The sequence below is a fragment of the Mesoplodon mirus genome, assembly GCF_964341445.2.
Source record: "Mesoplodon mirus genome assembly, chromosome: X".
Lineage (NCBI taxonomy): Eukaryota > Metazoa > Chordata > Mammalia > Artiodactyla > Ziphiidae > Mesoplodon > Mesoplodon mirus.
Window position 1 is genome coordinate 18,720 of NC_138981.1, and position 131,465 is coordinate 150,184.

The following is a 131,465-nucleotide window of genomic DNA, read 5'->3' on the forward strand; positions in this document are numbered from 1 at the left end:
GATCGGAACGCCGCCCCATTACACCAAAGATGTCGGGATGTAAGGCCAACTGGCCCGAGGCAGGGGAACGCAATCAGATTCACAGGTTGCATCACACCGAAACTCTCCGGACCACCCAGTTCCAGAAACTGACCTAGAGACATTCCGGACCACCCAGTTCCAGGAACTGACCTGGGGGCTTTCCACCCGGCCCAGCCTTCCCGCCTTTCGAGGGACGGGACTAGCGGTCCCAAGACTGATGGAACCGGCACCAGATAGTGCCACGACACCCGAAGAGACCACCAGATAAGGAATTCCCTGCGCCCTCCCAGATTCACCACACCCCTTTCCCTTCTTCCCCTATAAAATCTTGCCCAGCCCTCGACCGGGGGCGACTTCTCTGGCCCCTTTCTCTCGGACCAGTGAACCTCGCCCGGGAGCGCCCCCTAATAAAGCTCACTTGAAGCTTTCCTCTGTTTCGCGATGCCGTTTGTTAAGATCCGACCTTACACTTACACATCAAGAATGGCTATGAGCTGAATTTCTGCAAAACAAGACTATCCCGTGCAAAGAACAACCCAGTAGAGCTTTGTATCCCATCAGCTACAGGAAGAGAATGGCTGCCGGCTACTGAAAGCCAGCAGCATTCACAACTTAACTCCCATGGCCTCTGCAGTGGTACGTCTGAGTTTTCTGTTTCTGCCCCTGTACCAAACAGCTCTGGTGTAATTTCGTCGTTCCTTCCTCCACCCACCCCCACCAACCCCTGTCCCCTTACCTGCGGTCCGCAGCCCTCCGCTCCGCGCTCGGATGCCGCTGGGGTGCCAGGGACCCACGGGACGGGTCGTTCCCAGCCGCCGGGCGCTGGCTCCCTAGACTCCCTCCGCTCCGCGCTCGGATGCCGCTGGGGTGCCAGGGACCCACGGGACGGGTCGTTCCCAGCAGCCGGGTGCTGGCTCCCTAGACTCCCTCCGCTCCGCGCTCGGATGCCGCTGGGGTGCCTGGGACCCACGGGACGGGTCATTCCCAGCCGCCGGGCGCTGGCTCTCTAGACCCCCGCCGGCTCGAGTGGCGCCGACAGCGAGGAGCCCCAAGGACGCCCCGCGCCAGGTGCGCTCTGGCCGGGACGCCCACTTCCGGGACACTCTCTTCCGGGAGAAGCGCGCAGACCGCCGCCGCGCTCAGGTGAGCCGCAGCCAATGCCGAGCAAGACCCGCCCCGGCGGCGCCGCGTCCGCGCGGCGCATCATGATCTCGGCGCTCCAGGCACGGGCGCCGGAACGCCCACTTCCGGGACACGCTCCTCCGGGAGAGGCGCACAGACCGCCGCCGCGCTCAGGTGACCCGCAGCCGATGCCGAGCAAGACCCGCCCCGTTAGGCGCAGCACGATCTCGGCGCTCCAGGCACGGGCGCCGGGGGGCGGGCGTCTCCTCTCCTATGAGGCGCGGGCCCCTGCGGCGCGGAGACCGCTCCAGGCTGGACTCACCGACACCAACGCCGCCAGGAGGAGCGCTTGGCGGGACTCGGCAAACAACCCAATGTTTTAAATGGAAAAAGAACTTGAAAAGACCCGTCTCCAGATAAGACATACAAATGGTCACCAAGCACATGAAGAGATGTTAATCGTCATTAGTCGTGATGAAATGCAAGTTAACACCACAACGCCGACCCCTCCACACACTAGAAGGCCTACAATCAAGAAAGCTAAAAATAACAAATGTTGGCAAAAATTTAGAAAAACTGATACAGAATTTCCCATAGGGAAAATGAGTAAGTTCCGGAGGTGGATGCTGAGAACATTTGTACAACAATGTTGTACAAAACAACTACGTGAATGGTGTTAATGCCATAGAACTGTATGCTCAACGTGATTCAAATGGTAAATGTTCTGTTATGTGGGGGGTCGTGAAAGATCTCGCTCTGAAACTCCACAAGAGGGAGGTGGGCCTTGGGTTTCCACTGGCTCTGCTTTAAAGCATCATGGCTTTCTGTTCCATACGGGAGGAGGGGGACTCAAAAGGCCCAGTCAGTGGGGCGACTTTGGTTAAGTCCCTGCTTTCTTGCTGCATAGACGAGGCTGGGGTGCAAGGAGACATCTTCGGGCTCTGTGAGGTCCCTGGCTGGCCAGACCCGAGCCCCGGGACAGTGTGCTCTTTCCACCAACAGGAGGTGACCGTTTCCTCTAGCTTTTTATGCTGTGGGGATGCGAACAGGGTGGGGGGGCGGGAGGCAAGGAGTGTAGTGTAGAGTCACAGTAGGTAAAGCAAGATCTAGGCCTCGGACCTTCGGCAGTGAGCACCACCTCTCTCTGTGGGGAGTCCAGTGCGGGGGAGGTGGGGGGGAAACATTTCGGGGCCTGGGTCCCCTGGACAGAAGACTGGAGGAGGGAGGCCACGCAGCCCAAGGCAACAGTTAACCGTAACGCGGCGGGACATGTTCCTTCTCGACCCTGACAGGGAAACCTGTCCTCCCAACTGAGAGAACAAGGTTTGTGGAAACACTGCTGCCTGCTCAGATATGCGTGCCACGCTGCTGCGGCCAGACTCCAGAATTCGCTTGCAGTGGAACTGGGGGAGGCAGCCGAGCTGGGTTAACTACACAGATGGGGACAGCTCCCAACTCCCTCCTCCAGTCCCCAAATGGACCAACCTGGGATTCCGGGAAATCCTGGAGAGATATACCAAAACGAAAGGGAAAGGGAGTAATAAAACTAGCTTTCTCTTTCCCGACCCCCACCGCCCCACCCCCTCCCCGCCCGGGTGCCCCCTGCAGGCCACGTCCTCAGCACCTGATACCAAAAAGCCCTGGGCTGTTGGACTCTCCTGACCAGAGGGGCAGCTGCTCCTGGTCTACCTGCTCCCACACCCCCCTCCTCTGGGGCCCTTGGCCTCTGGACTGTCTGACCTTCAGTCCACCTTCAAGAGCCCGGAGACAAATCCAGGTGAGACGCCTGCTTCATTGGCACAGATGGGACCTGGTCCCCATCCTCACAGCCCGGCCAGAAACCTTTGTGCACACTGTGTCATGAGACTGCCTGTCCCCAGCCAGCTGGAGGGGTCGGGAGTCAGATGGGGAACCGAAGTGTCCTTGAGGTTGGAGTGTGGGCAGGACAGGGCAGGAGGGGCGAGAGGTGAGGTGTCATCATTCCCAAACCAGGCAGGGAGTGTGTGCTGTTTGCATTTCGGACAGGGAAGAGTATGTCAGATGGAGGCTCTGGAGTAGCACACCTTGCAGGCCGACCTACCAGGGCAGTTCTTCCCTAAGCCGACGGGTGGCGCAAGACAACGCAACACACTGTACATGTATCCTTATAATGAACCTGGCAACTGGAAACGAAACGTCACAGGTCATGGCAACTGAGACACGAGGAGCCCATCCCGCCCGCCCAGCCTTGCGCAGTCTGGAGGTGGAGCCGGGGTAGGCTGGACAGGCAGCTCCCGGCTAGGGCCTGGGCCGGAGAGCCCCAGAAGGCGTGGCAACCCGCAGACAATTTCCAGAGCCCACTGCAGCGGGGAGACGTTCCCTACAGAACAGCCTCGGGCCCTGTGTGTCCACCCTGCACACAGCACGACCCCGTCGACCCCTGGGCCTCATTCACGGCTGTCTGGCCGCCCCTCCCCTCACTCCCTCAGTGCCTGAGCCCCCAGGGCCCCCTTGGCCGAGCCTTCTCTGAACACCTGGCTCTCCTGACTATCCCTGCCTCTCTGAGCACACTGTGTCCTTCCCTGGGGTCTGCGGGTCTGGCTAAGGGTTCCCCCTCGTCCCCGGTTGGGCACCCCAGCCAACGCTGATGCTTGCCTTTTCTGCAAGATGGCCCCCTCAGTCTCACCAACTCCAAACTGTGTTGCGTTTACTTCTGGGAAAGAGGGAATGAAGAGGAAGCCCCATTCCGGCCTCACACAAGGTGCGTGCTAACCTTGTGGACCCAAGGGACCACCACAAAGAGGCTGGAAGCCTGGCAGAGGCACAGCCCCCACCGTCACCCCTGTTCCTTGGCCCATCTCCTCTCTTCTGCCATCAAACCCCTCAGCCGCCACCAGAGGAAAAGTGTGGGCCTGATCCTGTCACTCTGGTTCCAAAACTGTTCTGTCTGTCTATAAAACGAAGTCAAAGCTAGCTGTCTGGCCACCCTTGCAGCCCCTCTGCGATGTGCCCTCCCCGCGAGCCAGGCACCCAGCCCCTTCCCCTGCCCCCTGCCCCCACCCTCCTCTAGAGCGAGCTCCGTCCATCCCGCTCCTTCAGTTCAGCTCAGCTGCCACCTCCGCTGACCCACCAGCCAGAGGTAACCTCTCCCTCCGCAGACACACCTGGCCTGCAGCTCCTCTGCCCCGCACCCGGCTGGGCTGAGCAGAGCTGAGAGCATGCGCCTGCTTCACTGTGGACCCCAGGCCCCAGCACATGGCACACACTCAGGGATGTTTACTGGACAGATGGATGACCATGAGGATGAGCAGGCAGATCACTGACGGTAGCGGGTAGTGGTCCTCCTTGAGTCTCTACACTTCACCACAAAGTGCTGAGGCAACAGCAAAAGGGAGGGTGGGGGAAGGCGACACCAGAAAGCAACAACTCCATGCCTTCCTCATCCCCCCACAGCACGCATGTGTACACACACATGTGCACGTACATGCCCAAGCATACCGGCATTCACACACGTACACACACACATGAAAAGACGGACTGCAGTCACACACAGGCACACAATCACACGTGCTGTGCATGCAAAAACACGTGCATACACACATGTGCCTGCCTGCACATAAACACACTCACATGCACTCGGATGTACACAGACCTGTGCACAGACAGCACACACATGCACATGCTTGTGCACACTCATGTAATACACACACATACACACAAAAGCTCAGGAAATTTCACAAAGTTTGTTTTTGTTTCACCCTCCCCAAGAACGAGGAGACAGCAGATGGTCCCTGGGAAATAAAGATGGTCACGGCCCTGCATCTGTCACAGAGGCTAGCTGAAGGCTCAAGCACGCTCTGCCCTGCCCAGTCGTGGGGTACAGACCCAGCCTGCTCAGCTGCCTCAGCCGAGCCTTCCACTGCCCCAGCCGCTCGCGGGAGAAGCAAGTCTGAGTGTCACTTGCAGGTCATGTCGGTGCTACTTCCGGACTGGAGGTCTTGTGTTATCTTGCATGGTATCTTGCTCTGAGCTGAGGCTTACACTTTGCTATCTACTCTTCCATAAGCACTTCACCATATTCCTGAATGCCTATGCCCTCCAGAGGCCCCAGTTCTAGAACCCTGGAGTTGGGAAACAGTCAGCCGTCTCTGTGCACAATCACAAAGCTGCAGTCTGACCCAAGTCCACTTCTTCTATGTCTTAATGCTGCTCCACCTGGGGTGATTGCGGAGGTGCTGGGTCTACAGTCCATGAAGATCTGGGAGACATGATCCCCCTCTCGCAGGCCTGCACAGACTTGCCTTTGCCTGTTAGTCCAAGTCATGCTCTATACAACATCTCTGTTTTTCTCCTCTAGAAAAAAATAGTCCCAGAAGCAGCAGCATCTCTTTAGACCACAGTCAGGATGACCCTCCTGGAATGAGCCTCAATCCTGCCTCAACTGGACTCTCTCCTGCCCTCTGCCTGACAAGGACCAGGCCTTGGGTGTGGTCAGTCTCCCCTCCAGTCTGACTGGGCCTTCCTGACCAGAGAACCCAGGAATAACCCCTGAGCCTGTGGACTAAAGCACATGCTGTGGGAAAATGTGCTGATGCATAAAAAAAAATGATAGGACTCTCCAAGACCATGAAAAATCACACACAACACGAACCATAAATAACAGCCTGGCTTATTCTACACTGTGTGAAAACTGTAAATTTTTCACTACACTGGAACACACTCAGAGATGCTCTGGGCCTGAAAGAGACCCAGGGCCATTGTGCTGCCCAGAGTGGAAAGGGCCTCACATAGCACCTTCTGGATCCTCACTGTGATGGGATGGGGGACCCAGGGAGACTGCATAAGAAGTGGGTACGGGAGCCCAGCCAAGCTCCCAGGCTTTTGGGGACTGGAGGGTCAGAAAGCTCAAGTATTCCCCTTGCTGAACTTGGATTCAGAGCCCCAGGTGCTCTGTGGGCAGCAGGATCTTCCCATGAGGACACTGACCATCTCCTCCAGGCCTCTACCACACAAAGGGTGACCAAACACAGAGCTGTGCCACAGGGACGCGGGCAGGCCAGGGAGCCTGAGGGAGAGGAGGCGGGAAGCGGTGACACCCCAGTTCCATGGTCTTCTCATCCCCCTGGAGCCCCTGCCCTGGTGCACAGTTCACTCCCGGGCTCACCGTGAGTGATGCGCTGAGCAGGCCTGAGTCTTACCGACGGCCAGATCTCTCGGGCCTTCTGCGTCCTGTGTTTTCCTGCAGGGAGCACACCCTTAGTAACTCCTCAAATCACGGATGGAGAGGGTCAATGAATGAATGAGCAAGATAATGAGTGAGTGATGAAGGAACAGACAAATGGGCAGATGGTGGATCCGCACTGCCGTGCTGACCCCAAGGACGAAATGTCACAGGTGTGCAAGACTCTCCCACGAAACAGAGTCTCCACCACCTGCTGGCCCCAAGCCACTCCCTTCAGGACACCCTAGCTCCGTACCGTAAACTGTACCCTAACCCTAGCCCATAACCTAACCCGTACCCTAACCTGTACCCTAACCCATACCCTAACCCTAACCCCTAGGCATACCCTAACCCGTACCCTAACCCGTACCCTAACCCTAGCCCATACTCTAACCCATACCCTAACTGTACCCTAACCCATACCCTAACCCTAACCCATAGCCGAACCCTAACCTGTACCCTAGCCCGTACCCTAACCCTAACCCTAGCCCTAAACGGTACCCTAATCCTAAGCTGTAACCTAACCCGTACCCTAAGCTGTACCTGTACCCTAAGCTGTACCCATACCCTAACCTGTACCCTAAACCCTAATCCTTACCCCTAAATTAATTTTTTAAAATATTTTTCTGGGGATAAAACAAATTGCAGAACAGCAAAATAAAACAGAAAGTAACCTGAGTGTTTCTCAAAAAGCTAAGTCTGAAATACTTGGTACTTCTGTTCTCTGGACTGTTAAGTAGCCTATAAAGAGTGTGAGAGCTAAGTCTGTTTTTCTGCAGTGAGAAACATGATGTTCCAGATGTAAGGAACACCTGGATAAAATGAGAAAGCTACACATTATGCTGATCGTTTCAGGGAGTGGGAAAGAATGGCAAGTGGTAAAATATTATCTTTTCCTTTAATCTTTTTAAATTTCACTTGTTCCAAAGAACTTGAATTATAATTGTACTTTTAAAAAGTAACAATGGGGGCTTCCCTGGTGGCGCAGTGGTTAAGAGTGCGCCTGCCGATGCAGGGGACATGGGTTCGTGCCCCAGTCTGGGAAGATCCCACATGCCGCAGAGCAGCTGGGCCCGTGAGCCATGGCCGCTGAGCCTGCAGGTTCAGAGCCTGTGCTCCGCAACGGGAGAGGCCACAGCAGTGAGAGGCCCGTGTACCGTGAAAAAAAAAAAGTAACAATAGAAATTTAAAAGAAAAAAATATATATATTGTGTTTAATTAATTTCATAGAATTATTATCCCTGAATCATAATTCTGTTAGTACACCAGTATACAGATTATTTCTTAATATTTAGGTGAAAACCATTTCCTTCTGTTTTTGAGAATAATTCTGTAAACTCATTTCCAGTAATGGCACTCTTCCCCAAATCGAAGGTTTAACAAGGGAGATGCTGGCAGAATAATCATGAAAACACAAAGCAATACAACAGCAACAAAAAATTTCTAACTTCCAATAACAGCTCAATTTAGAAGAGGGTTTATATCTTCAGAACAAAAGCGTTCCTCCTTGACTTTCTAACCAGTCAAAATCTGGGTATTCTACAGAAAATCTGTGCTGTTATTCCTCACTTTCTGATAACCAGGAGTCTCACAAACTCAGAGAGCACAGAAATAGCTCATTTTGTACATGTCTCAGCCAAAGGATGGACCCCAACCATAATTTCAATGTCACATCCCTCTTGAGAGGGTACCCGGGGAGTCTGTGTCTTGTGTTCTGGAACAGTCTTAGTGTAAAGCAAAGACTTTAGGGACTAGATTCTCTGGAGAGCCTGGAAAATGACCATTTAATCCACGTTGGAAGGCCTTCCCTTTGGGATTGAAGTACTCATTTTCCACTAGAAAATCCGCTTGTTTTCAGTACCACGATCCCTCACTGAACAAACATGCCTGAAACCCAGAAGAAGACACTCACGGGTCATCCCAGGGGCTACCTTGGCCTTGAACTTGCTCGGTGGGCCCGTGGAGCTCACGCTTGGGGGATCGGGTGGAGATCAGGGCATGTGGTTAACGGTAATTACGACTCAATAATCAGTGTCTCCTGCTGGATCCAACCGCGATTACCTCGCATTTGGGTCAGAAATGGTTCAACATGGATCATTTAACTCTAGAGAATGTCACAGGCGAATTCTATCAAGCATTTAGAGAAGAGCTAACACCTATCCTTCTCAAGCTCTTCCAAAATATAGCAGAGGGAGGAACACTCCCAAACTCATTTTACGAGGCCACCATCACCTTGATACCAAAACCAGACAAGGATGTCACAAAGAAAGAAAACTACAGGCCAATATCACTGATGAAGATAGATGCAAAAATCCTCAATAAAATACTAGCAAACAGAATCCAACAGCACATTAAAAGGATCATACACCATGATCAAGTGGGGTTTATTCCAGGAATGCAAGGATTCTTCAATATACGCAAATCAATCAATGTGATACACCATATTAACAAATTGAAGGAGAAAAACCATAAGATAATCTCAATAGATGCAGAGAAAGCTTTCGACAAAATTCAACATCCATTTATGATAAAAACCCTGCAGAAAGTAGGCATAGAGGGAATTTTCCTCAACATAATAAAGGCCATATATGACAAACCCACAGCCAGCATCATCCTCAATGGTGAAAAACTGAAACCATATCCACTAAGATCAGGAACAAGACAATGTTGCCCACTCTCACCACTCTTATTCAACATAGTTTTGGAAGTTTTAGCCACAGCAATCAAAGAAGAAAAGGAAATAAAAGGAATCCAAATCGGAAAAGAAGAAGTAAAGCTGTCACTGTTTGCAGATGACATGATACTATACATAGAGAATCCTAAAGATGCTACCAGAAAACTACTATAGCTAATCAATGAATTTGGTAAAGTAGCAGGATACAAAATTAATGCACAGGAATCTCTGGCATTCCTATATACTAAGGATGAAAAATCTGAAAGTGAAATCAAGGAAACACTCCCATTTACCATTGCAACAAAAAGAATAAAATATCTAGGAATAAACCTACCTAAGGAGATAAAAGACCTGTATGCAGAAAATTATAAGACACTGATGAAAGAAATTAAAGATGATACAAATAGATGGAGAGATGTACCATGTTCTTGGATTGGAAGAATCAACATTGTGAAAATGACTCTACTACCCAAAGCAATCTACAGATTCAATGCAATCCCTATCAAATTACCACTGGCATTTTTCACAGAACTAGAACAAAAAATTTCACAATTTTTATGGAAACACAAAAGACCCCAAATAGCCAAAGCAATCTTGAGAACGAAAAATGGAGCTGGAGGAATCAGGCTCCCTGACTTCAGACTATACTACAAAGCTACAGTAATCAAGACAGTATGGTACTGGCACAAAAACAGAAAGATAGATCAATGGAACAGGATAGAAAGCTCAGAGATAAACCCACGCACATATGGTCACCTTATCTTTGATAAAGGAGGCAGGAATGTACAGTGGAGAAAGGACAGTCTCTTCAATAAGTGGTGCTGGGAAAACTGGACAGGGACATGTAAAAGTATGAGATTAGATCACTCCCTAACACCATACACAAAAAATAAGCTCAAAATGGATTAAAGACCTAAATGTAAGGCCAGACACTATCAAACTCTTAGAGGAAAACATAGGCAGAACACTCTATGACATAAATCACAGCAACATCCTTTTTGACCCACCTCCTAGAGAAATGGAAATAAAGACAAAAATAAACACATGGGACCTAATGAAACTTAAAAGCTTTTGCACAGCAAAGGAAACCATGAACAAGACCAAAAGACAACCCTCAGAATGGGAGAAAATATTTGCAAATGAAGCAACTGACAAAGGATTAATCTCCAAAATTTATAAGCAGCTCATGCAGCTCAATAACAAAAAAACAAACAACCCAATCCAAAAATGGGCAGAAGACCTAAATAGACATTTCTCCACAGAAGATATACAGACTGCCAACAAACACATGAAAGGATGCTCAACATCTTGACTCATTAGAGAAATGCAAATCAAAACTACAATGAGATATCATCTCACACCAGCCAGAATGGCCATCATCAAAAAACCTAGAAACAATAAATGCTGGAGAGGGTGTGGAAAAAAGGGAACACTCTTGCACTGCTGGTGGGAATGTGAATTGGTACAGCCGCTATGGAGAACGGTATGGAGGTTCCTTAAAAAACTACAAATAGAACTACCATATGACCCAGCAATCCCACTACTGGGCACATACCCTGAGAAAACCATAATTCAAAAAGAGTCATGTACCAAAATGTTCATAGCAGCCCTACTTACAATAGCCCGGAGATGGAAACAACCTAAGTGTCCATCATCGGATGAATGGATAAAGAAGATGAGGCACATATATACTATGGAATATTACTCAGTCATAAAAAGAAACGAAATTGAGCTATTTGTAATGAGGTGGATGGACCTAGAGTCTGTCATACAGAGTGAAGTAAGTCAGAAAGAGAAAGACAAATACTGCATGCTGACACATATATATGGAATTTAAGGGAAAAGAATGTCATGAAGAACATAGGGGTAAGACAGGAATAAAGACACAGACCTACTAGAGAATGGACTTGAGGATATGGGGAGGGGGAAGGGCAAGCTGTGACAAAGCGAAAGAGAGACATGGACATATATACACTACCAAACGTAAGGTAGATAGCTAGTGGGAAGCAGCTGCATAGCACAGGGAGATCAGCTCGGTGCTTTGTGACCGCCTGGAGGGGTGGGATAGGGAGGGTGGGAGGGAGACACAAAAGGGAGGGGATATGGGAACATATGTATATGTATAACTCATTAAATGTTATAAAGCAAAAAATAAAAAAAAATAAAATTTTAACTCTAGAGAATGATTAAAAGACATTAAAGTCAGTTGCATTTGTGGATTTTTGTTACCAAACAACCGAGAGGTTGTTGGCGGCTTTCATGGTAACGCTCGGGGAGGATCCTTAGAAATCCGAAGTTGATGGAGCACTTTTCTCACATCGTGGTGAGTTTTTCAGAAATCAAACCATGCCTCCTTCCTCCGGTTTATTTTGATTTATAAACTTAAGCACTGGATCAAAGGTGTGCAGTTGGAAATATCTGTAGTTCCCCATGGGGATATTAACTGAAGCTTCTGGGTTCTTTTTCAAGATGAGTTTTTGAGACTTTCGCATTTGAGGGATGAGTTCTGGCAGGATGTTTCTGGTGGGACAGCATCGAGGCTGGGAGCTCGTGCTGCCGGCCACGGAGGTAAAGCCAGCCGTGCGGGATCACATCTTCAGAGGCAGCGCGGCCGCGTGGCCCTGAGTACACCCCCTTCCTGTGACGACAGCCTGCCACACACCCGGGCCTGTTCTCAGAGCCCTGGGCAACCTGAGGCACAGTGGACCCCGGTTGGGAGGGGAGACCGTCTCTGCAGAAGGGTCTTAGGAGGGTCTGGATACTGCGGGGAGGGGTGGCCTTACACCTGTTCCCACCCTACACGAGCCCGATCCCCCCCCTCCGGGCTCCCCGAGACCCCTGCCCTCCTCCAGGCCCCGTGAGGCGCCGCCTCGTCCTCCTGCCTGGGGTGCGCTCGCTCAGCTCCCGCGGGGGCGTGTCTGGCCTGGCAGCACCTCGCCAGCGCCCAAAGCAGCCGCGCGCTGAGCTCGCCTCCTGAGTCTTTGGGGAGGGGGCTTCCAGGGGTGGGGGGGGGAGCCCGGGCAGCGGGTGAGGGGCACCAGGAGAGGGGGCCAGAGTCCAGAACCGACCCCCTACAGCCCCTGCTTGTGTCTTGCCACCAGGGAAGAGTTGGGGGTGGACCAGACCCGAGCCAGGAGGCTGGACCTGGTAGGAGCTGGGCAGCTAAGCCCAGGGGTCCCCGGCAGGGATGATGGCTGACGGGGCCCCTGGGACCACAGGGCACCCCCAGCCTGGCAAACGAGTGGGCTGGACCCGGGGAGCCTGGGGGGCTGGGCTCCGGGAGCCTGGATGCTCCCCACCCACCAGGGTCTATGCAAAGCCTCCCCTGCCTCAAGGACCCTGTAGGAATGAGACCCCCCAGGGCCTGAGCAGAAGGAAGGGGACAGGCCGTTGGAGCAGCTGTTGTGAGACCCTGGCTGGCTGACTCCCTGGCCTGGTCCTCCCTCGGAGAGGAGACTCTGCTCCCAGGGGCCACCCTGCAGCCCCTCCTCCTGCACCCCGTGCCAGAGGACCGGATGGGGCTGTGGGACCTGGTCCCGCTCCTCACTCGGCCTGCGGCGTCCCTGGAGCCAGCTCCTCTCGGGAGGATCAGGGAGGCTGTCCTGCACACGCAGGCTCAGGGGCTCGCATCCTGACTGTCCTGTGCCCCAAAGTTCCCGGGGTCCCATGCAGACCCTGTACACACTGCCACAGGCGCCCAGATGGCGGCTGCAAGCACACAGATTAATTGTCCCCGTCCTACAGGCAGTAGTCGCACGTGGTCCCCCCAGGCAGACGCCCAGGACGGGCAGGTCTCATTCTTCTGGACGCTTCAGGGAGGACTGTTTCGTCCCTTTCCCAGGTCTGGAGCCACCTGATTGCTGGGGTCGGGACCCCTCTCCGCACCTCACAGCAGCATCTCCGCAGAGGCAGTTTCCTGAGCCCAGACTCCAGTTCTCTCCTCACACCTGCCCCGACTCTCACTTCTGCCTCCTGCTCACGGGGACCCACGGGGAGGGGGCTTGGTGGGTTCACCTGGGTGCCTCGGGGGCGGGGGGGGTGTCTCTGGAATTAGGACGTGGACGTTGTAGGGGACACGATTCCGCCTGCCACACTGCCCCAGGCGGAAACCCCACAGGATGGCAGTTACAGAAGCAAGCGTGGAGGGCCTGGGAGCACCAAGGACTTAGCTGGAGGCCTGTAGAGCCGCGTGTGCACAACCGAGTCTCAGAAAACAAGGAAAGCTCACATGGACACCCTGCATCCACGCGCCTAGGAGAAGCGCAGACTTTTTTTTTTTTTAATATTTATTTTTGGCTGTGTTGGGTCTTCGTTTCTGTGCAAGGGCTTTCTCCAGCTGCGGCAAGCGGGGGCCACTCTTCATCGCGGTACACGGGCCTCTCACTGTCGCGGCCTCTCCCGTTGCGGGGCACAGGCTCCAGACGCGCAGGCTCAGCGGCCATGGCTCATGGGCCCAGCCACTCCGCAGCATGTGAGATCCTCCCGGATCGGGGCACGAACCCGTGTCCCCTGCATTGGCAGGCGGACTCTTAACCACTGAGCCACCAGGGAAGCCCCGCAGAGACTTTTTCCACCTGTGCTAAAAGCCTGGGACAACTCGGAAAACGCCCCTGTAACGCTGAATACAAAGGTAAAGAAAATAATCCTTTCCTGGCGCCCAAAGGGCAAGGGAACGCCCTTCTCATTCGCTTTCCCTTTAGAAAACCTGCAGCGTAGAGTGTCCCGTCTCCCTGAGATGTGCGTGACTCTCTTTAAGCAGAAGGTCCCCCGGCCTGTTTGCATCCCGGGAACGTCTGTCTGGGGGCCCTGGAGCCTCTCTGCAAAGTGAACATCGGGAAGGGGGTCCTGCCTCACCGTGGGGGAGTTTGGCCCCAGGATGTGATTCCCTGCTTATCGACAAGATGCCCAAAGTTGTATTTTTTCCTTTGGGTAAAGACAACTAACAGGCGTGTGATGGGTGGCCCGGGCCGCCTGGCCCTGTAAACGGGGAGATTCTTCCTACTTGCTGGGCTGTCGGGAGACATTTTAATTATACCCCTGACGCTACCGTGGGGAAGGGCGAGGACTGGCAGCCGTGAACGCGTGGACGCAGAGCGGACGGGGAAGCCGGACCTGCCTCCTTCACGGCCAGCGTTCGCAGGGCTTCTGCCGGGCTGCCGGCACGGAAGAATCGGAAAGGCTGGTTCACGAACACACGCAGAACTTTTACTGTCTCGCGGCTCAAGCGCCCTGGACGGGACGTCAGCTCCCAGCCCCACCGGCCCTCCCGCCAGGCTCACGGGGGTGTAGGGCCCGCGCAGCGAGGCCGCTTCTCTCTGAGGCGGGAACGCTGCAGCCCCCCAGACCCCCGTGAGCGCCCCCCTCAGTCCTCGGGGAGCACCCCCATCCTTCGGCGTCCTTTCACCCCGGAAACAACTTCCTGAACCTGCCGTAAGCTGAGTCGCTTATGATGACCTTGACGTCAGCCACCCCGGCCTCAGGCCTCACGTCCACCGCCTGCACCGTGGCCTCCTGATGCAGCCAGCTGGGAGGAAGACGCGTTTGGTGGGAACAGGCGGCCCCGACGGAGCCCCGAAGCCCCCAGCGAGGCGTCCTGCTTCTTGGCGGATGACATCGCCCACGGCCCCGGCGTCCGGGTAAGCGGCCGGGCACCTGCTCACCGCCTGAACAGCCAGACCGGTTGCGGGGGATGCGGCTGCCCCCGCGTTGCACCCAGGCCCCACCTGGCGCCGTCTTCCCCACCCCGCGCAGCGACTGGTACGACCTCCCCGCCCCCCCGCCCCGCGCAGCGACTGGTACGACCCCCTGCCCACCATGCCTCACGCAGCGACTGGTGCGACCCCTCCCGCTCCCCCCGCAGCGACTGGTGTGACCCCCCGCTCCCCCCGCAGCGACTGGTGCGACCCCCCCCGCTCCCCCCGCCCCGCGCAGCGACTGGTGCGACCCCCCCGCTCCCCCCGCAGCGACTGGTGCGACCCCCCCCCGCTCCCCCCGCCCCGCGCAGCGACTGGTGCAACCCCCCCGCCCCACCCCGCTGGGCCAGCCCAACCCGACGCACCTCAGCTGCGGCCCCGCCAGCCCCACTCGCAGCGTGAGGACCCGTCTGCCCGTGGCTCTCAGAACTGCTTCCTCCAGCCTGGCTTTCAGCTCCTCCAGCCCGAGCCCCAGGAGCGCAGACACGGCCACCGCGCCGGGTTCGGCGGGTCTGTACCTGTAGGGGCGGCCGCCCGCTCAGCGAGAGGGGCCGGAGGGGGGTCCCCGCCCGCAGGCCCAGCCGTGACGGGCTCGGATTGTGGCGGGCGAGGACGCGGCCCCGCCGGAAGGTAAGAGGAAGGACGTGCGTGGGGCTGGGGTGCGATCCGGGCGCGCGCGGGGGCGGGGTCCAAGCGCGCAGCCCACTCCGCGCGCCGCTGCTCGAGCGGCAGCAGGCGGGGCAGGCAGGGCACGCCTGGGAGCGCAGGGGGAGGCGGCCGCCCCGCAGGCGGGAGACCCGCGCACGCCCTGGTCGCCAGCGCGTGGGGTCCGGCGGTGGGAAGGCGGCAGGCGCTCACCCGGGCACCAGGTCCACCTTGTTGGGCACTTCCACCATGCAGTCCAGCAGCGGGCGCGGCAGCTGCAGGGCCCGCAGGGCCGACAGGACGCTGGCCTTCTGCAGCTCTGTCTCGGGGTGGCTCACGTCTCGCACGTGGACGATCAGATCCTGAGGACCAGAGGGGCCGGGCGGTCAGAGAGCTCAGGTCCCGCGGTGCCCAGACCCGCCTGGGAGAACCTGCCAGGCCCACGATGGGGGCTGCGCACCGCTCTCCGTGGGGGGAGGGTGCGGCTGCCCCACAGAGGCTTGTGCCCCAAGGGGGAGGGTGGGACCTGAGGCCACAGAGCCGCTCTGCCGTGCACGGAGCCCCCCAGTGCCCCTCGTTCCGGGCCAGGATGCCGCTCCAGGTGCACCCGGACTGAGGGGCCGCCTTGTGTCCCCGCCCCGCAGGTGCTGGCCCTACGCCTGCGTGCGGCCAGTTGCCCCCGTCACCAACCCCCCACCCGGCGGGGACTGTGCTCGAGGCTCCGGGCCGCTCCACTTTTCTGTGGAACCAAGCTCACGTTCTAAAAAGGCTTCCACCCCTTTCCACATGTTTTACCGGCAGATACCTTATGCAAAATTCAGAAGAGACAGAAAAGGAGAAATAGCAGCTGAGGGTAATTCTGCCACAGGAAGGATGTGCCCTTTATGATTTGGGGGGCTCGCTTCTGGGTTGTCTCTATCTCTCTTTTTTAATGAACTTAAATTATCTTTTAATCAGTGTTTCAGTTCAGAAGTTCTAGATTTTCAGAAACTTTTGAGGACGGTGCTGGCAGCTGCACATGGCCCTCAGGCTCAGCCGTTGTGACCTCGAAGGTGTTGGGGCATCTGTCACACGGAAGGCCCCGCAGCCCCTGTGCCCTGAGTAGATGCCAGGGAGCACTGGCTCCGGGGCCCAGTGCAGCCAAAGGGTGCAGAGAACCCCTTCTTCATTAGCATTGAATTTACAGCAATTACAATCGGACAGTCAAAGCACAGCTCGCTGACCGGCATGGATGTGGGGATACACTCATCGTGAAGTTTTCTATAAAGGGACCCTGGCCGATGTGATGGGGTAACCCTGCCGCGTGATGCTGTGATGAGGGGACCCTGCTCCTAGATGCTGTGATGAGGGGACCGTGCCTGATGATGCTGTGATGAGGGGACCCAGTCCCGTGATGCTGTGATGAGGGGACCCTGTCGCTTGATGTTGTATTGAGGCGACCGTGTCCCTTGATGCTGTGATGAGGGGACCCTGTCTGTCTGTTGCTGCTGTGATAACGGAACACTGTCCCTTGATGTTTTGATGAGGTGACGCTGTCTGTCCATGTGGTGATGAGGGGACCCTGCCCTTCTTGGTGCTGTAATGAGGGGACCCTGTCCGTGACGCTGTGATGAGGGGACCCTGTCCAGTGATGCTATGATGAATGGACATTGTCCCTTGGTGTGTTGATGAGGGAACCGTGCTCAGTGATGCTGTGATGAGGGGACCCTGTCTTGCGATGCTGTGATGGGGGCAACCTATTCCTTGATGTTGTCATGAGGGGACCCTGTCCCTTGACGTTTTGAAGAGGTGACCCTATCCCTTGATGCTGCGATGAGGAGACCCTGTCTTGTGATACAGTGATAAGGGGACCTGACCCGTGACGCTGTGATGAGGGGACCGAGTCCCTTGATGCTGTGCTGAGGGGACCCTGTCGCGTCATGGTGTGATGAGGGGACAATGTCCCTTCATGTGGTGATGAGGGGACCCTGCCCACTGACGGGGTGATGAGGGGGCCCTGTCCCGTGATGCTGTGAGGAGAGGATCGTGTCCCTTGATGCTGTGATGAGGGACCCTGTCTCTTGATGTTGTAATGAGGGGACCCCGTTCCATGATTCTGTGATGAGGGAACCCTGTACCGTGATGCTGTGATGAGGGGACACTGTCCCTTGATGTGGTCATGTGGAGACCCTACCCACTGATGCATTGATGAGGGGACCCTATCCCTTGATGTTGTCATGAGGAGACCCTGTCCCTTGACATTTTGATGAGGTGACCCTATCCCTTGATGCTGCGATGAGGAGACCCTGTCCCGTGATGCTGTGATGAGGGGACACTGTACCGTGATGCTGTGATGAGGGGACACTGTCCCTTGATGTGGTGATGTGCGGACCCTGTCCAGTGATGCTGTGATGAGGGGACCCTGTCCTGCGATGCTGTGATGAGGGGACCCTATCCCTTGATGTTGTCATGAGGTGACCCTGTCCCTTGACAGTTTGATGACGTGACCCTATCCCTTGATGCTGCGATGAGGAGACCCTGTCTCGTGATACTGTGATCAGGGGACCTGACCCGTGATGCTGTGATGAGGGGACCGTGTCCCTTGATGCTGTGGTGAGGGGACCCTGTCGCGTGATGGTGTGATGAGGGGACAATGTCCCTTCATGTGGTGATGAGGGGACCCTGCCCATTGACGTGATGATGAGGGGACCCTGTCCCGTGATGCTGTGAGGAGAGGATCCTGTCCCTTGATGCTGTGATAAGGGACGCTGTCTCTTGATGTTGTCATGAGGGGACCCTGTTCCATGATTCTGTGATGAGGGAACCCTGTACGGTGATGCTGTGATGAGGGAACACTGTCCTTTGATGTGCTGATGTGGGGACCCTGTCCAGTGATGCTGTGATGAGGGGACCCTGTCCCGTGATGCTGTGAAGAGGGGACCCTAGCCCTTGATGTTGTCATGAGGGGACCCTGTCCCTTGACAGTTTGATGAGGTGACCCTATCCCTTGATGCTGCGATGAGGAGACCCTGTCTCGTGATACTGTGATGAGGGGACCAGACCCGTGATGCTGTGATGAGGGGACCCTGTCTGTTGCTGCTGTGATGACGGGACCCTGTCCCTTGATGTTGTGTTGAAGGGCCCCTGTCCCTTGATTGGGTGATGAGGGCACCCTGCCCAGTGATGCTGTGATGAGCGGACCCTGCCCAATGATGCTGTGATGAGGGGACCCTTCACAGTGATGCTGAGAGGAACCTGTCCCTTGCTGTGGTGATGAGGGGACCCTGCCCCGTGACGCTGTCATGAGGGGACCCTCTCCCTTGATGGTGTGATGAGGGCATGCTTTTCTGTGATGCTCTGATGAGGGGACCCTGTCCCGTGATGCTGTGATGAGGGGACACTCTCCATTGGTGAGGTGATGAAGGGATCCTGCCCAGTGATTCTGGGATGAGGGAAACTGTCCCTTGATACTGTGATGCGGGGACGTTGTCCCGTGACGCTGTGATGAGGGGACCGAGTCCCTTGATGCTGTGGTGAGGGGACCCTGTCGCGTGATGAGGGGACAATGTCCCTTCATGTGGTGATGAGGGGACCCTGCCCACTGACGTGGTGATGAGGGGACCCTGTCCCGTGATTCTGTGAGGAGAGGATCCTGTCCCTTGATGCTGTGATGAGGGACCCTGTCCCTTGATGTTGTAATGAGGGGACCCTGTTCCATGATTCTGTGATGAGGGAACCCTGTACCGTGATGCTGTGATGAGGGGACACTGAACGTTGATGTGGTGATGTGGGGACCCTGCCCAGTGATGCTGTGATGAGGGGACCCTGTACCGTGATGCTGTGATGAGGGGACACTGTCCCTTGATGTGGTGATGTGGGGACCTTGTCCAGTGATGCTGTGATGAGGGGACCCTGTCCCGTGATGCTGCGATGTGGACACATTGTCCCATGATGCTGTGATGAGGGAAACCTGTCCCATGATGTTGAGTTGAGGGGACCGTGTGCCTTGATGCTATGATGAGGGGACACTAGGCCTTGATGTTGTCATGAGGGGACCCTGTCCCTTGACATTTTGATGAGGTGACCCTATCCCTTGATGCTGCGATGAGGAGACCCTGTCTCGTGATACTGTGAGGAGGGGACCTGGCCCCGTGATGCTGTGATGAGGGGATCGTGTCCCTTGGTGTCGTGATGAGGGGACCCTGCCCAGTGATGCTGTGATGAGGGGACCCTGTCCAATGATACTGTGATGAGAGGACCCTGTGCCTTGATTGTGTGATGAGGGGACCCTGTCCCGTGCTGCTTTTATGAGCGGACCTTGTCCAGTGATGCTGTGATGAGGGGACATTATCCCTTGGTGTGTTGATGAGGGCACCCTGCCCAGTGATGCTGTGATGAGGGGACCATGTACCGTGATGTTGTGATGAGGGGACCCTGTCCCTTGATGCTGTGATGAGGGGATGCTTTTCCGTGATCCTCTGATGAGGGGACCCTGTCCCGTGATGCTGTGATTAGGGGACACTCTCCATTGGTGTGGTGATGAGGGGATCCTGCCCAGTGATTCTGGGATGAGGGGACCCTGTCCCTTGATGCTGTGATGAGGGAAACCTGTCCCATGATGTTGAGTTGAGGGGACCGTGTCCCTTGATGCTGTGATGAGGGGACCCTAGGCCTTGACGTTGTCATGAGGGGACCCTGTCCCTTGACATTTTGATGAGGTGACCCTATCCCTTGATGCTGCGATGAGGAGACCCTGTCTCAGGATACTGTGATGAGGGGACCCTGACCCGTGATGCTGTGATGAGGGGACCGTGTCCCTTGATGCTGTGGTGAGCGGACCCTGTCGCGTGATGGAGTGATGAGGGGACAATGTCCCTTCATGTGGTGATGAGGGGACCCTGCCCACTGTCGTGGTGATGAGGGGACCGTGTCCCGTGATGCTGTGAGGAGAGGATCGTGTCCCTTGATGCTGTGATGAGGGACCCTGTCTCTTGATGTTGTAATGAGGGGACCCTGTTCCATGATTCTGTGATGAGGGAACCCTGTACCGTGATGCTGTGATGAGGGAACACTGTCCCTTGATGTGGTGATGTGGGGACCCTGCCCAGTGATGCTGTGATGAGGGAACCCTGTCCCGTGATGCTGCGATGTGGACACATTGTCCCATGATGCTGTGATGAGGGAAACCTGTCCCATGATGTTGAGTTAAGGGGACCGTGTGCCTTGATGCTATGATGAGGGGACCCTAGGCCTTGATGTTGTCATGAGGGGACCCTGTCCCTTGACATTTTGATGAGGTGACCCTATCCCTTGATGCTGCGATGAGGAGACCCTGTCTCGTGATACTGTGAGGAGGGGACCTGGCCCCGTGATGCTGTGATGAGGGGATCGTGTCCCTTGATGTCGTGATGAGTGGACCCTGCCCAGTGATGCTGTGATGAGGGGACCCTGTCCAATGATACTGTGATGAGAGGACCCTGTGCCTTGATTGTGTGATGAGGGGACCCTGTCCCGTGCTGCTTTTATGAGTGGACCTTGTCCAGTGATGCTGTGATGAGGGGACATTGTCCCTTGGTGTGTTGATGAGGGCACCCTGCCCAGTGATGCTGTGATGAGGGGACCATGTACGGTGATGTTGTGATGAGGGGACCCTGTCCCTTGATGCTATGAAGAGGGGATGCTTTTCCGTGATGCTCTGATGAGGGGACCCTGTCCCGTGATGCTGTGATTAGGGGACACTCTCCATTGGTGTGGTGATGAGGGGATCCTGCCCAGTGATTCTGGGATGAGGGGACCCTGTCCCTTGATGCTGTGATGAGGGAAACCTGTCCCATGATGTTGAGTTGAGGGGACCGTGTCCCTTGATGCTGTGATGAGGGGACCCTAGGCCTTGACGTTGTCATGAGGGGACCCTGTCCCTTAACATTTTGATGAGGTGACCCTATCCCTTGATGCTGCGATGAGGAGACCCTGTCTCAGGATACTGTGATGAGGGGACCCTGACCCGTGATGCTGTGATGAGGGGACCGTGTCCCTTGATGCTGTGGTGAGCGGACCCTGTCGCGTGATGGTGTGATGAGGGGACAATGTCCCTTCATGTGGTGATGAGGGGACCCTGCCCACAGTCGTGGTGATGAGGGGACCCTGTCCCGTGATGCTATGAGGAGAGGATAGTGTCCCTTGATGCTGTGATGAGGGACCCTGTCTCTTGATGTTGTAATGAGGGGACCCTGTTCCATGATTCTGTGATGAGGGAACCCTGTACCATGATGCTCTGATGAGGGGACACTGTCCGTTGATGTGGTGATGTGGGGACACTACCCAGTGATGCTGTGATGAGGGGACCCTATCCCTTGATGTTGTCATGAGGGGACCTTGTCCCTTGACATTTTGATGAGGTGACCCTATCCCTTGAGGCTGCGATGAGGAGACCCTGTCTCGTGATACTGTGATGAGGGGACCTGACCCGTGATGCTGTGATGAGGGGACCGTGTCCCTTGATGCTGTGGTGAGGGGACCCTGTCGCGTGATGGTGTGATGAGGGGACAATGTCCCTTCATGTGGTGATGAGGGGACCCTGCCCACTGACTTGGTGATGAGGGGACCCTGTCCCGTGATGCTGTGAGGAGAGGATCGTGTCCCTTGATGCTGTGAGGAGAGGATCGTGTCCCTTGATGCTGTGACGAGGGACCCTGTCTCTTGATGTTGTAATGAGGGGACCCTGTTCCATGATTCTGTGATGAGGGAACCCTGTACCGTGATGCTGTGATGAGGGGACACTGACCCTTGATGTGGTGATGTGGGGACCCTGTCCAGTGATGCTGTGATGAGGGGACCCTATCCCTTGATGTTGTCATGAGGGGACCTTGTCCCTTGACATTTTGATGAGGTGACCCTATCCCTTGATGCTGCGATGAGGAGATCCTGTCTCGTGATACTGTGATGAGGGGACCTGACCCGTGATGCTGTGATGAGGGGACCCTGTCGCGTGATGGTGTGATGAGGGGACAATGTCCCTTCATGTGGTGATGAGGGGACCCTGCCCACTGACGTGGTGATGAGGGGACCCTGTCCCGTGATGCTGTGAGGAGAGGATCGTGTCCCTTGATGCTGTGACGAGGGACCCTGTCTCTTGATGTTGTAATGAGGGGACCCTGTTCCATTATTCTGTGATGAGGCAACCCTGTACCGTGATGCTGTGATGAGGGGACACTGACCCTTGATGTGGTGATGTGGGGACCCTGCCCAGTGATGCTGTGATGAGGGGACCCTATCCCTTGATGTTGTCATGAGGGGACCCTGTCTCGTGATACTGTTATGAGGGGACCTGACCCATGATGCTGTGATGAGGGGACCCTGTCTCGTGATACTGTGATGAGGGGACCTGGCCCCGTGATGCTGTGATGAGGGGATCGTGTCCCTTGATGTCGTGATGAGGGGACCCTGCCCAGTGATGCTGTGATGAGGGGACCCTGTCCCATGATACTGTGATGAGAGGACCCTGTGCCTTGATTCTGTGATGAGGGGAACCTGTCCCGTGCTGCTTTTATGAGTGGACCTTTTCCAGTGATGCTGTGATGAGGGGACATTGTCCCTTGGTGTGTTGATGAGGGCACCCTGCCCAGTGATGCTGTGATGAGGGGACCCTATCCCTTGATGTTGTCATGAGGGGACCCTGTCTCGTGATACTGTGATGAGGGGACCCTGTCCCTTGATGCTGTGATGAGGGGATGCTTTTCCGTGATGCTCTGATGAGGGGACCGTGTCCCTTGATGCTGTGGTGAGGGGACCCTGTCGCGTGATGGTGTGATGAGGGGACAATGTCCCTTCATGTGGTGATGAGGGGACCCTGCCCACTGACGTGGTGATGAGGGGACCCTGTCCTGTGATGCTGTGAGGAGAGGATCGTGTCCCGTGATGCTGTGATGAGGGACCCTGTCTCTTGATGTTGTAATGAGGGGACCCAGTTCCATGATTCTGTGATGAGGGGACCCTGTCTGTTGCTACTGTGATGATGGGACCCTGTCCCTTGATGTTGTGTTGAGGGGCCCCTGTCCCTTGATTGGGTGATGAGGGGACCCTGCCCAGTGATGCTGTGATGAGCAGACCCTGCCCAATGATGCTGTGATGAGGGGACCCTTCCCAGTGATGCTGAGAGGAACCTGTTCCTTGCTGTGGTGATGAGGGGACCCTGTCCTGAGATGCTGTGATGAGGGGACCCTCTCCCTTGATGCTGTCATGAGGGGACCCTGTCCCTTGACATTTTGATGAGGTGACCCTATCCCTTGATGCTGCGATGAGGAGACCCTGTCTCGTGATACTATGATGTGGGGACCTGACCCGTGATGCCGTGATGAGGGGACCGTGTCCCTTGATGCTGTGGTGAGGGGACCCTGTCGCGTGATGGTGTGATGAGGGGACAATATCCCTTCATGTGGTGATGAGGGGACCCTGCCCACTGACGTGGTGATGAGGGGACCCTGTCCCGTGATGCTGTGAGGAGAGGATCGTGTCCCTTGATGCTGTGATGAGGGACCCTGTCTCTTGATGTTGTAATGAGGGGACCCTGTTCCATGATTCCGTGATGAGGGAACCCTGTACTGTGATGCTGGGATGAGGGGACACTGACCCTTGATGTGGTGATGTGGGGACCCTGCCCAGTGATGCTGTGATGAGGGGACCCTGTCCCGTGATGCTCTGATGTGGACACATTGTCCCGTGATGCTGTGATGAGAGAACCCTGTCCCATGATGTTGAGTTGAGGGGACCGTGTCCCTTGATGATGTGATGAGGGGACACTTGGCCTTGATGTTGTCATGAGGGGACCCTGTCCCTTGACATTTTGATGAGGTGACCCTATCCGTTGATGCTGCGATGAGGAGACCCTGTCTCGTAATACTGTGATGAGGGGAACTGAACCGTGATGCTGTGATGAGGGGACCGTGTCCCTTGATGCTGTGGTGAGGGGACCCTGTCGCGTGATGGTGTGATGAGGGGACAATGTCCCTTCATGTGGTGATGAGGGGACCCTGCCCACTGAAGTGGTGATGAGGGGACCCTCTCCTGTGATGCTGTGAGGAGAGGATCGTGTCCCTTGATGCTGTGACGAGGGACCCTGTCTCTTGATGTTGTAATGAGGGGACCCTGTTCCATGATTCTGTGATGAGGGAACCCTGTACCGTGATGCTGTGATGAGGGAACACTGTCCCTTGATGTGCTGATGTGGGGACCCTGTCCAGTGATGCTGTGATGAGAGGACCCTGTCCTGCGATGCTCTGATGAGGGGACCCTAGCCCTTGATGCTGCGATGAGGAGACCCTGTCTCGTGATACTGTGATGAGGGGACCAGACCCGTGATGCTGTGATGAGGGGACCCTGTCTGTTGCTACTGTGATGACGGGACCCTGTCCCTTGATGTTGTGTTGAGGGGGCCCTGTCCCTTGATTGGGTGATGAGGGGACCCTGCCTGGTGATGCTGTGATGAGCGGACCCTGCCCAATGATGCTGTGATGAGGGGACCCTTCCCAGTGATGCTGAGAGGAACCTGTCCCTTGCTGTGGTGATGAGGGGACCCTGCCCCGTGACGCTGTCATGAGGGGACCCTCTCCCTTGATGGTGTGATGAGGGCATGCTTTTCTGTGATGCTCTGATGAGGGGACCCTGTCCCGTGATGCTGTGATGAGGGGACACTCTCCATTGGTGAGGTGATGAGGGGATCCTGCCCAGTGATTCTGGGATGAGGGAAACTGTCCCTTGATACTGTGATGCGGGGACGTTGTCCCGTGACGCTGTGATGAGGGGACCGAGTCCCTTGATGCTGTGGTGAGGGGACCCTGTCGCGTGATGGTGTGATGAGGGGACAATGTCCCTTCATGTGGTGATGAGGGGACCCTGCCCACTGACGTGGTGATGAGGGGACCCTGTCCCGTGATGCTGTGAGGAGAGGATCCTGTCCCTTGACGCTGTGATGAGGGACCCTGTCCCTTGATGTTATAATGAGGGGACCCTGTTCCATGATTCTGTGATGAGGGAACCCTGTACCGTGATGCTGTGATGAGGGCACCCTGCCCAATGAGGCTGTGATGAGGGGACCATGTACCGTGATGCTGTGATGAGGGGACACTGACCCTTAATGTGGTGATGTGGGGACCCTGTCCAGTGATGCTGTGATGAGGGGACCCTATCCGTTGATGTTGTAATCAGGGAACCCTGTCCCTTGACAGTTTGATGAGGTGACCCTATCCCTTGATGCTGCGATGAGGAGACCCTGTCTCGTGATACTGTGATGAGGGGACCTGACCCGTGATGCTGTGATGAGGGGACCGTGTCCCTTGATGCTGTGGTGAGGGGACCCTGTCGCGTGATGGTGTGATGAGGGGACAATGTCCCTTCATGTGGTGATGAGGGGACCCTGCCCATTGACGTGATGATGAGGGGACCCTGTCCCGTGACGCTGTGAGGAGACGATCCTGTCCCTTGATGCTGTGATGAGGGACCCTGTCTCTTGATGTTGTAATGAGGGGACCCTGTTCCATGATTCTGTGATGAGGGAACCCTGTACCGTGATGCTGTGATGAGGGGACACTGTCCCTTGATGTGGTGATGTGGGGACCCTGCCCAGTGATGCTGTGATGAGGTGACCCTTTCCTGTGATGCTGCGATGTGGACACATTGTCCCGTGATGCTGTGATGAGGGAAACCTGTCCCATGATTTAGAGTTGAGGGGACCGTGTTCCTTGATGCTGTGATGAGGGGACCCTAGGCCTTGATGTTGTCATGAGGGGACCCTGTCCCTTGACATTTTGATGAGGTGACCCTATCCCTTGATGATGCGATGAGGAGACCCTGTCCCGTGATGCTGTGATGAGGGGACCTGAGCCGTGATGCTGTGATGAGGGGACCGTGTCCCTTGATGCTGTGGGGAGGGGACCCTGTCGCGTGATGGTGTGATGAGGGGACAATGTCCCTTGATGTGGTGATGAGGGGACCCTGTCCCATGATACTGTGATGAGAGGACCCTGTGCCTTGATTCTGTGATGAGGGGAACCTGTCCCGTGCTGCTTTTATGAGCGGACCTTGTCCAGTGATGCTGTGAGGAGGGGACACTGTCCCTTGGTGTGTTGATGAGGGCACCCTGCCCAGTGATGCTGTGATGAGGGGACCCTGTCCCTTGATGCTGTGATGAGGGCATGCTTTTCTGTGATGCTCTGATGAGGGGACCCTGTCCCGTGATGCTGTGATTAGGGGACACTCTCCATTGGTGTAGTGATGAGGGGATCCTGCCCAGTGATTCTGGGATGAGGGGACCCTGTCCCTTGATGCTGTGATGCGGGGAGGTTGTCCCGTGACGCTGTGATGAGGGGACCGAGTCCCTTGATGCTGTGGTGAGGGGACCCTGTCGCGTGATGGTGTGATGAGGGGACAATGTTCCTTCATGTGGTGATGAGGGGACCCTGCCCACTGACGTGGTGATGAGGGGACCCTGTCCTGTGATGCTGTGAGGAGAGGATCGTGTCCCTTGATGCTGTGATGAGGGACCCTGTCTCTTGATGTTGTAATGAGGGGACCCTGTTCCATGATTCCGTGATGAGGGAACCCTGTACCGTGATGCTGTGATGAGGGGACACTGACCCTTGATGTGGTGATGTGGGGACCCTGCCCAGTGATGCTGTGATGAGGGGACCCTGTCCCGTGATGCTGTGATGTGGACACATTGTCCCGTGATGCTGTGATGAGGGAACCCTGTCCCATGATGTTGAGTTGAGGGGACCGTGTCCCTTGATGATGTGATGAGGGGACCCTAGACATTGATGTTGTCATGAGAGGACCCTGTCCCTTGACGTTTTGATGAGGTGACCCTATCCCTTGATGCTGCGATGAGGAGACCCTGTCTCGTGATACTGTGATGCGGGGACCTGACCCGTGATGCCGTGATGAGGGGACCGTGTCCCTTGATGCTGTGGTGAGGGGACCCTGTCGCGTGATGCTGTGATGAGGGGACAATGTCCCTTCATGTGGTGATGAGGGGACCCTGCCCACTGACGTGGTGATGAGGGGACCCTGTCCTGTGATGCTGTGAGGAGAGGATCGTGTGCCTTGATGCTGTGACGAGGGACCCTGTCTCTTGATGTTGTAATGAGGGGACCCAGTTCCATGATTCTGTGATGAGGGAACCCTGTACCGTGATGCTGTGATGAGAGAACACTGTCCCTTGATGTGCTGATGTGGGGACCCTGTCCAGTGATGCGGTGATGAGGGGACCCTGTCCTGCGATGCTGTGATGAGGGGACCCTAGCCCTTGATGTTGTCATCAGGGGACCCTGTCCCTTGACAGTTTGATGAGGTGACCCTATCCCTTGATGCTGCGATGAGGAGACCCCGTCTCGTGATACTGTGATGCGGGGACCTGACCCGTGATGCTGTGATGAGGGGACCGTGTCCCTTGATGCTGTGGTGAGGGGACGCTGTCGCGTGATGGTGTGATGAGGGGACAATGTCCCTTCATGTGGTGATGAGGGGACCCTGCCCACTGACGTGGTGATGAGGGGACCCTGTCCTGTGATGCTGTGATGAGGGACCCTGTCTCTTGATGTTGTAATGAGGGGACCCAGTTCCATGATTCTGTGATGAGGGAACCCTGTACCGTGATGCTGTGATGAGGGAACACTGTCCCTTGATGTGCTGATGTGGGGACCCTGTCCAGTGATGCTGTGATGAGGGGACCCTGTCCTGCGATGCTGTGATGAGGGGACCCTGGCCCTTGATGTTGTCATGAGGGGACCCTGTCCCTTGACAGTTTGATGAGGTGACCCTATCCCTTGATGCTGCGATGAGGAGACCCTACCTCGTGATACTCTGATGAGGGGACCAGACCCGTGATGCTGTGATGAGGGGACCCTGTCTGTTGCTGCTGTGATGACGGGACCCTGTCCCTTGATGTTGTATTGAGGGGCCCCTGTCCCTTGATTGGGTGATGAGGGGACCCTGCCCAGTGATGCTGTGATGAGCAGACCCTGCCCAATGATGCTGTGATGAGGGGACGCTTCCCAGTGATGCTGAGAGGAAACTGTTCCTTGCTGTGGTGATGAGGGGACCGTGTCCTGCGATGCTGTGATGAGGGGACCCTATGCCTTGATGTTGTCATGAGGGGACCCTGTCCCTTGACATTTTGATGAGGTGACCCTATCCCTTGATGCTGCGATGAGGAGACCCTGTCTCGTGATACTGTGATGCGGGGACCTGACCCGTGATGCTGTGATGAGGGGACCGTGTCCCTTGATGCTGTGGGGAGGGGACCCTGTCGCGTGATGGTGTGATGAGGGGACAATGTCCCTTCATGTGGTGATGAGGGGACCCTGTCCCATGATACTGTGATGAGAGGACCCTGTGCCTTGATTCTGTGATGAGGGGAACCTGTCCCGTGCTGCTTTTATGAGCGGACCTTTTCCAGTGATGCTGTTAGGAGGGGACACTGTCCCTTGGTGTGTTGATGAGGGCACCCTGCCCAGTGATGCTGTGATGAGGGGACCCTATCCCTTGATGTTGTCATGAGGGGACCCTGTCCCTTGATAGTTTGATGAGGTGACCCTATCCCTTGATGCTGCGATGAGGAGACCCTGTCTCGTGATACTGTGATGAGGGGACCAGACCCGTGATGCTGTGATGAGGGGACCCTTCCCAGTGATGCTGAGAGGAACCTGTCCCTTGCTGTGGTGATGAGGGGACCCTGCCCCGTGACGCTGTCACGAGGGGACCCTCTCCCTTGATGGTGTGATGAGGGCATGCTTTTCTGTGATGCTCTGATGAGGGGACCCTGTGCCGTGATGCTGTGATGAGGGGACACTCTCCATTGGTGAGGTGATGAGGGGATCCTGCCCAGTGATTCTGGGATGAGGGAAACTGTCCCTTGATACTGTGATGCGGGGACGTTGTCCTGTGACGCTGTGATGAGGGGACCGAGTCCCTTGATGCTGTGGTGAGGGGACCCTGTCGCGTGATGGTGTGATGAGGGGACAATGTCCCTTCATGTGGTGATGAGGGGACCCTGCCCACTGACATGGTGATGAGGGGACCCTGTCCCGTGATGCTGTGAGGAGAGGATCGTGTCCCTTGATGCTGTGATGAGGGACCCTGTCTCTTGATGTTGTAATGAGGGGACCCTGTTCCGTAATTCTGTGATGAGGGAACCCTGTACCGTGATGCTGTGATGAGGGGACACTGAACGTTGATGTGGTGATGTGGGGACCCTGCCCAGTGATGCTGTGATGAGGGCACCCTGCCCAGTGATGCTGTGATGAGGGGACCATGTATCGTGATGCTGTGATGAGGGGACACTGACCCTTGATGTGGTGATGTGGGGACCCTGTCCAGTGATGCTGTGATGAGGGGACCCTATCCCTTGATGTTGTAATCAGGGAACCCTGTCCCTTGACAGTTTGATGAGGTGACCCTATCCCTTGATGCTGCGATGAGGAGACCCTGTCCCGTGATGCTGTGATGAGGGGACCTGACCCGTGATGCTGTGATGAGGGGACTGTGTCCCTTGATGCTGTGGTGAGGGGACCCTGTCGCGTGATGGTGTGATGAGGGGACAATGTCCCTTGATGTGGTGATGTGGGGACCCTGCCCAGTGATGCTGTGATGAGGGGACCCTGTCCCGTGATGCTGTGATGTGGACACATTGTCCCGTGATGATGTGATGAGGGAACCCTGTCCCATGATGTTGAGTTGAGGGGACCGTGTCCCTTGATGCTGTGATGACGGGACCCTAGGCCTTGATGTTGTCATGAGGGGACCCTGTCCCTTGACATTTTGATGAGGTGACCCTATCCCTTGATGCTGCGATGAGGAGACCCTGTCTCGTGATACTGTGATGAGGGGACCTGACCCGTGATACTGTGATGAGGGGACCGTGTCCCTTGATGCTGCGCTGAGGGGACCCTGTCGCGTGATGGTGTGATGAGGGGACAATGTCCCTTCATGTGGTGATGAGGGGACCCTGCCCACTGACGTGGTGATGAGGGGACCCTGTCCTGTGATGCTGTGATGAGGGACCCTGTCTCTTGATGTTGTAATGAGGGGACCCAGTTCCATGATTCTGTGATGAGGGAACCCTGTACCGTGATGCTGTGATGAGGGAACACTGTCCCTTGATGTGCTGATGTGGGAACCCTGTCCAGTGATGCTGTGATGAGGGGACCCTGTCCTGCGATGCTGTGATGAGGGGACCCTAGCCCTTGATGTTGTCATGAGGGGACCCTGTCCCTTGACAGTTTGATGAGGTGACCCTATCCCTTGATGCTGCGATTAGGAGACCCTGTCTCGTGATACTGTGATGAGGGGACCAGACCCGTGATGCTGTGATGAGGGGACCCTGTCTGTTGCTGCTGTGATGACGGGACCCTGTCCCTTGATGTTGTGTTGAGGGGCCCCTGTCCCTTGATTGGGTGATGAGGGGACCCTGCCCAGTGATGCTGTGATAAGCAGACCCTGCCCAATGATGCTGTGATGAGGGGACCCTTCCCAGTGATGCTGAGAGGAACCTGTTCCTTGTTGTGGTGATGAGGGGACCCTGTACTGCGATGCTGTGATGAGGGGACGCTATCCCTTGATGTTGTCATGAGGGGACCCTGTCCCTTCACACTTTGATGAGGTGACCCTATCCCTTGATGCTGCGATGAGGAGACCCTGTCTCGTGATACTGTGATGTGGGGACCTGACCCGTGATGCTGTGACGAGGGGACCGTGTCCCTTGATGCTGTGGTGAGGGGACCCTGTCGCGTGATGGTGTGATGAGGGGACAATGTCCCTTCATGTGGTGATGAGGGGACCCTGCCCACTGACGTGGTGATGAGGGGACCCTGTCCCGTGATGCTGTGAGGAGAAGATCCTGTCCCTTGATGCTGTGATGAGGGACCCTGTCTCTTGATGTTGTAAAGAGGGGACCCTGTTCCATGATTCTGTGATGAAGGAACCCTGTACCGTGATGCTGTGATGAGGGGACACTGACCCTTGATGTGGTGATGTGGGGACCCTGCCCAGTGATGCTGTGATGAGGGGACCCTGTCCCGTGATGCTGTGATGTGGACACATTGTCCCGTGATGCTGTGATGAGGGAACCCTGTCCCATGATGTTGAGTTGAGGGGACCGTGTCCCTTGATGCTGTGATGAGGGGACCCTAGGCCTTGATGTTGTCATGAGGGGACCCTGTCCCTTGACATTTTGATGAGGTGACCCTATACCTTGATGCTGCGATGAGGAGACCCTGTCTCGTGATACTGTGATGAGGGGACCTGACACGTGATGCTGTCATGAGGGGACCGTGTCCCTTGAAGCTGTGGTGAGGGGACCCTGTCGCGTGATGGTGTGATGAGGGGACAATGTCCCTTCATGTGGTGATGAGGGGACCCTGCCCACTGACGTGGTGATGAGGGGACCCTGTCCTGTGATGCTGTGAGGAGAGGATCGTGTCCCTTGATGCTGTGATGAGGGACCCTGTCTCTTGATGTTGTAATGAGGGGACCCAGTTCCATGATTCTGTGATGAGGGAACCCTGTACCATGATGCTGTGATGAGGGAACACTGTCCCTTGATGTGCTGATGTGGGGACCCTGTCCAGTGATGCTGTGATGAGGGGACCCTGTCCTGCGATGCTGTGATGAGGGGACCCTAGCCCTTGATGTTGTCATGAGGGGACCCTGTCCCTTAACAGTTTGATGAGGTGACCCTATCCCTTGATGCTACGATTAGGAGACCCTGTCTCGTGATACTGTGATGAGGGGACCAGACCCGTGATGCTGTGATGAGGGGACCCTGTCTGTTGCTGCTGTGACGACGGGACCCTGTCCCTTGATGTTGTGTTGAGGGGCCCCTGTCCCTTGATTGGGTGATGAGGGGACCCTGCCCAGTGATGCTGTGATGAGCGGACCCTGCCCAATGATGCTGTGATGAGGGGACCCTTCCCAGTGATGCTGAGAGGGACCTGTCCCTTGCTGTGGTGATGAGGGGACCCTGCCCCGTGACGCTGTCATGAGGGGACCCTCTCCCTTGATGGTGTGATGAGGGCATGCTTTTCTGTGATGCTCTGATGAGGGGACCCTGTCCCGTGATGCTGTGATGAGGGGACACTCTCCATTGGTGAGGTGATGAGGGGATCCTGCCCAGTGATTCTGGGATGAGGGAAACTGTCCCTTGATACTGTGATGCGGGGACGTTGTCCCGTGACGCTGTGATGAGGGGACCGAGTCCCTTGATGCTGTGCTGAGGGGACCCTGTCGCGTGATGAGGGGACAATGTCCCTTCATGTGGTGATGAGGGGACCCTGCCCACTGACGTGGTGATGAGGGGACCCTGTCCCGTGATGCTGTGAGGAGAGGATCGTGTCCCTTGATGCTGTGATGAGGGACCCTGTCTCTTGATGTTGTAATGAGGGGACCCTGTTCCATGATTCCGTGATGAGGGAACCCTGTACCGTGATGCTGTGATGAGGGGACACTGACCCTTGATGTGGTGATGTGGGGACCCTGCCCAGTGATGCTGTGATGAGGGGACCCTGTCCCGTGATGCTGTGATGTGGACACATTGTCCCGTGATGCTGTGATGAGGGAACCCTGTCCCATGATGTTGAGTTGAGGGGACCGTGTCCCTTGATGATGTGATGAGGGGACCCTAGACATTGATGTTGTCATGAGAGGACCCTGTCCCTTGACGTTTTGATGAGGTGACCCTATCCCTTGATGCTGCGATGAGGAGACCCCGTCTCGTGATACTGTGACGCGGGGACCTGACCCGTGATGCCGTGATGAGGGGACCGTGTCCCTTGATGCTGTGGTGAGGGGACCCTGTCGCGTGATGCTGTGATGAGGGGACAATGTCCCTTCATGTGGTGATGAGGGGACCCTGCCCACTGACGTGGTGATGAGGGGACCCTGTCCTGTGATGCTGTGATGAGGGACCCTGTCTCTTGATGTTGTAATGAGGGGACCCAGTTCCATGATTCTGTGATGAGGGAACCCTGTACCGTGATGCTGTGATGAGGGAACACTGTCCCTTGATGTGCTGATGTGGGGACCCTGTCCAGTGATGCTGTGATGAGGGGACCCTGTCCTGCGATGCTGTGATGAGGGGACCCTGGCCCTTGATGTTGTCATGAGGGGACCCTGTCCCTTGACAGTTTGATGAGGTGACCCTATCCCTTGATGCTGCGATGAGGAGACCCTACCTCGTGATACTGTGATGAGGGGACCAGACCCGTGATGCTGTGATGAGGGGACCCTGTCTGTTGCTGCTGTGACGACGGGACCCTGTCCCTTGATGTTGTGTTGAGGGGCCCCTGTCCCTTGATTGGGTGATGAGGGGACCCTGCCCAGTGATGCTGTGATGAGCGGACCCTGCCCAATGATGCTGTGATGAGGGGACCCTTCCCAGTGATGCTGAGAGGGACCTGTCCCTTGCTGTGGTGATGAGGGGACCCTGCCCCGTGACGCTGTCATGAGGGGACCCTGTCCCTTGATGGTGTGATGAGGGCATGCTTTTCCGTGATGCTCTGATGAGGGGACCCTGTCCCGTGATGCTGTGATGAGGGGACACTCTCCATTGGTGAGGTGGTGAGGGGATCCTGCCCAGTGATTCTGGGATGAGGGAAACTGTCCCTTGATACTGTGATGAGGGGACGTTGTCCCGTGACGCTGTGATGAGGGGACCGAGTCCCTTGATGCTGTGGTGAGGGGACCCTGTCGCGTGATGGTGTGATGAGGGGACAATGTCCCTTCATGTGGTGATGAGGGGACCCTGCCCACTGACGTGGTGATGAGGAGACCCTGTCCCGTGATGCTGTGAGGAGAGGATCGTGTCCCTTGATGCTGTGATGAGGGACCCTGTCTCTTGATGTTGTAATGAGGGGACCCTGTTCCATGATTCCGTGATGAGGGAACCCTGTACCGTGATGCTGTGATGAGGGGACACTGTCCCTTGATGTGGTGATGTCGGGACCCTACCCAGTGATGCTTTGATGAGGGGACCCTATCCCTTGTTGTTGTCATGAGGGGACCCTGTCCCTTGACATTTTGATGAGGTGACCCTATCCCTTGATGATGCGATGAGGAGACCCTGTCCCGTGATGCTGTGATGAGGGGACCTGACCCGTGATGCTGTGATGAGGGGACCGTGTCCCTTGATGCTGTGGGGAGGGGACCCTGTCGCGTGATGGTGTGATGAGGGGACAATGTCCCTTGATGTGGTGATGAGGGGACCCTGTCCCATGATACTGTGATGAGAGGACCCTGTGCCTTGATTCTGTGATGAGGGGAACCTGTCCCGTGCTGCTTTTATGAGCGGACCTTGTCCAGTGATGCTGTGAGGAGGGGACACTGTCCCTTGGTGTGTTGATGAGGGCACCCTGCCCAGTGATGCTGTGATGAGGGGACCCTGTCCCTTGATGCTGTGATGAGGGCATGCTTTTCTGTGATGCTCTGATGAGGGGACCCTGTCCCGTGATGCTGTGATTAGGGGACACTCTCCATTGGTGTAGTGATGAGGGGATCCTGCCCAGTGATTCTGGGATGAGGGGACCCTGTCCCTTGATGCTGTGATGCGGGGAGGTTGTCCCGTGACGCTGTGATGAGGGGACCGAGTCCCTTGATGCTGTGGTGAGGGGACCCTGTCGCGTGATGGTGTGATGAGGGGACAATGTTCCTTCATGTGGTGATGAGGGGACCCTGCCCACTGACGTGGTGATGAGGGGACCCTGTCCTGTGATGCTGTGAGGAGAGGATCGTGTCCCTTGATGCTGTGATGAGGGACCCTGTCTCTTGATGTTGTAATGAGGGGACCCTGTTCCATGATTCCGTGATGAGGGAACCCTGTACCGTGATGCTGTGATGAGGGGACACTGACCCTTGATGTGGTGATGTGGGGACCCTGCCCAGTGATGCTGTGATGAGGGGACCCTGTCCCGTGATGCTGTGATGTGGACACATTGTCCCGTGATGCTGTGATGAGGGAACCCTGTCCCATGATGTTGAGTTGAGGGGACCGTGTCCCTTGATGATGTGATGAGGGGACCCTAGACATTGATGTTGTCATGAGAGGACCCTGTCCCTTGACGTTTTGATGAGGTGACCCTATCCCTTGATGCTGCGATGAGGAGACCCTGTCTCGTGATACTGTGATGCGGGGACCTGACCCGTGATGCCGTGATGAGGGGACCGTGTCCCTTGATGCTGTGGTGAGGGGACCCTGTCGCGTGATGCTGTGATGAGGGGACAATGTCCCTTCATGTGGTGATGAGGGGACCCTGCCCACTGACGTGGTGATGAGGGGACCCTGTCCTGTGATGCTGTGAGGAGAGGATCGTGTGCCTTGATGCTGTGACGAGGGACCCTGTCTCTTGATGTTGTAATGAGGGGACCCAGTTCCATGATTCTGTGATGAGGGAACCCTGTACCGTGATGCTGTGATGAGAGAACACTGTCCCTTGATGTGCTGATGTGGGGACCCTGTCCAGTGATGCGGTGATGAGGGGACCCTGTCCTGCGATGCTGTGATGAGGGGACCCTAGCCCTTGATGTTGTCATCAGGGGACCCTGTCCCTTGACAGTTTGATGAGGTGACCCTATCCCTTGATGCTGCGATGAGGAGACCCCGTCTCGTGATACTGTGATGCGGGGACCTGACCCGTGATGCTGTGATGAGGGGACCGTGTCCCTTGATGCTGTGGTGAGGGGACGCTGTCGCGTGATGGTGTGATGAGGGGACAATGTCCCTTCATGTGGTGATGAGGGGACCCTGCCCACTGACGTGGTGATGAGGGGACCCTGTCCTGTGATGCTGTGATGAGGGACCCTGTCTCTTGATGTTGTAATGAGGGGACCCAGTTCCATGATTCTGTGATGAGGGAACCCTGTACCGTGATGCTGTGATGAGGGAACACTGTCCCTTGATGTGCTGATGTGGGGACCCTGTCCAGTGATGCTGTGATGAGGGGACCCTGTCCTGCGATGCTGTGATGAGGGGACCCTGGCCCTTGATGTTGTCATGAGGGGACCCTGTCCCTTGACAGTTTGATGAGGTGACCCTATCCCTTGATGCTGCGATGAGGAGACCCTACCTCGTGATACTCTGATGAGGGGACCAGACCCGTGATGCTGTGATGAGGGGACCCTGTCTGTTGCTGCTGTGATGACGGGACCCTGTCCCTTGATGTTGTATTGAGGGGCCCCTGTCCCTTGATTGGGTGATGAGGGGACCCTGCCCAGTGATGCTGTGATGAGCAGACCCTGCCCAATGATGCTGTGATGAGGGGACGCTTCCCAGTGATGCTGAGAGGAAACTGTTCCTTGCTGTGGTGATGAGGGGACCGTGTCCTGCGATGCTGTGATGAGGGGACCCTATGCCTTGATGTTGTCATGAGGGGACCCTGTCCCTTGACATTTTGATGAGGTGACCCTATCCCTTGATGCTGCGATGAGGAGACCCTGTCTCGTGATACTGTGATGCGGGGACCTGACCCGTGATGCTGTGAAGAGGGGACCGTGTCCCTTGATGCTGTGGGGAGGGGACCCTGTCGCGTGATGGTGTGATGAGGGGACAATGTCCCTTCATGTGGTGATGAGGGGACCCTGTCCCATGATACTGTGATGAGAGGACCCTGTGCCTTGATTCTGTGATGAGGGGAACCTGTCCCGTGCTGCTTTTATGAGCGGACCTTTTCCAGTGATGCTGTTAGGAGGGGACACTGTCCCTTGGTGTGTTGATGAGGGCACCCTGCCCAGTGATGCTGTGATGAGGGGACCCTATCCCTTGATGTTGTCATGAGGGGACCCTGTCCCTTGATAGTTTGATGAGGTGACCCTATCCCTTGATGCTGCGATGAGGAGACCCTGTCTCGTGATACTGTGATGAGGGGACCAGACCCGTGATGCTGTGATGAGGGGACCCTTCCCAGTGATGCTGAGAGGAACCTGTCCCTTGCTGTGGTGATGAGGGGACCCTGCCCCGTGACGCTGTCACGAGGGGACCCTCTCCCTTGATGGTGTGATGAGGGCATGCTTTTCTGTGATGCTCTGATGAGGGGACCCTGTGCCGTGATGCTGTGATGAGGGGACACTCTCCATTGGTGAGGTGATGAGGGGATCCTGCCCAGTGATTCTGGGATGAGGGAAACTGTCCCTTGATACTGTGATGCGGGGACGTTGTCCTGTGACGCTGTGATGAGGGGACCGAGTCCCTTGATGCTGTGGTGAGGGGACCCTGTCGCGTGATGGTGTGATGAGGGGACAATGTCCCTTCATGTGGTGATGAGGGGACCCTGCCCACTGACATGGTGATGAGGGGACCCTGTCCCGTGATGCTGTGAGGAGAGGATCGTGTCCCTTGATGCTGTGATGAGGGACCCTGTCTCTTGATGTTGTAATGAGGGGACCCTGTTCCGTAATTCTGTGATGAGGGAACCCTGTACCGTGATGCTGTGATGAGGGGACACTGAACGTTGATGTGGTGATGTGGGGACCCTGCCCAGTGATGCTGTGATGAGGGCACCCTGCCCAGTGATGCTGTGATGAGGGGACCATGTATCGTGATGCTGTGATGAGGGGACACTGACCCTTGATGTGGTGATGTGGGGACCCTGTCCAGTGATGCTGTGATGAGGGGACCCTATCCCTTGATGTTGTAATCAGGGAACCCTGTCCCTTGACAGTTTGATGAGGTGACCCTATCCCTTGATGCTGCGATGAGGAGACCCTGTCCCGTGATGCTGTGATGAGGGGACCTGACCCGTGATGCTGTGATGAGGGGACTGTGTCCCTTGATGCTGTGGTGAGGGGACCCTGTCGCGTGATGGTGTGATGAGGGGACAATGTCCCTTGATGTGGTGATGTGGGGACCCTGCCCAGTGATGCTGTGATGAGGGGACCCTGTCCCGTGATGCTGTGATGTGGACACATTGTCCCGTGATGATGTGATGAGGGAACCCTGTCCCATGATGTTGAGTTGAGGGGACCGTGTCCCTTGATGCTGTGATGACGGGACCCTAGGCCTTGATGTTGTCATGAGGGGACCCTGTCCCTTGACATTTTGATGAGGTGACCCTATCCCTTGATGCTGCGATGAGGAGACCCTGTCTCGTGATACTGTGATGAGGGGACCTGACCCGTGATACTGTGATGAGGGGACCGTGTCCCTTGATGCTGCGCTGAGGGGACCCTGTCGCGTGATGGTGTGATGAGGGGACAATGTCCCTTCATGTGGTGATGAGGGGACCCTGCCCACTGACGTGGTGATGAGGGGACCCTGTCCTGTGATGCTGTGATGAGGGACCCTGTCTCTTGATGTTGTAATGAGGGGACCCAGTTCCATGATTCTGTGATGAGGGAACCCTGTACCGTGATGCTGTGATGAGGGAACACTGTCCCTTGATGTGCTGATGTGGGAACCCTGTCCAGTGATGCTGTGATGAGGGGACCCTGTCCTGCGATGCTGTGATGAGGGGACCCTAGCCCTTGATGTTGTCATGAGGGGACCCTGTCCCTTGACAGTTTGATGAGGTGACCCTATCCCTTGATGCTGCGATTAGGAGACCCTGTCTCGTGATACTGTGATGAGGGGACCAGACCCGTGATGCTGTGATGAGGGGACCCTGTCTGTTGCTGCTGTGATGACGGGACCCTGTCCCTTGATGTTGTGTTGAGGGGCCCCTGTCCCTTGATTGGGTGATGAGGGGACCCTGCCCAGTGATGCTGTGATAAGCAGACCCTGCCCAATGATGCTGTGATGAGGGGACCCTTCCCAGTGATGCTGAGAGGAACCTGTTCCTTGTTGTGGTGATGAGGGGACCCTGTACTGCGATGCTGTGATGAGGGGACGCTATCCCTTGATGTTGTCATGAGGGGACCCTGTCCCTTCACACTTTGATGAGGTGACCCTATCCCTTGATGCTGCGATGAGGAGACCCTGTCTCGTGATACTGTGATGTGGGGACCTGACCCGTGATGCTGTGACGAGGGGACCGTGTCCCTTGATGCTGTGGTGAGGGGACCCTGTCGCGTGATGGTGTGATGAGGGGACAATGTCCCTTCATGTGGTGATGAGGGGACCCTGCCCACTGACGTGGTGATGAGGGGACCCTGTCCCGTGATGCTGTGAGGAGAAGATCCTGTCCCTTGATGCTGTGATGAGGGACCCTGTCTCTTGATGTTGTAAAGAGGGGACCCTGTTCCATGATTCTGTGATGAAGGAACCCTGTACCGTGATGCTGTGATGAGGGGACACTGACCCTTGATGTGGTGATGTGGGGACCCTGCCCAGTGATGCTGTGATGAGGGGACCCTGTCCCGTGATGCTGTGATGTGGACACATTGTCCCGTGATGCTGTGATGAGGGAACCCTGTCCCATGATGTTGAGTTGAGGGGACCGTGTCCCTTGATGCTGTGATGAGGGGACCCTAGGCCTTGATGTTGTCATGAGGGGACCCTGTCCCTTGACATTTTGATGAGGTGACCCTATACCTTGATGCTGCGATGAGGAGACCCTGTCTCGTGATACTGTGATGAGGGGACCTGACACGTGATGCTGTCATGAGGGGACCGTGTCCCTTGAAGCTGTGGTGAGGGGACCCTGTCGCGTGATGGTGTGATGAGGGGACAATGTCCCTTCATGTGGTGATGAGGGGACCCTGCCCACTGACGTGGTGATGAGGGGACCCTGTCCTGTGATGCTGTGAGGAGAGGATCGTGTCCCTTGATGCTGTGATGAGGGACCCTGTCTCTTGATGTTGTAATGAGGGGACCCAGTTCCATGATTCTGTGATGAGGGAACCCTGTACCATGATGCTGTGATGAGGGAACACTGTCCCTTGATGTGCTGATGTGGGGACCCTGTCCAGTGATGCTGTGATGAGGGGACCCTGTCCTGCGATGCTGTGATGAGGGGACCCTAGCCCTTGATGTTGTCATGAGGGGACCCTGTCCCTTAACAGTTTGATGAGGTGACCCTATCCCTTGATGCTACGATTAGGAGACCCTGTCTCGTGATACTGTGATGAGGGGACCAGACCCGTGATGCTGTGATGAGGGGACCCTGTCTGTTGCTGCTGTGACGACGGGACCCTGTCCCTTGATGTTGTGTTGAGGGGCCCCTGTCCCTTGATTGGGTGATGAGGGGACCCTGCCCAGTGATGCTGTGATGAGCGGACCCTGCCCAATGATGCTGTGATGAGGGGACCCTTCCCAGTGATGCTGAGAGGGACCTGTCCCTTGCTGTGGTGATGAGGGGACCCTGCCCCGTGACGCTGTCATGAGGGGACCCTCTCCCTTGATGGTGTGATGAGGGCATGCTTTTCTGTGATGCTCTGATGAGGGGACCCTGTCCCGTGATGCTGTGATGAGGGGACACTCTCCATTGGTGAGGTGATGAGGGGATCCTGCCCAGTGATTCTGGGATGAGGGAAACTGTCCCTTGATACTGTGATGCGGGGACGTTGTCCCGTGACGCTGTGATGAGGGGACCGAGTCCCTTGATGCTGTGCTGAGGGGACCCTGTCGCGTGATGAGGGGACAATGTCCCTTCATGTGGTGATGAGGGGACCCTGCCCACTGACGTGGTGATGAGGGGACCCTGTCCCGTGATGCTGTGAGGAGAGGATCGTGTCCCTTGATGCTGTGATGAGGGACCCTGTCTCTTGATGTTGTAATGAGGGGACCCTGTTCCATGATTCCGTGATGAGGGAACCCTGTACCGTGATGCTGTGATGAGGGGACACTGACCCTTGATGTGGTGATGTGGGGACCCTGCCCAGTGATGCTGTGATGAGGGGACCCTGTCCCGTGATGCTGTGATGTGGACACATTGTCCCGTGATGCTGTGATGAGGGAACCCTGTCCCATGATGTTGAGTTGAGGGGACCGTGTCCCTTGATGATGTGATGAGGGGACCCTAGACATTGATGTTGTCATGAGAGGACCCTATCCCTTGACGTTTTGATGAGGTGACCCTATCCCTTGATGCTGCGATGAGGAGACCCCGTCTCGTGATACTGTGACGCGGGGACCTGACCCGTGATGCCGTGATGAGGGGACCGTGTCCCTTGATGCTGTGGTGAGGGGACCCTGTCGCGTGATGCTGTGATGAGGGGACAATGTCCCTTCATGTGGTGATGAGGGGACCCTGCCCACTGACGTGGTGATGAGGGGACCCTGTCCTGTGATGCTGTGATGAGGGACCCTGTCTCTTGATGTTGTAATGAGGGGACCCAGTTCCATGATTCTGTGATGAGGGAACCCTGTACCGTGATGCTGTGATGAGGGAACACTGTCCCTTGATGTGCTGATGTGGGGACCCTGTCCAGTGATGCTGTGATGAGGGGACCCTGTCCTGCGATGCTGTGATGAGGGGACCCTGGCCCTTGATGTTGTCATGAGGGGACCCTGTCCCTTGACAGTTTGATGAGGTGACCCTATCCCTTGATGCTGCGATGAGGAGACCCTACCTCGTGATACTGTGATGAGGGGACCAGACCCGTGATGCTGTGATGAGGGGACCCTGTCTGTTGCTGCTGTGATGACGGGACCCTGTCCCTTGATGTTGTGTTGAGGGGCCCCTGTCCCTTGATTGGGTGATGAGGGGACCCTGCCCAGTGATGCTGTGATGAGCGGACCCTGCCCAATGATGCTGTGATGAGGGGACCCTTCCCAGTGATGCTGAGAGGGACCTGTCCCTTGCTGTGGTGATGAGGGGACCCTGCCCCGTGACGCTGTCATGAGGGGACCCTGTCCCTTGATGGTGTGATGAGGGCATGCTTTTCCGTGATGCTCTGATGAGGGGACCCTGTCCCGTGATGCTGTGATGAGGGGACACTCTCCATTGGTGAGGTGGTGAGGGGATCCTGCCCAGTGATTCTGGGATGAGGGAAACTGTCCCTTGATACTGTGATGAGGGGACGTTGTCCCGTGACGCTGTGATGAGGGGACCGAGTCCCTTGATGCTGTGGTGAGGGGACCCTGTCGCGTGATGGTGTGATGAGGGGACAATGTCCCTTCATGTGGTGATGAGGGGACCCTGCCCACTGACGTGGTGATGAGGAGACCCTGTCCCGTGATGCTGTGAGGAGAGGATCGTGTCCCTTGATGCTGTGATGAGGGACCCTGTCTCTTGATGTTGTAATGAGGGGACCCTGTTCCATGATTCCGTGATGAGGGAACCCTGTACCGTGATGCTGTGATGAGGGGACACTGTCCCTTGATGTGGTGATGTCGGGACCCTACCCAGTGATGCTTTGATGAGGGGACCCTATCCCTTGTTGTTGTCATGAGGGGACCCTGTCCCTTGACATTTTGATGAGGTGACCCTATCCCTTGATGATGCGATGAGGAGACCCTGTCCCGTGATGCTGTGATGAGGGGACCTGACCCGTGATGCTGTGATGAGGGGACCGTGTCCCTTGATGCTGTGGGGAGGGGACCCTGTCGCGTGATGGTGTGATGAGGGGACAATGTCCCTTCATGTGGTGATGAGGGGACCCTGTCCCATGATACTGTGATGAGAGGACCCTGTGCCTTGATTCTGTGATGAGGGGAACCTGTCCCGTGCTGCTTTTATGAGCGGACCTTTTCCAGTGATGCTGTTAGGAGGGGACACTGTCCCTTGGTGTGTTGATGAGGGCACCCTGCCCAGTGATGCTGTGATGAGGGGACCCTATCCCTTGATGTTGTCATGAGGGGACCCTGTCTCGTGATACTGTGATTAGGGGACACTCTCCATTGGTGTAGTGATGAGGGGATCCTGCCCAGTGATTCTGGGATGAGGGGACCCTGTCCCTTGATGCTGTGATGCGGGGACGTTGTCCCGTGACGCTGTGATGAGGGGACCGAGTCCCTTGATGCTGTGGTGAGGGGACCCTGCCCAGTGATGGTGTGATGAGGGGACCATGTACCGTGATGCTGTGATGAGGGGACACTGTCCCTTGATGTGGTGATGCGGGGACCCTACCCAGTGATGCTGTGATGAGGGGACCCTATCCCTTGATGTTGTCATGAGGGGACCCTGTCCCTTGACACTTTGATGAGGTGACCCTATCCCTTGATGCTGCGATGAGGAGACCCTGTCCCGTGATGCTGTGATGAGGGGACCTGACCCGTGATGCTGTGATGAGGGGACTGTGTCCCTTGATGCTGTAGTGAGGGGACCCTGTCGCGTGATGGTGTGATGAGGGGACAAGGTCCCTTCATGTGGTGATGAGGGGACCCTGCCCACTGACGTGGTGATGAGGGACCCTGTCTCTTGATGTTGTAATGAGGGGACCCTGTTCCATGATTCTGTGATGAGGGAACCCTGTACCGTGATGCTGTGATGAGGGGACACTGACCCTTGATGTGGTGATGTGGGGACCCTGCCCAGTGATGCTGTGATGAGGGGACCCTGTCCTGCGATGCTGTGATGAGGGGACCCTAGCCCTTGATGTTGTCATGAGGGGACCCTGTCCCTTGACAGTTTGATGAGGTGACCCTATCCCTTGATGCTACGATTAGGAGACCCTGTCTCGTGATACTGTGATGAGGGGACCAGACCCGTGATGCTGTGATGAGGAGACACTCTCCATTGGTGAGGTGATGAGGGGATCCTGCCCAGTGATTCTGGGATGAGGGAAACTGTCCCTTGATACTGTGATGCGGGGACGTTGTCCCGTGACGCTGTGATGAGGGGACCGAGTCCCTTGATGCTGTGCTGAGGGGACCCTGTCGCGTGATGAGGGGACAATGTCCCTTCATGTGCTGATGAGGGGACCCTGCCCACTGACGTGGTGATGAGGGGACCCTGTCCCGTGATGCTGTGAGGAGAGGATCGTGTCCCTTGATGCTGTGATGAGGGACCCTGTCTCTTGATGTTGTAATGAGGGGACCCTGTTCCATGATTCCGTGATGAGGGAACCCTGTACCGTGATGCTGTGATGAGGGGACACTGACCCTTGATGTGGTGATGTGGGGACCCTGCCCAGTGATGCTGTGATGAGGGGACCCTGTCCCGTGATGCTGTGATGTGGACACATTGTCCCGTGATGCTGTGATGAGGGAACCCTGTCCCATGATGTTGAGTTGAGGGGACCGTGTCCCTTGATGATGTGATGAGGGGACCCTAGACATTGATGTTGTCATGAGAGGACCCTGTCCCTTGACGTTTTGATGAGGTGACCCTATCCCTTGATGCTGCGATGAGGAGACCCCGTCTCGTGATACTGTGACGCGGGGACCTGACCCGTGATGCCGTGATGAGGGGACCGTGTCCCTTGATGCTGTGGTGAGGGGACCCTGTCGCGTGATGCTGTGATGAGGGGACAATGTCCCTTCATGTGGTGATGAGGGGACCCTGCCCACTGACGTGGTGATGAGGGGACCCTGTCCTGTGATGCTGTGATGAGGGACCCTGTCTCTTGATGTTGTAATGAGGGGACCCAGTTCCATGATTCTGTGATGAGGGAACCCTGTACCGTGATGCTGTGATGAGGGAACACTGTCCCTTGATGTGCTGATGTGGGGACCCTGTCCAGTGATGCTGTGATGAGGGGACCCTGTCCTGCGATGCTGTGATGAGGGGACCCTGGCCCTTGATGTTGTCATGAGGGGACCCTGTCCCTTGACAGTTTGATGAGGTGACCCTATCCCTTGATGCTGCGATGAGGAGACCCTACCTCGTGATACTGTGATGAGGGGACCAGACCCGTGATGCTGTGATGAGGGGACCCTGTCTGTTGCTGCTGTGATGACGGGACCCTGTCCCTTGATGTTGTGTTGAGGGGCCCCTGTCCCTTGATTGGGTGATGAGGGGACCCTGCCCAGTGATGCTGTGATGAGCGGACCCTGCCCAATGATGCTGTGATGAGGGGACCCTTCCCAGTGATGCTGAGAGGGACCTGTCCCTTGCTGTGGTGATGAGGGGACCCTGCCCCGTGACGCTGTCATGAGGGGACCCTGTCCCTTGATGGTGTGATGAGGGCATGCTTTTCCGTGATGCTCTGATGAGGGGACCCTGTCCCGTGATGCTGTGATGAGGGGACACTCTCCATTGGTGAGGTGGTGAGGGGATCCTGCCCAGTGATTCTGGGATGAGGGAAACTGTCCCTTGATACTGTGATGAGGGGACGTTGTCCCGTGACGCTGTGATGAGGGGACCGAGTCCCTTGATGCTGTGGTGAGGGGACCCTGTCGCGTGATGGTGTGATGAGGGGACAATGTCCCTTCATGTGGTGATGAGGGGACCCTGCCCACTGACGTGGTGATGAGGAGACCCTGTCCCGTGATGCTGTGAGGAGAGGATCGTGTCCCTTGATGCTGTGATGAGGGACCCTGTCTCTTGATGTTGTAATGAGGGGACCCTGTTCCATGATTCCGTGATGAGGGAACCCTGTACCGTGATGCTGTGATGAGGGGACACTGTCCCTTGATGTGGTGATGTCGGGACCCTACCCAGTGATGCTTTGATGAGGGGACCCTATCCCTTGTTGTTGTCATGAGGGGACCCTGTCCCTTGACATTTTGATGAGGTGACCCTATCCCTTGATGATGCGATGAGGAGACCCTGTCCCGTGATGCTGTGATGAGGGGACCTGACCCGTGATGCTGTGATGAGGGGACCGTGTCCCTTGATGCTGTGGGGAGGGGACCCTGTCGCGTGATGGTGTGATGAGGGGACAATGTCCCTTCATGTGGTGATGAGGGGACCCTGTCCCATGATACTGTGATGAGAGGACCCTGTGCCTTGATTCTGTGATGAGGGGAACCTGTCCCGTGCTGCTTTTATGAGCGGACCTTTTCCAGTGATGCTGTTAGGAGGGGACACTGTCCCTTGGTGTGTTGATGAGGGCACCCTGCCCAGTGATGCTGTGATGAGGGGACCCTATCCCTTGATGTTGTCATGAGGGGACCCTGTCTCGTGATACTGTGATTAGGGGACACTCTCCATTGGTGTAGTGATGAGGGGATCCTGCCCAGTGATTCTGGGATGAGGGGACCCTGTCCCTTGATGCTGTGATGCGGGGACGTTGTCCCGTGACGCTGTGATGAGGGGACCGAGTCCCTTGATGCTGTGGTGAGGGGACCCTGCCCAGTGATGGTGTGATGAGGGGACCATGTACCGTGATGCTGTGATGAGGGGACACTGTCCCTTGATGTGGTGATGCGGGGACCCTACCCAGTGATGCTGTGATGAGGGGACCCTATCCCTTGATGTTGTCATGAGGGGACCCTGTCCCTTGACACTTTGATGAGGTGACCCTATCCCTTGATGCTGCGATGAGGAGACCCTGTCCCGTGATGCTGTGATGAGGGGACCTGACCCGTGATGCTGGGATGAGGGGACTGTGTCCCTTGATGCTGTGGTGAGGGGACCCTGTCGCGTGATGGTGTGATGAGGGGACAATGTCCCTTGATGTGGTGATGTGGGGACCCTGCCCAGTGATGCTGTGATGAGGGGACCCTGTCCCGTGATGCTGTGATGTGGACACATTGTCCCGTGATGATGTGATGAGGGAACCCTGTCCCATGATGTTGAGTTGAGGGGACCGTGTCCCTTGATGCTGTGATGACGGGACCCTAGGCCTTGATGTTGTCATGAGGGGACCCTGTCCCTTGACATTTTGATGAGGTGACCCTATCCCTTGATGCTGCGATGAGGAGACCCTGTCTCGTGATACTGTGATGAGGGGACCTGACCCGTGATACTGTGATGAGGGGACCGTGTCCCTTGATGCTGCGGTGAGGGGACCCTGTCGCGTGATGGTGTGATGAGGGGACAATGTCCCTTCATGTGGTGATGAGGGGACCCTGCCCACTGACGTGGTGATGAGGGGACCCTGTCCTGTGATGCTGTGATGAGGGACCCTGTCTCTTGATGTTGTAATGAGGGGACGCAGTTCCATGATTCTGTGATGAGGGAACCCTGTACCGTGATGCTGTGATGAGGGAACACTGTCCCTTGATGTGCTGATGTGGGGACCCTGTCCAGTGATGCTGTGATGAGGGGACCCTGTCCTGCGATGCTGTGATGAGGGGACCCTGTCCCTTGACAGTTTGATGAGGTGACCCTATCCCTTGATGCTGCGATTAGGAGACCCTGTCTCGTGATACTGTGATGAGGGGACCAGACCCGTGATGCTGTGATGAGGGGACCCTGTCTGTTGCTGCTGTGATGACGGGACCCTGTCCCTTGATGTTGTGTTGAGGGGCCCCTGTCCCTTGATTGGGTGATGAGGGGACCCTGCCCAGTGATGCTGTGATAAGCAGACCCTGCCCAATGATGCTGTGATGAGGGGACCCTTCCCAGTGATGCTGAGAGGAACCTGTTCCTTGTTGTGGTGATGAGGGGACCCTGTACTGCGATGCTGTGATGAGGGGACGCTATCCCTTGATGTTGTCATGAGGGGACCCTGTCCCTTCACACTTTGATGAGGTGACCCTATCCCTTGATGCTGCGATGAGGAGACCCTGTCTCGTGATACTGTGATGTGGGGACCTGACCCGTGATGCTGTGACGAGGGGACCGTGTCCCTTGATGCTGTGGTGAGGGGACCCTGTCGCGTGATGGTGTGATGAGGGGACAATGTCCCTTCATGTGGTGATGAGGGGACCCTGCCCACTGACGTGGTGATGAGGGGACCCTGTCCCGTGATGCTGTGAGGAGAAGATCCTGTCCCTTGATGCTGTGATGAGGGACCCTGTCTCTTGATGTTGTAAAGAGGGGACCCTGTTCCATGATTCTGTGATGAAGGAACCCTGTACCGTGATGCTGTGATGAGGGGACACTGACCCTTGATGTGGTGATGTGGGGACCCTGCCCAGTGATGCTGTGATGAGGGGACCCTGTCCCGTGATGCTGTGATGTGGACACATTGTCCCGTGATGCTGTGATGAGGGAACCCTGTCCCATGATGTTGAGTTGAGGGGACCGTGTCCCTTGATGCTGTGATGAGGGGACCCTAGGCCTTGATGTTGTCATGAGGGGACCCTGTCCCTTGACATTTTGATGAGGTGACCCTATACCTTGATGCTGCGATGAGGAGACCCTGTCTCGTGATACTGTGATGAGGGGACCTGACACGTGATGCTGTCATGAGGGGACCGTGTCCCTTGAAGCTGTGGTGAGGGGACCCTGTCGCGTGATGGTGTGATGAGGGGACAATGTCCCTTCATGTGGTGATGAGGGGACCCTGCCCACTGACGTGGTGATGAGGGGACCCTGTCCTGTGATGCTGTGAGGAGAGGATCGTGTCCCTTGATGCTGTGATGAGGGACCCTGTCTCTTGATGTTGTAATGAGGGGACCCAGTTCCATGATTCTGTGATGAGGGAACCCTGTACCATGATGCTGTGATGAGGGAACACTGTCCCTTGATGTGCTGATGTGGGGACCCTGTCCAGTGATGCTGTGATGAGGGGACCCTGTCCTGCGATGCTGTGATGAGGGGACCCTAGCCCTTGATGTTGTCATGAGGGGACCCTGTCCCTTAACAGTTTGATGAGGTGACCCTATCCCTTGATGCTACGATTAGGAGACCCTGTCTCGTGATACTGTGATGAGGGGACCAGACCCGTGATGCTGTGATGAGGGGACCCTGTCTGTTGCTGCTGTGACGACGGGACCCTGTCCCTTGATGTTGTGTTGAGGGGCCCCTGTCCCTTGATTGGGTGATGAGGGGACCCTGCCCAGTGATGCTGTGATGAGCGGACCCTGCCCAATGATGCTGTGATGAGGGGACCCTTCCCAGTGATGCTGAGAGGGACCTGTCCCTTGCTGTGGTGATGAGGGGACCCTGCCCCGTGACGCTGTCATGAGGGGACCCTCTCCCTTGATGGTGTGATGAGGGCATGCTTTTCTGTGATGCTCTGATGAGGGGACCCTGTCCCGTGATGCTGTGATGAGGGGACACTCTCCATTGGTGAGGTGATGAGGGGATCCTGCCCAGTGATTCTGGGATGAGGGAAACTGTCCCTTGATACTGTGATGCGGGGACGTTGTCCCGTGACGCTGTGATGAGGGGACCGAGTCCCTTGATGCTGTGCTGAGGGGACCCTGTCGCGTGATGAGGGGACAATGTCCCTTCATGTGGTGATGAGGGGACCCTGCCCACTGACGTGGTGATGAGGGGACCCTGTCCCGTGATGCTGTGAGGAGAGGATCGTGTCCCTTGATGCTGTGATGAGGGACCCTGTCTCTTGATGTTGTAATGAGGGGACCCTGTTCCATGATTCCGTGATGAGGGAACCCTGTACCGTGATGCTGTGATGAGGGGACACTGACCCTTGATGTGGTGATGTGGGGACCCTGCCCAGTGATGCTGTGATGAGGGGACCCTGTCCCGTGATGCTGTGATGTGGACACATTGTCCCGTGATGCTGTGATGAGGGAACCCTGTCCCATGATGTTGAGTTGAGGGGACCGTGTCCCTTGATGATGTGATGAGGGGACCCTAGACATTGATGTTGTCATGAGAGGACCCTGTCCCTTGACGTTTTGATGAGGTGACCCTATCCCTTGATGCTGCGATGAGGAGACCCCGTCTCGTGATACTGTGACGCGGGGACCTGACCCGTGATGCCGTGATGAGGGGACCGTGTCCCTTGATGCTGTGGTGAGGGGACCCTGTCGCGTGATGCTGTGATGAGGGGACAATGTCCCTTCATGTGGTGATGAGGGGACCCTGCCCACTGACGTGGTGATGAGGGGACCCTGTCCTGTGATGCTGTGAGGAGAGGATCGTGTGCCTTGATGCTGTGACGAGGGACCCTGTCTCTTGATGTTGTAATGAGGGGACCCAGTTCCATGATTCTGTGATGAGGGAACCCTGTACCGTGATGCTGTGATGAGAGAACACTGTCCCTTGATGTGCTGATGTGGGGACCCTGTCCAGTGATGCGGTGATGAGGGGACCCTGTCCTGCGATGCTGTGATGAGGGGACCCTAGCCCTTGATGTTGTCATCAGGGGACCCTGTCCCTTGACAGTTTGATGAGGTGACCCTATCCCTTGATGCTGCGATGAGGAGACCCCGTCTCGTGATACTGTGATGCGGGGACCTGACCCGTGATGCTGTGATGAGGGGACCGTGTCCCTTGATGCTGTGGTGAGGGGACCCTGTCGCGTGATGGTGTGATGAGGGGACAATGTCCCTTCATGTGGTGATGAGGGGACCCTGCCCACTGACGTGGTGATGAGGGGACCCTGTCCTGTGATGCTGTGATGAGGGACCCTGTCTCTTGATGTTGTAATGAGGGGACCCAGTTCCATGATTCTGTGATGAGGGAACCCTGTACCGTGATGCTGTGATGAGGGAACACTGTCCCTTGATGTGCTGATGTGGGGACCCTGTCCAGTGATGCTGTGATGAGGGGACCCTGTCCTGCGATGCTGTGATGAGGGGACCCTGGCCCTTGATGTTGTCATGAGGGGACCCTGTCCCTTGACAGTTTGATGAGGTGACCCTATCCCTTGATGCTGCGATGAGGAGACCCTACCTCGTGATACTCTGATGAGGGGACCAGACCCGTGATGCTGTGATGAGGGGACCCTGTCTGTTGCTGCTGTGATGACGGGACCCTGTCCCTTGATGTTGTGTTGAGGGGCCCCTGTCCCTTGATTGGGTGATGAGGGGACCCTGCCCAGTGATGCTGTGATGAGCGGACCCTGCCCAATGATGCTGTGATGAGGGGACCCTTCCCAGTGATGCTGAGAGGGACCTGTCCCTTGCTGTGGTGATGAGGGGACCCTGCCCCGTGACGCTGTCATGAGGGGACCCTGTCCCTTGATGGTGTGATGAGGGCATGCTTTTCCGTGATGCTCTGATGAGGGGACCCTGTCCCGTGATGCTGTGATGAGGGGACACTCTCCATTGGTGAGGTGATGAGGGGATCCTGCCCAGTGATTCTGGGATGAGGGAAACTGTCCCTTGATACTGTGATGAGGGGACGTTGTCCCGTGACGCTGTGATGAGGGGACCGAGTCCCTTGATGCTGTGGTGAGGGGACCCTGTCGCGTGATGGTGTGATGAGGGGACAATGTCCCTTCATGTGGTGATGAGGGGACCCTGCCCACTGACGTGGTGATGAGGGGACCCTGTCCCGTGATGCTGTGAGGAGAGGATCGTGTCCCTTGATGCTGTGATGAGGGACCCTGTCTCTTGATGTTGTAATGAGGGGACCCTGTTCCATGATTCCGTGATGAGGGAACCCTGTACCGTGATGCTGTGATGAGGGGACACTGTCCCTTGATGTGGTGATGTCGGGACCCTACCCAGTGATGCTTTGATGAGGGGACCCTATCCCTTGTTGATGTCATGAGGGGACCCTGTCCCTTGACATTTTGATGAGGTGACCCTATCCCTTGATGATGCGATGAGGAGACCCTGTCCCGTGATGCTGTGATGCGGGGACCTGACCCGTGATGCTGTGATGAGGGGACCGTGTCCCTTGATGCTGTGGGGAGGGGACCCTGTCGCGTGATGGTGTGATGAGGGGACAATGTCCCTTCATGTGGTGATGAGGGGACCCTGTCCCATGATACTGTGATGAGAGGACCCTGTGCCTTGATTCTGTGATGAGGGGAACCTGTCCCGTGCTGCTTTTATGAGCGGACCTTTTCCAGTGATGCTGTTAGGAGGGGACACTGTCCCTTGGTGTGTTGATGAGGGCACCCTGCCCAGTGATGCTGTGATGAGGGGACCCTATCCCTTGATGTTGTCATGAGGGGACCCTGTCTCGTGATACTGTGATTAGGGGACACTCTCCATTGGTGTAGTGATGAGGGGATCCTGCCCAGTGATTCTGGGATGAGGGGACCCTGTCCCTTGATGCTGTGATGCGGGGACGTTGTCCCGTGACGCTGTGATGAGGGGACCGAGTCCCTTGATGCTGTGGTGAGGGGACCCTGCCCAGTGATGGTGTGATGAGGGGACCATGTACCGTGATGCTGTGATGAGGGGACACTGTCCCTTGATGTGGTGATGCGGGGACCCTACCCAGTGATGCTGTGATGAGGGGACCCTATCCCTTGATGTTGTCATGAGGGGACCCTGTCCCTTGACACTTTGATGAGGTGACCCTATCCCTTGATGCTGCGATGAGGAGACCCTGTCCCGTGATGCTGTGATGAGGGGACCTGACCCGTGATGCTGTGATGAGGGGACTGTGTCCCTTGATGCTGTGGTGAGGGGACCCTGTCGCGTGATGGTGTGATGAGGGGACAAGGTCCCTTCATGTGGTGATGAGGGGACCCTGCCCACTGACGTGGTGATGAGGGACCCTGTCTCTTGATGTTGTAATGAGGGGACCCTGTTCCATGATTCTGTGATGAGGGAACCCTGTACCGTGATGCTGTGATGAGGGGACACTGACCCTTGATGTGGTGATGTGGGGACCCTGCCCAGTGATGCTGTGATGAGGGGACCCTGTCCTGCGATGCTGTGATGAGGGGACCCTAGCCCTTGATGTTGTCATGAGGGGACCCTGTCCCTTGACAGTTTGATGAGGTGACCCTATCCCTTGATGCTACGATTAGGAGACCCTGTCTCGTGATACTGTGATGAGGGGACCAGACCCGTGATGCTGTGATGAGGGGACCCTGTCTGTTGCTGCTGTGATGACGGGACCCTGTCCCTTGATGTTGTGTTGAGGGGCCCCTGTCCCTTGATTGGGTGATGAGGGGACCCTGCCCAGTGATGCTGTGATGAGCAGACCCTGCCCAATGATGCTGTGATGAGGGGACGCTTCCCAGTGATGCTGAGAGGAAACTGTTCCTTGCTGTGGTGATGAGGGGACCGTGTCCTGCGATGCTGTGATGAGGGGACCCTATGCCTTGATGTTGTCATGAGGGGACCCTGTCCCTTGACATTTTGATGAGGTGACCCTATCCCTTGATGCTGCGATGAGGAGACCCTGTCTCGTGATACTGTGATGCGGGGACCTGACCCGTGATGCTGTGATGAGGGGACCGTGTCCCTTGATGCTGTGGGGAGGGGACCCTGTCGCGTGATGGTGTGATGAGGGGACAATGTCCCCTCATGTGGTGATGAGGGGACCCTGTCCCATGATACTGTGATGAGAGGACCCTGTGCCTTGATTCTGTGATGAGGGGAACCTGTCCCGTGCTGCTTTTATGAGCGGACCTTTTCCAGTGATGCTGTTAGGAGGGGACACTGTCCCTTGGTGTGTTGATGAGGGCACCCTGCCCAGTGATGCTGTGATGAGGGGACCCTATCCCTTGATGTTGTCATGAGGGGACCCTGTCCCTTGATAGTTTGATGAGGTGACCCTATCCCTTGATGCTGCGATGAGGAGACCCTGTCTCGTGATACTGTGATGAGGGGACCAGACCCGTGATGCTGTGATGAGGGGACCCTTCCCAGTGATGCTGAGAGGAACCTGTCCCTTGCTGTGGTGATGAGGGGACCCTGCCCCGTGACGCTGTCACGAGGGGACCCTCTCCCTTGATGGTGTGATGAGGGCATGCTTTTCTGTGATGCTCTGATGAGGGGACCCTGTGCCGTGATGCTGTGATGAGGGGACACTCTCCATTGGTGAGGTGATGAGGGGATCCTGCCCAGTGATTCTGGGATGAGGGAAACTGTCCCTTGATACTGTGATGCGGGGACGTTGTCCTGTGACGCTGTGATGAGGGGACCGAGTCCCTTGATGCTGTGGTGAGGGGACCCTGTCGCGTGATGGTGTGATGAGGGGACAATGTCCCTTCATGTGGTGATGAGGGGACCCTGCCCACTGACATGGTGATGAGGGGACCCTGTCCCGTGATGCTGTGAGGAGAGGATCGTGTCCCTTGATGCTGTGATGAGGGACCCTGTCTCTTGATGTTGTAATGAGGGGACCCTGTTCCGTAATTCTGTGATGAGGGAACCCTGTACCGTGATGCTGTGATGAGGGGACACTGAACGTTGATGTGGTGATGTGGGGACCCTGCCCAGTGATGCTGTGATGAGGGCACCCTGCCCAGTGATGCTGTGATGAGGGGACCATGTATCGTGATGCTGTGATGAGGGGACACTGACCCTTGATGTGGTGATGTGGGGACCCTGTCCAGTGATGCTGTGATGAGGGGACCCTATCCCTTGATGTTGTAATCAGGGAACCCTGTCCCTTGACAGTTTGATGAGGTGACCCTATCCCTTGATGCTGCGATGAGGAGACCCTGTCCCGTGATGCTGTGATGAGGGGACCTGACCCGTGATGCTGTGATGAGGGGACTGTGTCCCTTGATGCTGTGGTGAGGGGACCCTGTCGCGTGATGGTGTGATGAGGGGACAATGTCCCTTGATGTGGTGATGTGGGGACCCTGCCCAGTGATGCTGTGATGAGGGGACCCTGTCCCGTGATGCTGTGATGTGGACACATTGTCCCGTGATGATGTGATGAGGGAACCCTGTCCCATGATGTTGAGTTGAGGGGACCGTGTCCCTTGATGCTGTGATGACGGGACCCTAGGCCTTGATGTTGTCATGAGGGGACCCTGTCCCTTGACATTTTGATGAGGTGACCCTATCCCTTGATGCTGCGATGAGGAGACCCCGTCTCGTGATACTGTGATGCGGGGACCTGACCCGTGATGCTGTGATGAGGGGACCGTGTCCCTTGATGCTGCGGTGAGGGGACCCTGTCGCGTGATGGTGTGATGAGGGGACAATGTCCCTTCATGTGGTGATGAGGGGACCCTGCCCACTGACGTGGTGATGAGGGGACCCTGTCCTGTGATGCTGTGATGAGGGACCCTGTTTCTTGATGTTGTAATGAGGGGACCCAGTTCCATGATTCTGTGATGAGGGAACCCTGTACCGTGATGCTGTGATGAGGGAACACTGTCCCTTGATGTGCTGATGTGGGGACCCTGTCCAGTGATGCTGTGATGAGGGGACCCTGTCCTGCGATGCTGTGATGAGGGGACCCTATCCCTTGATGTTGTCATGAGGGGACCCTGTCCCTTGACAGTTTGATGAGGTGACCCTATCCCTTGATGCTGCGATTAGGAGACCCTGTCTCGTGATACTGTGATGAGGGGACCAGACCCGTGATGCTGTGATGAGGGGACCCTGTCTGTTGCTGCTGTGATGACGGGACCCTGTCCCTTGATGTTGTGTTGAGGGGCCCCTGTCCCTTGATTGGGTGATGAGGGGACCCTGCCCAGTGATGCTGTGATAAGCAGACCCTGCCCAATGATGCTGTGATGAGGGGACCCTTCCCAGTGATGCTGAGAGGAACCTGTTCCTTGTTGTGGTGATGAGGGGACCCTGTACTGCGATGCTGTGATGAGGGGACGCTATCCCTTGATGTTGTCATGAGGGGACCCTGTCCCTTCACACTTTGATGAGGTGACCCTATCCCTTGATGCTGCGATGAGGAGACCCTGTCTCGTGATACTGTGATGTGGGGACCTGACCCGTGATGCTGTGACGAGGGGACCGTGTCCCTTGATGCTGTGGTGAGGGGACCCTGTCGCGTGATGGTGTGATGAGGGGACAATGTCCCTTCATGTGGTGATGAGGGGACCCTGCCCACTGACGTGGTGATGAGGGGACCCTGTCCCGTGATGCTGTGAGGAGAAGATCCTGTCCCTTGATGCTGTGATGAGGGACCCTGTCTCTTGATGTTGTAAAGAGGGGACCCTGTTCCATGATTCCGTGATGAGGGAACCCTGTACCGTGATGCTGTGATGAGGGGACACTGATCCTTGATGTGGTGATGTGGGGACCCTGCCCAGTGATGCTGTGATGAGGGGACCCTGTCCCGTGATGCTGTGATGTGGACACATTGTCCCGTGATGCTGTGATGAGGGAACCCTGTCCCATGATATTGAGGAGACCGTGTCCCTTGATGATGTGATGAGGGGACACTGTCCCTTGATGTGGTGATGAGCGGACCCTGCCCAATGATGCTGTGATGAGGGGACCCTTCCCAGTGATGCTGAGAGGGACCTGTCCCTTGCTGTGGTGATGAGGGGACCCTGCCCCGTGACGCTGTCATGAGGGGACCCTCTCCCTTGATGGTGTGATGAGGGCATGCTTTTCTGTGATGCTCTGATGAGGGGACCCTGTCCCGTGATGCTGTGAAGAGGGGACACTCTCCATTGGTGAGGTGATGAGGGGATCCTGCCCAGTGATTCTGGGATGAGGGAAACTGTCCCTTGATACTGTGATGCGGGGACGTTGTCCCGTGACGCTGTGATGAGGGGACCGAGTCCCTTGATGCTGTGGTGAGGGGACCCTGTCGCGTGATGAGGGGACAATGTCCCTTCATGTGCTGATGAGGGGACCCTGCCCACTGACGTGGTGATGAGGGGACCCTGTCCCGTGATGCTGTGAGGAGAGGATCGTGTCCCTTGATGCTGTGATGAGGGACCCTGTCTCTTGATGTTGTAATGAGGGGACCCTGTTCCATGATTCCGTGATGAGGGAATCCTGTACCGTGATGCTGTGATGAGGGGACACTGACCCTTGATGTGGTGATGTGGGGACCCTGCCCAGTGATGCTGTGATGAGGGGACCCTGTCCCGTGATGCTGTGGACACATTGTCCCGTGATGCTGTGATGAGGGAACCCTGTCCCATGATGTTGAGTTGAGGGGACCGTGTCCCTTGATGATGTGATGAGGGGACCCTAGACATTGATGTTGTCATGAGAGGACCCTGTCCCTTGACGTTTTGATGAGGTGACCCTATCCCTTGATGCTGCGATGAGGAGACCCTGTCTCGTGATACTGTGATGAGGGGACCTGACACGTGATGCTGTCATGAGGGGACCGTGTCCCTTGAAGCTGTGGTGAGGGGACCCTGTCGCGTGATGGTGTGATGAGGGGACAATGTCCCTTCATGTGGTGATGAGGGGACCCTGCCCACTGACGTGGTGATGAGGGGACCCTGTCCTGTGATGCTGTGATGAGGGACCCTGTCTCTTGATGTTGTAATGAGGGGACCCAGTTCCATGATTCTGTGATGAGGGAACCCTGTACCGTGATGCTGTGATGAGGGAACACTGTCCCTTGATGTGCTGATGTGGGGACCCTGTCCAGTGATGCTGTGATGAGGGGACCCTGTCCTGCGATGCTGTGATGAGGGGACCCTGGCCCTTGATGTTGTCATGAGGGGACCCTGTCCCTTGACAGTTTGATGAGGTGACCCTATCCCTTGATGCTGCGATGAGGAGACCCTACCTCGTGATACTCTGATGAGGGGACCAGACCCGTGATGCTGTGATGAGGGGACCCTGTCTGTTGCTGCTGTGATGACGGGACCCTGTCCCTTGATGTTGTATTGAGGGGCCCCTGTCCCTTGATTGGGTGATGAGGGGACCCTGCCCAGTGATGCTGTGATGAGCAGACCCTGCCCAATGATGCTGTGATGAGGGGACGCTTCCCAGTGATGCTGAGAGGAAACTGTTCCTTGCTGTGGTGATGAGGGGACCGTGTCCTGCGATGCTGTGATGAGGGGACCCTATGCCTTGATGTTGTCATGAGGGGACCCTGTCCCTTGACATTTTGATGAGGTGACCCTATCCCTTGATGCTGCGATGAGGAGACCCTGTCTCGTGATACTGTGATGCGGGGACCTGACCCGTGATGCTGTGATGAGGGGACCGTGTCCCTTGATGCTGTGGGGAGGGGACCCTGTCGCGTGATGGTGTGATGAGGGGACAATGTCCCTTCATGTGGTGATGAGGGGACCCTGTCCCATGATACTGTGATGAGAGGACCCTGTGCCTTGATTCTGTGATGAGGGGAACCTGTCCCGTGCTGCTTTTATGAGCGGACCTTTTCCAGTGATGCTGTTAGGAGGGGACACTGTCCCTTGGTGTGTTGATGAGGGCACCCTGCCCAGTGATGCTGTGATGAGGGGACCCTATCCCTTGATGTTGTCATGAGGGGACCCTGTCCCTTGATAGTTTGATGAGGTGACCCTATCCCTTGATGCTGCGATGAGGAGACCCTGTCTCGTGATACTGTGATGAGGGGACCAGACCCGTGATGCTGTGATGAGGGGACCCTTCCCAGTGATGCTGAGAGGAACCTGTCCCTTGCTGTGGTGATGAGGGGACCCTGCCCCGTGACGCTGTCACGAGGGGACCCTCTCCCTTGATGGTGTGATGAGGGCATGCTTTTCTGTGATGCTCTGATGAGGGGACCCTGTGCCGTGATGCTGTGATGAGGGGACACTCTCCATTGGTGAGGTGATGAGGGGATCCTGCCCAGTGATTCTGGGATGAGGGAAACTGTCCCTTGATACTGTGATGCGGGGACGTTGTCCTGTGACGCTGTGATGAGGGGACCGAGTCCCTTGATGCTGTGGTGAGGGGACCCTGTCGCGTGATGGTGTGATGAGGGGACAATGTCCCTTCATGTGGTGATGAGGGGACCCTGCCCACTGACATGGTGATGAGGGGACCCTGTCCCGTGATGCTGTGAGGAGAGGATCGTGTCCCTTGATGCTGTGATGAGGGACCCTGTCTCTTGATGTTGTAATGAGGGGACCCTGTTCCGTAATTCTGTGATGAGGGAACCCTGTACCGTGATGCTGTGATGAGGGGACACTGAACGTTGATGTGGTGATGTGGGGACCCTGCCCAGTGATGCTGTGATGAGGGCACCCTGCCCAGTGATGCTGTGATGAGGGGACCATGTATCGTGATGCTGTGATGAGGGGACACTGACCCTTGATGTGGTGATGTGGGGACCCTGTCCAGTGATGCTGTGATGAGGGGACCCTATCCCTTGATGTTGTAATCAGGGAACCCTGTCCCTTGACAGTTTGATGAGGTGACCCTATCCCTTGATGCTGCGATGAGGAGACCCTGTCCCGTGATGCTGTGATGAGGGGACCTGACCCGTGATGCTGTGATGAGGGGACTGTGTCCCTTGATGCTGTGGTGAGGGGACCCTGTCGCGTGATGGTGTGATGAGGGGACAATGTCCCTTGATGTGGTGATGTGGGGACCCTGCCCAGTGATGCTGTGATGAGGGGACCCTGTCCCGTGATGCTGTGATGTGGACACATTGTCCCGTGATGATGTGATGAGGGAACCCTGTCCCATGATGTTGAGTTGAGGGGACCGTGTCCCTTGATGCTGTGATGACGGGACCCTAGGCCTTGATGTTGTCATGAGGGGACCCTGTCCCTTGACATTTTGATGAGGTGACCCTATCCCTTGATGCTGCGATGAGGAGACCCTGTCTCGTGATACTGTGATGAGGGGACCTGACCCGTGATACTGTGATGAGGGGACCGTGTCCCTTGATGCTGCGCTGAGGGGACCCTGTCGCGTGATGGTGTGATGAGGGGACAATGTCCCTTCATGTGGTGATGAGGGGACCCTGCCCACTGACGTGGTGATGAGGGGACCCTGTCCTGTGATGCTGTGATGAGGGACCCTGTCTCTTGATGTTGTAATGAGGGGACCCAGTTCCATGATTCTGTGATGAGGGAACCCTGTACCGTGATGCTGTGATGAGGGAACACTGTCCCTTGATGTGCTGATGTGGGAACCCTGTCCAGTGATGCTGTGATGAGGGGACCCTGTCCTGCGATGCTGTGATGAGGGGACCCTAGCCCTTGATGTTGTCATGAGGGGACCCTGTCCCTTGACAGTTTGATGAGGTGACCCTATCCCTTGATGCTGCGATTAGGAGACCCTGTCTCGTGATACTGTGATGAGGGGACCAGACCCGTGATGCTGTGATGAGGGGACCCTGTCTGTTGCTGCTGTGATGACGGGACCCTGTCCCTTGATGTTGTGTTGAGGGGCCCCTGTCCCTTGATTGGGTGATGAGGGGACCCTGCCCAGTGATGCTGTGATAAGCAGACCCTGCCCAATGATGCTGTGATGAGGGGACCCTTCCCAGTGATGCTGAGAGGAACCTGTTCCTTGTTGTGGTGATGAGGGGACCCTGTACTGCGATGCTGTGATGAGGGGACGCTATCCCTTGATGTTGTCATGAGGGGACCCTGTCCCTTCACACTTTGATGAGGTGACCCTATCCCTTGATGCTGCGATGAGGAGACCCTGTCTCGTGATACTGTGATGTGGGGACCTGACCCGTGATGCTGTGACGAGGGGACCGTGTCCCTTGATGCTGTGGTGAGGGGACCCTGTCGCGTGATGGTGTGATGAGGGGACAATGTCCCTTCATGTGGTGATGAGGGGACCCTGCCCACTGACGTGGTGATGAGGGGACCCTGTCCCGTGATGCTGTGAGGAGAAGATCCTGTCCCTTGATGCTGTGATGAGGGACCCTGTCTCTTGATGTTGTAAAGAGGGGACCCTGTTCCATGATTCTGTGATGAAGGAACCCTGTACCGTGATGCTGTGATGAGGGGACACTGACCCTTGATGTGGTGATGTGGGGACCCTGCCCAGTGATGCTGTGATGAGGGGACCCTGTCCCGTGATGCTGTGATGTGGACACATTGTCCCGTGATGCTGTGATGAGGGAACCCTGTCCCATGATGTTGAGTTGAGGGGACCGTGTCCCTTGATGCTGTGATGAGGGGACCCTAGGCCTTGATGTTGTCATGAGGGGACCCTGTCCCTTGACATTTTGATGAGGTGACCCTATACCTTGATGCTGCGATGAGGAGACCCTGTCTCGTGATACTGTGATGAGGGGACCTGACACGTGATGCTGTCATGAGGGGACCGTGTCCCTTGAAGCTGTGGTGAGGGGACCCTGTCGCGTGATGGTGTGATGAGGGGACAATGTCCCTTCATGTGGTGATGAGGGGACCCTGCCCACTGACGTGGTGATGAGGGGACCCTGTCCTGTGATGCTGTGAGGAGAGGATCGTGTCCCTTGATGCTGTGATGAGGGACCCTGTCTCTTGATGTTGTAATGAGGGGACCCAGTTCCATGATTCTGTGATGAGGGAACCCTGTACCATGATGCTGTGATGAGGGAACACTGTCCCTTGATGTGCTGATGTGGGGACCCTGTCCAGTGATGCTGTGATGAGGGGACCCTGTCCTGCGATGCTGTGATGAGGGGACCCTAGCCCTTGATGTTGTCATGAGGGGACCCTGTCCCTTAACAGTTTGATGAGGTGACCCTATCCCTTGATGCTACGATTAGGAGACCCTGTCTCGTGATACTGTGATGAGGGGACCAGACCCGTGATGCTGTGATGAGGGGACCCTGTCTGTTGCTGCTGTGACGACGGGACCCTGTCCCTTGATGTTGTGTTGAGGGGCCCCTGTCCCTTGATTGGGTGATGAGGGGACCCTGCCCAGTGATGCTGTGATGAGCGGACCCTGCCCAATGATGCTGTGATGAGGGGACCCTTCCCAGTGATGCTGAGAGGGACCTGTCCCTTGCTGTGGTGATGAGGGGACCCTGCCCCGTGACGCTGTCATGAGGGGACCCTCTCCCTTGATGGTGTGATGAGGGCATGCTTTTCTGTGATGCTCTGATGAGGGGACCCTGTCCCGTGATGCTGTGATGAGGGGACACTCTCCATTGGTGAGGTGATGAGGGGATCCTGCCCAGTGATTCTGGGATGAGGGAAACTGTCCCTTGATACTGTGATGCGGGGACGTTGTCCCGTGACGCTGTGATGAGGGGACCGAGTCCCTTGATGCTGTGCTGAGGGGACCCTGTCGCGTGATGAGGGGACAATGTCCCTTCATGTGGTGATGAGGGGACCCTGCCCACTGACGTGGTGATGAGGGGACCCTGTCCCGTGATGCTGTGAGGAGAGGATCGTGTCCCTTGATGCTGTGATGAGGGACCCTGTCTCTTGATGTTGTAATGAGGGGACCCTGTTCCATGATTCCGTGATGAGGGAACCCTGTACCGTGATGCTGTGATGAGGGGACACTGACCCTTGATGTGGTGATGTGGGGACCCTGCCCAGTGATGCTGTGATGAGGGGACCCTGTCCCGTGATGCTGTGATGTGGACACATTGTCCCGTGATGCTGTGATGAGGGAACCCTGTCCCATGATGTTGAGTTGAGGGGACCGTGTCCCTTGATGATGTGATGAGGGGACCCTAGACATTGATGTTGTCATGAGAGGACCCTGTCCCTTGACGTTTTGATGAGGTGACCCTATCCCTTGATGCTGCGATGAGGAGACCCCGTCTCGTGATACTGTGACGCGGGGACCTGACCCGTGATGCCGTGATGAGGGGACCGTGTCCCTTGATGCTGTGGTGAGGGGACCCTGTCGCGTGATGCTGTGATGAGGGGACAATGTCCCTTCATGTGGTGATGAGGGGACCCTGCCCACTGACGTGGTGATGAGGGGACCCTGTCCTGTGATGCTGTGATGAGGGACCCTGTCTCTTGATGTTGTAATGAGGGGACCCAGTTCCATGATTCTGTGATGAGGGAACCCTGTACCGTGATGCTGTGATGAGGGAACACTGTCCCTTGATGTGCTGATGTGGGGACCCTGTCCAGTGATGCTGTGATGAGGGGACCCTGTCCTGCGATGCTGTGATGAGGGGACCCTGGCCCTTGATGTTGTCATGAGGGGACCCTGTCCCTTGACAGTTTGATGAGGTGACCCTATCCCTTGATGCTGCGATGAGGAGACCCTACCTCGTGATACTGTGATGAGGGGACCAGACCCGTGATGCTGTGATGAGGGGACCCTGTCTGTTGCTGCTGTGATGACGGGACCCTGTCCCTTGATGTTGTGTTGAGGGGCCCCTGTCCCTTGATTGGGTGATGAGGGGACCCTGCCCAGTGATGCTGTGATGAGCGGACCCTGCCCAATGATGCTGTGATGAGGGGACCCTTCCCAGTGATGCTGAGAGGGACCTGTCCCTTGCTGTGGTGATGAGGGGACCCTGCCCCGTGACGCTGTCATGAGGGGACCCTGTCCCTTGATGGTGTGATGAGGGCATGCTTTTCCGTGATGCTCTGATGAGGGGACCCTGTCCCGTGATGCTGTGATGAGGGGACACTCTCCATTGGTGAGGTGGTGAGGGGATCCTGCCCAGTGATTCTGGGATGAGGGAAACTGTCCCTTGATACTGTGATGAGGGGACGTTGTCCCGTGACGCTGTGATGAGGGGACCGAGTCCCTTGATGCTGTGGTGAGGGGACCCTGTCGCGTGATGGTGTGATGAGGGGACAATGTCCCTTCATGTGGTGATGAGGGGACCCTGCCCACTGACGTGGTGATGAGGAGACCCTGTCCCGTGATGCTGTGAGGAGAGGATCGTGTCCCTTGATGCTGTGATGAGGGACCCTGTCTCTTGATGTTGTAATGAGGGGACCCTGTTCCATGATTCCGTGATGAGGGAACCCTGTACCGTGATGCTGTGATGAGGGGACACTGTCCCTTGATGTGGTGATGTCGGGACCCTACCCAGTGATGCTTTGATGAGGGGACCCTATCCCTTGTTGTTGTCATGAGGGGACCCTGTCCCTTGACATTTTGATGAGGTGACCCTATCCCTTGATGATGCGATGAGGAGACCCTGTCCCGTGATGCTGTGATGAGGGGACCTGACCCGTGATGCTGTGATGAGGGGACCGTGTCCCTTGATGCTGTGGGGAGGGGACCCTGTCGCGTGATGGTGTGATGAGGGGACAATGTCCCTTCATGTGGTGATGAGGGGACCCTGTCCCATGATACTGTGATGAGAGGACCCTGTGCCTTGATTCTGTGATGAGGGGAACCTGTCCCGTGCTGCTTTTATGAGCGGACCTTTTCCAGTGATGCTGTTAGGAGGGGACACTGTCCCTTGGTGTGTTGATGAGGGCACCCTGCCCAGTGATGCTGTGATGAGGGGACCCTATCCCTTGATGTTGTCATGAGGGGACCCTGTCTCGTGATACTGTGATTAGGGGACACTCTCCATTGGTGTAGTGATGAGGGGATCCTGCCCAGTGATTCTGGGATGAGGGGACCCTGTCCCTTGATGCTGTGATGCGGGGACGTTGTCCCGTGACGCTGTGATGAGGGGACCGAGTCCCTTGATGCTGTGGTGAGGGGACCCTGCCCAGTGATGGTGTGATGAGGGGACCATGTACCGTGATGCTGTGATGAGGGGACACTGTCCCTTGATGTGGTGATGCGGGGACCCTACCCAGTGATGCTGTGATGAGGGGACCCTATCCCTTGATGTTGTCATGAGGGGACCCTGTCCCTTGACACTTTGATGAGGTGACCCTATCCCTTGATGCTGCGATGAGGAGACCCTGTCCCGTGATGCTGTGATGAGGGGACCTGACCCGTGATGCTGTGATGAGGGGACTGTGTCCCTTGATGCTGTAGTGAGGGGACCCTGTCGCGTGATGGTGTGATGAGGGGACAAGGTCCCTTCATGTGGTGATGAGGGGACCCTGCCCACTGACGTGGTGATGAGGGACCCTGTCTCTTGATGTTGTAATGAGGGGACCCTGTTCCATGATTCTGTGATGAGGGAACCCTGTACCGTGATGCTGTGATGAGGGGACACTGACCCTTGATGTGGTGATGTGGGGACCCTGCCCAGTGATGCTGTGATGAGGGGACCCTGTCCTGCGATGCTGTGATGAGGGGACCCTAGCCCTTGATGTTGTCATGAGGGGACCCTGTCCCTTGACAGTTTGATGAGGTGACCCTATCCCTTGATGCTACGATTAGGAGACCCTGTCTCGTGATACTGTGATGAGGGGACCAGACCCGTGATGCTGTGATGAGGAGACACTCTCCATTGGTGAGGTGATGAGGGGATCCTGCCCAGTGATTCTGGGATGAGGGAAACTGTCCCTTGATACTGTGATGCGGGGACGTTGTCCCGTGACGCTGTGATGAGGGGACCGAGTCCCTTGATGCTGTGGTGAGGGGACCCTGTCGCGTGATGAGGGGACAATGTCCCTTCATGTGCTGATGAGGGGACCCTGCCCACTGACGTGGTGATGAGGGGACCCTGTCCCGTGATGCTGTGAGGAGAGGATCGTGTCCCTTGATGCTGTGATGAGGGACCCTGTCTCTTGATGTTGTAATGAGGGGACCCTGTTCCATGATTCCGTGATGAGGGAACCCTGTACCGTGATGCTGTGATGAGGGGACACTGACCCTTGATGTGGTGATGTGGGGACCCTGCCCAGTGATGCTGTGATGAGGGGACCCTGTCCCGTGATGCTGTGATGTGGACACATTGTCCCGTGATGCTGTGATGAGGGAACCCTGTCCCATGATGTTGAGTTGAGGGGACCGTGTCCCTTGATGATGTGATGAGGGGACCCTAGACATTGATGTTGTCATGAGAGGACCCTGTCCCTTGACGTTTTGATGAGGTGACCCTATCCCTTGATGCTGCGATGAGGAGACCCCGTCTCGTGATACTGTGACGCGGGGACCTGACCCGTGATGCCGTGATGAGGGGACCGTGTCCCTTGATGCTGTGGTGAGGGGACCCTGTCGCGTGATGCTGTGATGAGGGGACAATGTCCCTTCATGTGGTGATGAGGGGACCCTGCCCACTGACGTGGTGATGAGGGGACCCTGTCCTGTGATGCTGTGATGAGGGACCCTGTCTCTTGATGTTGTAATGAGGGGACCCAGTTCCATGATTCTGTGATGAGGGAACCCTGTACCGTGATGCTGTGATGAGGGAACACTGTCCCTTGATGTGCTGATGTGGGGACCCTGTCCAGTGATGCTGTGATGAGGGGACCCTGTCCTGCGATGCTGTGATGAGGGGACCCTGGCCCTTGATGTTGTCATGAGGGGACCCTGTCCCTTGACAGTTTGATGAGGTGACCCTATCCCTTGATGCTGCGATGAGGAGACCCTACCTCGTGATACTGTGATGAGGGGACCAGACCCGTGATGCTGTGATGAGGGGACCCTGTCTGTTGCTGCTGTGACGACGGGACCCTGTCCCTTGATGTTGTGTTGAGGGGCCCCTGTCCCTTGATTGGGTGATGAGGGGACCCTGCCCAGTGATGCTGTGATGAGCGGACCCTGCCCAATGATGCTGTGATGAGGGGACCCTTCCCAGTGATGCTGAGAGGGACCTGTCCCTTGCTGTGGTGATGAGGGGACCCTGCCCCGTGACGCTGTCATGAGGGGACCCTGTCCCTTGATGGTGTGATGAGGGCATGCTTTTCCGTGATGCTCTGATGAGGGGACCCTGTCCCGTGATGCTGTGATGAGGGGACACTCTCCATTGGTGAGGTGGTGAGGGGATCCTGCCCAGTGATTCTGGGATGAGGGAAACTGTCCCTTGATACTGTGATGAGGGGACGTTGTCCCGTGACGCTGTGATGAGGGGACCGAGTCCCTTGATGCTGTGGTGAGGGGACCCTGTCGCGTGATGGTGTGATGAGGGGACAATGTCCCTTCATGTGGTGATGAGGGGACCCTGCCCACTGACGTGGTGATGAGGAGACCCTGTCCCGTGATGCTGTGAGGAGAGGATCGTGTCCCTTGATGCTGTGATGAGGGACCCTGTCTCTTGATGTTGTAATGAGGGGACCCTGTTCCATGATTCCGTGATGAGGGAACCCTGTACCGTGATGCTGTGATGAGGGGACACTGTCCCTTGATGTGGTGATGTCGGGACCCTACCCAGTGATGCTTTGATGAGGGGACCCTATCCCTTGTTGTTGTCATGAGGGGACCCTGTCCCTTGACATTTTGATGAGGTGACCCTATCCCTTGATGATGCGATGAGGAGACCCTGTCCCGTGATGCTGTGATGAGGGGACCTGAGCCGTGATGCTGTGATGAGGGGACCGTGTCCCTTGATGCTGTGGGGAGGGGACCCTGTCGCGTGATGGTGTGATGAGGGGACAATGTCCCTTGATGTGGTGATGAGGGGACCCTGTCCCATGATACTGTGATGAGAGGACCCTGTGCCTTGATTCTGTGATGAGGGGAACCTGTCCCGTGCTGCTTTTATGAGCGGACCTTGTCCAGTGATGCTGTGAGGAGGGGACACTGTCCCTTGGTGTGTTGATGAGGGCACCCTGCCCAGTGATGCTGTGATGAGGGGACCCTGTCCCTTGATGCTGTGATGAGGGCATGCTTTTCTGTGATGCTCTGATGAGGGGACCCTGTCCCGTGATGCTGTGATTAGGGGACACTCTCCATTGGTGTAGTGATGAGGGGATCCTGCCCAGTGATTCTGGGATGAGGGGACCCTGTCCCTTGATGCTGTGATGCGGGGAGGTTGTCCCGTGACGCTGTGATGAGGGGACCGAGTCCCTTGATGCTGTGGTGAGGGGACCCTGTCGCGTGATGGTGTGATGAGGGGACAATGTTCCTTCATGTGGTGATGAGGGGACCCTGCCCACTGACGTGGTGATGAGGGGACCCTGTCCTGTGATGCTGTGAGGAGAGGATCGTGTCCCTTGATGCTGTGATGAGGGACCCTGTCTCTTGATGTTGTAATGAGGGGACCCTGTTCCATGATTCCGTGATGAGGGAACCCTGTACCGTGATGCTGTGATGAGGGGACACTGACCCTTGATGTGGTGATGTGGGGACCCTGCCCAGTGATGCTGTGATGAGGGGACCCTGTCCCGTGATGCTGTGATGTGGACACATTGTCCCGTGATGCTGTGATGAGGGAACCCTGTCCCATGATGTTGAGTTGAGGGGACCGTGTCCCTTGATGATGTGATGAGGGGACCCTAGACATTGATGTTGTCATGAGAGGACCCTGTCCCTTGACGTTTTGATGAGGTGACCCTATCCCTTGATGCTGCGATGAGGAGACCCTGTCTCGTGATACTGTGATGCGGGGACCTGACCCGTGATGCCGTGATGAGGGGACCGTGTCCCTTGATGCTGTGGTGAGGGGACCCTGTCGCGTGATGCTGTGATGAGGGGACAATGTCCCTTCATGTGGTGATGAGGGGACCCTGCCCACTGACGTGGTGATGAGGGGACCCTGTCCTGTGATGCTGTGAGGAGAGGATCGTGTGCCTTGATGCTGTGACGAGGGACCCTGTCTCTTGATGTTGTAATGAGGGGACCCAGTTCCATGATTCTGTGATGAGGGAACCCTGTACCGTGATGCTGTGATGAGAGAACACTGTCCCTTGATGTGCTGATGTGGGGACCCTGTCCAGTGATGCGGTGATGAGGGGACCCTGTCCTGCGATGCTGTGATGAGGGGACCCTAGCCCTTGATGTTGTCATCAGGGGACCCTGTCCCTTGACAGTTTGATGAGGTGACCCTATCCCTTGATGCTGCGATGAGGAGACCCCGTCTCGTGATACTGTGATGCGGGGACCTGACCCGTGATGCTGTGATGAGGGGACCGTGTCCCTTGATGCTGTGGTGAGGGGACCCTGTCGCGTGATGGTGTGATGAGGGGACAATGTCCCTTCATGTGGTGATGAGGGGACCCTGTCCTGTGATGCTGTGATGAGGGACCCTGTCTCTTGATGTTGTAATGAGGGGACCCAGTTCCATGATTCTGTGATGAGGGAACCCTGTACCGTGATGCTGTGATGAGGGAACACTGTCCCTTGATGTGCTGATGTGGGGACCCTGTCCAGTGATGCTGTGATGAGGGGACCCTGTCCTGCGATGCTGTGATGAGGGGACCCTGGCCCTTGATGTTGTCATGAGGGGACCCTGTCCCTTGACAGTTTGATGAGGTGACCCTATCCCTTGATGCTGCGATGAGGAGACCCTACCTCGTGATACTCTGATGAGGGGACCAGACCCGTGATGCTGTGATGAGGGGACCCTGTCTGTTGCTGCTGTGATGACGGGACCCTGTCCCTTGATGTTGTGTTGAGGGGCCCCTGTCCCTTGATTGGGTGATGAGGGGACCCTGCCCAGTGATGCTGTGATGAGCGGACCCTGCCCAATGATGCTGTGATGAGGGGACCCTTCCCAGTGATGCTGAGAGGGACCTGTCCCTTGCTGTGGTGATGAGGGGACCCTGCCCCGTGACGCTGTCATGAGGGGACCCTGTCCCTTGATGGTGTGATGAGGGCATGCTTTTCCGTGATGCTCTGATGAGGGGACCCTGTCCCGTAATGCTGTGATGAGGGGACACTCTCCATTGGTGAGGTGATTCTGGGATGAGGGAAACTGTCCCTTGATACTGTGATGAGGGGACGTTGTCCCGTGACGCTGTGATGAGGGGACCGAGTCCCTTGATGCTGTGGTGAGGGGACCCTGTCGCGTGATGGTGTGATGAGGGGACAATGTCCCTTCATGTGGTGATGAGGGGACCCTGCCCACTGACGTGGTGATGAGGGGACCCTGTCCCGTGATGCTGTGAGGAGAGGATCGTGTCCCTTGATGCTGTGATGAGGGACCCTGTCTCTTGATGTTGTAATGAGGGGACCCTGTTCCATGATTCCGTGATGAGGGAACCCTGTACCGTGATGCTGTGATGAGGGGACACTGTCCCTTGATGTGGTGATGTCGGGACCCTACCCAGTGATGCTTTGATGAGGGGACCCTATCCCTTGTTGATGTCATGAGGGGACCCTGTCCCTTGACATTTTGATGAGGTGACCCTATCCCTTGATGATGCGATGAGGAGACCCTGTCCCGTGATGCTGTGATGCGGGGACCTGACCCGTGATGCTGTGATGAGGGGACCGTGTCCCTTGATGCTGTGGGGAGGGGACCCTGTCGCGTGATGGTGTGATGAGGGGACAATGTCCCTTCATGTGGTGATGAGGGGACCCTGTCCCATGATACTGTGATGAGAGGACCCTGTGCCTTGATTCTGTGATGAGGGGAACCTGTCCCGTGCTGCTTTTATGAGCGGACCTTTTCCAGTGATGCTGTTAGGAGGGGACACTGTCCCTTGGTGTGTTGATGAGGGCACCCTGCCCAGTGATGCTGTGATGAGGGGACCCTATCCCTTGATGTTGTCATGAGGGGACCCTGTCTCGTTATACTGTGATTAGGGGACACTCTCCATTGGTGTAGTGATGAGGGGATCCTGCCCAGTGATTCTGGGATGAGGGGACCCTGTCCCTTGATGCTGTGATGCGGGGACGTTGTCCCGTGACGCTGTGATGAGGGGACCGAGTCCCTTGATGCTGTGGTGAGGGGACCCTGCCCAGTGATGGTCTGATGAGGGGACCATGTACCGTGATGCTGTGATGAGGGGACACTGTCCCTTGATGTGGTGATGCGGGGACCCTACCCAGTGATGCTGTGATGAGGGGACCCTATCCCTTGATGTTGTCATGAGGGGACCCTGTCCCTTGACACTTTGATGAGGTGACCCTATCCCTTGATGCTGCGATGAGGAGACCCTGTCCCGTGATGCTGTGATGAGGGGACCTGACCCGTGATGCTGTGATGAGGGGACTGTGTCCCTTGATGCTGTGGTGAGGGGACCCTGTCGCGTGATGGTGTGATGAGGGGACAAGGTCCCTTCATGTGGTGATGAGGGGACCCTGCCCACTGACGTGGTGATGAGGGACCCTGTCCCGTGATGCTGTGAGGAGATGATCGTGTCCCTTGATGCTGTGATGAGGGACCCTGTCTCTTGATGTTGTAATGAGGGGACCCTGTTCCGTAATTCTGTGATGAGGGAACCCTGTACCGTGATGCTGTGATGAGGGGACACTGACCCTTGATGTGGTGATGTGGGGACCCTGCCCAGTGATGCTGTGATGAGGGGACCCTGTCCTGCGATGCTGTGATGAGGGGACCCTAGCCCTTGATGTTGTCATGAGGGGACCCTGTCCCTTGACAGTTTGATGAGGTGACCCTATCCCTTGATGCTACGATTAGGAGACCCTGTCTCGTGATACTGTGATGAGGGGACCAGACCCGTGATGCTGTGATGAGGGGACCCTGTCTGTTGCTGCTGTGATGACGGGACCCTGTCCCTTGATGTTGTGTTGAGGGGCCCCTGTCCCTTGATTGGGTGATGAGGGGACCCTGCCCAGTGATGCTGTGATGAGCAGACCCTGCCCAATGATGCTGTGATGAGGGGACGCTTCCCAGTGATGCTGAGAGGAAACTGTTCCTTGCTGTGGTTATGAGGGGACCGTGTCCTGCGATGCTGTGATGAGGGGACCCTATGCCTTGATGTTGTCATGAGGGGACCCTGTCCCTTGACATTTTGATGAGGTGACCCTATCCCTTGATGCTGCGATGAGGAGACCCTGTCTCGTGATACTGTGATGCGGGGACCTGACCCGTGATGCTGTGATGAGGGGACCGTGTCCCTTGATGCTGTGGGGAGGGGACCCTGTCGCGTGATGGTGTGATGAGGGGACAATGTCCCTTCATGTGGTGATGAGGGGACCCTGTCCCATGATACTGTGATGAGAGGACCCTGTGCCTTGATTCTGTGATGAGGGGAACCTGTCCCGTGCTGCTTTTATGAGCGGACCTTTTCCAGTGATGCTGTTAGGAGGGGACACTGTCCCTTGGTGTGTTGATGAGGGCACCCTGCCCAGTGATGCTGTGATGAGGGGACCCTATCCCTTGATGTTGTCATGAGGGGACCCTGTCCCTTGATAGTTTGATGAGGTGACCCTATCCCTTGATGCTGCGATGAGGAGACCCTGTCTCGTGATACTGTGATGAGGGGACCAGACCCGTGATGCTGTGATGAGGGGACCCTTCCCAGTGATGCTGAGAGGAACCTGTCCCTTGCTGTGGTGATGAGGGGACCCTGCCCCGTGACGCTGTCACGAGGGGACCCTCTCCCTTGATGGTGTGATGAGGGCATGCTTTTCTGTGATGCTCTGATGAGGGGACCCTGTGCCGTGATGCTGTGATGAGGGGACACTCTCCATTGGTGAGGTGATGAGGGGATCCTGCCCAGTGATTCTGGGATGAGGGAAACTGTCCCTTGATACTGTGATGCGGGGACGTTGTCCTGTGACGCTGTGATGAGGGGACCGAGTCCCTTGATGCTGTGGTGAGGGGACCCTGTCGCGTGATGGTGTGATGAGGGGACAATGTCCCTTCATGTGGTGATGAGGGGACCCTGCCCACTGACATGGTGATGAGGGGACCCTGTCCCGTGATGCTGTGAGGAGAGGATCGTGTCCCTTGATGCTGTGATGAGGGACCCTGTCTCTTGATGTTGTAATGAGGGGACCCTGTTCCGTAATTCTGTGATGAGGGAACCCTGTACCGTGATGCTGTGATGAGGGGACACTGAACGTTGATGTGGTGATGTGGGGACCCTGCCCAGTGATGCTGTGATGAGGGCACCCTGCCCAGTGATGCTGTGATGAGGGGACCATGTATCGTGATGCTGTGATGAGGGGACACTGACCCTTGATGTGGTGATGTGGGGACCCTGTCCAGTGATGCTGTGATGAGGGGACCCTATCCCTTGATGTTGTAATCAGGGAACCCTGTCCCTTGACAGTTTGATGAGGTGACCCTATCCCTTGATGCTGCGATGAGGAGACCCCGTCTCGTGATACTGTGATGCGGGGACCTGACCCGTGATGCTGTGATGAGGGGACCGTGTCCCTTGATGCTGTGGTGAGGGGACCCTGTCGCGTGATGGTGTGATGAGGGGACAATGTCCCTTCATGTGGTGATGAGGGGACCCTGCCCACTGACGTGGTGATGAGGGGACGCTGTCCTGTGATGCTGTGATGAGGGACCCTGTCTCTTGATGTTGTAATGAGGGGACCCAGTTCCATGATTCTGTGATGAGGGAACCCTGTACCGTGATGCTGTGATGAGGGAACACTGTCCCTTGATGTGCTGATGTGGGGACCCTGTCCAGTGATGCTGTGATGAGGGGACCCTGTCCTGCGATGCTGTGATGAGGGGACCCTGGCCCTTGATGTTGTCATGAGGGGACCCTGTCCCTTGACAGTTTGATGAGGTGACCCTATCCCTTGATGCTGCGATGAGGAGACCCTACCTCGTGATACTCTGATGAGGGGACCAGACCCGTGATGCTGTGATGAGGGGACCCTGTCTGTTGCTGCTGTGATGACGGGACCCTGTCCCTTGATGTTGTGTTGAGGGGCCCCTGTCCCTTGATTGGGTGATGAGGGGACCCTGCCCAGTGATGCTGTGATGAGCGAACCCTGCCCAATGAGGCTGTGATGAGGGGACCCTTCCCAGTGATGCTGAGAGGGACCTGTCCCTTGCTGTGGTGATGAGGGGACCCTGCCCCGTGACGCTGTCATGAGGGGACCCTGTCCCTTGATGGTGTGATGAGGGCATGCTTTTCCGTGATGCTCTGATGAGGGGACCCTGTCCCGTGATGCTGTGATGAGGGGACACTCTCCATTGGTGAGGTGATGAGGGGATCCTGCCCAGTGATTCTGGGATGAGGGAAACTGTCCCTTGATACTGTGATGAGGGGACGTTGTCCCGTGACGCTGTGATGAGGGGACCGAGTCCCTTGATGCTGTGGTGAGGGGACCCTGTCGCGTGATGGTGTGATGAGGGGACAATGTCCCTTCATGTGGTGATGAGGGGACCCTGCCCACTGACGTGGTGATGAGGGGACCCTGTCCCGTGATGCTGTGAGGAGAGGATCGTGTCCCTTGATGCTGTGATGAGGGACCCTGTCTCTTGATGTTGTAATGAGGGGACCCTGTTCCATGATTCCGTGATGAGGGAACCCTGTACCGTGTTGCTGTGATGAGGGGACACTGTCCCTTGATGTGGTGATGTCGGGACCCTACCCAGTGATGCTTTGATGAGGGGACCCTATCCCTTGTTGATGTCATGAGGGGACCCTGTCCCTTGACATTTTGATGAGGTGACCCTATCCCTTGATGATGCGATGAGGAGACCCTGTCCCGTGATGCTGTGATGCGGGGACCTGACCCGTGATGCTGTGATGAGGGGACCGTGTCCCTTGATGCTGTGGGGAGGGGACCCTGTCGCGTGATGGTGTGATGAGGGGACAATGTCCCTTCATGTGGTGATGAGGGGACCCTGTCCCATGATACTGTGATGAGAGGACCCTGTGCCTTGATTCTGTGATGAGGGGAACCTGTCCCGTGCTGCTTTTATGAGCGGACCTTTTCCAGTGATGCTGTTAGGAGGGGACACTGTCCCTTGGTGTGTTGATGAGGGCACCCTGCCCAGTGATGCTGTGATGAGGGGACCCTATCCCTTGATGTTGTCATGAGGGGACCCTGTCTCGTGATACTGTGATTAGGGGACACTCTCCATTGGTGTAGTGATGAGGGGATCCTGCCCAGTGATTCTGGGATGAGGGGACCCTGTCCCTTGATGCTGTGATGCGGGGACGTTGTCCCGTGACGCTGTGATGAGGGGACCGAGTCCCTTGATGCTGTGGTGAGGGGAACCTGCCCAGTGATGGTGTGATGAGGGGACCATGTACCGTGATGCTGTGATGAGGGGACACTGTCCCTTGATGTGGTGATGCGGGGACCCTACCCAGTGATGCTGTGATGAGGGGACCCTATCCCTTGATGTTGTCATGAGGGGACCCTGTCCCTTGACACTTTGATGAGGTGACCCTATCCCTTGATGCTGCGATGAGGAGACCCTGTCCCGTGATGCTGTGATGAGGGGACCTGACCCGTGATGCTGTGATGAGGGGACTGTGTCCCTTGATGCTGTGGTGAGGGGACCCTGTCGCGTGATGGTGTGATGAGGGGACAAGGTCCCTTCATGTGGTGATGAGGGGACCCTGCCCACTGACGTGGTGATGAGGGACCCTGTCTCTTGATGTTGTAATGAGGGGACCCTGTTCCATGATTCTGTGATGAGGGAACCCTGTACCGTGATGCTGTGATGAGGGGACACTGACCCTTGATGTGGTGATGTGGGGACCCTGCCCAGTGATGCTGTGATGAGGGGACCCTGTCCTGCGATGCTGTGATGAGGGGACCCTAGCCCTTGATGTTGTCATGAGGGGACCCTGTCCCTTGACAGTTTGATGAGGTGACCCTATCCCTTGATGCTACGATTAGGAGACCCTGTCTCGTGATACTGTGATGAGGGGACCAGACCCGTGATGCTGTGATGAGGAGACACTCTCCATTGGTGAGGTGATGAGGGGATCCTGCCCAGTGATTCTGGGATGAGGGAAACTGTCCCTTGATACTGTGATGCGGGGACGTTGTCCTGTGACGCTGTGATGAGGGGACCGAGTCCCTTGATGCTGTGGTGAGGGGACCCTGTCGCGTGATGGTGTGATGAGGGGACAATGTCCCTTCATGTGGTGATGAGGGGACCCTGCCCACTGACATGGTGATGAGGGGACCCTGTCCCGTGATGCTGTGAGGAGATGATCGTGTCCCTTGATGCTGTGATGAGGGACCCTGTCTCTTGATGTTGTAATGAGGGGACCCTGTTCCGTAATTCTGTGATGAGGGAACCCTGTACCGTGATGCTGTGATGAGGGGACACTGAACGTTGATGTGGTGATGTGGGGACCCTGCCCAGTGATGCTGTGATGAGGGCACCCTGCCCAGTGATGCTGTGATGAGGGGACCATGTATCGTGATGCTGTGATGAGGGGACACTGACCCTTGATGTGGTGATGTGGGGACCCTGTCCAGTGATGCTGTGATGAGGGGACCCTATCCCTTGATGTTGTAATCAGGGAACCCTGTCCCTTGACAGTTTGATGAGGTGACCCTATCCCTTGATGCTGCGATGAGGAGACCCTGTCCCGTGATGCTGTGATGAGGGAACCTGACCCGTGATGCTGTGATGAGGGGACTGTGTCCCTTGATGCTGTGGTGAGGGGACCCTGTCGCGTGATGGTGTGATGAGGGGACAATGTCCCTTGATGTGGTGATGTGGGGACCCTGCCCAGTGATGCTGTGATGAGGGGACCCTGTCCCGTGATGCTGTGATGTGGACACATTGTCCCGTGATGATGTGATGAGGGAACCCTGTCCCATGATGTTGAGTTGAGGGGACCGTGTCCCTTGATGCTGTGATGACGGGACCCTAGGCCTTGATGTTGTCATGAGGGGACCCTGTCCCTTGACATTTTGATGAGGTGACCCTATCCCTTGATGCTGCGATGAGGAGACCCCGTCTCGTGATACTGTGATGCGGGGACCTGACCCGTGATGCTGTGATGAGGGGACCGTGTCCCTTGATGCTGCGGTGAGGGGACCCTGTCGCGTGATGGTGTGATGAGGGGACAATGTCCCTTCATGTGGTGATGAGGGGACCCTGCCCACTGACGTGGTGATGAGGGGACCCTGTCCTGTGATGCTGTGATGAGGGACCCTGTCTCTTGATGTTGTAATGAGGGGACGCAGTTCCATGATTCTGTGATGAGGGAACCCTGTACCGTGATGCTGTGATGAGGGAACACTGTCCCTTGATGTGCTGATGTGGGGACCCTGTCCAGTGATGCTGTGATGAGGGGACCCTGTCCTGCGATGCTGTGATGAGGGGACCCTATCCCTTGATGTTGTCATGAGGGGACCCTGTCCCTTGACAGTTTGATGAGGTGACCCTATCCCTTGATGCTGCGATTAGGAGACCCTGTCTCGTGATACTGTGATGAGGGGACCAGACCCGTGATGCTGTGATGAGGGGACCCTGTCTGTTGCTGCTGTGATGACGGGACCCTGTCCCTTGATGTTGTGTTGAGGGGCCCCTGTCCCTTGATTGGGTGATGAGGGGACCCTGCCCAGTGATGCTGTGATAAGCAGACCCTGCCCAATGATGCTGTGATGAGGGGACCCTTCCCAGTGATGCTGAGAGGAACCTGTTCCTTGTTGTGGTGATGAGGGGACCCTGTACTGCGATGCTGTGATGAGGGGACGCTATCCCTTGATGTTGTCATGAGGGGACCCTGTCCCTTGACACTTTGATGAGGTGACCCTATCCCTTGATGCTGCGATGAGGAGACCCTGTCTCGTGATACTGTGATGTGGGGACCTGACCCGTGATGCTGTGACGAGGGGACCGTGTCCCTTGATGCTGTGGTGAGGGGACCCTGTCGCGTGATGGTGTGATGAGGGGACAATGTCCCTTCATGTGGTGATGAGGGGACCCTGCCCACTGACGTGGTGATGAGGGGACCCTGTCCCGTGATGCTGTGAGGAGAAGATCCTGTCCCTTGATGCTGTGATGAGGGACCCTGTCTCTTGATGTTGTAATGAGGGGACCCTGTTCCATGATTCCGTGATGAGGGAACCCTGTACCGTGATGCTGTGATGAGGGGACACTGATCCTTGATGTGGTGATGTGGGGACCCTGCCCAGTGATGCTGTGATGAGGGGACCCTGTCCCGTGATGCTGTGATGTGGACACATTGTCCCGTGATGCTGTGATGAGGGAACCCTGTCCCATGATATTGAGGAGACCGTGTCCCTTGATGATGTGATGAGGGGACACTGTCCCTTGATGTGGTGATGAGCGGACCCTGCCCAATGATGCTGTGATGAGGGGACCCTTCCCAGTGATGCTGAGAGGGACCTGTCCCTTGCTGTGGTGATGAGGGGACCCTGCCCCGTGACGCTGTCATGAGGGGACCCTCTCCCTTGATGGTGTGATGAGGGCATGCTTTTCTGTGATGCTCTGATGAGGGGACCCTGTCCCGTGATGCTGTGAAGAGGGGACACTCTCCATTGGTGAGGTGATGAGGGGATCCTGCCCAGTGATTCTGGGATGAGGGAAACTGTCCCTTGATACTGTGATGCGGGGACGTTGTCCCGTGACGCTGTGATGAGGGGACCGAGTCCCTTGATGCTGTGGTGAGGGGACCCTGTCGCGTGATGGTGTGATGAGGGGACAATGTCCCTTCATGTGGTGATGAGGGGACCCTGCCCACTGACGTGGTGATGAGGGGACCCTGTCCCGTGATGCTGTGAGGAGAAGATCCTGTCCCTTGATGCTGTGATGAGGGACCCTGTCTCTTGATGTTGTAATGAGGGGACCCTGTTCCATGATTCCGTGATGAGGGAACCCTGTACCGTGATGCTGTGATGAGGGGACACTGACCCTTGATGTGGTGATGTGGGGACCCTGCCCAGTGATGCTGTGATGAGGGGACCCTGTCCCGTGATGCTGTGATGTGGACACATTGTCCCGTGATGCTGTGATGAGGGAACCCTGTCCCATGATGTTGAGTTGAGGGGACCGTGTCCCTTGATGATGTGATGAGGGGACCCTAGACATTGATGTTGTCATGAGAGGACCCTGTCCCTTGACGTTTTGATGAGGTGACCCTATCCCTTGATGCTGCGATGAGGAGACCCTGTCTCGTGATACTGTGATGCGGGGACCTGACCCGTGATGCCGTGATGAGGGGACCGTGTCCCTTGATGCTGTGGTGAGGGGACCCTGTCGCGTGATGCTGTGATGAGGGGACAATGTCCCTTCATGTGGTGATGAGGGGACCCTGCCCACTGACGTGGTGATGAGGGGACCCTGTCCTGTGATGCTGTGAGGAGAGGATCGTGTGCCTTGATGCTGTGACGAGGGACCCTGTCTCTTGATGTTGTAATGAGGGGACCCAGTTCCATGATTCTGTGATGAGGGAACCCTGTACCGTGATGCTGTGATGAGAGAACACTGTCCCTTGATGTGCTGATGTGGGGACCCTGTCCAGTGATGCGGTGATGAGGGGACCCTGTCCTGCGATGCTGTGATGAGGGGACCCTAGCCCTTGATGTTGTCATCAGGGGACCCTGTCCCTTGACAGTTTGATGAGGTGACCCTATCCCTTGATGCTGCGATGAGGAGACCCCGTCTCGTGATACTGTGATGCGGGGACCTGACCCGTGATGCTGTGATGAGGGGACCGTGTCCCTTGATGCTGTGGTGAGGGGACCCTGTCGCGTGATGGTGTGATGAGGGGACAATGTCCCTTCATGTGGTGATGAGGGGACCCTGTCCTGTGATGCTGTGATGAGGGACCCTGTCTCTTGATGTTGTAATGAGGGGACCCAGTTCCATGATTCTGTGATGAGGGAACCCTGTACCGTGATGCTGTGATGAGGGAACACTGTCCCTTGATGTGCTGATGTGGGGACCCTGTCCAGTGATGCTGTGATGAGGGGACCCTGTCCTGCGATGCTGTGATGAGGGGACCCTGGCCCTTGATGTTGTCATGAGGGGACCCTGTCCCTTGACAGTTTGATGAGGTGACCCTATCCCTTGATGCTGCGATGAGGAGACCCTACCTCGTGATACTCTGATGAGGGGACCAGACCCGTGATGCTGTGATGAGGGGACCCTGTCTGTTGCTGCTGTGATGACGGGACCCTGTCCCTTGATGTTGTGTTGAGGGGCCCCTGTCCCTTGATTGGGTGATGAGGGGACCCTGCCCAGTGATGCTGTGATGAGCGGACCCTGCCCAATGATGCTGTGATGAGGGGACCCTTCCCAGTGATGCTGAGAGGGACCTGTCCCTTGCTGTGGTGATGAGGGGACCCTGCCCCGTGACGCTGTCATGAGGGGACCCTGTCCCTTGATGGTGTGATGAGGGCATGCTTTTCCGTGATGCTCTGATGAGGGGACCCTGTCCCGTAATGCTGTGATGAGGGGACACTCTCCATTGGTGAGGTGATGAGGGGATCCTGCCCAGTGATTCTGGGATGAGGGAAACTGTCCCTTGATACTGTGATGAGGGGACGTTGTCCCGTGACGCTGTGATGAGGGGACCGAGTCCCTTGATGCTGTGGTGAGGGGACCCTGTCGCGTGATGGTGTGATGAGGGGACAATGTCCCTTCATGTGGTGATGAGGGGACCCTGCCCACTGACGTGGTGATGAGGGGACCCTGTCCCGTGATGCTGTGAGGAGAGGATCGTGTCCCTTGATGCTGTGATGAGGGACCCTGTCTCTTGATGTTGTAATGAGGGGACCCTGTTCCATGATTCCGTGATGAGGGAACCCTGTACCGTGATGCTGTGATGAGGGGACACTGTCCCTTGATGTGGTGATGTCGGGACCCTACCCAGTGATGCTTTGATGAGGGGACCCTATCCCTTGTTGATGTCATGAGGGGACCCTGTCCCTTGACATTTTGATGAGGTGACCCTATCCCTTGATGATGCGATGAGGAGACCCTGTCCCGTGATGCTGTGATGCGGGGACCTGACCCGTGATGCTGTGATGAGGGGACCGTGTCCCTTGATGCTGTGGGGAGGGGACCCTGTCGCGTGATGGTGTGATGAGGGGACAATGTCCCTTCATGTGGTGATGAGGGGACCCTGTCCCATGATACTGTGATGAGAGGACCCTGTGCCTTGATTCTGTGATGAGGGGAACCTGTCCCGTGCTGCTTTTATGAGCGGACCTTTTCCAGTGATGCTGTTAGGAGGGGACACTGTCCCTTGGTGTGTTGATGAGGGCACCCTGCCCAGTGATGCTGTGATGAGGGGACCCTATCCCTTGATGTTGTCATGAGGGGACCCTGTCTCGTGATACTGTGATTAGGGGACACTCTCCATTGGTGTAGTGATGAGGGGATCCTGCCCAGTGATTCTGGGATGAGGGGACCCTGTCCCTTGATGCTGTGATGCGGGGACGTTGTCCCGTGACGCTGTGATGAGGGGACCGAGTCCCTTGATGCTGTGGTGAGGGGACCCTGCCCAGTGATGGTGTGATGAGGGGACCATGTACCGTGATGCTGTGATGAGGGGACACTGTCCCTTGATGTGGTGATGCGGGGACCCTACCCAGTGATGCTGTGATGAGGGGACCCTATCCCTTGATGTTGTCATGAGGGGACCCTGTCCCTTGACACTTTGATGAGGTGACCCTATCCCTTGATGCTGCGATGAGGAGACCCTGTCCCGTGATGCTGTGATGAGGGGACCTGACCCGTGATGCTGTGATGAGGGGACTGTGTCCCTTGATGCTGTGGTGAGGGGACCCTGTCGCGTGATGGTGTGATGAGGGGACAAGGTCCCTTCATGTGGTGATGAGGGGACCCTGCCCACTGACGTGGTGATGAGGGACCCTGTCTCTTGATGTTGTAATGAGGGGACCCTGTTCCATGATTCTGTGATGAGGGAACCCTGTACCGTGATGCTGTGATGAGGGGACACTGACCCTTGATGTGGTGATGTGGGGACCCTGCCCAGTGATGCTGTGATGAGGGGACCCTGTCCTGCGATGCTGTGATGAGGGGACCCTAGCCCTTGATGTTGTCATGAGGGGACCCTGTCCCTTGACAGTTTGATGAGGTGACCCTATCCCTTGATGCTACGATTAGGAGACCCTGTCTCGTGATACTGTGATGAGGGGACCAGACCCGTGATGCTGTGATGAGGGGACCCTGTCTGTTGCTGCTGTGATGACGGGACCCTGTCCCTTGATGTTGTGTTGAGGGGCCCCTGTCCCTTGATTGGGTGATGAGGGGACCCTGCCCAGTGATGCTGTGATGAGCAGACCCTGCCCAATGATGCTGTGATGAGGGGACGCTTCCCAGTGATGCTGAGAGGAAACTGTTCCTTGCTGTGGTGATGAGGGGACCGTGTCCTGCGATGCTGTGATGAGGGGACCCTATGCCTTGATGTTGTCATGAGGGGACCCTGTCCCTTGACATTTTGATGAGGTGACCCTATCCCTTGATGCTGCGATGAGGAGACCCTGTCTCGTGATACTGTGATGCGGGGACCTGACCCGTGATGCTGTGATGAGGGGACCGTGTCCCTTGATGCTGTGGGGAGGGGACCCTGTCGCGTGATGGTGTGATGAGGGGACAATGTCCCTTCATGTGGTGATGAGGGGACCCTGTCCCATGATACTGTGATGAGAGGACCCTGTGCCTTGATTCTGTGATGAGGGGAACCTGTCCCGTGCTGCTTTTATGAGCGGACCTTTTCCAGTGATGCTGTTAGGAGGGGACACTGTCCCTTGGTGTGTTGATGAGGGCACCCTGCCCAGTGATGCTGTGATGAGGTGACCCTATCCCTTGATGCTGCGATGAGGAGACCCTGTCTCGTGATACTGTGATGAGGGGACCAGACCCGTGATGCTGTGATGAGGGGACCCTTCCCAGTGATGCTGAGAGGAACCTGTCCCTTGCTGTGGTGATGAGGGGACCCTGCCCCGTGACGCTGTCACGAGGGGACCCTCTCCCTTGATGGTGTGATGAGGGCATGCTTTTCTGTGATGCTCTGATGAGGGGACCCTGTGCCGTGATGCTGTGATGAGGGGACACTCTCCATTGGTGAGGTGATGAGGGGATCCTGCCCAGTGATTCTGGGATGAGGGAAACTGTCCCTTGATACTGTGATGCGGGGACGTTGTCCTGTGACGCTGTGATGAGGGGACCGAGTCCCTTGATGCTGTGGTGAGGGGACCCTGTCGCGTGATGGTGTGATGAGGGGACAATGTCCCTTCATGTGGTGATGAGGGGACCCTGCCCACTGACATGGTGATGAGGGGACCCTGTCCCGTGATGCTGTGAGGAGAGGATCGTGTCCCTTGATGCTGTGATGAGGGACCCTGTCTCTTGATGTTGTAATGAGGGGACCCTGTTCCGTAATTCTGTGATGAGGGAACCCTGTACCGTGATGCTGTGATGAGGGGACACTGAACGTTGATGTGGTGATGTGGGGACCCTGCCCAGTGATGCTGTGATGAGGGCACCCTGCCCAGTGATGCTGTGATGAGGGGACCATGTATCGTGATGCTGTGATGAGGGGACACTGACCCTTGATGTGGTGATGTGGGGACCCTGTCCAGTGATGCTGTGATGAGGGGACCCTATCCCTTGATGTTGTAATCAGGGAACCCTGTCCCTTGACAGTTTGATGAGGTGACCCTATCCCTTGATGCTGCGATGAGGAGACCCTGTCCCGTGATGCTGTGATGAGGGGACCTGACCCGTGATGCTGTGATGAGGGGACTGTGTCCCTTGATGCTGTGGTGAGGGGACCCTGTCGCGTGATGGTGTGATGAGGGGACAATGTCCCTTGATGTGGTGATGTGGGGACCCTGCCCAGTGATGCTGTGATGAGGGGACCCTGTCCCGTGATGCTGTGATGTGGACACATTGTCCCGTGATGATGTGATGAGGGAACCCTGTCCCATGATGTTGAGTTGAGGGGACCGTGTCCCTTGATGCTGTGATGACGGGACCCTAGGCCTTGATGTTGTCATGAGGGGACCCTGTCCCTTGACATTTTGATGAGGTGACCCTATCCCTTCATGCTGCGATGAGGAGACCCCGTCTCGTGATACTGTGATGCGGGGACCTGACCCGTGATGCTGTGATGAGGGGACCGTGTCCCTTGATGCTGCGGTGAGGGGACCCTGTCGCGTGATGGTGTGATGAGGGGACAATGTCCCTTCATGTGGTGATGAGGGGACCCTGCCCACTGACGTGGTGATGAGGGGACCCTGTCCTGTGATGCTGTGATGAGGGACCCTGTCTCTTGATGTTGTAATGAGGGGACCCAGTTCCATGATTCTGTGATGAGGGAACCCTGTACCGTGATGCTGTGATGAGGGAACACTGTCCCTTGATGTGCTGATGTGGGGACCCTGTCCAGTGATGCTGTGATGAGGGGACCCTGTCCTGCGATGCTGTGATGAGGGGACCCTATCCCTTGATGTTGTCATGAGGGGACCCTGTCCCTTGACAGTTTGATGAGGTGACCCTATCCCTTGATGCTGCGATTAGGAGACCCTGTCTCGTGATACTGTGATGAGGGGACCAGACCCGTGATGCTGTGATGAGGGGACCCTGTCTGTTGCTGCTGTGATGACGGGACCCTGTCCCTTGATGTTGTGTTGAGGGGCCCCTGTCCCTTGATTGGGTGATGAGGGGACCCTGCCCAGTGATGCTGTGATAAGCAGACCCTGCCCAATGATGCTGTGATGAGGGGACCCTTCCCAGTGATGCTGAGAGGAACCTGTTCCTTGTTGTGGTGATGAGGGGACCCTGTACTGCGATGCTGTGATGAGGGGACGCTATCCCTTGATGTTGTCATGAGGGGACCCTGTCCCTTGACACTTTGATGAGGTGACCCTATCCCTTGATGCTGCGATGAGGAGACCCTGTCTCGTGATACTGTGATGTGGGGATCTGACCCGTGATGCTGTGACGAGGGGACCGTGTCCCTTGATGCTGTGGTGAGGGGACCCTGTCGCGTGATGGTGTGATGAGGGGACAATGTCCCTTCATGTGGTGATGAGGGGACCCTGCCCACTGACGTGGTGATGAGGGGACCCTGTCCCGTGATGCTGTGAGGAGAAGATCCTGTCCCTTGATGCTGTGATGAGGGACCCTGTCTCTTGATGTTGTAATGAGGGGACCCTGTTCCATGATTCCGTGATGAGGGAACCCTGTACCGTGATGCTGTGATGAGGGGACACTGATCCTTGATGTGGTGATGTGGGGACCCTGCCCAGTGATGCTGTGATGAGGGGACCCTGTCCCGTGATGCTGTGATGTGGACACATTGTCCCGTGATGCTGTGATGAGGGAACCCTGTCCCATGATATTGAGGAGACCGTGTCCCTTGATGATGTGATGAGGGGACACTGTCCCTTGATGTGGTGATGTGGGGATTCTACCCAGTGATGCTTTGATGAGGGGACCCTATCCCTTGATGTTGTCATGAGGGGACCCTGTCCCTTGACATTTTGATGAGGTGACCCTATCCCTTGATGCTGCGATGAGGAGACCCTGTCCCGTGATGCTGTGATGAGGGGACCTGACCCGTGATGCTGTGATGAGGGGACTGTGTCCCTTGATGCTGTGGTGAGGGGACCCTGTCGCGTGATGGTGTGATGAGGGGACAATGTCCCTTCATGTGGTGATGAGGGGACCCTGCCCACTGACGTGGTGATGAGGGGACCCTGTCCCGTGATGCTGTGAGGAGAGGATCGTGTCCCTTGATGCTGTGATGAGGGACCCTGTCTCTTGATGTTGTAATGAGGGGACCCTGTTCCATGGTTCTGTGATGAGGGAACCCTGTACCGTGATGCTGTAATGAGGGGACACTGACCCTTGATGTGGTGATGTGGGGACCCTGCCCAGTGATGCTGTGATGAGGGGACCCTGTCCCGTGATGCTGTGATGTGGACACATTGTCCCGTGATGCTGTGATGAGGGAACCCTGTCCCATGATGTTGAGTTGAGGGGACCGTGTCCCTTGATGCTGTGATGAGGGGACCCTAGGCCTTGATGTTGTCATGAGGGGACCCTGTCCCTTGACATTTTGATGAGGTGACCCTATACCTTGATGCTGCGATGAGGAGACCCTGTCTCGTGATACTGTGATGAGGGGACCTGACACGTGATGCTGTCATGAGGGGACCGTGTCCCTTGAAGCTGTGGTGAGGGGACCCTGTCGCGTGATGGTGTGATCAGGGGACAATGTCCCTTCATGTGGTGATGAGGGGACCCTGCCCACTGACGTGGTGATGAGGGAACCCTGTCCTGTGATGCTGTGAGGAGAGGATCGTATCCCTTGATGCTGTGATGAGGGACCCTGTCTCTTGATGTTGTAATGAGGGGACCCAGTTCCATGATTCTGTGATGAGGGAACCCTGTACCGTGATGCTGTGATGAGGGAACACTGTCCCTTGATGTGCTGATGTGGGGACCCTGTCCAGTGATGCTGTGATGAGGGGACCCTGTCCTGCGATGCTGTGATGAGGGGACCCTAGCCCTTGATGTTGTCATGAGGGGACCCTGTCCCTTGACAGTTTGATGAGGTGACCCTATCCCTTGATGCTACGATTAGGAGACCCTGTCTCGTGATACTGTGATGCGGGGACCTGACCCGTGATGCTGTGATGAGGGGACCGTGTCCCTTGATGCTGTGGGGAGGGGACCCTGTCGCGTGATGGTGTGATGAGGGGACAATGTCCCTTCATGTGGTGATGAGGGGACCCTGTCCCATGATACTGTGATGAGAGGACCCTGTGCCTTGATTCTGTGATGAGGGGAACCTGTCCCGTGCTGCTTTTATGAGCGGACCTTTTCCAGTGATGCTGTTAGGAGGGGACACTGTCCCTTGGTGTGTTGATGAGGGCACCCTGCCCAGTGATGCTGTGATGAGGGGACCCTATCCCTTGATGTTGTCATGAGGGGACCCTGTCTCGTGATACTGTGATTAGGGGACACTCTCCATTGGTGTAGTGATGAGGGGATCCTGCCCAGTGATTCTGGGATGAGGGGACCCTGTCCCTTGATGCTGTGATGCGGGGACGTTGTCCCGTGACGCTGTGATGAGGGGACCGAGTCCCTTGATGCTGTGGTGAGGGGACCCTGCCCAGTGATGGTGTGATGAGGGGACCATGTACCGTGATGCTGTGATGAGGGGACACTGTCCCTTGATGTGGTGATGCGGGGACCCTACCCAGTGATGCTGTGATGAGGGGACCCTATCCCTTGATGTTGTCATGAGGGGACCCTGTCCCTTGACACTTTGATGAGGTGACCCTATCCCTTGATGCTGCGATGAGGAGACCCTGTCCCGTGATGCTGTGATGAGGGGACCCTTCCCAGTGATGCTGAGAGGGACCTGTCCCTTGCTGTGGTGATGAGGGGACCCTGCCCCGTGACGCTGTCATGAGGGGACCCTGTCCCTTGATGGTGTGATGAGGGCATGCTTTTCCGTGATGCTCTGATGAGGGGACCCTGTCCCGTGATGCTGTGATGAGGGGACACTCTCCATTGGTGAGGTGATGAGGGGATCCTGCCCAGTGATTCTGGGATGAGGGAAACTGTCCCTTGATACTGTGATGAGGGGACGTTGTCCCGTGACGCTGTGATGAGGGGACCGAGTCCCTTGATGCTGTGGTGAGGGGACCCTGTCGCGTGATGGTGTGATGAGGGGACAATGTCCCTTCATGTGGTGATGAGGGGACCCTGCCCACTGACGTGGTGATGAGGGGACCCTGTCCCGTGATGCTGTGAGGAGAGGATCGTGTCCCTTGATGCTGTGATGAGGGACCCTGTCTCTTGATGTTGTAATGAGGGGACCCTGTTCCATGATTCCGTGATGAGGGAACCCTGTACCGTGATGCTGTGATGAGGGGACACTGTCCCTTGATGTGGTGATGTCGGGACCCTACCCAGTGATGCTTTGATGAGGGGACCCTATCCCTTGTTGATGTCATGAGGGGACCCTGTCCCTTGACATTTTGATGAGGTGACCCTATCCCTTGATGATGCGATGAGGAGACCCTGTCCCGTGATGCTGTGATGCGGGGACCTGACCCGTGATGCTGTGATGAGGGGACCGTGTCCCTTGATGCTGTGGGGAGGGGACCCTGTCGCGTGATGGTGTGATGAGGGGACAATGTCCCTTCATGTGGTGATGAGGGGACCCTGTCCCATGATACTGTGATGAGAGGACCCTGTGCCTTGATTCTGTGATGAGGGGAACCTGTCCCGTGCTGCTTTTATGAGCGGACCTTTTCCAGTGATGCTGTTAGGAGGGGACACTGTCCCTTGGTGTGTTGATGAGGGCACCCTGCCCAGTGATGCTGTGATGAGGGGACCCTATCCCTTGATGTTGTCATGAGGGGACCCTGTCTCGTGATACTGTGATTAGGGGACACTCTCCATTGGTGTAGTGATGAGGGGATCCTGCCCAGTGATTCTGGGATGAGGGGACCCTGTCCCTTGATGCTGTGATGCGGGGACGTTGTCCCGTGACGCTGTGATGAGGGGACCGAGTCCCTTGATGCTGTGGTGAGGGGACCCTGCCCAGTGATGGTGTGATGAGGGGACCATGTACCGTGATGCTGTGATGAGGGGACACTGTCCCTTGATGTGGTGATGCGGGGACCCTACCCAGTGATGCTGTGATGAGGGGACCCTATCCCTTGATGTTGTCATGAGGGGACCCTGTCCCTTGACACTTTGATGAGGTGACCCTATCCCTTGATGCTGCGATGAGGAGACCCTGTCCCGTGATGCTGTGATGAGGGGACCTGACCCGTGATGCTGTGATGAGGGGACTGTGTCCCTTGATGCTGTGGTGAGGGGACCCTGTCGCGTGATGGTGTGATGAGGGGACAAGGTCCCTTCATGTGGTGATGAGGGGACCCTGCCCACTGACGTGGTGATGAGGGACCCTGTCTCTTGATGTTGTAATGAGGGGACCCTGTTCCATGATTCTGTGATGAGGGAACCCTGTACCGTGATGCTGTGATGAGGGGACACTGACCCTTGATGTGGTGATGTGGGGACCCTGCCCAGTGATGCTGTGATGAGGGGACCCTGTCCTGCGATGCTGTGATGAGGGGACCCTAGCCCTTGATGTTGTCATGAGGGGACCCTGTCCCTTGACAGTTTGATGAGGTGACCCTATCCCTTGATGCTACGATTAGGAGACCCTGTCTCGTGATACTGTGATGAGGGGACCAGACCCGTGATGCTGTGATGAGGGGACCCTGTCTGTTGCTGCTGTGATGACGGGACCCTGTCCCTTGATGTTGTGTTGAGGGGCCCCTGTCCCTTGATTGGGTGATGAGGGGACCCTGCCCAGTGATGCTGTGATGAGCAGACCCTGCCCAATGATGCTGTGATGAGGGGACGCTTCCCAGTGATGCTGAGAGGAAACTGTTCCTTGCTGTGGTGATGAGGGGACCGTGTCCTGCGATGCTGTGATGAGGGGACCCTATGCCTTGATGTTGTCATGAGGGGACCCTGTCCCTTGACATTTTGATGAGGTGACCCTATCCCTTGATGCTGCGATGAGGAGACCCTGTCTCGTGATACTGTGATGCGGGGACCTGACCCGTGATGCTGTGATGAGGGGACCGTGTCCCTTGATGCTGTGGGGAGGGGACCCTGTCGCGTGATGGTGTGATGAGGGGACAATGTCCCCTCATGTGGTGATGAGGGGACCCTGTCCCATGATACTGTGATGAGAGGACCCTGTGCCTTGATTCTGTGATGAGGGGAACCTGTCCCGTGCTGCTTTTATGAGCGGACCTTTTCCAGTGATGCTGTTAGGAGGGGACACTGTCCCTTGGTGTGTTGATGAGGGCACCCTGCCCAGTGATGCTGTGATGAGGGGACCCTATCCCTTGATGTTGTCATGAGGGGACCCTGTCCCTTGATAGTTTGATGAGGTGACCCTATCCCTTGATGCTGCGATGAGGAGACCCTGTCTCGTGATACTGTGATGAGGGGACCAGACCCGTGATGCTGTGATGAGGGGACCCTTCCCAGTGATGCTGAGAGGAACCTGTCCCTTGCTGTGGTGATGAGGGGACCCTGCCCCGTGACGCTGTCACGAGGGGACCCTCTCCCTTGATGGTGTGATGAGGGCATGCTTTTCTGTGATGCTCTGATGAGGGGACCCTGTGCCGTGATGCTGTGATGAGGGGACACTCTCCATTGGTGAGGTGATGAGGGGATCCTGCCCAGTGATTCTGGGATGAGGGAAACTGTCCCTTGATACTGTGATGCGGGGACGTTGTCCTGTGACGCTGTGATGAGGGGACCGAGTCCCTTGATGCTGTGGTGAGGGGACCCTGTCGCGTGATGGTGTGATGAGGGGACAATGTCCCTTCATGTGGTGATGAGGGGACCCTGCCCACTGACATGGTGATGAGGGGACCCTGTCCCGTGATGCTGTGAGGAGAGGATCGTGTCCCTTGATGCTGTGATGAGGGACCCTGTCTCTTGATGTTGTAATGAGGGGACCCTGTTCCGTAATTCTGTGATGAGGGAACCCTGTACCGTGATGCTGTGATGAGGGGACACTGAACGTTGATGTGGTGATGTGGGGACCCTGCCCAGTGATGCTGTGATGAGGGCACCCTGCCCAGTGATGCTGTGATGAGGGGACCATGTATCGTGATGCTGTGATGAGGGGACACTGACCCTTGATGTGGTGATGTGGGGACCCTGTCCAGTGATGCTGTGATGAGGGGACCCTATCCCTTGATGTTGTAATCAGGGAACCCTGTCCCTTGACAGTTTGATGAGGTGACCCTATCCCTTGATGCTGCGATGAGGAGACCCTGTCCCGTGATGCTGTGATGAGGGGACCTGACCCGTGATGCTGTGATGAGGGGACTGTGTCCCTTGATGCTGTGGTGAGGGGACCCTGTCGCGTGATGGTGTGATGAGGGGACAATGTCCCTTGATGTGGTGATGTGGGGACCCTGCCCAGTGATGCTGTGATGAGGGGACCCTGTCCCGTGATGCTGTGATGTGGACACATTGTCCCGTGATGATGTGATGAGGGAACCCTGTCCCATGATGTTGAGTTGAGGGGACCGTGTCCCTTGATGCTGTGATGACGGGACCCTAGGCCTTGATGTTGTCATGAGGGGACCCTGTCCCTTGACATTTTGATGAGGTGACCCTATCCCTTCATGCTGCGATGAGGAGACCCCGTCTCGTGATACTGTGATGCGGGGACCTGACCCGTGATGCTGTGATGAGGGGACCGTGTCCCTTGATGCTGCGGTGAGGGGACCCTGTCGCGTGATGGTGTGATGAGGGGACAATGTCCCTTCATGTGGTGATGAGGGGACCCTGCCCACTGACGTGGTGATGAGGGGACCCTGTCCTGTGATGCTGTGATGAGGGACCCTGTCTCTTGATGTTGTAATGAGGGGACCCAGTTCCATGATTCTGTGATGAGGGAACCCTGTACCGTGATGCTGTGATGAGGGAACACTGTCCCTTGATGTGCTGATGTGGGGACCCTGTCCAGTGATGCTGTGATGAGGGGACCCTGTCCTGCGATGCTGTGATGAGGGGACCCTATCCCTTGATGTTGTCATGAGGGGACCCTGTCCCTTGACAGTTTGATGAGGTGACCCTATCCCTTGATGCTGCGATTAGGAGACCCTGTCCCGTGATACTGTGATGAGGGGACCAGACCCGTGATGCTGTGATGAGGGGACCCTGTCTGTTGCTGCTGTGATGACGGGACCCTGTCCCTTGATGTTGTGTTGAGGGGCCCCTGTCCCTTGATTGGGTGATGAGGGGACCCTGCCCAGTGATGCTGTGATAAGCAGACCCTGCCCAATGATGCTGTGATGAGGGGACCCTTCCCAGTGATGCTGAGAGGAACCTGTTCCTTGTTGTGGTGATGAGGGGACCCTGTACTGCGATGCTGTGATGAGGGGACGCTATCCCTTGATGTTGTCATGAGGGGACCCTGTCCCTTGACACTTTGATGAGGTGACCCTATCCCTTGATGCTGCGATGAGGAGACCCTGTCTCGTGATACTGTGATGTGGGGATCTGACCCGTGATGCTGTGACGAGGGGACCGTGTCCCTTGATGCTGTGGTGAGGGGACCCTGTCGCGTGATGGTGTGATGAGGGGACAATGTCCCTTCATGTGGTGATGAGGGGACCCTGCCCACTGACGTGGTGATGAGGGGACCCTGTCCCGTGATGCTGTGAGGAGAAGATCCTGTCCCTTGATGCTGTGATGAGGGACCCTGTCTCTTGATGTTGTAATGAGGGGACCCTGTTCCATGATTCCGTGATGAGGGAACCCTGTACCGTGATGCTGTGATGAGGGGACACTGATCCTTGATGTGGTGATGTGGGGACCCTGCCCAGTGATGCTGTGATGAGGGGACCCTGTCCCGTGATGCTGTGATGTGGACACATTGTCCCGTGATGCTGTGATGAGGGAACCCTGTCCCATGATATTGAGGAGACCGTGTCCCTTGATGATGTGATGAGGGGACACTGTCCCTTGATGTGGTGATGTGGGGATTCTACCCAGTGATGCTTTGATGAGGGGACCCTATCCCTTGATGTTGTCATGAGGGGACCCTGTCCCTTGACATTTTGATGAGGTGACCCTATCCCTTGATGCTGCGATGAGGAGACCCTGTCCCGTGATGCTGTGATGAGGGGACCTGACCCGTGATGCTGTGATGAGGGGACTGTGTCCCTTGATGCTGTGGTGAGGGGACCCTGTCGCGTGATGGTGTGATGAGGGGACAATGTCCCTTCATGTGGTGATGAGGGGACCCTGCCCACTGACGTGGTGATGAGGGGACCCTGTCCCGTGATGCTGTGAGGAGAGGATCGTGTCCCTTGATGCTGTGATGAGGGACCCTGTCTCTTGATGTTGTAATGAGGGGACCCTGTTCCATGGTTCTGTGATGAGGGAACCCTGTACCGTGATGCTGTAATGAGGGGACACTGACCCTTGATGTGGTGATGTGGGGACCCTGCCCAGTGATGCTGTGATGAGGGGACCCTGTCCCGTGATGCTGTGATGTGGACACATTGTCCCGTGATGCTGTGATGAGGGAACCCTGTCCCATGATGTTGAGTTGAGGGGACCGTGTCCCTTGATGCTGTGATGAGGGGACCCTAGGCCTTGATGTTGTCATGAGGGGACCCTGTCCCTTGACATTTTGATGAGGTGACCCTATACCTTGATGCTGCGATGAGGAGACCCTGTCTCGTGATACTGTGATGAGGGGACCTGACACGTGATGCTGTCATGAGGGGACCGTGTCCCTTGAAGCTGTGGTGAGGGGACCCTGTCGCGTGATGGTGTGATCAGGGGACAATGTCCCTTCATGTGGTGATGAGGGGACCCTGCCCACTGACGTGGTGATGAGGGAACCCTGTCCTGTGATGCTGTGAGGAGAGGATCGTATCCCTTGATGCTGTGATGAGGGACCCTGTCTCTTGATGTTGTAATGAGGGGACCCAGTTCCATGATTCTGTGATGAGGGAACCCTGTACCGTGATGCTGTGATGAGGGAACACTGTCCCTTGATGTGCTGATGTGGGGACCCTGTCCAGTGATGCTGTGATGAGGGGACCCTGTCCTGCGATGCTGTGATGAGGGGACCCTAGCCCTTGATGTTGTCATGAGGGGACCCTGTCCCTTGACAGTTTGATGAGGTGACCCTATCCCTTGATGCTACGATTAGGAGACCCTGTCTCGTGATACTGTGATGAGGGGACCAGACCCGTGATGCTGTGATGAGGGGACCCTGTCTGTTGCTGCTGTGATGACGGGACACTGTCCCTTGATGTTGTGTTGAGGGGCCCCTGTCCCTTGATTGGGTGATGAGGGGACCCTGCCCAGTGATGCTGTGATGAGCAGACCCTGCCCAATGATGCTGTGATGAGGGGACCCTTCCCAGTGATGCTGAGAGGAAACTGTTCCTTGCTGTGGTGATGAGGGGACCGTGTCCTGCGATGCTGTGATGAGGGGACCCTATGCCTTGATGTTGTCATGAGGGGACCCTGTCCCTTGACATTTTGATGAGGTGACCCTATCCCTTGATGCTGCGATGAGGAGACCCTGTCTCGTGATACTGTGATGCGGGGACCTGACCCGTGATGCTGTGATGAGGGGACCGTGTCCCTTGATGCTGTGGGGAGGGGACCCTGTCGCGTGATGGTGTGATGAGGGGACAATGTCCCTTCATGTGGTGATGAGGGGACCCTGTCCCATGATACTGTGATGAGAGGACCCTGTGCCTTGATTCTGTGATGAGGGGAACCTGTCCCGTGCTGCTTTTATGAGCGGACCTTTTCCAGTGATGCTGTTAGGAGGGGACACTGTCCCTTGGTGTGTTGATGAGGGCACCCTGCCCAGTGATGCTGTGATGAGGGGACCCTATCCCTTGATGTTGTCATGAGGGGACCCTGTCTCGTGATACTGTGATTAGGGGACACTCTCCATTGGTGTAGTGATGAGGGGATCCTGCCCAGTGATTCTGGGATGAGGGGACCCTGTCCCTTGATGCTGTGATGCGGGGACGTTGTCCCGTGACGCTGTGATGAGGGGACCGAGTCCCTTGATGCTGTGGTGAGGGGACCCTGCCCAGTGATGGTGTGATGAGGGGACCATGTACCGTGATGCTGTGATGAGAGAACACTGTCCCTTGATGTGGTGATGTGGGGACCCTGTCCAGTGATGCTGTGATGAGGGGACCCTGTCCTGCGATGCTGTGATGAGGGAACCCTAGCCCTTGATGTTGTCATGAGGGGACCCTGTCCCTTGACAGTTTGATGAGGTGACCCTATCCCTTGATGCTGCGATGAGGAGACCCTGTCTCGTGATACTGTGATGAGGGGACCTGACCCGTGATTCTGTGATGAGGGGACCGTGTCCCTTGATGCTGTGGTGAGGGGACCCTGTCACATGATGGTGTGATAAGCGGACAATGTCCCTTCATGTGGTGATGAGGGGACCCTGCCCACTGACATGGTGATGAGGGGACCCTGTCCTGTGATGCTGTGAGGAGAGGATCGTGTCCCTTGATGCTGTGATGAGGGACCCTGTCTCTCGATGTTGTAATGAGGGGACCAGTTCCATGATTCTGTGATGAGGGAACCCTGTACCGTGACGCTGTGATGAGGGAACACTGTCCCTTGATGTGGTGATGTGGGGACCCTGCCCAGTGATGCTGTGCTGAGGGGACCCTGTCCCGCAATGCTGTGATGAGGGGACCCTAGACCTTGATGTTGTCATGAGGGGACCCTGTCCCTTGACATTTTGATGAGGTGTCTCTATCCCTTGATTCTGCTGTGAGGAGACCCTGTCTCGTGATACTGTGATGAGGGGACCTGGCCCCGTGATGCTGTGACGAAGGGATCGTGTCCCTTGATGCTGTGATGACGGGACCCTGTCCCGTGATGCTGTGATGTGGACAGATTGTCCCGTGATGCTGTGATGAGGGAACCCTGTCCCTTGATGTTGTGTTGAGGGGACCGTGTCCCTTGATGCTGTGATGAGGGGACCCTCACCCGTGATGTTGTGATGAGGGGACCTTGTCCCTTGATTTCGTGATGAGGGAACCCTTCCCAGTGATGCTGTGATGACTGGACCCTGCCCAGTGATGCTGTGATGAGGGGACCCTGTCCCTTGCTGTGGTGATAAGGGGACCCTGCCCCGTGATGCTGCGATGAGGGAACCCTGCCCCATGATGTTGTGATTAGGGGACCCTGTCTGTTGATGGTGTGATGAGGGGACCCTTTCCCTAGATGTTGTAATGAAGGGACCCTGTCCCGTGATGTTGGGATGACGAGACCTGCCTCCCGTTTCTGGGTATTTGAGTCGACCTGGCCCCTCCACACTCACCGAGTGGCGCACGTCCTCCAGGGTCGCCGAGAAGGACTCGACCAGGCTGTGGGGCAGCTGGGAGAGGAAGCCAATGGTGTCCACGTAGATGACGGTCACCCGGGAGGGCAGCCACCCCGCGTGCGCTGTGACGTCCAGCGTGGCAAACAGCTGGTCCCGGGGCTGGATGGCGGCGTCCCCCGTCAGCGCCTTGATCAACGTGGTCTTTCCTGCACGTGGGGCACAAGGGGACCGTGCGTGTCAGACCCCTCTGGTCCCCCAGTGAGCACTGTGGACCTCGGGGCTGCCCCACTCTGACCACATGGCGCTGGAGGGTGGGCAGGGGCAGGTCTGTGCGCTGGGTACTCTGTGCAGGCCCGTGGGACGCGGCGCGGGCTGTGCGTGGACTGAGCTGCCGCGGTCTAGGCTTCAGGGTAAAGTGGACCAGGGTCAGGGCAAGCGTGCTGGTGTAGGAGGGAGAGACGGCGTAGACACAGACGGTGGTGACGTGCATGTGAGGTGGGCAGGCGTCCACACAGGCGGAGGGATGGTACTGTGGAGTAACCGAGCCGTGGTGTGATGTCTATGTAGACGAGGGGATGGTGGAGTAGGGGGTGCGGTGTGTGCAGAGAGGTAGTGAGGGTGTAGACAGTGTTGTGTGTACCTGAGGGGCCCTAGAGCACCCGCCTCCACAGCCTTTCCTGACAACGTGGACACTGTCCACCGAGCCCAGGCTCAAGGGCACCAGTAGTAACCGTCCAGCCCAGGGACACCCCCTGGCTATGCCTGGTCCACCAGGAGGTGGTGACGGGTCCTGCCATCGAGTAACTGGAGGGCGGGGCGCAGCCTGGACACCACTGCTCAGTGAAGGGCCCCGAACTCCTGGCCGGTGAGAGTCGGGACCAAGCGGACACTCACTGGATGCTCTGACAGTTAGAGGACACGCCGCCCTCCAAGGATACGGCCAGGAGGGGCCGTCGGGATTTCCTGGCACGGGTGATCTTACCTGTAGACATTTATGACTTTTGAAACCTGGACGCCCCACAGCTTCCTGTGCACGTCTGTGGGACATTCCCTCCCTCCTCTGGACGCAGACCGTGAGCGCCTGATACAGGGACGGGCCCGGCATGGCGGTGCTTCCCGAGCACGTGGCGGGGCCGGGCCTCAGGGCAGCCCAGCGAGCGCTGTGGACAGAGTCCCCACAGTGCAGGGAACTGGGTGCTTTCCCCTTATCTCAGGGCACCGGGGATCCTACAGGACGCCCTGCACTCTGTCCCCCACGGGGAGTCCACTTGATGTGCTCGTGCAGACAAAGCTGAGAACAGACTGTGAGGTCTTCCTCGGCGACACCTCAATCACTCTGACCCCTGGAAGATCCTGCCCACTGTCAATGGACTTAAAACTGTCCCCACTTCGTCGTTCTCAGAGTCTGGAGGACATCCACTGAGAGGGGCGTCAGCGCACAGCAGTCACACGGGGGCCGCGTCGCCCCCGGGACGCCCAGGGATGGGACCCGAGTCCCGTCCTCCTCACCGAGGGCTATAGCCCTCCGCGAACACCCAGTCTCGCCGGGTCGGCAAGCGGGTTCTCCTAGCGCACCCCGCCCAGCCCCGGCGGGCCCACTCCTCACCGCAGTTTGTGTAGCCCACCACGGAGACCACAGGGATCTCCCGCCGCCTCCGCTGCTGGCCCAGGAGAAGCCTCTTCCGGCGGAGTCTGTCCAGGGCCTTCCGAATCTTCGCTTCCTTATCCTTCAGGAGGCGCTGCTGCACCTGCAGGAAAGACTCTCCTAGAAACATGCAAGATGGCGAGTCAGTGGGCAGACACGAAAGGCGCAAGAGACACGGGGGTGCCTGTGGGGGACGTGGACAGGCTCCCTCTTGGGGCTGCAGGGACCCCCCTCCCCACCCCAGCCTGCTCCCCTGCACACTTGGCCCCAACACCTTCTGTTCTGAGACAGCTCTGCCCAGCGTGAGGCGGCCTGGCACTTCTGCCCTCTGAGGTCACCTGGGCTCCCCTTTACCCAGGAGGAAGAGGCCAAGGGGAGAGCCTCAGAAGGGCCCCCATGATACCCACAGCGGGCTGAGTGGTGCCCCAAAGATGTGTCCACACCCTGACCCCCAGGACCTACAAATGGGGCCTTATTAAGAAACAGGGTCTCTGCAGGTGTGATGCAGGGAAGGGTCTGAGATGAGGTCCTCCTGGAGGAGGGTGGCCCTACATCCAATGACAGGGTCCTTCTAAGAGACAGAAGAGGAGAGACACAGAGGAGAAACCACGTGAAGATAGAGGCAGAGACGGGAGGGACGCGGCCACGAGCCCAGGGATGCCCGGAGCCCCCAGAAGCTGGAAGGGGCGGGAAGGACCCTCCCCCGGAGCCTCCAGAAGGAACCAGCCCCAATAACTCCTTGATCTGCTCTGCAGGATTCACGGAGGATCAATGTCTGTGGTTTTAAGGCACCGGTTCGTGGTCCTTCGTTACGGCCGCACCAGGGAAACACCTTGACACCCTCCTTTGACTGTGACCATGGACGAGGCCCCAGCAGGACCTCTGAGGGACGTCGTCCCCTTTGTAGGGGTGGTGGCCACAACACCCCCCCTTCTGAGCTCCCGGTGACAACACGTCAGACACTGTACCTGACCCCATGATGTTGCGGGAGTCCCGCCCTCGGCCGCCCAGGTGGGCAACGTGGTTTTTCAGGCAGGACCTGGCGTGGAAATGGGTCGGCTCAGGAGACGGGAGCACGTGCCCGTGGGAGGCTGGCACAGAGCCCTGGGTGGGAAGTGGGCATCTAGACAGGAAGAACAGGCTCGCTCGGGACCTCCCCGACGCGTGGGCCTTCACGGGCGGGGACGCAGGGTCCCTTGCGGGGTGGCGCTCCTTGTGGGCCGCGTGCCCTGGTAGGTGTGCTGCTTGGCCACGTCCCCACTGGCCACATTCCACCCTCACCACCCTGGCAACACTCCAGGTGGGGAAAGCAAGAAGGGGTCCAAGGAGGGCTCCGTCTGCCCCGAGCCCAGGCTCTGCAGGTACCTGCGCAGGGGCAGCTCGGCCAGTGCCACCTGCAGCCGGGCCTCCTCGGTGCGGGCGTTGCAGCGGAAAATATGAAGAACCACCGTGAATCGGTCGAACACCCGCACACCCCAGGCGGCTTCCAGTTCTTTCTAGAAGATGGAGTGCGAGGGAGGGGACCTGTGGTGACCCCAGGCCCGTGGAGACCTGTGTCCTCACGGGGACACTGACCCGCTCCCTCAGCCGCCGTGGGCGGGAAACAGCGAGCTTCTGAGGTACCTTGGTGGGTGCAGCCATCCTCTCCACATTCAGGAAGACGGCGGTGATTTCCGGGGACCCTCTGATTTTCTCTAGGAAAAGAGGTTGGCCTCTCAGAGGCCTGCATGCCCACGATGTCTGTCTGGGGACCCTGCACTTTGGCCGTGTTCGCCAGACACCCCGAGTCTGAGCACAGTATTTGTCAAGTGTGGGTCGGGGAGGACCGGACCGGGTCCCTCTTCAGGGGAGTAGATCTCACACACATGGGGGTCCCATGACCCCACGGGGACTCAGTGCCCGTTAGACAACAGATGGGCGGTGAGCGCCCCCCTTGGCATGTCTCCTGCTCTGAGCTGTGAGCTAGACATGGGTTTGGGGCGGGGACGTCGGGGTCCATGGAAGGCAGGGGTCACACGCAGGACCCCCTCCGCCGGGCACTGGGGGGGCGTGGGCTGGGCTGGGCTGGGGCGCGGGGCTGGCGTGCGCCCGACTCTCACAGGTCCCTCCTGTGTCCTGGGGCCTCGTTTGAATTCTCACGCGGGCGTGGTGGCTTTTGCCGTCTCATCCAAGTTCCTGTGAGGCCCAGAGGGACGGCCATGCTTGCTCTGTTTCTGGGAGGGTGACGGGGACACGTGCGCTGGACTCACCTGTCAGGCGCTCCAAGGTCCCTGTGCCGAAGATGAGCTTCCTGTCTGGCGTTTTGGTGGGCACCACCATCGTGTCCACCACCGACCAGCCATCCACCGTGTGCACCAGCGCTTGTGCCTCCACCACCTGCCACTCAACTTTGGGGAGAGACAGGCCAGTGTGAGGGTCATTTCCGGCTGGGTCAGCCCCGGGCTGTGTCCAGCCCTGCCCAGGGCCACGTGCCCCAGGCTGGGATGGCTTCCTGCTTCCTGCCTACACAACGGTCCCGAGAGCGCGCCCCAGTCAGCATTTGCTCGAAATGCAGCTCTGTTCTTCTGGGTAGATGGTCAGGAGGGGTGGACACAGGACCGGGGAGGGGAGGAGGGCACTGAGCTGAGCAGAGATGCGGGGATGGCCGCCCCCCGCCCCCCGTGTTGGAATCTGAGACGTTTGCCCCGTGGGGACACATGGTCCCTTGTAACCCACTGGACAGCGTCCCCTGTGAGGCTCCCAAGGGCCCATAGAACCTGCCGCCCTGCCTGCAGGGTGGGCTGTGTCCCCGTGGGTTCCCTGTCCTCGGTGAGCCCAGCCTGGTCTTAGCCTGGCCCCAGTGGCTGCCCATACCGAGCCTGGCCCCAGAAAGGCAGCGCCCACCCAGGGTCCCTGGCCGTGAACGGTCAGGATGATGATGATGATGATGCGTGCGCGCGTGGGGCGTGGGTGGTGGGAGAGGCAGGGCCCACCCAGGGCAGGAGCCCAGGACACTGAGGGCACAGGCCGTGGATGGAGGGCTGACGGGGCCACCCCGCCCTAGGCTCTCCTCCTCACGGCCCTTCCCGAGGAGGAAGGGGGCACGGGGCAGCCGAGACTCTCCCCTGAGGGAGAGCAGGCAGGTGGGCAGTGACGCCAACATGCCCCGGGGCTGGGCCCAGACAGGGTGGACGAGGCTGACTCAGGTCTGGAGGGGCGGTGGCCTGGAGGACAGCTCTGCGGGGCCCCAGGCGTGTTCTCTGTGAGATGGGGAGCGTGTGCTCCAAGCCCCACGGGAGGCCGGGCCCCCATCCCGTGCCCACGCCCCCGCCCCCTGGGAGGCCACCCTCGCACAGAGTCTCAGAGCCGCGGCCCCTCTGTGGCGCCCCTGCTTCGCTGTCTGTCCCCACTCCCCGGACACCTGGGTGCTGCCGTCTCTGGGGTCACCTGACCCTCCTCAGGGCACAGCCAGGACACAGGCCAGAGGCTCGGGAGTAGGGGCCGGGCAGGGTCTGAAGCCACAGAGCAGGGTCCCCCCATTCTCTGGGCTGTGCGGGGGGTCCCCATCTTCTGGGACATGGGGGGTGGGGTCTCCCCATCCTCTGGGATATAGGGGGCGGGGTCCCCCATTCTCTAGGCCAAGGGGAGGCAGAGTCTTCTTGGGTGTGACTCCCCATGGGCCCGCCAGCTCGTCCCACCTCCTCCAGCTGCTGGTCGCTCAGGTCAGCAGGTGCTTGGTCACGCCTGACCTCCGTCCTTCAGCTGCAGGTCTGACCCAGCAGTAATCCCTGCAGGTGCTGTCTCTCCCGATCCCAGGTGCCGCGGCCCCAGCTCCGTGGTGAGAGCCTGCGCGGGGGCCAGCGGCCTCCCTCCTGCTGCGCTGCACAGCTGCTCGCTTGGGGGTCTGGCACCCCGCAACCCCACCCCGAAGGCCAGGGTTAGGATTCGGTGGGGATGGAAACGGAGAAGCACTTGTGCAGGTGACAGCCCAGGGGCACAGGCACCGTAAGGCACTGAACCCTGATCCCAGGACCACAGCAGGCTTCCCCTCCCCCACACATCAGCCCCTCCCCACAAAGGTCCATTTACAGCAGTTCCCTTCACCTTCTGCATCACGTCCAGCTATCGAGAAAAAATTACCAGGCGCACCAAAAGGCAAACCCGAAGAGACACAGCAAGCGTGAGAACCAGACGTGCCAGGGATGCTGGAATTACTGGACCAGGAACTTAAAACAACTATGATTAACGTGCCAAGGGGCCTAATGGATTTAGTAGACAGCATGCAAGGACGGATGGGCAAGGCAAGCAGAGATAGAAATCCCAAGAAAGAAGCAAAAAGACCTGCTAGAGATCACAAGCGCTCTGGCAGAAATGACGAGCGCCTCTCACGGGCCTGCTGGTAGACTGGACTCGGCAGAGAAAGGATCCCGGAGTTTCAGCATGTGACAACACGGAAAATTAAACACGTCTGCTCTGCAAAGACGTCATCAGCGGACTGAGAAGTTAAGCCACAGACCTGGGAGAAAATACGTGCAAAACACGCATCCATAAGCACTGGTATCCAAAATAGAAAAACAATTCTTAAAGTTCAGCAATAAGGAAACAATCTACTAAAACACGGGCCAGAGACCGTAACAGACACCTCACCAAAAAGATATACAGATGGCAAATGACCATGTGACAAGATGCTCCACGTCCTCTGTCATCAGGGAAATGCAAACTAAAACAGCAATGAGGCACCACCACACACCTATCGTGTAACAGCCGAAATCCACAATCCTGACAACACGAAATGCCGACAAGCACGTGCAGCATCCCTCCCCCGCATCGCTGGGAGGGACGCAAGATGGTACGGCCACGTTGGAGGATGGTCTGGCAGTTTCTTACAAAGCTAAACACACGCTTACCATACAATCCGGCTCTCATACTCCTTGCTATTTGCCCAAAGGATGTGAAAACTTACAGCCACACAAAAACCTGCACATCGATGTTTATAGCAGCTTTATTCATAATTGCCAAAACGGAAGCAACAAAGATGTCCTTTAGTACATGACTAGATAAATAAGCTGTGGTCTATCCAGACAACAGAATATTATTCAGCGCTAAAGTGAAATGAGCTGTCAGGCCACGAAAAGACATGGAGGAACCTTAAATGCATATGACTGAGTGAAAGGCGGCAGTGAGAGAAGGCTGCAGACTGTGTGATTCCAGCTCTATGACACTCTGGAAAAGGCACAACGATGGAGACAGTAAAAGGCCCACTGGTTGTCAGGGGGTTAAGAGGGGGAGGGAGGGATGAATGGGTGGAGCACAGGGGATGTTCAGGGCAGTGAAACTACTCTGTGCGATGCTGTAACGGTGGATACATGTCATCATCCATTTGCCCAAACCCACAGAACGTACACCACCAGGAGTGAACCCTAATTAACGTAAACCGTGGACTTGGGGTGACGACGTCATGTCAACATGGGCTCGTCAGCTATAACAAATTCACCGTCTGGCGGGGATGCTGAAAACGGCAGAGGCCATCCATTGGTGAGGGCACTGAGTATATGTGAAAAATCTGCATACGTTCCTCTCAATTTTGCTGTGAAACTAAAAGCACCCTAAAAAAAACTTTTTAAGAAAAAAAAGGAATGAAGCACTGACACAGGCTACGACATACGTCTGCCTCAGAAACATGGCGCTCAGTGAGAGAAGCCAGACACACAAGGCCACGTATCACTCACGTGAAATGTCCACGACAGGCAAATCCACGGGGCCAGAAGGCCGATTCCCGGTTCGCAGGGGTTGGGTGCGGGAGAAGCAAGGGGGAGGCCTGCTACTGAGGGCACAGGGTCTCCTTCCGGGGAGATGAGCACGTTGTGGAACCAGACACAGGTGGTGGCTGCACAAAGCTGTGAACGTACTAGTTGCCTCCGAGTGGTACCCTTCAAAGCGGTTCATCTTACGCTCTGCGAACTGTATCTCAATAAAGGTCTGAGAGGAGGAAAGGAATACGGAGAATGCCACCCCTCCCCCGCAACTGGGTCACTGCTCTGCTCAAACCCAGAGGACCTGTGATGACCTGACTCCTCGCATGGCTGCACCACTGCAGTGACTTGCCTCTGACAGCCCCGAAACAGCCGAGGAGCGGCGGTCCCAGGAGGGCCCAGGACGTGCTCGCTCAGGAGCCCTAACCCTGGACACTGTCCCTGTTCATCCGTGGGGTCCGTCTCCCCAGGCCATCCAGGACCACCCTGGTGAGACGGCCCCGTCCCCGCCCCCCGCCGTCCGCCTTCCTGCTGGGTTCTGAACACAGCACTCAGGTCAGGCGGCGGGCTCCTGCCCGGCGTGTCTGCTGTCCCCCCAGCCCCACCGGAGCGGGTACAGTGGGGTTGCTGATGGCCGAGGGCCATGGAGGCAGGTCCCAGGCGTCTCAGGGGCTCAGCCGGGCTCACGGTTTCTGCTACAAAGGGCGTGTGAACACGCCTGTGCACAACCTTTGGGCGTAGTACTCAGTGGTACACAGTGAAAGCGGGTCAATAAAGGCTTAAAGCTGAGGGACACACCCCGTGCAAACCGGCGTTAGTTGTTGGATTCTCTTCCTTTACAGATGGGGATGCTGCGCGCGGCAGCAGGGCCGAGCGACAACCTGGGGCGCGTCCGAAAGGGGAAGGGGCCCCGGACCCGCTGTGTGCACGGGGGAAGGCGCCCCAGCCCAGAATTAGCATTTCCAGGCCCGCTGCAGGGATGCGGCTCCCGGGAGAGGGTCGGGTGGGGGCGGCCCAGCCTCCGAGTCCCCGCCCCCATAAGCCCGGCCCTAGGGGTCCCAGCCCTCGGAGTCACGCCGCCATAAGCCCCACCCCTTCAACCCGGCCACTCAGGAGCCCCGCCCCCGACGTCCCCGCTCTACGAGCTCCAGCTCTCGGAGCCCCGCTCCCTGAAGCCCTGCCCTATGGGCTCCAGCCCTCAGAGTCACGCCCCCCAACACCACGCCCCTTCAGTCCGGCCAATCAGAAGTCCCGCCCTTCGGCGTCTCTGCCCAGAGCGCCAGACCTCGAAACCCGCCCCCGGCGTCCCCGCCCTTTAAGTTCCGAGACTCGGCCCTCTTCACGACTCCCCACCCCACCCCCACCGAGTCCACGGCCACAGTCCCGGTCACCTCGGGTCCCCTGCGGCTTCCCGGGTCCCCACTTGACGTCAGGGTGAAGCAAGCACACGCGCTGGGCTCCCGCCGGCAGCAAAGGGTCCCTCCTCAGCAGCTCCTCCTCCTCCGCTTCCTCAGCCGCCTCCTTTCCTCCAGTCCGACTTCTCCGGCCACCTGCATGTGGGCCCCGCCCCCCACCCCCTCGCCCCTCCGGGCCCCCCAGGCCCCCGCGGGAGGCGGCGAGCGCGCGCTCGGGGCAGGGTGGCAGCGGCGGCGCGGCCCTCGGAGCCCCGCAGCCACGAACCACGCGAAAGAGCCAGGACCCCGGGCGGACAGCGGCTCGCAGGGCGCACATACCGCAAGCGCTCTTACGCCACGGGCGGGGCCTCGGGAGCGTGCTCTCGTGCAGTTGCCCATTGGCCGCCCGGGTCACGTGCTCGCAGACGCCTGATTGGTGCGCGCGGTCCGGGCCGGGAGGCCAGTCTGGGACGCCGCAGCCTGGGGATATGCTTTTCTCTGCCGCGGGTGGTCGAGGCGACCTCCCAAGGCAGGTGGTGCCGGAGCAGGGCCCGGCCGGGCACCCAACCCGGTGGGCGCTCCCCCACGCTCGCCACGCCTCCGCGCCCCGGTCAGGCCTCCGCGCAGGGTCCGGGTCCAGTTCTGGGGATCAGTTCCATTTGGGGATCAGTTCCGGAACCCTGAACTCTGCCTTGGTGGATCCGAGTGTGGCTCCAGGGGTCCCAGACCCTGCCTTGGTGGGGGTCCGAGGGCGGCCCCGGGAGTCCCAAACGCTGCCTTAATGGTCCGAGTGCAGCCCTGGGGTCCCAGGTCCTGCCTTAGGGTTGCCGCGATGAGGAGACCCTGTCCCGTGATGCTGTGATGAGGGGACCCTTCCCAGTGATGCTGTGATGAAGGGACCCTGTCCCTTGCTGTGGTGATGAAGGGACCCTGTCCCTTGCTGTGGTGATGAGGGGACCCTGCCCCGTGATGCTGCGATGAGGGAACCCTGCCCCATGATGTTGTGATTAGGGGACCCTGTCTCTTGATGCTGTGATTAGGGGACCCTGTCCATTGATGGTGTGACGAGGGGACCCTTTCCCTAGATGATGTAATGAGGGGACCCTAGCCCGTGATGTTGGGATGAGGGGACCTCCCTCCCGTTTCTGGGTATTTGAGGCAACCTGGCCCTCCACACTCACCGAGTGGTGCACGTCCTCCAGGGTCGCCGAGAAGGACTCGACCAGGCTGTGGGGCAGCTGGGAGAGGAAGCCAATGGTGTCCACGTAGATGACGGTCACCCGGGAGGGCAGCCACCCCTCGTGCGCTGTGACGTCCAGCGTGGCAAACAGCTGGTCCCGGGGCTGGATGGCGGCGTCCCCTGTCAGCACCTTGATCAACGTGGTCTTTCCTGCACGTGGGGCACAAGGAGACCGTGCGTGTCAGACCCCTCTGGTCCCCCAGTGAGCACTGTGGACCTCGGGGCTGCCCCACGCTGACCACATGGCGCTGGAGGATGGGCAGGGGCAGGAGGTCTGTGCGCTGGGAACTCTGTGCAGGCCCGTGGGACGCGGCGCGGGCTGTGCGTGGACTGAGCTGCCGCGGTCTAGGCTTCAGGGTAAAGTGGACCAGGGTCAGGGCAAGCGTGCTGGTGTAGGAGGGAGAGACGGCGTAGACACAGACGGTGGTGACGTGCATGTGAGGTGGGCAGGCGTCCACACAGGCGGAGGGATGGTACTGTGGAGTAACCGAGCCGTGGTGTGATGTCTATGTAGACGAGGGGATGGTGGAGTAGGGGGTGCGGTGTGTGCAGAGAGGTAGTGAGGGTGTAGACAGTGTTGTGTGTACCTGAGGGGCCCTAGAGCACCCGCCTCCACAGCCTTTCCTGACAACGTGGACACTGTCCACCGAGCCCAGGCTCAAGGGCACCAGTAGTAACCGTCCAGCCCAGGGACACCCCCTGGCTATGCCTGGTCCACCAGGAGGTGGTGACGGGTCCTGCCGTCGAGTAACTGGAGGGCGGGGCGCAGCCTGGACACCACTGCTCAGTGAAGGGCCCCGAACTCCTGGCCGGTGAGAGTCGGGACCAAGCGGACACTCACTGGATGCTCTGACAGTTAGAGGACACGCCGCCCTCCGAGGATACGGCAAAGAGGGGCCGTCGGGATTTCCTGGCACGGGTGATCTTACCTGTAGACATTTATGACTTTTCAAGCCTGGACACCCCACAGCTTCCTGTGCACGTCTGTGGGACATTCCCTCCCTCCTCTGGACGCAGACCGTGAGCGCCTGATACAGGGACGGGCCCGGCATGGCGGTGCTTCCCGAGCACGTGGCGGGGCCGGGCCTCAGGGCAGCCCAGCGAGCGCTGTGGACAGAGTCCCCACAGTGCAGGGAACTGGGTGCTTTCCCCTTATCTCAGGGCACCGGGGACCCTACAGGGCGCCCTACACTGTCCCCCACGGGGAGTCCACTAGATGTGCTCGTGCAGACAAAGCTGAGAACAGACTGTGAAGTCTTCCTCGGTGACACCTGAATCACTCTGACCCCTGGAAGATCCTGCCCACTGTCAACGGACTTAAAACTGTCCCCACTTCGTCGTTCTCAGAGTCTGGAGGACATCCACCGAGAGGGGCGTCAGCGCACAGCAGTCACACGGGGGCCGCGTTGCCCCCGGGACGCCCAGGGATGGGGCCCGAGTCCCGTCCTCCTCACCGGGGGCTACAGCCCTCCGCGAGCACCCAGTCTTGCCGGGTCGGCAAGCGGGTTCTCCTAGCGCACCCCGCCCAGCCCCGGCGGGCCTACTCCTCACCACAGTTTGTGTAGCCCACCACAGAGACCACAGGGATCTCCCGCCGCCTCCGCTGCTGGCCCAGGAGAAGCCTCTTCCGGCGGAGTCTGTCCAGGGCCTTCCGAATCTTCGCTTCCTTATCCTTCAGGAGGCGCTGCTGCACCTGCAGGAAAGACTCTCCTAGAAACATGCAAGATGGCGAGTGAGTGGGCAGACACGAAAGGCGCAAGAGACACGGGGGTGCCTGTGGGGGACGTGGACAGGCTCCCTCTTGGGGCTGCAGGGACCCCCCTCCCCACCCCAGGCTGCTCCCCTGTACACTTGGCCCCAACACCTTCTGTCCTGAGATAGCTCTGCCCAGCGCGAGGCGGCCTGGCACTTCTGCCCTCTGAGGTCACCTGGGCTCCCCTTTACCCAGGAGGAAGAGGGCAAGGGGAGAGCCTCAGAAGGGCCCCCATGATACCCACAGCGGGCTGAGTGGTGCCCCAAAGGTGTGTTCACACCCTGACCCCCAGGACCTACAAATGGGGCCTTATTAAGAAACAGGGTCTCTTGGGGCTTCCCTGGTGGCGCAGTGGTGGAGAGTCCGCCTGCCGATGCAGGGGACACGGGTTCGTGCCCTGGTCCGGGAGGATCCCACATGCCGTGGAGCGGCTGGGCCCGTGAGCCATGCCCGCTGAGCTTGCGCGTCCGGAGCCTGTGCTCCGCAGCGGAAGAGGCCACAGCAGTGAGAGGCCCGCGTACCACAAAAAAAAAAAAAAAAAAAAAAAGAAACAGGGTCTCTGCAGGTGTGATGCAGGGAAGGGTCTGAGATGAGGTCCTCCTGGAGGAGGGTGGCCCTACATCCAATGACAAGGTCCTTCTAAGAGACAGAAGAGGAGAGACACAGACACAGAGGAAAAGCCCCGTGAAGACAGAGGCAGAGACGGGAAGGACGCAGCCACGAGCCCAGGGACGCCCGGAGCCCCCAGAAGCTGGAAGGGGCGGGAAAGACCCTCCCCTGGAGCCCCCAGAAGGAACCAGCCCCAATAACTCCTTGATCTGCTCTGCAGGATTCACGGAGGATCAATGTCTGTGGTTTTAAGGCACCGGTTCGTGGTCCTTCGTTACGGCCGCACCAGGGAAACACCTTGACACCCTCCTTTGACTGTGACCATGGACGAGGCCCCAGCAGGACCTCTGAGGGACGTCGTCCCCTTTGTAGGGGTGGTGGCCACAACACCCCCCCTTCTGAGCTCCCGGTGACAACACGTCAGACACTGTACCTGACCCCATGATGTTGCGGGAGTCCCGCCCTCGGCCGCCCAGGTGGGCAACGTGGTTTTTCAGGCAGGACCTGGCGTGGAAATGGGTCGGCTCAGGAGACGGGAGCACGTGCCCGTGGGAGGCTGGCACAGAGCCCTGGGTGGGAAGTGGGCATCTAGACAGGAAGAACAGGCTCGCTCGGGACCTCCCCGACGCGTGGGCCTTCACGGGCGGGGACGCAGGGTCCCTTGCGGGGTGGCGCTCCTTGTGGGCCGCGTGCCCTGGTAGGTGTGCTGCTTGGCCACGTCCCCACTGGCCACATTCCACCCTCACCACCCTGGCAACACTCCAGGTGGGGAAAGCAAGAAGGGGTCCAAGGAGGGCTCCGTCTGCCCCGAGCCCAGGCTCTGCAGGTACCTGCGCAGGGGCAGCTCGGCCAGTGCCACCTGCAGCCGGGCCTCCTCGGTGCGGGCGTTGCAGCGGAAAATATGAAGAACCACCGTGAATCGGTCGAACACCCGCACACCCCAGGCGGCTTCCAGTTCTTTCTAGAAGATGGAGTGCGAGGGAGGGGACCTGTGGTGACCCCAGGCCCGTGGAGACCTGTGTCCTCACGGGGACACTGACCCGCTCCCTCAGCCGCCGTGGGCGGGAAACAGCGAGCTTCTGAGGTACCTTGGTGGGTGCAGCCATCCTCTCCACATTCAGGAAGACGGCGGTGATTTCCGGGGACCCTCTGATTTTCTCTAGGAAAAGAGGTTGGCCTCTCAGAGGCCTGCATGCCCACGATGTCTGTCTGGGGACCCTGCACTTTGGCCGTGTTCGCCGGACACCCCGAGTCTGAGCACAGTATTTGTCAAGTGTGGGTCGGGGAGGACCGGACCGGGTCCCTCTTCAGGGGAGTAGATCTCACACACATGGGGGTCCCGTGACCCCACGGGGACTGAGTGCCCGTTAGACAACAGATAGGCGGTGAGCGCCCCCCTTGGCATGTCTCCTGCTCTGAGCTGTGAGCTAGACATGGGTTTGGGGCGGGGACGTCGGGGTCCATGGAAGGCAGGGGTCACACGCAGGACCCCCTCTGCCGGGCACTGGGGGGGCGTGGGCTGGGCTGGGCTGGGGCGCGGGGCTGGCGTGCGCCCGACTCTCACAGGTCCCTCCTGTGTCCTGGGGCCTCGTTTGAATTCTCACGCGGGCGTGGTGGCTTTTGCCGTCTCATCCAAGTTCCTGTGAGGCCCAGAGGGACGGCCATGCTTGCTCTGTTTCTGGGAGGGTGACGGGGACACGTGTGCTGGACTCACCTGTCAGGCGCTCCAAGGTCCCTGTGCCGAAGATGAGCTTCCTGTCTGGCGTTTTGGTGGGCACCACCATCGTGTCCACCACCGACCAGCCATCCAGCGTGTGCACCAAGCCCCACGGGAGGCCGGCCCCCCATCCCGTGCCCACGCCCCCGCCCCCTGGGAGGCCACCCTCGCACAGAGTCTCAGAGCCGCGGCCCCTCTGTGGCGCCCCTGCTTCGCTGTCTGTCCCCACTCCCCGGACACCTGGGTGCTGCCGTCTCTGGGGTCACCTGACCCTCCTCAGGGCACAGCCAGGACACAGGCCAGAGGCTCGGGAGTAGGGGCCGGGCAGGGTCTGAAGCCACAGAGCAGGGTCCCCCCATTCTCTGGGCTGTGCGGGGGTCCCCATCTTCTGGGACATGGGGGGTGGGGTCTCCCCATCCTCTGGGATATAGGGGGCGGGGTCCCCCATTCTCTAGGCCAAGGGGAGGCAGAGTCTTCTTGGGTGTGACTCCCCATGGGCCCGCCAGCTCGTCCCACCTCCTCCAGCTGCTGGTCGCTCAGGTCAGCAGGTGCTTGGTCACGCCTGACCTCCGTCCTTCAGCTGCAGGTCTGACCCAGCAGTAATCCCTGCAGGTGCTGTCTCTCCCGATCCCAGGTGCCGCGGCCCCAGCTCCGTGGTGAGAGCCTGCGCGGGGGCCAGCGGCCTCCCTCCTGCTGTGCTGCACAGCTGCTCGCTTGGGGGTCTGGCACCCCGCAACCCCACCCCGAAGGCCAGGGTTAGGATTCGGTGGGGATGGAAACGGAGAAGCACTTGTGCAGGTGACAGCCCAGGGGCACAGGCACCGTAAGGCACTGAACCCTGATCCCAGGACCACAGCAGGCTTCCCCTCCCCCACACATCAGCCCCTCCCCACAAAGGTCCATTTACAGCAGTTCCCTTCACCTTCTGCATCACGTCCAGCTATCGAGAAAAAATTACCAGGCGCACCAAAAGGCAAACCCGAAGAGACACAGCAAGCGTGAGAACCAGACGTGCCAGGGATGCTGGAATTACTGGACCAGGAACTTAAAACAACTATGATTAACGTGCCAAGGGGCCTAATGGATTTAGTAGACAGCATGCAAGGACGGATGGGCAAGGCAAGCAGAGATAGAAATCCCAAGAAAGAAGCAAAAAGACCTGCTAGAGATCACAAGCGCTCTGGCAGAAATGACGAGCGCCTCTCACGGGCCTGCTGGTAGACTGGACTCGGCAGAGAAAGGATCCCGGAGTTTCAGCATGTGACAACACGGAAAATTAAACACGTCTGCTCTGCAAAGACGTCATCAGCGGACTGAGAAGTTAAGCCACAGACCTGGGAGAAAATACGTGCAAAACACGCATCCATAAGCACTGGTATCCAAAATAGAAAAACAATTCTTAAAGTTCAGCAATAAGGAAACAATCTACTAAAACACGGGCCAGAGACCGTAACAGACACCTCACCAAAAAGATATACAGATGGCAAATGACCATGTGACAAGATGCTCCACGTCCTCTGTCATCAGGGAAATGCAAACTAAAACAGCAATGAGGCACCACCACACACCTATCGTGTAACAGCCGAAATCCACAATCCTGACAACACGAAATGCCGACAAGCACGTGCAGCATCCCTCCCCCGCATCGCTGGGAGGGACGCAAGATGGTACGGCCACGTTGGAGGATGGTCTGGCAGTTTCTTACAAAGCTAAACACACGCTTACCATACAATCCGGCTCTCATACTCCTTGCTATTTGCCCAAAGGATGTGAAAACTTACAGCCACACAAAAACCTGCACATCGATGTTTATAGCAGCTTTATTCATAATTGCCAAAACGGAAGCAACAAAGATGTCCTTTAGTACATGACTAGATAAATAAGCTGTGGTCTATCCAGACAACAGAATATTATTCAGCGCTAAAGTGAAATGAGCTGTCAGGCCACGAAAAGACATGGAGGAACCTTAAATGCATATGACTGAGTGAAAGGCGGCAGTGAGAGAAGGCTGCAGACTGTGTGATTCCAGCTCTATGACACTCTGGAAAAGGCACAACGATGGAGACAGTAAAAGGCCCACTGGTTGTCAGGGGGTTAAGAGGGGGAGGGAGGGATGAATGGGTGGAGCACAGGGGATGTTCAGGGCAGTGAAACTACTCTGTGCGATGCTGTAACGGTGGATACATGTCATCATCCATTTGCCCAAACCCACAGAACGTACACCACCAGGAGTGAACCCTAATTAACGTAAACCGTGGACTTGGGGTGACGACGTCATGTCAACATGGGCTCGTCAGCTATAACAAATTCACCGTCTGGCGGGGATGCTGAAAACGGCAGAGGCCATCCATTGGTGAGGGCACTGAGTATATGTGAAAAATCTGCATACGTTCCTCTCAATTTTGCTGTGAAACTAAAAGCACCCTAAAAAAAACTTTTTAAGAAAAAAAAGGAATGAAGCACTGACACAGGCTACGACATACGTCTGCCTCAGAAACATGGCGCTCAGTGAGAGAAGCCAGACACACAAGGCCACGTATCACTCACGTGAAATGTCCACGACAGGCAAATCCACGGGGCCAGAAGGCCGATTCCCGGTTCGCAGGGGTTGGGTGCGGGAGAAGCAAGGGGGAGGCCTGCTACTGAGGGCACAGGGTCTCCTTCCGGGGAGATGAGCACGTTGTGGAACCAGACACAGGTGGTGGCTGCACAAAGCTGTGAACGTACTAGTTGCCTCCGAGTGGTACCCTTCAAAGCGGTTCATCTTACGCTCTGCGAACTGTATCTCAATAAAGGTCTGAGAGGAGGAAAGGAATACGGAGAATGCCACCCCTCCCCCGCAACTGGGTCACTGCTCTGCTCAAACCCAGAGGACCTGTGATGACCTGACTCCTCGCATGGCTGCACCACTGCAGTGACTTGCCTCTGACAGCCCCGAAACAGCCGAGGAGCGGCGGTCCCAGGAGGGCCCAGGACGTGCTCGCTCAGGAGCCCTAACCCTGGACACTGTCCCTGTTCATCCGTGGGGTCCGTCTCCCCAGGCCATCCAGGACCACCCTGGTGAGACGGCCCCGTCCCCGCCCCCCGCCGTCCGCCTTCCTGCTGGGTTCTGAACACAGCACTCAGGTCAGGCGGCGGGCTCCTGCCCGGCGTGTCTGCTGTCCCCCCAGCCCCACCGGAGCGGGTACAGTGGGGTTGCTGATGGCCGAGGGCCATGGAGGCAGGTCCCAGGCGTCTCAGGGGCTCAGCCGGGCTCACGGTTTCTGCTACAAAGGGCGTGTGAACACGCCTGTGCACAACCTTTGGGCGTAGTACTCAGTGGTACACAGTGAAAGCGGGTCAATAAAGGCTTAAAGCTGAGGGACACACCCCGTGCAAACCGGCGTTAGTTGTTGGATTCTCTTCCTTTACAGATGGGGATGCTGCGCGCGGCAGCAGGGCCGAGCGACAACCTGGGGCGCGTCCGAAAGGGGAAGGGGCCCCGGACCCGCTGTGTGCACGGGGGAAGGCGCCCCAGCCCAGAATTAGCATTTCCAGGCCCGCTGCAGGGATGCGGCTCCCGGGAGAGGGTCGGGTGGGGGCGGCCCAGCCTCCGAGTCCCCGCCCCCATAAGCCCGGCCCTAGGGGTCCCAGCCCTCGGAGTCACGCCGCCATAAGCCCCACCCCTTCAACCCGGCCACTCAGGAGCCCCGCCCCCGACGTCCCCGCTCTACGAGCTCCAGCTCTCGGAGCCCCGCTCCCTGAAGCCCTGCCCTATGGGCTCCAGCCCTCAGAGTCACGCCCCCCAACACCACGCCCCTTCAGTCCGGCCAATCAGAAGTCCCGCCCTTCGGCGTCTCTGCCCAGAGCGCCAGACCTCGAAACCCGCCCCCGGCGTCCCCGCCCTTTAAGTTCCGAGACTCGGCCCTCTTCACGACTCCCCACCCCACCCCCACCGAGTCCACGGCCACAGTCCCGGTCACCTCGGGTCCCCTGCGGCTTCCCGGGTCCCCACTTGACGTCAGGGTGAAGCAAGCACACGCGCTGGGCTCCCGCCGGCAGCAAAGGGTCCCTCCTCAGCAGCTCCTTCTCCTCCGCTTCCTCAGCCTCCTCCTTTCCTCCAGTCCGACTTCTCCGGCCACCTGCATGTGGGCCCCGCCCCCCACCCCCTCGCCCCTCCGGGCCCCCCAGGCCCCCGCGGGAGGCGGCGAGCGCGCGCTCGGGGCAGGGTGGCAGCGGCGGCGCGGCCCTCGGAGCCCCGCAGCCACGAACCACGCGAAAGAGCCAGGACCCCGGGCGGACAGCGGCTCGCAGGGCGCACATACCGCAAGCGCTCTTACGCCACGGGCGGGGCCTCGGGAGCGTGCTCTCGTGCAGTTGCCCATTGGCCGCCCGGGTCACGTGCTCGCAGACGCCTGATTGGTGCGCGCGGTCCGGGCCGGGAGGCCAGTCTGGGACGCCGCAGCCTGGGGATATGCTTTTCTCTGCCGCGGGTGGTCGAGGCGACCTCCCAAGGCAGGTGGTGCCGGAGCAGGGCCCGGCCGGGCACCCAACCCGGTGGGCGCTCCCCCACGCTCGCCACGTCTCCGCGCCCCGGTCAGGCCTCCGCGCAGGGTCCGGGTCCGGTTCTGGGGATCAGTTCCGGAACCCTGAACTCTGCCTTGGTGGATCCGAGTGTGGCTCTAGGGGTCCCAGACCCTGCCTTGGTGGGGGTCCGAGGGCGGCCCCGGGAGTCCCAAACGCTGCCTTAATGGTCCGAGTGCAGCCGTGGTGTCCCAGGTCCTGCCTTAGGGCTCTGAGTGTGTCACAGGAGTCCCAGATCCTGCCTTGGGGGTTCAAGTGCATTTCTGAGGGTCCCAGACCCTGCCCTAGGCGTACAAATGCCCACCCGGGTCCTAGACGCTGCCTTAGGGGGAGTCTGAACTCTGCCTTAGGGGTCCCGGTTCAGCCTGGGTTTCAGAACCTGCCTTGGGGAGGGGTCCCGGATCCTACCTTAAGGGTCCGAGTGCGGCCCCGGGGGTCCTGGACCCTGCCTTGGGGATCCAGTCCCATCCCTGGAGGTCCCGGACTTTACCTTGGGGTCTGGAGTCTGGACTGGATGGGTATTGCAAACACTGCTTGGGGGGGTTCAAATCCAGTCCGGGGATCTGAAGTCTATGGTGGTAGCTTGACTGTGGCCCTGGGGGTCCAGGCAAGTCGCGGTGGATCCTAAATTCTGACTTGGGGCTGTGTGTCTGGCCCAGAGGTCACAAACTTGGCCTTAGAGTCTCCTGTCTGGCCCTGGCAGGATGAAGTCAGCGCTGGTAGCCCGAGTGTGGGAATGCAGCCCTGGGGCCCAAGACCCTGCCTTGCCGGTGGGGGTGGGGGTTCCTAGTGGGACTCCACAGGTCATGAACCCTGCTTTGGGGGTCCCATCCTATTCCTGGAGGTCTCAAACCCTGTCTTGGGGGTTCCACTCCATCCTTGGGGATCCCAGACCCTGGCTTATGGGATCTGAGTGCAGCCCTGGGAGTCCCCAGCCTTGCCTTGCAGGCCCAAGTCTGTGACAGTGCATTCCCAGGCTCTGCTCTGGGGGGTTGGAGTGCCGCCCTTTGGGTCCCAGACCCTGCCATGGGAGTCCAAGCCCATCCCCAGGGGCCCCTGACTTTGCCATGAGTGTCCAATGCTGTCCTCCTTCAGGGGTCCCAAATGCTGGTCAGAGCTTCCCAGTAGGACGAGGGGGTGTCCCAAAGTCTGCGATGGTAGCCTGAGTGCAGCCTTGAGGGTGTGAGTCATGCTAGGGGTCTCAGGCCCTGCCCTGAAGGTCCGAATCCAGCTGGCAGATGGAGCTTGGTTCATGATAGCAGAGTCCTCGGCATCACAGAAAGTGGGAGGCGGGCTGATTCCAAAGGAGCACCCCTCGCGTTCACACTGTAATCAGTCATGTCCTCCTGGCAAAACTTAAAGATGGCATATGGTGTGGAGAGCGTCACAAGGAACCCCAGCCGTCTCTAGGGGGGTCTTGTTTTTACGGGAGAATGGTTTCAATGGGAATGTTCCTTCATAAGTGTCTGCAGAAAGCCATGGCCTTTCTGATGTTTCAGGAGACGGTGTTCAACCACATCATTGTAACATAGAGAAGGAGGGAGACCCCAGAGGGACGTGGAGACGTGTGGCCTGAAACGGGGTTGCAGACACAATTTCCATTTAGGAATGGGTGTGGAGGCTGAAAAGGAACCTTTGAGGCCAGGACCTGTCATGTGCACAGCTTGGCAAGTGTGGTCAGGCTGTGCACAGTTACAAGTTTAAATTGAGATGGAGATTATCAGCCTCAAAGAAAATGGGTGAAGGCTTAGAATCTTGACCCAGGGTTGCCAGTGGGGCCCTGGACAGGTGGTCATTCCTGGGGGCCATTTCCCCGTGGATAGAAGGAGAGGCGGAATTAAAACCCCCAACACAGAAATCACGCATGTGTAAGTTCCGGTGGCTGGTCCTTTTGTGGCTAGTCCCCCTGCCCTCCTCCATCACAACGGCGGGACACAGCCGGGAGGCCCAAGGAACGCCGTAGACCGGGTCCTGTTAAAACCTTGAGCTCCTTTGTCCCAGCCAGCACGGGTGCGTCCGTCCGTAGGGCCGGCTCCGGTGCTGGGTTTGTGCAGGGCTGCATGGGGAGGGTGGCTGACTGCTCCGGTCCTGCCACGCCACCTGGCGGGAGATGCGGAGAGGTCACCTCGTTCCAAGCCCTCCTGCACGGCCTTACTTGTGGGGTGGAAGGCCCGGAGCTCCTGTTTCCTGAGCACTCGGTCTGAGGGAAGCGCTGGTCCCCTCCTGCACACAGACCTCTCCGGCTTTTCTCTGCTTTGGGACTTGTCTCTGTGCTGCCCTGACGTCGTCACCAGGCTGTCCCCCAGAGCCTGCCTTCTCCGGGGTTTCCAGGGGTGTGTGGGGGGAGAGTTAACAGACTCGATCATGAGGTAACGCAGTTGTTTACTGCTTTACTATTGATCGCATGTCATACGGCTGCTGACAGAGGGCAGATGGTTTCCCCCTGAGTACGCTGGGAGCCCTAAAACCTCACCGAGATGAAACTTCAGGCCTCTGTGGAGACGACTCAGCAGACAGTCGTAGAACATCTACCACTGTTCATGGTAAACAGCATAGATGTTGGTGTGACGACGATGATGAGGCTGCGGGAGGAGCTGGGAAACCGGGTGAAAGAAGTGACCGCTGCCTGGTGTCGTCGTGTGAAGGCGGGTTCCCAAAGGTGCACCGAGGGCCACAGGGCTGGAGACACAGCGTAGACCGCAGCTTGCAGTGGAACATATTCCATGTCCTTGATTCTCTCCTACCAGTGATTTTGAGACACATCGTTGATTTAAAAACCTTTTACCACCCTTCCCACCCCCAACGCAAAAAAAAAAAAAAAAAATACAGACAAGCCCCAGCCGTTACAGATTTGCTTGTGGGGGGGCGGTGAGAAGTCTTGGATTCACGGACGATCCTGCACTTAGAACCAGCGGAGCTGGTGAGTCACCTCTCCCCCTTCGCAGCAGTAGGAAACGATGACTTTGACGCGGTGCCTCTGTCCCCATGGTTGTTGCCAGTTTTTTTCAGTGGCTCCCTTTTGTAACTTGCTTCCCTCTACTGACAAGAGGTGTTAAGAAGTCTAATGATGGGCTATGCACTTAAAATCCCCAGGGTTCAGGGGTGTCCGCACCTTTGCGAGAGATGTCGTGGGTGAGTTGGGGTGGCAGTGTCATTACATGGCTTACAGCTTCAAGGGCTGCATTTAGCAACGTGACTTTTCTTGTACCTTAGATGAAGGTCTGGCCAAATTGTGATGAAATCAGAGTCTGTCTCAAAAGGCAGTGGCCCTGAGAATGTGTGTAAATGCTCCTTATTAGGGATTTTGTCAGTAAAACAATCTGCTCAATTTATATACGTTCGTTACTTGGGCTTGAAAATGCATTTTCCCTCCATGGAAAAAAGTGACATATTTGTGTAGATACTTAGAAGGTGCAGAAAAGAACCCAGAAGGAAATAAAGATCACCTACAATATGACCATACAGAGATAACTGTTGTTAAGATTTTGTTATGTATTTTTCCAATTTTTTTAAGGTACATATACACACAGGTTTGTGGATTTATATAGTATATATTGTTTTATAAAATTTTTAACTTAAATTGTATCCTGCATATACTTTCAGTACATAAAGTAGCACTGTGTCTTGACTGCGTAGAATGTGATTCAGTGGCTATTTCATCAGTGACTTCATCCCTCATGTTAACTGGGCTTACATGCACGCCTGGGGATGTGACTGCCGTGTGGCGAGGTTACTGTTCTCTAGTCACTCCTCATGCGTTTCATATGAAAATAAGTGGCAGCCCGACTATAATTTGGATAGTTATACTGGGCAAATCACTGAAATGTAGAGGAGTTTCCCATTTGGGCATTAAGCATGAGTGAGTGAGAACCTTTTTTTCTTAATTGAAGTGTAGTTGATTTACAGTGTTTCAGATATACAGCAAAGTGATTCGTTTATATATATATATATATATATATATATATATATATATGTGGTTTTTCATATTTGGCTTTTATTGTGTTGAGATAGCTTCCTTCTATTCCTAGTTTTTTTTTTCTAATCAGGAAAATGTGTTGAATTCTGTTGAATGCTTTTTCTGCATCAGTTGCGATGATCATGTGGTTTTGTCCCTTCATTCTGTTGTTGTGGTGTCTTGTTTTGATTTTGCATGTTGAACCGTGGTTGTAGTCCAGGAATGAATCTCACTTGGTTATGGTGTCTAATTCTAATACGTTGCTGAAGTTGATGTGTTAGTACTTCTGCATCAGTGCTCGTAAGAGATATTTATCTGTAGTTTCCTTTTCTTGTAGTGTCTTTGGGTTTGGAATCATGGTAATGCTGGCTTCATAGAATGAGTTAGGAAGTGTTCCTTCTTCTTAAACGTTTGGAGAAGTTTGAGAAGGATTGGTACTAGTTCTTTAAATATTGGGTAGAATTCACCAGTGAAGCCATCAGATCCAGTGCTTTTCTTTGGGGAGATTTTTGATTACTGACTGAATCTCCTATTAGTTATAGTGCTATTCAGATTTTCTACTTCTTTGTGACTTAGTCTTGGTAGGTTTTGTGTTTCTAGGATTTTTCCATTTCATCTAGTTATTCCATTTGTTGGTGTACAATTATCCTTAGTACTGTCTTAGAATCCTTTTTTTCTTGTTCTGTAGAATTGGTAGTAATGTCCCCACTTTCATAATTCTGATTTTAGTCATTTGAGTCTCCACACTGTTTTCCTTAGTCCACCTAGCTTTAGGTTTGTTAACTTTGTTGATCTATTTGAAGAACCAACTTTTGGTTTCATTGATTTTTTTTCTATTGTTTTTCTCTCGTCTATTTTATTAATCTCTGCTCTAACCTTTATTATTTCCTTCTCTTTGCTAGCTCTGGATTTCATTTTTTCTTGGTAATTCCTTAACTTATAAAGTTATGTTGGTGCGATCTTTCTTGTTTATTAGTGAAAGCATTATACAGCTATAAATTTCCCCTTAGCACTACTTTCCCTGCATCTCATAAGTGTCGGTATCTTATGTTTTCATTTTAATTCATCTCTAAATATTTTCTAATTTCCCTTGCTATTTCTTCTTTGATCCATTGATTATTTAAATGTGTGTTGTTTAATTTCCACCGTTTTGTGAATTTTCTGGTTTTCCTTCTGTTACTGATTTCTCACTTTATCCCATTGTTGTCAGAGAAGATAACTTTGTATGATAGCTATCTTTTTAAATCTATGGAGACTTAATTTGTGGCCTAACATATGGTATCTCCTGGAAAATGTCCCTTGTGCACATAAGTGGAAGGTGTGTGCTGTTGTTTTGGTATTTGCCTGGTAACCTAGTTGGTTTGTTGTGTTCATTTACCTTTTCGTCACTTATATTCTGTCTGGTCGTCCCATTCCCGAGAATGGAGTATTGAAGCCACGAACCGTTTCTGTAGTGCACTGTCTGTTTCTCCTTTCATTTCCACTAACGTGGTATATCTCATTGTTTCTTAAGATATTACTTGATTTTTTTCATCAAAGTCTTGTAGTTTCCAGCCCACAGATCCTATACCTATTTTGTTAGATTGATACCTAAGAACTTACTTTTTAGGGTGCTCTTCTAAATGGCGCTGTTTTTTAAGTTTCAGTTTCCAGTTTTTCATTGCTTGTTTACAGAAAAATGACTGATTTCTTCATACTGACCAACCTTGTATCCTGCGGCCTTGCTAATAAATTCAGTTTTGATTTCGAGGAGACTCTTTGGTTACGTTCTTTGGGATGTTCTGCGCAGCCCATGACGTCATCAGCAGATAGGCGTGGCTGTATCTGTTCTTTCCCAGGCTTACTGGGCCTTTCATTCCCTTCTCTCCCTTCCACTGACCAGGACTCTGGGACACAGGAGGAGCGGCCGTCTCTGCCCTGTTCTCGGCCCAGAGCACATGCAGGTGTGCACCTGCATCCCCTCCTGCGTAGGAAGGACACTGGTGCCTGCAGTGCTCGCTGGTGCTCGAGGGCAGCCCTGCCAGCCACAGGGAGCAACTTTTACCTTTGGCCTCGACTTGTCCTGATAACATCTGAGGAGTGGGTTAAAAATGAGATACAAAAGGCATTTTCCGCAGTATTATGTATAACAGCAGTAAATGTCCCAAGGGGGAGTGGTGGTTAACTGAGTTACGTTACATCCAGGGCTGGGGGGCACAGGCAGCAGCAGACAAGGTGTTGAAGAACTTCAAAATGTTTTAAACCTGTGTGTGTGTGTGTGTGTGTGTGTGTGTGTACACTTGTCGTTTTATTTTCCTGAAGACACCTGGGAGCATGTGGCTGAGGTGAGGTCCCTTCCGTGTACTCGAGTCAGCAGTGCTTCCTTCAGCCAAGACCAGGGGCCTGTCGCAATGAGGCTGTTGGTGGCAGGGAGCCACCTGGGCTCAGCGCTGTAGCCTGTGGACATTGGCCACAGTCCTGTCGGGCAGCTGTGTCCACATGTGGCCCCTGGTTTCTGCTGTCGCGGCCATACCCCCAGGTTGTGCCATCTCCAGGCATGACCCCTGGGTTCCACCATGAACCCAGGGTTCCGTCATGATTCCAGGCTCTGCCGTGACCCCCAGGTTCTGCTGTGACCCCCAGGTTCCACCATGACCCTGGGTTCCGCCATGATTCCAGGCTCTGTGACCCCGCGAGGCTGCGGTGGTCTCGACCCCTCCTGCCAGGCCACTAGGCTGTGCCCTCCCCGGAAGCACAGGGAGAGCGGTTCCCTGCCTCTGTTTTGTGGTCTCACTCATCCCACAGGACTTCTGTCCCTAGTCGCTGGCCTGAGTTCCCTGTCTCCATCCTGGGTCCTGACAGGTGGGGTGATGGGTGCCCTGTAACCCTGCAGACAGGGTTGGGGGACAGGTCTCCAACCCTCCAGGCATGCACATGGACCTCCCTGGACGCTGGTGGTTCATGGCCATGGTGGCAGGTCAAGGACCCCGGCTGTCAGGCTGTGGCAGGGACAAGGGCGGGGAAGCCCCCATGGAGGCTGGAGGCTGTGATGCTCCCCCCAGGGCCCAGGGAGGATCAGAAACCCTGGCTGAGGCCCCGCCTGCAGACCGTGTCCCCTCCCCCGGCCCCAGATGGGGTGTTCGGTCCCCTGTCCTCTGACCCAGTGTCTCGTCACGGGTACCTAATAGTTCACATTCACAGGTGTGCTCACCGCTGCCTGTCGCCCCCAGGCCACGTGGGTCGAGTCCTATGAGCAGGTCGGAGTCTCCCTGCTGGACCTCATCAGCCGGTCCAGGGCTGCAGCTGCGAAGAGGAGCCTCACACGGGTGCTTCCTGGCGTCCTTCATACTCGGGTCCTGAGGCGCACTCTCCTGCCCAGTCAGTTTCCAAGAGACCAGGCAGGCTCGGACCTCTTGGAGGGGCTGGCTTAGGTAAGGGGCTGGCTTGTTTCCTGGGCAACGTTATCTGGTATCTCAGAGGGAAGGGGGACTGTGTCCACCCAGGGAAAGAGACGTTCACGTCCTGACCCCAGAGCCTCAGGACGTGACCTCGTTTGGAAGTAGGGCCTGGTTGTGTAAGTAGGTGAGACAGGGGCCTTAGGGTGGCCCCAGTCCTGTGTAACTGCGTCCTTATAAGATGAGCAGAGACACGGACACAGAAGGGAAGCCACGTGAAGATGAAGGCAGAGACGGGAGGGATGCGGCCACGAGCCCAGGGACGCCTGGAGCCCCCAGAAGCTGGAAGAGGTGGGAGGGACCCTCCCCTGGAGCCTCCGCACTTCCCAGCTAGACAGCTACCATGAGTGGGCCTGAGCTGAAGGCAGCACCATGGCGCTGACCATTCGGTCTTGCCCGCGTGGCGCCCTGGGGAGCGGCTCTCACAGGACACAGACCAGCGAGTTGTTTTCACTTGAGACCGTAGGATGCTGGTCCTGTAAACAGGCAGGCCTGTCTCACCCTTCCTCCTGGGCTCTGGTCTCACAGGGGACAGGGCACCGTGTGGGGCTGGGCGTTCAGCCTCTGCACAGGACCCCTGGGTGTTGCTTAAAAGTGCGGGTTACACCCCAAGAATGACAGAAGCTGAAATTCTCATCTGTCTCTGGGGATCTGACTCTCCAGGGGCCTCGTGTGAGTGGAATCACACAGTATTTGTCCTTTTCTGTCTGGCTTATGTCACTGAGCATAATGCCCTCAGGGTCATCCACGCTGGAGCCTGTGTGAGAATTCCCTTCCTTTTTAGGCTGAATAAAATTCCTTTGTGTGGATGGACCATGTTTTGGTTTTTTGTTCACCCATCAATGGACACAGGTAGTGTCTACATTAATGCCTCATGTCTCATAATATTCAGGGAGGAACTCGCTCAGTGCAGCCCCGACTCGGATGGGCCACCTCCTCTGTCCTCACGGGGTCCTGACGCCCGGTCAAGGGGGTTCATTCTCGCCAGACTCGGCATCAGGAGGGGGTTTTGACACCCCCCATTGGGTCTCCTTCCTGTGAGACCCTGTGTTGTTTTTTTTAAAACATCTTTGGAGCATAATTGCTTTACAATGGTGTGTTAGTTTCTGCTGTATAACAAAGTGAATCAGCTATACATATATATATGTTCCCACATCTCTTCCCTCTTGCATCTCCCTCCCTCCCACCCTCCCTATCCCACCCCTCTAGGTGGTCACAAAGCACCAAGCTGATCTCCCTGTGCTACGTGGCTGCTTCCCACTAGCTATCTATTTTATGTTAGGTAGTGTATATATGTCCATGACACTTTCTCACTATGTCCCAGCTTACCCTTCCCCCTCCCTGTGTCCTCAAGTCCATTTCCTATGTCTGAGTCTTTATTCCTGTCCTGCCCCTAGGTTCTTCAGAACCATTTTCTTTTTGTCAGATTCCATATATATGTGTTAGCATACGTTGTTTTTTTTTTCTCTTTCTGACTTCATTCTGTGTGACAGACTCTAGGTCCATCCAGCTCACTACAAATAACACAATTTTGTTCCTTTTCATGGCTGAGTAATATTCCATTGTATATATGTGCCACATCTTCTTTATCCATTCGTCTGTCGATGGGCATTTAGGTTGCTTCCATGACCTGGCTATTGTCAATAGTGGTGCAGTGAACATAGGGATTCATGTGTCTTTTTGAATTATGGTTTTCTTTGGGTACATGCCCAGTAGTGGGATTGCTGGGTCATATGGTAATTCTATTTTTAGTTTTTTAAGGAACCTCCATACTGGTCTCCATAGTGGCTGTATCAATTTAGATTCCCACCAACAGTGCAAGAGGGTTCCCTTCTCTCCACACCCTCTCCAGCATTTGTTGTTTGTAGATTTTCTGATGATGCCCATTCTAACTGGTGTGAGGTGATACCTCATTGTAGTTTTGATTTGCATTTCTCTAATAATTAGTGATGTTGAGCAGCTTTTCATGTGCTTCTTGGTCATTGGTATGTCTTCTTTGGAAAGATGTCTATTTAGGTCTTCTGCCCATTTTTGGATTGGGTTGTTTGCTTTTTTAATATTGAGCTGCATGAGCTGTTTATATTTTGGAGATTAATCCTTTGTCCGTTGATTCCTTTGCAAATTTTTTCTTCCATTCTGAGGGTTGTCTTTTCATCTTGTTGGTAGTTTCCTTTGCTTTGCACTTTCAAGTTTCATTAGGTCTCATTTGTTTGTTTTTATTTTCATTACTCTAGGAGGTGGACGAAAAAAGGTCTTGCTGTGATTTATGTCAAAGAGTGTTCTTCCTATGTTTTCCTCTAGGAGTTTTATAGTGTCCAGTCTTACATTTAGGTCTCTGATCCATTCTGAGTTTATTTTTGTGTATGTGTTCTAATTTCATTCTTTTACATGTAGCTGTCCAGTTTTCCCAGCACCACTTATTGAAGATACCATCTGTTCTCCATTGTATATTCTGGTCTCCTTTGTCATAGATTAGTGGACCATGGGTGCGTGGGTTTATCTCTGGGCTTTCTATCCTGTTCCACTGATCTACATTTCTGTTTTTGTGCCAGTACCATATTATCTTGATTACTATAGCTCTGTAGTATAGTCTGAAGTCAGGGAGTCTGATTCCTCCAGCTCTGTTTTTTCCCCCTCAAGACTCAGCTTTGGCTGTTCAGGTCTTTTGTGTCTCCATACAAATTTTAAGATTTTTTCTTCCAGTTCTGTAAAAAATGCCATTGGTAATTTGATAGGGATTGCATTGAATCTGTAGATTGCTTTGGGTAGTATAGTCATTTTCACAATATCGATTCTTCCAATCCAAGGACATGATATATCTCTACATCTGTTTGTATCATCTGTAATTTCTTTCATCAGTGTCTTATAGCTTTCTGCATAGAGGTCTTTTGTCTTCCTAGGTAGGTTTATTCCTAGGTATTTTATTCTTTTTGTTGCAGTGGTAAATGTGTTTCCTTAATTTCTCTTTCATATTTTTCATCATTAATGTATAGGAATGCCAGAGATTTCTGTGCATTAATTTTGTATCCTGCTACTTTGCCAAATTCATTGATTAGCTCTAGTAGTTTTCTGGTGGCATCTTTAGGATTCTCTATGTATACTATCATGTCATCTGCAAACAGTGACAGTTTTACTTCTTCTTTTCCAATTTGTATTCGTTTTATTTCTTTTTCTTCTCTGACTGCCGTGGCTGGGACTTCCAAAACTATGTTGAATAACAGTGGTGACAGTGGACATCCTTGTCTTGTTCCTGATCTTAGAGGGAATGCTCTCAATTTTTCGCCATTGAGAATGATGTTTGCTGTGGGTTTGTCGTATATGGCCTTTATTATGTTCAGGTAGGTTCCCTCTCTGCCCACATTCTGGAGAGTCTTATCATAAATGGGTGTTGAATTTTGTCAAAAGCTTTTTTTTTGACATCTATTGAGCATGATCATATGGTTTTTATTCTTCCATTTGTTAATATGGTGTATCACATGGATTGATTTGTGTATATTGAAGAATCCTTGCATCCCTGGGATGAATCCCACTTGACCATAGTGTATGATGCTATTAATGTGTTGTTGGATTCTGTCTGCTAGGATTTTTGCATCTATATTCATTAGTGATATGGGTCTGTAATTTTCTTTTTTTGTAGGATCTGTCTGGTTTTGGTATCAGGGTGATGGTGGCCTCATAGAATGAGTTTGGGAGTGTCCCTTCCTCTGCAATTTTTTGGAAGAGTTGGTGAAGGAGATGGGTGTTAGCTCTTCCCTAAATGTTTGATAGAATTCACCTGTGAAGCCATCTGGTCCTGGACTTTTGTTTGTTGGAAGATTTTTAATCACAGTTTCAATTTCATTACTTGTGATTGGTCTGTTCATATTTTCTATTTCTTCCTGGTTCATTCTCAGAAGGTTATACCTTTCTAAGAATTTGTCCATTTCTTCCAGGTTGCCCATTTTATTGGCATAGAGTTGCTTGTAGTAGTCTCTTAGGATGCTTTGTATTTCTGCCGTGTCTGTTGTAACTTCTCCTTTTTCATTTCTAATTTTATTGATTTGAGTCCTCTCCCTCTTTTTCTTGATGAGTCTGGCTAATGGTTTATCAATTTTGTTTATCTTCTCAAAGAACCAGCTTTTAGTTTTATTGATCTTTGTTATTGTTTTGTTTCTATTTCATTTACTTCTGCTCTGATCTTTATGATTTCTTTCCTTCTGCTAACTTTGGGTTTTGCTTGTTCTTCTTTCTCTAGTTCCTTTAGGTGTAAGGTTAGATTGTTTATTTGACATTTTTCTTGTTTCTTGAGGTAGGACCGTATCGCTATAAACTTCCCTCATAGAACTGCTTTTGCTGCATCCCATAGGTTTTGGATAGTTGTGTTTTGTCATTTGTCTCTAGGTATTTTTTGATTTCCTGTTTCATTTCTTCAGTGATCTCTTGGTTATTTAGTAACATATTGTTTAGCCTCCATGTGTTTGTGTTTTTTACGTTTTTTTCCCTGTCATTGATTTCTAATCTCATAGCGTTGTGGTCAGAAAAGATGCGTGATATGATTTCAATTTTCTTAAATTTAGTGAGGCTTGATTTGTGACCCAAGATGTGATATATCCTGGAGAATGTTCCATGCACACTTGAGAAGAAAGTATAATCTGCTCTTTTTGGATGGAATGTCCTATAAATATCAATTAAATCTATCTGGTCTATTGTGTCATTTAAAGCTTCTGTTTCCATATTAATTTTCTGTTTGGATGATCTGTCCATTGGTGTAAGTGAGGTGTTAAAGTCCCTGACTATTATTGTGTTACTGTTGATTTCCTTTTATAGCTGTTAGCAGTTGCCTTATGTATTGAGGTGCCCCTATGCTGGGTGCGTATATATGTATAATTGTTATACCTTCTTCTTGGGTTGATCCCTTGATCATTATGTAGTGTCCTTCCTTGTCTCTTGTAACACGCTTTATTTTAAAGTATATTTTATCTGATATAAGTATTGCTATTCCAGCTTTCTTTTGATTTCCATTTGCATGGAATATCTTTTTCCATCCCCACACTTTCAGTCTGTATGTTTCCCTAGGTCTGAAGTGAGTCTCTTGTAGACAGCATATATATGGGTCTTGTTTTTGTATCCATTCAGCCAGTCTGTGTCTTTTGGTGGGAGCATTTAATCCATTTACATTTAAGGTAATTATCGATATGTATGTTCCTATTCCCATTTTCTTAATTGTTTTGGTTTTTTTTTTTTTTTTTTTTTTTTGCGGTACGCAGGCCTCTCACTGTTGTGGCCTCTCCCGTCGCGGAGCACAGGCTCCGGACGCGCAGGCTCAGCGGCCATGGCTCACGGACCCAGCCGCTCTGCGGCATGTGGGATCTTCCTGGACTGGGGCACGAACCCATGTCCCCTGCATCGGCAGGCGGACTCTCAACCACTGTGCCACCAGGGAAGCCCTGGGTTTGTTATTGCAGGTCTTTTCCTTCTCTTGTGTTTCTTGCCTAGAGAAGATCCTTTAGCATTTGTTGTAAAGCTGGTTTGGTGGTGCTGAACTCTCTCAGCTTTTGCTTGTCTGTAAAGCTTTTGATTTCTCCATCGAATCTGAATGAGATCCTTGCTGGGTAGAGTTCTCTTGGTTGTAGGTTCTTCCCTTTCATCACCTTAAATGTGTCATGCCACTCCCTTCTGGCTTGCAGAATTTTTGTTGAGAAAACAGCTGTTAACCTTATGGGAGTTCCCTTGTATGTTATTTGTCGTTTTTCCCTTGCTGCTTTCAATAATTTTTCTTTGTCTTTAATTTTTGCCAATTTGATTACTATGTGTCTCGGCGTGTTTCTCCTTGGGTTTATCCTGTATGGGACTCGCTGTGCTTCCTGGACTTGGGTGGCTACTTCCTTTCCCATGTTAGGGAAGTTTTCAACTATAATCTCTTCAGATATTTTCTCGGGTCCTTTCTCTCTCTCTTCTCCTTCTGGGACCCCTATAATGTGAATGTTGTTGCATTTAATGTTGTCCCAGAGGTCTCTTAGGCTGTCTTCATTTCTTCTCATTCTTTTTTCTTTATTCTGTTCTGCGGCAGTGAATTTCCACCATTCTGTCTTCCAGGTCACTTATCCATTCTTCTGACTCAGTTATTCTGCTATTGATTCCTTCTAGTGTAGTTTTCATTTCAGTTATTGTATTGTTCATCTCTGTTTGTTTGTTCTTTAATTCTTCTGGGTGTTTGTTAAACATTTCTTGCATCTTCTCCATCTTTGCCTCCATTCTTTTTCCGAGGTCCTGGATCATCTTCACTATCATTATGCTGAAATCTTTTTCTGGAAGGTTGCCTATCTCCACTTCATTTAGTTGTTTTTCTGGGGTTTTATCTTGTTCCTTCATCTGGTACATGGTCCTCTGCCTTTTCATCTTGTCTATATTTCTGTGAATGTGATTTTCATTCCACAGGCTGCAGGACTGTAGTTCTTCTTGCTTCTGCTGTCTGCCCTCTGGTGGATGAGGCTATCTAAGAGGTTTGTGGAAGTTTCCTGATGGGAGGGATTGGTTGTGGGTAGAGCTGGGTGTTGCTCTGGTGGGCAGTGCTCAGTAAAACTTTAATCCACTTGTCTGCTGATGGGTGGGGCTAGGTTCCCTCCCTGTTGGTTGTTTGGTCTGAGGTGACCCAGCACTGGAGCCTACCCGGCTCTTTGGTGGGGCTAATGGACTCTGGGAGGGCTCACGCCATGGAGTACTTCCCAGAACTTCTGTTCCCAGTGTCCTTGTCCTCACAGTGAGCCACAGCCACCCCCTGCCTCTGCAAGAGACCCTCCAACACTAGCAGTTGTGTGTGGTTCAGTCTCCTATGGGGTCACTGCTCCTTCCCCTGGGTCCTGATGTGCACACTGCTTTGTGTGTGCCCTCCAAGAGTGGAGTCTCTGTTTCCCCTAGTTCTGTCAAAGTCCTGTAATCAAGTCCCGGTAGACTTCAAAGTCTGGTTCTCTAGGAATTCCTACTCCCGTTGCCGGACCCCCAGGTTATTAGGAAGCCTGACGTGGGGCTCAGAACCTTCACTCCAGTGGGTGGACTTCTGTGGTATAAGTGTTCTCCAGTCTGTGAGTCACCCACCCAGCAGTTATGGGATTTGATTTTATTGTGATTGCGCCCCTCCTATTGTCTCATTGTGGCTTCTCCTTTGTCTTTGGATGTGGGCTATCTTTTTTGGTGAGTTCCAGTGTTCCTGTCGATGATCGTTCACCAGTTAGTTGTGATCCCGGTGTTCTCACAAGAGGGAGGGAGAGCATGTCCTTCTACTCTGCCATCTTGAACCAATCTCCTGGATTGCCTTTTGAGTTTTACTTTTGGGACGGGTTCTTCTCTGTTTGCAATCTCTGACCCCCCGGGGGCTTTTCAACGAGGGGTGAGGACACAGTCTCACCGGGTTTTTCTCCTTCCTTTGTTGGGTTTTCCGTGCCCCCTGGAGACTGCATCTGCACGTGGCTCAGCTCAGCTCTGGTCAGCGTGGCTGTGTAGCCTCACCGTGGCCACCTCGCTGCCCTGGGGGCCCCACCCTCCCCACAGAAGGAGCGTCCCCGGTTGAGGGCCCAGCACGGCACCCTTCCTGCCATCTGCAGGAACCCCAGGGCATCTCAGGGGCCGGGTGAGGGCACCACTTACCTACATGTGCGTCTGCGTCTGCCCGGGACAGGCGTCCCTCACCCCAGGGCCTCTGGGCAGTTCCTGAACCTGCCTGCTCTCTGGTCAGGCTGCAGACTGTCCCCTCCATAGACCCGCCCACTTGGGCATCCCCACACACCCAACCTTGGCCCATCCTTACACAGGGTACCAGGGAGAGCCCCGTGCATGAGCTTCGTGTTGAGTTTGGGGACTTGTGCTGCTGACAGTGATGCGGGGAGGGGTCTCCCCGTCCCTCGGGGTGGGCAACTGTCTGTCCTCTGTCTCATCTGAGCTGTCATGTTGTCATGACGACGTGCAAGAAGGCTGGTTTTCTGATTCTTCGTCTTCGTGGAAGAGTTGACCCTAGAATCGTGGAGTCCGGGGTGTGGCGAGTGGCTGTCTCATGCTGGGTTGTGTTTCCTCGTGTGTTTCCCACACCAACACCCCTGCCTTCACATCGGGGGTTACTCACAAGTGTCGGCAGATTCTCTGAGGAGCCCGCCTTGAATCGGGGGCCAACCTGGTCTCGGTCCCGAAAGCATCTTGGAGGAGATGGTGCTGTTCTTCTCACCTTGTCCACTCGTCTGGGTTTGGCACCATGTCTGAGCCATGGTAGGGACAGCCTGCAGCCCCCGGGCCTCAGGCTTTCTTGCTGCTGCTGCAGATTCTCCCATCTCGGGGGTTGACCCCCTGTCCCTCGCGCACTGCAGCGGTTTCTCAGGAAGGGCCGGGACGGAGCCCCTCTCTTGAGCATGAGCACTGGGCGGGCGGGTCCTTCAGGATCCAGGGCTGTGCACGGGCCAGGTGCCCAGCTTTCCCTGGACAGCCGTCGGACGCCCTTTACCCTCCCCGTCCTGCAGCGACGTGGCGACCCGCCTCCCCATTTCTGCAGATTCTGAGATCTTCACACTCTGGTTTCACGTTAGGTTTCCTGCAGTTTGCTCCTGGGAGGGAACAGGCTGGTTTCTTTCTCGTTGTGGAGTAGCCTGAAACGTCCAGACGATCCCCAAATTCCAAGAACCGAGCGTCGGCGTTGGTGGCCACGTCGGGCCCCACGCAGGCTCTTCTCTCTTGGTAATGAGTCGTGAGCGTCTCCCCTGGTCAGCGGGTTTCCATCCGGGTCGTTGTGTTGAAAGGCTGTGAGGGCGTCCGTGGATCGGAGGTGACATGGCCGGTGTGGGTGTAGCTGGATGTGGGCAGACCCTGCCCCCAGCATCTCGGCCGTGGATCAGTGGCCTCCATGTGTGTGTGTTGCTGTGGATCTGTGCCCCCACCCCGGCCCCGTGTCTCCAGCCTCAGGGGTCCCCGTTCACCTGCACAGCATCAGCCTGTGGGTCACCCTTCCCTTGACCACACACCTGTTTCCCGGGACCCTGTCATTACTTCGCCTCTGGGGGAGGCAGAGATGGGGAGGCTCCTCTGGATTCTTCTCTGGATTGTCTTGAACCTGGGTCACCTGGGAAGGGGGCTCTGTCCTGCTGTCTTGGTTGACAACCTGATCCAGACACCGGCCCACTCCCCTGAAGTATGGGGGCCAGGGGAGGCCCCAGGCAGGTCTGGGGTCCGAACCCCTGTGGCTCGGCTCAGACCTGGGTCACAGGCCTGTGGGTGTGGCCACGGTGCACAGAGGTTTTCCAGCCTCTGTTGGGGGTGAGCAGACCCACCCCCTTCCCCTGTAAGGAAAGGGGGTGTCAAGGTCGCGATGGCTTCTCTTGGTAGAACATGCAGATATGGATCCCCAGACCTGGGACACTGCCTCCTCCCAACCCTGCAGGTTCACCCGGACCCTGGCATATTGGGTGCCCCCAGACCGCCCACCCCTGCACATGGGAGGGCCCTGACACGCCCGCGCGTCCGTGGACACATACAGCCCGGGCAGCAACCCCACTGAGTTCATTTGCGTCCCCTGCCACTCCACGGGGCTGCTGGCTCACAGCCTGGTGCTCACGCCACCCACTGGGTGCACAGGTTCGCTTAGGTCCTGCCCCTCTGCCTGAGCCCCGCCCACTTCTCTGAGCTCCAGTTCCCTCCCATCAGAACTCTGCCAAGTCCTGAGCCCCGCCCACCTCTGGCCCCGCCCTAAGTCCTGCCCCTCCTCTGCACCCACCCTGGCTCTAAGCCTCACCCCTCCACCTGAGCCCCGCCCACTTCTCTGAGCTCTAAGTCCCGAGCCCCGCCCACACCTGGCCCCACCCACACTGGCCGCGCCCCTCCTCTGGGCCCATCCCTGTATAAGCCCTGCCCTCTCCCTGAGCCCCGCCCCCAGGGATGGGCAGGCCTTTGCCTTCCTGGAGGCCCGAGGCCCCGGAGCCCCAGGGGAAGGACAGAGGAGGACCACAGCCGCCAGCACGTCCCCAACCTCGGCGTCCTGCTCCTGCTCGGCCAGTTCTGCAGAATCCTGGCAGAGCGTGAGTGCCCAGGCAGCGCCGTAGTGAGGAGGGCCGGGGGGATTCCCAGGGGGCAGGGCGCTCCCCCGCCCCCGAGCCTCCATGTCCCCACACGGCGTTCTCGCCGTGAGCGTGGAGAGGGGGCACAGGTGGGCTCCTGGAGGGTCCCCTCCCCTCCCCTGTCCCCATCCAGGTACCCTGTTACTGCAGGCTCGCC

At 56.3% G+C, this 131,465-nt stretch overlaps 1 protein-coding gene across 1 annotated transcript; it reads right to left on the reverse strand.

The window, feature by feature from the left end:
* Nucleotides 1-12,914: 12,914 nt before the first annotated feature.
* Nucleotides 12,915-113,896, reverse strand: GTPBP6 (GTP binding protein 6 (putative)). The gene is made up of 17 exons (XM_082608986.1): nucleotides 113,249-113,896; nucleotides 108,658-108,728; nucleotides 108,400-108,530; nucleotides 108,003-108,073; nucleotides 106,759-106,917; nucleotides 106,049-106,136; nucleotides 105,149-105,357; nucleotides 103,965-104,609; nucleotides 99,091-99,228; nucleotides 98,465-98,535; nucleotides 98,207-98,337; nucleotides 97,810-97,880; nucleotides 96,803-96,961; nucleotides 95,194-95,402; nucleotides 15,569-15,717; nucleotides 15,076-15,228; nucleotides 12,915-14,541 (listed from the first exon to the last, which is right to left on the reverse strand). The coding sequence occupies exons 1-17, from the start codon at nucleotides 113,586-113,588 to the stop codon at nucleotides 14,418-14,420; spliced, it is 2,919 nt and encodes a 972-aa protein (XP_082465112.1). The 5' UTR covers nucleotides 113,589-113,896; the 3' UTR covers nucleotides 12,915-14,417.
* Between the last annotated feature and the right edge of the window lie 17,569 nt (nucleotides 113,897-131,465).

Excerpts from the sequence above, each read along its gene's own strand:
- GTPBP6 (XM_082608986.1), bottom strand. The coding sequence starts at position 113,588 with ATGTGCGCCCTGCGAGCCGCTGTCCGCCCGGGGTCCTGGCTCTTTCGC. Across the intron at positions 108,074-108,399 it reads GCCGAGCTGCCCCTGCGCAG|GTCCTGCCTGAAAAACCACG; the intron begins GTACCTGCAGAG and ends TTTCCACGCCAG. Across the intron at positions 106,137-106,758 it reads GGTGGGCTACACAAACTGTG|GTAAGATCACCCGTGCCAGG; the intron begins GTGAGGAGTAGG and ends AAATGTCTACAG.